We start from the raw sequence: 144,179 nt of genomic DNA on the forward strand, positions 1-144,179 counted from the left end.
GAGCTCTCTCTCCAGCCCTGGTTAATCTTTTTGAACAAAATCAATGCAGGTGTATTCAGTAGTTAGGATCCAGTTTAAACCCAGTTTAAACCCAGTATGGCTGGACATGGTTGTAATCCTAGGCCAAGAATAGCCATCCAGCTTTAGTATCAGTGAGATATTATCTTTTAAAAAAAAAAAAAAAAGCAAGCAAGCAAGCAAGCAAGCAAATGTGGGCATTGTTAAAGCAAGTTTTTGTTTTGTTTTGTTTTGTTTTTTTGGGGGGGGGCATTTGTGGAGCTGATAGAGATTTGAGGTCAGGTAGAAGGCTAGAGCTTTAAAATTAACCTAACTAGACAAACAGTGGGATAAGACTTCTGTAGGCCATCTGCCCAGAGCTTGGTTAAACAAAGACATTGCAGAATAAGTTTAAGGTGTATCTCTTCTCTTACCAGTCAATGTCCCCTCTCTATTGCATCTTAGCTCAGCTCTGTGTGAAGGAGGGAGGGGCATAGATTGCTACAAGCACCTGCGACATGAAGATGAGCAGAATCAGGTGAGTGTACTCTCAGCTGTGAAGACTAAGAAACGGGAAGGAGGAGGAAGACTTTGGCTCCTTCAGGAGGCTATAGCTTGGCAGAAAGGTGGCGGTGCCTGTGGGACTCAAATGGTGCATGGGGTGGGGACATTCAGAGAAGGGAGCAGCAGTGACTATGAACAGCATGGAACCCTTCCCACCAACACTGACGGTATACGCGGCTTTACCTTGGAGGCATGCAGACATAGCCAGGTGCTTTGGTGAATTTGCCTTGAGTTCTTTTATGTGAATATATCACTGGTCATTACCTTTTCTCCTGTGAAAGGAGGTGAGGTGTTCCTGCTCTTTGCACGGTTTATGAAGATGCTGCCCTTAGCCTTCCTGGATGGACAGTAGGGTGCACTGTCCCAGAGTGCATCGTTGGGACTCAGTGGTTCAGTGAATGCAAACCTGTTCAAAGTGTACTTGAATTCCACTTAGCCACTTTCCCGGCCAACTCTTGTGTGTCAGACTTAGCAATTCAGAGTAAAAAAGATTCTTTTATATTTAGTGTGCATTTGACCAAAGCAGGATAATTTTCCATATTTAGCATCCAGATGTTTGTTCTTCTGTGCCTTTTTAAACTTTTTTACATTACCAATTTTGGAAGTTGACTCATCAAAGGTCTTTATATATAAATCTTTTGTTAGTTACCTGTGTTGCAGTTTTCTTCTTCTTCTTCTTCTTCTTCTTCTTCTTCTTCTTCTTCTTCTTCTTCTTCTTCTTCTTCTTTTCTTCTTCTTCTCCTTCTTCTGTGTGTGTTGTCTTTTCTCTCCTTTTATGTTGATAACATTCTACATTTTATCACTTTTATCAACATTTTATGGCTAATGCTTTGTTACATGGAAGGGCTAGATATTGCAACGACACAGGGCATTTGTTGCTCTTACAGAGGACCTGGGTTGGGTGTCCAGCACTCACATGGCAGCTCTCAACTGTAAATGAAGATTCCTGAAAAGAAGCTATGTCTGGCTGTGAATGAAAGAATTCTAGGAAGGAATGTCAGTCTGTGGAGACCGATTGACAGACTGGAATTCCAGTAGTGGAGAAATTGGAATTTTGTAGGTGCAGAGGCTGGCTACCTTATCTTGGGCTACTTCTAGCACTTCTGGAACAGTCATTCCTTGGCCCACCCTGTATATCTTGTGACAATAGATAATCTTTAGGCTCTACTGATGTAGCAGAACACTAGCTTCTGCCAACCCAAAGCTAAGGATGGTATCAGATAGCATCTTAGGCCTTAGAGCTCCACCACCACCCCATCTCGCTGTATCTGCCTTTCTGGTTTACTCACCAATACATTTTAAGCTTACTAGATTTATGACTTTCTCTGTTCTGTATGACTATAAAAACTTCAAGAAACTGCTTCCACATTGGGACATGGAATTTTGGGGTAACCTGAGTCTGTGTTCCCGGGCCATAGGAATATGCTCTAGAATAAACTGTGTCCTTTATTCTTTTGAGGTGAGAGCTGTTTCTTCCATTGACACAATCATCCATAACTCCAGTTCCAGGGAAATCGATGCCCTCTTCTGATTTTCACAAGTACCACATAGACATGTGGTGCACACTTAACATTTTAGAACAATTCTTCAGTATTTTCTCCCAAAACTTTAGGTTTTGCTTTTAACCTTTGAGTATTTCTTTTTAAGTTACTTTGATGGCATGTGTGTGCACGTTTGTGTGTGGACATATGTGCTTGCAGGTGCCTTTGCATTTGTGTAAGCATGTGGGAGCCAGAGGTCAATGTCAGGGATCATCCTCAGTTGCTCCCCACTTCACTTTTAAACGCTTTAAAAAACTTTGCTGTGTGCATAAGTGTCAGGCCATCTCCTCCTGCCATGAGCAAGACCCACCTGCCAGAGCTGGACAATTTTTAAGAGGTTAAATGGTGGCTGACCTCTTGATAGTCATATTGATGCTAGAAGTGTAAACAAAGGCTTTTGGCTTATTTTTTGTGTATCTGTTATTCAATCTCACCATCACCCTATGTCTTAGGGCCTCCATTGCTGTGAAGAGACACCATGACCAGGGCAACTCTTGTAAAGGACAACAATTAATTAGGGCTGGCTTACAGTTCAGAGGTTCAGTCCGTCATCATCATGGCAGGAAGCATGGCAACATTCAGACAGGCAAGGCACTACAGGAGCGGAGAAGTCTACATCTTGTTTGGAAGTCAAATAGAAGACTGGCGAGGAGAAGGATTTTAAAGCCCACCCCCTCAAGTTGACACATTTCTTCCAACAAGGCCACACTTTCTAATAGTGCTACTCCCTGGCCAAGCATATTCAACCACCACACCCACTTCCCAAAGCCTCTGGCCTCTGATCTGGAATGATCACTCTCTGAACCACTCCAGATTCTTACTGAGCCGACCATGAGCTACCCTGCAAGACCCAACAAGATGACAACACTTGCCTTCATAGAGCTCTTTAGTAGGCAAGTCAGGAAGGAAGCAAAACAAAACACCTTGCCTCCCACCCCCCAATTTCTGTTGCAATGAACTATTTCCAGTGGTTCTGAGCTTTGCTTGAAGCCTTCCTGTTAGGTGACAGCACTGGTGTACCTGTGGGGTGATGGGGATGTTGTTTCCAGTCTAGCCATGGTGCTCAGCCTCTATGTTCTGGAAGACAATGCAAATACTCTGAAGCCTCTTCCACCATCTCGGTTAGCTCTTATACCATGATACTGGTTTTTTTTTTTTTTCAGTCTTGCCTTATCTGTCTTATAGCTGGCTCTGGATTTGAAGAGCAAAGGTGAGGACAAACACTGTGATATAATGAGCCAAGATCAAGAGGCAAACTTGGCCATGCCCACTTTGGAACTTGGCCACAGGTCCTCTGCAAAAGAGAAATCTAGAAACCTAGGTTGACCATATCTAGTCCAGGTATTGCATTGGAGGAAGTGGCCCAGGACAGAGTGAACAGGCACCTCGTGCAGATTTTACCCTAGAGCCTGAGGAGACAGCTTGAGTCCCTGAGTGTTTGTGGGCACCTTAGTTCTCTGAAAGTTAGGGAAGGAGTTCAAGGCTAGTATGCCTTAGACTGAGAACTGAATATACAGCCATGTTCATGTTTCTTAGAAATGCAATCCCCTAACAACAGCAACAGAAAACAAAATATCACATACACAAAAACCAACCAAACACGACTGGGTCAGACTTTGAAAACAGCTTCTTAGAGGACTGGTGGCAATCATTTCCTAAGATAGGGTCAGTCCTTTGTGGAGCTGCACAGGGGCAGGGCTGTGGAAAACACCCCCTGGAGGCCAACACTATGTTGTAAAGTCATTTTCCCTGGGAGCGAGGGCTGCCCAGCCCAGCCTGGCAGGTGTCCTTTGTCACTTGGGAGATAGCTATCAGCAACAACCCACACAGGCAGATCTAGCCTAGCTCCTTAGCAAAGATGCAGATTACATAATGATTCGGACTGGTCTAATTTCATAGCTGGACAAAACAATCATTTGAGACACAAATAAACCTCATGAAGTAAGGCATGATTTGATGCACCTGAAATCCCAGCAGGAGCATAGGGGCATGGTTGTTGACTTTGAACCAGTCCAGGTTACTTAATGACCTCCTCCGAACTTTCCCTGGGTTCACATTAAGATTCTGTCCTCTTTGCCCATACCCTCACTGCCAACTGGAGGCCCTAGCAGCTACTGCAGGACTGGGCTGGGCTCTACAAAGAGAAGACAGCAAGCAAGCAGCTCTAAAGCAAATCCAAAGTAAGTCAGAAGCAGCAGCAGCAGCAGGTGAGCAGCCCTGGCCTGGGCTTCCAGCAAAGTGAGAGGTAGGGTCTTGGCGAGCCTGAGGGCTGTCAGGGCAAGTGTGTAGAAGGTAGAGAGGGAGCAGGGCAGTCTGACTGCCCTAGGAATGAGGCTTGAGATGGGCACTCTTGCTTTTGCCAAGTACATAGCACAGATGGGAAGCCATCTTGTGATGTGGGAGCAGAAGGGAAGCCCCAGCTCAGAGAACTGTTCCCTAGTCCTGTTTCCACACAGGGCCAGAAATGAATGCTCTGGCAGAGCGTCTGAACAATCCAGTGCTGGGCCTGAGAAATCATATTATTTCCATCTTGTCTAAGTTGCCTTGCAAACGGGTTTGAGACAACCACTGCTTTCTATTTCTATTCTGAATAGTAACCCACAAAGCATGAAGCCATAGCATTTTGGAGCTGAAAAAAGTTTCAGAGCTACCTATGTTCTCATTTTAGAGGTGACTGAGCATCTGAATCAGTAAGAGACATCTTTCCTCTGCATCTTCTTGGTATCTTCCTAGTACAAGCACAAGTTTGGGCTGCACAACTTGGCTACTCTCAGGGCAATGGAGACGGGACCTGCTTTCACGTCATGTGAGGAAATCTAAGGTGGCCGCTGGTCTGGGTGCCCACTGCAGGGGGTGGGGACAGTCTGCTGAATCTACACCACCTTCCTTCCTCAGCAGCGGGCTTCAGCTGTGATCCTGAGCTCCAGGGAAGAAACCTTTCTGCACTGCACAGCACTGGACTGGGAGCGGTGTGGGGATCATTTAGCCACACTTCTTTTCCAGATGTTGCTCTATGTATGAAACTGTCCTGTGTGATGGCGAATGGCCCCAGGCTTCAATTCCACAAACAAATGAGTGAGTGGAGGGGGAGACCTGCCAAAGAGGGGTGCGGGGCATCTGGGGAGACCTTGGTGCTGTGTGTGGCCATGGACTGGACACTCAAACAAGCCCAATGAGCAGGAGCAGAGCTCGCCACACCAAGCCGTGACTCCATTCTCTGAGCCCATGTCCCTCCATGCAACAGGGCAGACACTGCCCCGCTCCCTGCTCCTCTGCAGATGAGGAAAGAAGGGATCTTTTGCTGCTTGCCTCACTGAGTCCGTCAGCAGCGATTTATTTTCAAGCACACACAAGCAGGGACGCAAGGGTCCCACTGGAAGACATGACTGTGGGCAAGGCCTCAGTGGAGAGGGGAGGCCTGCTTCCCAACTACCAGTGGCTCTGTCACAGCCCCACACCCCACAGGGACTAAGGTGCACACAGACAAAGACACCGCTTTATTAAATCACACCATTAAAGTATAAATTAACTTCTTTGGGCTCATAAAAAAAAGTATTCCTAGGCTCTGAAGTAGTCTTATGTCAGTCCCAAGGCACTTTTCTCCCCAGGAGATGATTGGTCACTTTCTGTGGAAGAAAACACAGGGAAGAAGTCAGATGCACGAATGGGTAGCTGATCAACCTCACCTCAGCACACTGTGGAAGAGGCTCAGATGACTTTCCCTAACTCTTGTGTTGCTCACCTACTGATGGTGGCAATTAGGAAGAATGTTTTGGAAAGAGTCTCTAAGTAATACCTATCACTCCTCTGTGGAAGCAGACAACCTAGAAGGCTGTCAGCACCCAGCACAGCAAAGCCTGAGTGAGGCTCTCACAGCAGGCAGGCCGTGCAGCTCTGGGGTCTCCCCCAATGCCCCAACAGTTCTCAACCCGCACAGTCCGGTCTGGTGTTCAGCTTCTGACTTTCAGGGTCCTCTAGAATGAAATGAGTAGCCAGTGGCTGTGTGGCTTCCAAGGAAATGTGCCCTGGGAGGTTCTTGGCGGGCTCCACTCTCTAGTCTCACTCCCTGAAGACTCACATGGTCCAGCGTGTTTACACAGATCCAGAGGACTACACAGGAATGTAATCGCCCTTCGGGAATTACAAGCCTGTGCTCTGTGCAGTTCAGCTATGAGGGCAAAGCCGCCTGTGTGCAGCAGGTGTAGTCGCAGACACGTGGAGAGTGGCTCCCAGCCTCCTCTCAGCAGTCAGTCCCTGCTTCTCAAGAGTGAGCCAGGCTAGCTCACTCTCTCTGCTGATGGCCTGACCACCTCCTCCACGGACAGTGCGAACGTAACTAACCATTTTATAGTGCTGAGCTCGTAGCCGGTTGGATGTATATTCTGACTTTCTCTTCTCCTCTTCTCTCTTCTTCTTCACTTCTGGAAGCTGCTCATAAAACCTTAGCAATGCCACATGTGGAAAGACAGACAGCAATACAGTTATCAGGCATGCATGGAGGTACAGGATGCCCTGCCCAAACCTCTGGCCCTCTGCTGCCTTGGCACCCAGCCTGTAGACAGGGCTGGCCCTTATAACCCACACCCATGGGTACAGAAAGCCTGGCCCGGGTGCCCACAGACTGAGAGAGAGAGAGACGAACAAAAATAGAAAACATTGACAATAGTGCTTATTTCCAGAAAAAGAATAAAATACAGAGAAAGAGTAGGTAAAATTCTGTTTTCCATGCCATGTACAAAACTGTAGAGTTTCAATGTAACAAGCAGGTATTTCTGAGAACATACATACATAAACACAGACACACCTGTGTACACATACATCAGCATCAATCGGGGCATCCCAGCTAGTGTGGAACTCAGTCTGGCCTTAGCTTACCAAATGCTGGGACTATGGGGCATGCAACACCATATCCAGCTCATTACTGTACTTTACATTTTCTCGTGGCACACCCCCTTCCTGGTTTTAGGACACTACTCCTTTGCCTCTTTCACCCAACCCCCAAAGCTGTCTTTCTATGTTATGTTCTGCAAATGAAGAAAGCATGACTTCAGCACTGCTTAGCACAGAGACGTCCAGGTTTGCCCATTTCCCGGCAAGTATCACTTTTTACACTGAGTACAACCCCACTGTACGAATGCACGTCTCCTTTAGCCCCTTCTCTCCCACTGAGTACCAACGCTCACCTCATTTCGTGGCTGCAGCAGACATGAATACGGAATCATGTCTGTGACCAGGTGCACACATAAGGCCTTCAGGTGTACCCCAGAAGTGCTACAGCTGGGCCATCGTGTCATTTGCAGGTTTTTTTGTTTTTTGTGGGGGTGGTGGTGTTTGTTTGTTTGTTTTTGAGGAACGTCATGCCAAGTCTACAGTGGCTGTGGGATTCCCTCCCATAGCACGTCTTCACCAGCACTTGCTGTCATGTGTTCCTTGATGCCAGCCATTCTGACTGGAGTGAGATAAATCTCAAAAAGAGCTTTGGTTTGCATTTCCCTGATGGCTAAGAGAGTGACCACATTTTCAGTATTTATTGGCTATTTGCATTCTTCTTCTGAGAACTGTTTCTTCAGCTTATTAGCCTATCTACTGGCTGGACGGCTGTTCTAGTCGCCTTAATCTCCTCAGGTTCTCTACACAGTCCTCTGCGGGTGCTGGTGTGGAACACCGCTTGGTCTCACATGTTGGAACAGTTGGGGGCACTGTGCGGGAAGGTGGTGGAACATCACTGAACGAGTGGCTCACTAGGGATGGGCCTTAAGCTTGGACCATTTCCTGTTACACTCTACTTCCTGCGTGTGGGTGCAGTGTGACTGGTCAGCCAGCCTTCTACTCTGTCACTGTGTCCTTCCCTGAGGCTGCAGCTGTAGGCTTGTATTAGGATATTTTATCCCAGCAACAAGAGAAAACTAGACAGATACACAGCTGCCAAAGACTGCCTTCCATTTGGAGGCCATCTCCTCGCTCTGCTGTTTCTTTGCTGTAAGAAACTTCAGTTTCATGAAATTCCATGTTCACATCTTAAGACATATTCCTGTTATCTTGATGTGTTTTGTCTCTAGCAGTTTTAGTTATTATTGTATTCAAAATACAGAAAATAAAGAAAGTACTAGAATAGACACACCTGTAAAATACCATAGCATTCAGAGAGAAGAGAAACTTACTCTGAGGAAAGGGCAGAGCAGAGAGGAGCTTGGGCTTGTGTTGGAAATGACAAACTGTCAGGAACAGAAAAAAAGAAGGGAGAAAGGGCATCCACGCTGGGGAAATGTGCAGAGCTGTGGTTCAGAGGCCAGGCAGGAAGCAGGTGAGGTGAGACTGGCACAAGCCGAGTGTCTTATAGTCACATGAGAAGCTCTGCCCTATATAGGGTCGGGTGTCCCTAACTTCAAGCGGAGAGGAGCACAAACATGCATTTGAAAGCTGACTCTGAACAGAGTCTAAATTGCCAACAAAGAGTAGGATGCACAGTACCATGGAATGATAATGAAGAAGAACGGGCTCAAGCAATGCTTACTAGTCGGGGACACATTCACAATATGATGTTGAGAGAAAGCAGGCGTCAGACCTGGGCACACAGTATAAGCACTACTGGGGGCAGGGAAGCGCACTGTACCAATTACTACAAATCCCAGTACTATCAACAAGATGAGTGTTGTAGGACGGAGGGGAGAATTTTGAGTAATATTTATTTTCTTTCTACTTTTTAAAATATCTTCCAAAGATTCTTACAATTTTAAAACAAAAATCTCTGAAAAGGAAGCAGTGCCGAGAGTGGTGGCACCGCCTAGGTGGGAATCTCAGCTCTCAAGCACTGGCAGAGAGACACAAGGATCTCTGTGAGTTCCAGGCCTACCTGGTCTGCAGAGCAAGCGTCAAGCTAGCAAGGCTATCTGTATCTATCTCTAAATATTCCTGTTTACCTCAAACAAACCAACACCGATTAAAGAAAAAAGCAATCCACCACTTCAGAAGCCCCATGCAACCCCATGACTGTTCTTCTAATCAGCCCCAGAAACCTGTAACGTAGTTTTTTAATGGCATTCTCATAATCAACATATGCTTATCAAGCTCATTCATTAATGAGAAGACAATGCTTATAACTGCAGAAGATTCAAAGTCTTTTTTTTTTTTTTTTTTTTTTTTTTGTTTTTTTTTTTTTTGGGGCTGGGGGCCGAACCCCGGGCCTTTCGCTTCTTAGCCAACCCCTCTTCACATGAGCTAAATCCCAACCCCCAAGATTCAGAAGCTTTATGAAGGGGAGTCTAAGGAAATTTCTCAGCCTCAGTGGTTAACCATTGGCCACCGTTGCACAGGACCCAGGCTCAATTCCTAGCATCAGTGTAGTAGCTCACAGATGTCCCTAACTCCAGCTCCAGGAAATCTGGAGTGCCTAGAAAGTCACCCACTGCATGCATGTGGTACACTTACACTTACACTTACACTTACACTTACACTTACACACACACACACACACACACACACACACACACACACACACACATGCACACATGAAAAAAACACTCATACACACAAAATAAAATAAATAAATCTTAAAACAACAAAACAAAAACCCTGGCCTCTCGTGCACCTGCACCCCAGCTACTCAGACCTTGTTTCCCAAAGGTAACCACTATTACCAATTCTTTTCCAACCTACAGAAACACTTCATACATGCACATGTCTACACAGCTATAAAAGCAAAGGCTTCTTTTTAAACACTACAAACGAGGCAGTGAACTGAAACTGAACATGCTTCTGAAACCCAAGTTCTTAAGCTAATGTCGTGGAGATTTCTAATGCAGAGATGCTCACCCTAGACGTTCCCCTTCCCTTTGAACAGGAACCACTTTCACACTACCTTCTCTTCTCTCTTCCTTTCCTGTACTATGAGAAGCAACCTAACACCTAACCTGGGAAGCACATGCTGGGAAGCAGAGCTCCCGGCTGCCAGGGGCCTGGCTTGTAGCTGGGTAATCACCACCGTTCTTTTGGACTTACCGTCTGGTCCTCTGAATCATTTCCGTCTTCCCAATAGGCTTGTTCTTCTGGACTGCCAGGAGGACTAGAGGAGAGAGGAGTTTATTAGGGGATAATAAGTGTAAGGAGAGGTAGAGCCTAGCTGAAGAGCTGCTGGAGCCTGGGCCCTGATCTGAGCTGCAGTACAGGAAGTGACTAAAGACCAAGGACAAGGACCAAGTCTGAACTGCCTTGCGGGACACAGAGGTCACCACCTAAATCTGCTATGGCAGGGGACCCAATACTGACCAGGTGACCAGTAAGGCTAACAGCTTTAGTTAGTGCTTCACATCCTCACAGCTTTCTTGTTATTTTACTGAGACTTGCCACTCGGTGCAACTAAGAGAACAGAGACCTTGGCTGCAGAGCCCAGCTCTTTCACTAAGAGACTATAACTCGGGGTGAGCGATCTGCTCTCCCTGTGAAGTAAGAGATCAATACAGCGCCTTTCTTAGAGAGGTCAGTGTATCCCTCTTTCATTTCCTACCACACCCTGAAACCATGAACACGAGGCTAGTTCACAGAGGCATCATCCTTGAAGCAACTTGTCCTTTTAAAGAGATGCAGTGACAGGGCTAGCAGAACTGGCTTCCTGGGTCACAGATGCGTGAGGAGCTAGGTTGGACCAGTCTGTTAGCTCAGGAGACCTCAGCAAGCAGAGCCACAGTCAGCAAAGTGACAAGAGGACACACCTCTCCTGGGCAGGGGCCTCGCAGTGTTGAACAGAGCCTCTCGCTCATTCTGGAACAGGTTCTGTAGCTTCCTCTCCTGGACTAGTAGCTTCAGACGTTTTATCCGTTCCCCAGAGCGGGAGATGAAATCAGGTCTGTGAAGCTGAAGTGATTCCTACAGGAGAGAAAGCCTTATATTAATGACATAGGCTGTTTTCCAAGTGCCCAGAAAAACAAACAAATCAACAAAAAGCAAAAAACCAGCACAGGTTTGGAGAGACTGAGGGAGATCAAGGAAGCCCAGAAATGCCTTTAGGAAGAGTTGAGAACTAAAGTGGGTCAGTCACTGCAACTCTTACAGATGCTAATGAGACAAGAGGTCAGTTCATTCACTTCAAACAAATTCCTCAGTAAACATTTCCTTCAGCTACCAAGAGGGAAGCGCTCAGGGATGAGCGCCTGGTTAACACTGCAAGGACCTAGAACAACGCAATGCTGACCCAAACCTGCACATGGAGGAGCCTGCACACAGTGAGCAGTGACACCACCGCCACAGAACCCTTTTCCTTCTCCTCCCAGTTCTCAGATGCTGAGGACAGTGGGATGACTAAACCCCAGCATGCCAGCCACACATCCCCACAAACACAAATGGCTGAAGTCAACATGATGTCACTGTGCCTACCTGCAGGGTTGCTCTCACAAATGGCTGAAGAAAACTCTGGCCACTATCCCTGCCTGGGCCTCCCAGGGACCCACGACTGTTCATGCATTGTGCCTGCCAGTTTTGTTCCCTCAGTGGCTCCCTCCAGGGTTTGGTTTGGGTTACTGGTTCAAACCAGGAGATAGCAGGTCTGTAAATCTTGGGCAGGTTTTCCTTCTTAGATTCAGACTTTCTGTTTTCCACAGGAACAAACCATGAGACTCCTACAGGAAAATATTTTCAAGAAACGTTTTTAATAACTGTACCCAATTACACCAAATAAATGTATGTTATACTGACTTGCACAGGACTCATCTGTTGGGGTGACAACCTTTAAGGTGCCCTTGAGTTGGTCTTAACCACAGTGAGACTCTACATAAAGTTCTAGTTGCTTTCAAAATATGCCACTGTGGTGACCAGCGGCAGGAGAGCAAAAGCACGGGTCCTCAGTGTTACAATAGACTTAGACATGCCTTTTACTCATTTCCCAGCTACCCAGAGTTAGAAACCGACCTTCACAGGGATTTGGCTTGTTTTTCCTTAAGTTTTTGCCCCGCAGATAGTTGGAAAGGAACTTTTTCTCTTTGGCTTTTTCTTCTGACCAAGAAGTCATATCACTGTCCTCTTCCAATCTGGCCTCACTAGAACTGGGAGTTGGGAAAGTCACTCCAACATCCTGAGTGTATTTTTTGGCACCAGTCACAATCTCCAAGTTACCTGAGGGGAAAGACAGATGTATCTTGGAGCAGGCCGGAAGCAAGGTTGGCAGGCTTAATCAAGACAGAGGTGAGCCCTATTAATAACTCAAGAATATGCTGCATGGCAGGCAGGGCAAAGGAGGAGAAAAAGAGGGAAAGACGGAGACAGGTACAGACAGACGAGAGAAGGTTTAATCTCTACGTGGGTTAGCTATCAGACAGAAGAAAGGTTCCTCGGTTCAGGCTTCATGACCTCTGACACCAAGGGAGCAGGACAGAGAGTACGTCTGGCCCGGTTGCCAATCACCCAGGAAGAGGAAGAAAGAGGTGACAGTGGTGAGCTCAAGACTTGAAGGAAGAAGAAAAAAGACTGACTTGTATAAAATCAAAAGTTCTCTAGCCCCGCTCTCCAGTTACTGTTCAGAATTCAGGACTCCAGAAAATGTTACACAAGCCACTCCTTCTGTTCCCACAGAATGCACACAGTAGTAAACCACACCCTCTTCTTTATGTTGAGTTTTCTTTTAAATGCTTGGGACCTTCCAGTATTGGTAAAATACGATTTCTTCATGTTTGAGTATGGGTGCTTTGTCTTCACGTGTGTCTGTGTGACAAGCGTACCTGCAGAACCACTGGATTCCCCAGAACTGGAATTACAGATGTTTGAGTATGTGTGTGTCTATTGGGAAGTCTGCAAGAGCAATCAGTGCTCTTAACCCTCTTTCCAGCCTGGAGAGAAAGCTTCCTCATTCTACAGCTATCAACACTGATTTTAACTTTCTGCTATAATAAACCTACATTTTAAAACTTTTTTTTTTTTTTTTTGGTTCTTTTTTTCGGAGCTGGGGACCGAACCCAGGGCCTTGAGCTTCCTAGGCAAGCGCTCTACCACTGAGCTAAATCCCCAACCCATAAACCTACATTTTACACTTAGAATTTTGCACATATTTAGGTATATCTATTGGCCAAATTCCAAATGCAAAAAACTCCTGAGTCAAACTAAATTTGATAAGAGCTGCCAAACTGCTTTCCACAGGGGTAAACTATTTAGACCCCTGCTATGAGACACTCCTAAACTCTTGCTTAGCAACTTGCATTTTTTGAATTAATACATAAAAATAGCACCTAAATATGCAGAAACTTCTAACCTCTCTACCCTTTATCATGAGTGAAGTTAAGTGTGCTGAAGAGGTACATCCACATTAATACACAATTTAAATTCAAGGGACTTACCAGCTTGTACACCCTTGTTCAACATGTGCACATTTTCCTCATTGGACAGAGTAGAGTCCAAGCTCAAACAACTACCAGCAGATGAAACAGAGTCAGAAGACATCATACGGTTTGCCACCTGGAAAAATGAAGAGACTCTCTCAGAACGATCTGCAGCCAGATGTAGTTACTCACAGGGCAAGCCAGCAAGCAACCCAGCTGAAGCAGCTTGTGAGCGGTGTGACCATGGGTCTGTGAGCGGGAGAGGCCTGCTGTACGACTGGACAGAGTGCTGGGAAGTCCCTAGGATTTGAGAAAACCAAAGACGTTGGCACTAAACCTTAGCCTGAAACATCTCCAGAGTGAAATCCTCAGCTGACACATGCAGATAATTCTGGAGCTAAAAGAAATGCTAACCTAAGTGATGAAGTCCACAGCAGATCCATCAATCGGCGCAGATTCTGACACTGCTTACATATCAGACAGATAGCAAACAGCTGCAGTGCACCTGAAGAAATCCCAAATAGGTCAAGCACATAAAACACACGAAAGCCCCTAAGCCCTTTTTAACTACATTCAGAGCAAGTAGATTGAGTTGAGGGCTGGAAGCTGATACTGGTGGGTGAGAAAAAGTTCAAAATATAGCTGAGCAAATGCCCCATAAAACTGTCTCTTAAAACATATTAAGTGGGCGGTGGTAGCCCGCACCTTTGATCCCAGCACTTGGGAGGCAGAGGTAGACAGATCTCTCTGTGGGGTCAGCCTGGTCTACAGAGCAAGTCCCAGGACAGTTCTGGCTGAGACAAACTCTGTCTCAACAAACAAACAAAGTCTGTAAGCAAGCATACAAACATGGAGGTCAGAAGAGGGCACAGCATCTCCCTCCATCACTCTTAATCTATTCCTGTGAGGCAAAACCGCTCTCTGACCTTGGGCTCTCATTCCACAGCTAGACTGGAACCAGAAGCCCCAGCAATCCTGTCTCTGCTCTCCTCAGATCTGGGATTACCAGTGTATATGGGATGCTCGGCTCGTTAAGTAGGTGCTGGGACCCGGCACCATGGCCCAGCCAGTGTCCTTTTCCACTGAGATACTTCCCCAGCCCGAGCCCAGTGCTTAAGCCCTCTCGTCATGAAATGTCTGGGGGAAGGAGAACCTATGAGTGGAAAAGAGAGAACCTTTATGGGAGAGATTTAGTCAGCGGCATTTCTTCTAAGTGCCAAATGACATTTTTATAAGCAAGTTTGATGGAACTGTAGTGCAGTCCAAGCAAGGTATCTGCTCCTTTGAAATGGATCAACTCCAAGGCCTTTGGGGACTTAGCCCAGAATCCTGGAAAAAGGGGAGCCATGATAAGGCATTTGAAAGCAGGAAACATTTTGATTTTTCAGAAAATTAAGAATTGTAAACTGGTAAGTTTAATACCATCAACCAGTCAAATTTAAAATTTATTTCATCGATCTGCTAGTCTGCAGGCACGTGAAAGTCAAAGGCTCGCAAATGTCCAAGCATGGTAAAGACAAAGACTGGCTGCCACATTAGTCATCTTCCGGGTAGACATGATCACTGAGCTGCAGCATGTCTACTACACGTACATTTAAGGACGAGAGTCCTAAGGATTAAAATGACACACTGGCAGACTATGGTCAGTCCACACTTACCCTAGTGTTTTTTAAAGCTCAAAGAGGCTGTGCCTGAGTGTACATCTATCTTGCACTGCACAAATCCCCCACAGAGCACCTCCTGAGTCTCTAGGTCTGGTTGCAGCCATTCTTGTCTGTTTTGCATATCACCATTTTGGAGTTTTGGAAAGCAGAATTTCTGTATAATAAACATCTAGAGTGCCTGAGAGGTGGAAAAGCTCTTAAGAAACAGAGGCATGGCCCAAATCAAATTAGAGAATATTTAGGATGGATAATTATATAAATTAAAGGTCAGAGCACTGTAGATACAGAATGGTAAGATTATTTGATGTAGAGGAGGAAAAAAACAAAAGCAAACCAAAGTCAGCTCCAGGCCTGGAGTCTTAAGACCTGAGCCAGTGGTAGGTCCTGCCTTTATTATCTCTCAGGACATAAAGTTGTCTCTTTGTGTCAGTTACCTCACTTAAGATGGAATGGAAATTTTTACTCTTGAAATTACAGGAAGTGTAAAAAGAGGCTACACTGGCTTATACCTGCAATCCCAACACTGGGAGGCTGCAGGAGGAGGACTGCATGCAGCCTTTCTGAGGCTAGCCTGAGCTATACAGTGAGGCCCTGTCTCAAAACAAATGAACGAAGACATACATATAACAAAAAAGTGTTCAAAAGAACAAAGGAAAATTCTACAACAAGAAATCCTAGAAAATATAAAACTGCAGCTCTTCACATTATAGCAAGGAGATCATGAGTTCGAGTCCAACCCGGGCAAGCATGAGGCACCATCTCAGGACAAACCTGTCTCAGGACAGGTTTGCTGATTGATAGTAGGCTATAAAACAGAATGAAAACACAACTACTGTAAAACGTTCAGAATGCTAAAAGGTTAAAAAGCAAAAAATGCACAAGCACAAAGGGGCAATATGGGCCAGACAAGTCTCTAAGGGGGAAACAGTACATCTAAATAAATGGGGATACTTACATGTGAGTTAAGACTAGGATGCAAGGATGCTAGGATGGCAAGTCTCCCCAAAATAATCTGTAGATTCTCCATAAACCTCAAAAAATCCTAATGGACCTTCCTGAAAAAATGTGTAAGATGTTCCCAAGCTTCCATAAAAAGCAAAGGATCCTAAGAGCCAAAACTTATTAGGAAAAGAACAGATAAAAAGTGTATTTCCTAATTTCAAAACAAAGTTAACATGGTTAAGACACAGAATAACAGAGGTAAAAAATGGGGTGTAGACACACCAGTCAACAGAGATTTGAGAGTGATCAAGTAAACTCTTTAAGATTATGGTCAGCTGGGGCTCAGAATAAAGGGATCTCCACATGCAAGAGGGGTTGGCCACCACACCACACACAAAAAGCGTGCAGTGCACACGGATGCAGGTGTGCCCAAGCTTTCTGACACTGAAATCTACAGAGGTGCACTCACAGCTCTGAGACACTGTGGACTACAGGCCAGGCACGCCTGCATCAACTTTTAAAATGAAAACAGAGGGGAGAAAAATCTCAAGTCTAATACCAACAGCACAAACCACAAGAGGAGACTGTTAAACCAAACTGCATTATTCACCCTTTAACTTCAAGCTTCATTTTTAAAATAAACAGACGTGCCAGAATAGGAGACATTCTCAAGCTATACATCCTGTGAGACTTGTGACAGAATACAGAGCTGATAAGAATAGATAACACATACAATACTCAAAGGACTGAGAAGGGCACCCAAATACATAAAACACTTATTAGCTGAGCAGGAAGACAGATGACCTAGTTTAAAAGTGGGTAAAATTGAGTATCCTTGTCAGCAAAGACCAACACACACAAAGGTCTTCACTACCCAGTCACCAGGAAACCCAGATTAAAATCATCACGGAGTGCCTTCACGTCATTTAGTATGGTCACACCAAACACATGAATAATGACAAGTTTTGGTAAGATGTGGAAAAACTGGAATGCTCAACACACTACACATAGGCACTGGAAAGAGCACAACCACTTTGAAAAAAAAAAAACCCAACCAAAAATCCTGCAAACAAAATCAAAAAGGGCTGGGGAGTAGTGGTGCATGGCTTTAATCCCAGTACTTGGAAGGCACAGACAGGCACATGTCTGAGTTCAAGGCCAGCCTGGTCTACACAGAGTGAGTTTCAAGGCAGCCAGGACTACACAGAGAAATGATGTCTCAAACAAACAAACTAAAACAACAAAAAACAAAAAAAGACTGAGTGAATAAGTCAATTAAAAAACACAGGCAGTTTCTAAAAACTCACAAACCATTTCACACCTAAAAGAAATGAAGATATATAAAACTTCTAAACAAATGGTCATGCTTGCATTCCAAAAATTAAAAACAATCTAAAGCCAGGTGTGGTAGCAAATGCCTTTGATCCCAATTCTCAGGAAGCAGAGGCAGGTGTATTTCTCGGAGTTTGAGGCTAGCCTGTCCTACGAATCAAGTTCCAGGACAGCCAAGGCTATACAAAGAGACCCGGTCTCAAAAAAAGAAAGAAGAAAAGAAAAGAAAAAGACACACACAAAAAAAAAATGAAAAAAGGAAAGAAAAAGAAGTAGCAATCCAAATGTTCTAACTGCCCAGCAGTAGATTATGGTAAACACCCACATAACGAACCGCTACACAGCAGGAAGAGGAGCTGCTGAAAGCACATCACATGGAAAAACCTTGAAAACACTCCACTGACGCAAACACGCCATCTGCAAAAGGCTGCTTCATCAGCGACTATCTCAACTGTGCAGAATGGACAAGATAAAGGTCCCAGAACTGAGAATACGGAATAACTGTTAACAAAAGCAAGGGAGCTTTCTAGAGGGAACAGACATACTCAAAAACTGGATATGTTGATGACTGCACAACTCACTTGCACTAGAATCTTAACACTGGCCGCCTCTGGGGAGTTTGATGCCTGGGAACTTGAGTGGGAAGGACACTCATCGAATACTCAAGCTACATCAGTTCTAACATATCACTAGGCTGTATTACCAGTTCAAAAGAGAATCAACAAAAAGACTTGAAGTGGTGAGTGTGGCAATGATGCAATGAGTTTGATGCTGCTAAGTTATAAAAAAGTTTTAGCCTCATAAATGTGGCAAACTCATTCCATCATGCTTAGTACAAAGATCCAAGTTTCAAAGTACGATGTCCACAAACTTATCCCCAAGAAGACTGCTGTATTTGCAAAAGGAAGTCAGTGGAAAGTTCCTCCACACAGTATCAGTGAGCAATGGTTACAATTGATACCAGGGGGAAAACCCTTGTCAGTAGGGAGCGAAGAGAAAGCTAGACCTATTGCCCATGCCAGAATTCAGAAAGGGAATAGTTTTTGCAATCTTAGTAGTAAAAACTGTTGATAATTAGGAACTAAGGCATGTACACTGGTCTCCCCTTTAAGGAGACGGGGCAGAGGATCTGCTGAAGCAAAGGCTGGTGGTTGAGCCCTGCTTCGAGCTGGGTGTGAAAGCCATGGATAGGACCACAGGCCTCCCGAATTTCCAAGGGCCAGTTGAGAATGCACAAAAGCCAGGGGAACTCTCCCATTTACAGTGATTTTTTTTTTTTAAATAAATTGCCATGAAAAGGCAAACATTCAAAACTATAGTCAAAAACTTCCCCCAACAAAATGTGCAAATCTCCTTAGGTGAAAGGACCTCTATGTCGGTGAAAGTCAAATGAAACAAAGCAAATACTAACAGGGATGTTGACAAACTGGAACATTCATACTGCTTTTGGGTGTGAAGTGGTAAGGGCACTTTTGAACAGGAATTTAGGATTGGAAGAAATTTTCCCAAGATCACCTCATGATGGCTCTTCCAAGTTTACTAACAAAAATAATGTTTATAGTGAAGGCTGTTTCTAGCACGTCACAAAAGAAAACACTAAATGTTCTTAGAGGAATTTAATATTGAAAGGTTGGTTTTTAAAAATAACTATATATATTAATATATATTAATAAATATATATTTTAAAAATAACTATATGGTGGCATGACGTGAAAGCATTAGGTGAGATGCAGCCTTACGTCCAAGGCATATGACCAGTCAAGCAACAGTACAGGGAATACTGACTCCTACCCAGATTCCAAAGCCACCATGGAGAGACCTGTACTTGTGTCCAACTGGTTTGGAGATCCACCACTGACTACATTTTAATAACAGATGCTGCTGGCAAGCTACAGAACCTGTCCCTTTGTCCAGAGAGGGCCACGAGCACCTTAGCAACCTCCAGGCATGTGTGGGTTGGTTGGCTCACTGTTCTCCAAGGCGGGGCTTCCACATAAAGACTTGAGCGTTTCCACGTTAAATGCCATCAGATGACAGTGTAAACTTTCTATGTATAGCATCTTGGAAGAAGATGCTTGCTGCTTCTCTCCAATGTTAGAAAGCAAACTCACCTGCTGGTGCCTAGTTCTACACAGGAAGAGGGAAATGCCAGCATTTCAGTGTTTCTGGACTTTTGTAGTACTTTTTAAGTTAAAAAGTACTAGATGAGACCCATTTCCACATTTATTGATTAGACATCATGAAGATCCAGACAAGAACCTTTAACTACTGTGTTTACTGAGGCATGACCTCATGTAGCCCAGGCTGACCTTTAACTTGTTGTGTACTGAATTTCTGATTTACCTGCATCAGCCTCCCAAGTACTGGGATTACAGGGACTTGCTACCATGCTCTGGTTCCTTAAAACCTTTTTAAAGTCTAAAATTACTTTCAAATTTTTTCATTAATCATAATAGCCAAAAACTAGCCAGCTTAATTGGCAGGTATGATGTTGTATAACTATATTCCGGCACGGGAGGTAGTGGCAGGAGAATCAGGAGTTCAAAGTCATCTTTGGGTACACAGCAAGTTAAAGGCTAGCCTTGGCTACATGAGGCCCTGTCCAAAATAAGAAAATTACTCTGAACATAAAAATTGAGCTTGAAAAGAGTATTTGTTATAATGTAGGAAGTTTAGTATCAATGGCCTTCAATCAAACAGGCACCTGAGAGGAAGAAGAGGTTTTTCTGAGGAATGGGTTAATGGTAAATATAACTATCCAACATTAAAATACCAGAGATACTCTAGTCAGTCAAAATCTGAGGACTCTGTCACCAAACATGGCTTCTTCTTTCACAGGGCTTTAGGAATGTCCAGATCAACTGATAATTATATAATTATAATGCATCTGTATGAAAAATAACCTTTTGACATGTAATTCATAGAAATTAATTATGAAAAATGTCGGGTGTGTTGGTTTATACCTTTAAACTTAGCACTTGGCAGCCACAGCAGCAGATCTCTGAAAACGAGGCCAGGCTGGTCTACATAGTGAGCTCCAAACAGCAAGGGATAGCTCAAAAGGGAGGGGGGGGGCGCGTGTGTATAAAACCATCCCCAGAAAGTTAAAGTATCTGAATAGGTTCTTGGGTTTTTTGTTTTTGTTCTGTTACCCATATGAGTGAAGACTGAAGACAGAACAGATTTGGATGATATCAACATTGAAGCTGTAAGCTACCAATATGGTTAACATGCTATATAGGTCATCATGGCACAGGCCAGGAAAGGTTCCCAGATACAGGAGCGCTGAGGAAGAGGAAGAGAGTAAACCATGAACTAAACTCCTCCATCAACATGTGGGAGGAATCGGAAAGCTGACATGATCATGAAAACCTTGCAGAGCAGCAGGGCAGGGTAGTAGGGATTCCAAAGGTCTACCAAGTTGGAAACATTATGGTTGCAGTGGTTTTCCCTTGTCCTCCCTTAAACACCGCAGAGTCACAGGGTAACTCTGCATCTTTATTTGACTCAGGAGGCCAGCTACACCTGTTACGTTTACTTGGAGGCTCAGACCCAACTTTAGATTAGTAAAAATAAAATAAAAATAAAACTTCAGCCAGAATTAGGCTCCTCTTCAGGTCTTTCATTTTGATCAGATCCTCCATATGCAATTGTTTGGATTAAAATTTCAAAAGAACCAAGCTGTTCAATTACTAAGTTAATGATTGGGAGTCCAGCTTAAGAGGACACCAGATTTTCTTAGGAACTTTATATTGCTTATTACAAGATATCTATCGATGACTATGTAGAAATACTTACAAAATAAATCGTAGCACTTTAACAGTTTAAGTGCACTGCTTCTCTCCCTCCAGTTTCTTTTTTTAAGTAGGAAATTTGTGTTTATAATCTTGAGGTTTGGAAGAGCCCCATACTCACAGAATGAATAAAGAATATGTGTAATAGCATAGTTACAGTCCAACTAATGTTTAAAAATCAACAAAGGATCCTCAGACAACAATGACAAAAGCCCAAAAAGACATGAGAAATATAAATGGCAAATCTGAGATATTTTTCAAAGCACACTTGAGAGGATTAACAGATGTTAAAAAGGTAAGCCCTGAGCAAGGGCCTGGGGATGACCCAGCACACACTTCAGAACTACTGAACGGGAACTTCAAAAACTTTCCAGAGTGGACATTTTAGAGACAGAAGAAAGTACAACATGGATTATACACTGCAATTTGATTTTGATTAACTAGGTAGGTTTTGTAACCTCCTGGCCAGTTTAATTTACATTTTGCTCAATCATCATTTAGACTTTAAAATATATCTAAATACAACAATGTAAAACCACCTCTTAGAAGACCACCCACGTGACGTGATGCTCACACATATAGTGTTGATACTCTCTCCTTCTGTGACAAGAACGGAGAACTGGGGTTGGGGATTTAGCTCAGTGGTAGGCGCTTGCCTAGCAAGCGCAAGGCCCTGGTTGGGTTCCCAGCTCGAAAAAAAAAAAAAAAAAAAAAAAAAAAAAAAAAAAGAACAGAGAACTGTTCTTTTAAAGGATCTGCTCCTGATTCTATTAGTCAGTCCTGGGAAGGGACCCCAAGGACACACCCTTCTCAGCACAGATTTAGCCAAAACCTCTAAGTTTTGACACATTGTTGCTACCTTAAAACATAAGAAAAAAATTTTGTCTCTCATGTATTACTGTGTTGTGGTTACAGAACAGGCTTACTTACATAACTACTTTGGGATTTCTTCACATTCTACCTAGTACTCATAACCGTGGGTGTTCTATAAGTGTCTGGAACTGACTATAGCGTTTTACAGAGATATATTAAACAAGCTTAATACAAGATTATACACTACAGTCGACCATCCTTTCTTCATGACTACGAAACTCAAAGAAGCATGTTAGAACATCCTACCTCACTGGTCGAGTCAATGTGTTAAAGTTGAAAATAAAGCAAATTCCTTACAAACCTCTCTCCCTTTGACTTCCTTGACTTGGAAGGAGTCTACAACTGTGCCATACCAGAGTTTGGAAATATGTAAGACACTTAAAAGACAAATAGTATTCACTCAAAACGAACACACACACATACACACACACACACACACACACACACACACACACACACACACACACCTTCAATTCAGGCAGGAATATTTTAAAAAGAAGTTTTGTAGTATTATATGAGATTGAGCATTGTGTAGCCTAACTGAAAAATTACCTTTCCAGTATACATGTAAAAGACTCACAGAGAGCTCCCCTACCCAGGTCTCCGGCATGTCCTTGAGATACCCCCACAGTAGTGGGGATATGAACTTGGAAGAGGCTATTCCTATAGCAAGGCAGGAACCCCATTGGAGATAGGGACACCAACCCACCGACAAAACCTATCCCAAAATTTATCCTGTCTATAAAAACTGCAGGGATGGGGAATGGAGCAGAAACTGAGGGAATGGCCAATTAGTAATGGGTCTAATTAGAGACCCATTTCATGGGCAAGCACCAACCCGATGCTACTACTGATACTCTTGTTATGCTCACAGACAGAAGCCTAGCATGGCTGTCCTCCACCCAGCAGCTGACTCAGACAGATACAGACACCCACAGCCAAACACTGGAGGGTACTTGGGAACATTGGAGGGCACTAGGGGAAGAATTGAAGGCTCTGAAGGGAATAGGAACTCCACAGGGTGACCAACAGAGTCAACTAACCTGGACTCTTGGCTCTCAGAGACTGAACCACCATCCAAAAAGCATATACAAGCTGGACTGAGACACCCCAAACATATATAGCAGATGTGCAGCTTAGTCTTCATGTGGGTCCCCCAACAAGTGGAGCAGGGAGCTATCCCTAAAGCTGTTGCCTGTCAGTGAAATATGTTCCCCTCACTGCCTTGTCTGGCCCCAGTGGGAGAGGGATGTGCCTAGCCCTGCAGAGACTTGATGTGGCACAGTGGGGGAATACCCAGGGAGGGGAGGCTCCACCCTCTCAGAAGAGAGAAATGTAAGGTGAAAAGACAAGGACACAGAGGGACAAAGATCTGACTGCTTGCGTTATGTGCTGGCAAGATGGGCAGAGTATTCGGCAGAGCTCACGTGAATGTTCAGATATTACACGGAATATTTTGCACCTGGATTAGATAGACCTGTGATTAGATGCCAATAGATTCTGAGATTATGAACATAAAGCACGAAACAGTGGGGTGCTTTTTATACCTACTGAAATGCATGTACATGTGTACACACACACACACACACACACACACACACACACACACACACACACACACACATTTTTTAAAACCCAAGTAACTCAAAACTTATTTCCAAAAGGCCAGTAATATAAGCAAGATGAGAATGGGCACAGGGAAAATTTTTTAAAGAGAGGCCATGATTTGGAACACATTTAATTAAACCATCCTGAGTACTAAAGGGTTTTTGTTCTGTTTTGTTTTGGTTTTCTACAAGCCATACTATTGCATACCTACAGTCCTGGAGGATTACAAGCGTGGGATCAGCTTTGGGTTACAAAGTGAAACATGTATATTAAAAATATGGGGGTTGGGGATTTAGCTCAGTGGTAGAGCGCTTGCCTAGCAAGCACAAGGCCCTGGGTTCGGTCCCCAGCTCCGAAAAAAAGAAAAGAAAAAAAAATATGAAGAGAGGGAGAGAGAGCTCACCAACCGGATAGGTGGGGACTCCTGAGAGTGCAGAGAGGAGGAGACCACCAATACTGTGAAACCCTGCCCACATCCCTGGCCCAAGAGGAAACTGTAAAGGGCCTCTGGGAACCGGAAGATAGGGGCACTCAAGCGGCAGGTCCCCTGCAGTCCAAACACCGCCCAGACCTGAAGGGACCTGGTCAAAAGCTCCCTGCACCCAAATCCTGTGGGAGGGAGAGCTAAACCTTCAGAGGGGCAGACATGCCTAGGAAGCCAGAAGAGACTACACTCTGCCCACATTTCTGACTCCAGAGAAAAACACCTAACGCCATCTGGGACCCAGGTGCACCTGGGTGGCGGGCAAGCCCTCCTGGTTGTCGCCCTCACAGAGAGCTCGAAAGCAACCTCCCAGGAGCAACTTCAGCCACAGGACCACAGGTAAGACCAACTTTTCTGCTCCAAGTGATCTGCCTGGTGGATTCAGGACACAGGTCCATAGGAAGACCAGTAGTCAGGAAAGACTACACACCTGAAAACAGAGCACTCTGTTCCCATAACTGGCTGAAAGAGAACAGGAAAACAGGTCTACAGCACTCCTGACACACAGGCCTATAGGACCGTCTAGCCACTGTCAGAAATAGCAGAAAAAGGTAACACCAGAGACAACCTGATGGTGAGAGGCAAGCACAGGAACCCAAGCACAGAAACCAAGACTATATGGCATCATCAGAGCCCAATTCTCCCACCAAAGCAAACACTGAATATCCAAACACACAAGAAAAGCAAGATCAGGGGTTGGGGTTTAGCTCAGTGGTGGAAAGCGCTTGCCTAGGAAGCACAAGGCCCTGGGTTGGGTCCCCCAGCTCGAAAAAAAAGAACCAAAAAAAAAAAAAAAAAAAAAAAAAAAAATGCAGGAAAAACATAAATAAACAAGTGGAAGCCTACAGAGAGGAATCACAAAAACACCTGAAAGAATTCCAGGAAAACACAAACAGGTGAAGGAATTAAAAATGGAAATAGAAGCAATAAAGAAAGCACAAAGGGAGACAATCCTGGATATAGAAAACCAAAGGAAGAGACAAGGAGCCTCAGATACAAGCATCACCAACAGAATACAAGAGGAGCAGACCAACAGAATACAAGAGGAGCAGAAGATCCCATAGAAATCATTGACACACTGTCAAAGATAATGTAAAACGGAAAAAGCTACTGGTCCAAAACATACAGGAAATCCAGGACTCAATGAGAAGATCAAACCTAAGGATAATAGGTATAGAAGAGAGTGAAGACTCCCAGCTCAAAGGACCAGGAAATATCTTCAACAAAATCATAGAAGAAAACTTCCCTAACCTAAAGAATGAGATGGCCATAAACATACAAGAAGCCTACAGAACTCCAAATAGATTGGACCAGAAAAGAAAATCCCCCTGTCACATAATAGTCAAAACACCAAATGCACAAGAATATTAAAAGCAGTAAGGGAGAAAGGTGAAGTAACATATAAAGGCAGACCTATCAGAATCACACCAGACTTCTCACCAGAGACTATGAAAGCCAGAAGATCCTGGACAGATGTCATACAGACTCTAAGAGAACACAAATGCCAGCCCAGGTTACTGTATCCAGCAAAACTCTCAATTAACATAGATGGAGAAACCAAGATATTCCATGACAAAACCAAATTTACACAATATCTTTCTACAAATCCAGCCCTACAAAAGATAATAAATGGTAAAGCCCAACATAAGGAGGCAAGCTACACCCGAGAAAAAGCAAGAAACTAATCGTCTTGGCAACAAACAAAGAGAAGAAAAGCACACAAACATAACCTCACATCCAAATATGAATATAACAGAAAGCAATAATTCCTTAATATCTCTCAACATCAATGGTCTCAACTCCCCAATAAAAAGACATAGATTAACAAACTGGATACGCAATGAGGACCCTGCATTCTGCTGCCTACAGGAAACACACCTCAGAGACAAAGACAGACACTACCTCAGAGTGAAAGGCTGGGAAACAACTTTCCAAGCAAATGGTCGGAAGAAGCAAGCTGGAGTAGCCATTCTAATATTGAATAAAATCAATTTTCAACCAAAAGTCATCAAAAAAGATAAGGAAGGACACTTCCTTATCATCAAAGGAAAAATCCACCAAGATGAACTCTCAATCCTAAATATCTATGCTCCAAATACAAGGGCACCTACAAACATGAAAGAAACCTTACTAAAGCTCAAAGCACACATTGCACCTCACACAATAATAGTAGGAGATTTCAACACCCCACTCTCATCAATGGACAGATCATGGAAACAGAAATTAAACAGAGACATAGAAAGACTAAGAGAAATCATGAACCAAATGGACTTAACATATTCTATCCTAAAACAAAAGGATATACTTTCTTCTCACCACCTCATGGTACTTTCTCCAAAATTGACCATATAATTGGTCAAAAAACAGGCCCCTGTTGCAGCCATACAATCTTTAAAAAGTAGCTACCACTGATGTAAATTAAAGGAAAGCTAAAATTACAGAATCACTACAAGAAAGCCAAGGAGTACTTTGTGTACCCGACGTGAGCTGAGCCTAGCTATCAGATATGACACCGAGGAGCGCATACGATGCGTACATAAAAGGACTCTGCTGAAGTGGTGCACTGCAAGTGACGTCAGTGGTTTGGAGAGCAGTGCAGAAAGAGGGAAGAACAAGCCCAGCGGTGGCACAGGCCTTTAGCCCCTGCACTTGGTGGGGAGAGGCAGAGAGCTCTGGAGTCTCATGCCAGCTAAATGGTATATGTAGTGAGTTCCAGAGCAGCCAGGGCTATACAGAGACTCTGTTTCAAGAAACATAAAGGAAGAACATTTTCAAATCATATACCCATTAAAAGATTTGCAATCAGGCTTTGTAGAGGACTCACAATTCAACTAAAGAAATAGTCCTAAAGCCAACTGGCATAAGTAAATTTAAGAGCCAGTCTTATTGTATTTCTGTTTTAAAACATTTCACTTTTCTGTACAATTAAAAAATAACAAACACACATTGTCATGTATGGTGGCAAAAGTCTATAGTCCCAGGAAACAGGCAGACAGTTTTGAGTTCAAAGCCATTTGAAATAAAATAAATATATCCTTTTTAAAAAAAAAAAAAGTTATACCTACTAGAAAACACAAAATATAAAAACTGACTCAAGAGGGGTTGGGGATTTAGCTCAGCGGTTAAGCGCTTGCCTAGCAAGCGCAAGGCCCTGGGTTCGGTCCCCAGCTCCGAAAAAAAGAAAAGAAAAAAAAAAAAAAAAAAAAACACTGACTCAAGAAATAGACATCTTGGGGTTGGGGATTTAGCTCAGTGGTAGAGCGCTTGCCTAGCAAAGCGCAAGGCCCTGGGTTTGGTCCCCAGCTCAAAAAAATAGAAAAAAAGAAAAGAAAAAAAAAAAAAAGAATAGACATCTTAGACTTATATTTAGGTTTTTGTTTTTTTTTTTTTAAAAAAAGGCCCCCAAAGAAAAATATATGATCTATAGCAATTAAATTCTATCAAACACAAAGAATTAACATTAATCACAACATTAATCCTAACACTCATTATCAAAACACAGCAAGGTGACAAACCTATTCCACAGGGCTGGTACTATCCTGACAGCAAAAGCAGCAAAGACCTCGCAACAACCTAGACGTAAAATCTTCTTCAGAGGCAAGCAAAGCAAATCCTACGGCACTGAAAAGAACCCCATGCCATGGCAAAACGGGAATTACACAAGAATGCAACTGTGGCTCAACATGTGATTATCAATTAATATATACCACATCAAAAGAAAATGGGAAGAATGGGAAGTTGATGATCATTTCATTAGATGCCAAATTTGACTAATATTAAAATGTTTTTATAATAAAAAAAATCCAAACTAGCAAAGTATAACAAAAGTCACAAGAGAAAAACCCACAGTAACATTCCTAACTGTGAAAGACTAAACGTATTCCTTCTGAGAACTTGAACAAGGGTACCAGCTTTTAACATTCAACTCTCTATTAGAAGTTCTCCGTAAATCAGTTAGAAAAATTAAAACCATCCAAATTGAAGAGAAGAAAGACTGTCTCTATTTGCAGATGGTAGGAAATTCTGTATGTTCTACAAGAAAAGAGTTAACAAATCAATTCAATGATGCTTGTAAGGCACAAAAACAACATCACATGTAAACATTAGCTATGCATCTCTACACTAACGAATAATCCAAAAATGAAATTAAAATATTTATACTTACAATAGCATTAGAAAGAATAAAATATTTACAAGTTCTAAAGGGACTGAGTGGTCAAAATAATCTTGAAAACAGGACGGTTCTTGCTATCCAAAATTATGATGAAGATATACTGAATCCAAACTGTGGGACTGGCATGAGTAAAACAAACCAATGAAACAGAGCTGAGTATCCCAATGTGGACACACATACACACTATCAAGATTTCTAATTAACAGTGCCAAGGAACAAATGGGGAAAACAGTCTAAACAGATGATCTTGCCAGAACTAGACATAAACATGCCGAAGAATGAAAGTAGACCTTTTCTGTATACGATGTATAAAAATTAACTCAAAACAGACTTAATTCCTAAATATAAAAGCTAGACTAAAAAGACAAGAATCTTATGACATTTGATTTGGCAACGATCTCCTGGATATGGCCCCCAAAACCTGGGTCACAGAAAGTACATGCTGCACTAGTAAATCTGCTGTAGGTCAAAGATACAGCCAACAAAGTAACTGAGTGAGGGGCAACCTACAGAATGGCAAGATATATTTTCAGATTTCACATTTAGTAAGGGACTACCATACAGAAAAGTCTAACAGCTACGGAAGGAAAAGCCAAGCAACTAAGTTTCTAAAGGCATTTCTCCAAAGAAGCTATACAAATGGTTAAGATGCACACAGGATGTTCAATAGGAATGTAAATAAAACCAGTGAGAAACCACCTTATACTCAATAGTATAGGCTAGGAGATAACATTAAAAAAACAAACAAAAAAACCAAAACAACCAACAATAAAAACCCCAGAAAATAAGCAGCCACAAAGGAGCAATGTGAGGCCCAAGGAGCCTTCATTGCTGGCAGAAGCCTACAAGGACAGGCACTGTGGTCTTGTCAGTTGGTCAGTTTCTCAGTAAGACACAATTACCATATGATTTGATTTCCCCTCGTGGGTGTACCTCAAAGAACTGCATACAGGGATTCCAGGATCAGCCGCACTCACAATAGCTGAAGCACTGAAAGTGTCCAAGTGTGTACGACTGCACTTATAACTAGATTAAAAAAACAGTGTATCGCATATACGTACACAGAGTATTACCAAACATGAAAAACTGAAGTACTGTTTGTGTTTTGACATAGATGAGCCTTGAAAAGAATGTAAAAAGGGCAGAACTGTATCTTAATGGTAGAGCATGTGCCTCAAAAGGATTATATGTTCCATGTTCAATCCCTGGGAGTAGGGGAACCTGACAAGAGTCACAGACTATATGGTTATATTTATATGAAATGACCAGAATAGGCAAGTCCCCAGAAACAGAGGCAAATCATTGACTCCCAAGGGATAGGGGGAAGGGCAGAGTACAGATGATTACTATAAGCCCCAAATGTCACTTAATTGTTTAATTGGAAAAGAGAAGAAAACCATCTGACTCTGGAGCTAGGGTCTCAGCTTCCTGAGTACTCTGTATACAGATATGCACCTTGATGCTCAGCTCAAAGTGTACCATTGCATTATATGGTCACACGTAAATCTTCAACCTGGATCCTTTCTCCTCTTTCCAGTATTATTGCCGGGTTTTTTTTTGTTTTGTTTTTTTTGTTTTTCTTTTTTTTTTTTTTTTTTCGGAGCTGAGGACTGAACCCAGGGCCTACTGAGCTAAATCCCCAACCCCCGTTTTTTATCACTTAAAAAAACTATTAACACATGTAATCACTGTCATTTCATATCTACCAAAAGCTTAATCATGAGAACTGTTGCTTATGGGAAACCTCATCTCCTATCTCCTTCCCTCTAGACTTGTCTCCATGCAGTCCTACTGACAAAGTATTTTGAGCACAAAATGCCAAAATAGGTATTTATTTATAAAATACAAATAGGAAATAGGAAATTTGAAAACCTAAATAAATATAAATTCTATTTTCCCTACTCCAATCTCCCTGGAGAGCTTTTCTCTAGACTTTACTCTTTTTTTTTTTGAGACAGGTTTACACTAGGTAGCTAAGGTTGGCCTTAAACTCATGATCCCCTTTGCTTCAGTCTTAAATTGAGGTAGCAGGTGTGCACCAACGCATGCACGGCTCTATTTTCTCTTGGGTGGAGCACCTGTCTTTACCATCTCTGCTACCGATGTAATGTGGTAACAGGTTCTGACTCTTGTGCCATATACCGTGAGGTCCCTGGAGTGCTTGGGACCCTGTAACGTCTTCCTTATGAAGACAGATGAGGAAACTTCACTTGGGTATTTGTAACTGAGGACTAATAACTCTGAGATTCCAACTTGCTCTTGAGAATATAATGCTAAGTGAGCACAGCTGATCTTCTAGAGTGTGTGACACCACACTGCAGCTTATTTCTTGCAAACACACCCACCAGGTTTATCTAACCCCTCTGGTTCAACTTGTCTTCTATCTCCTAGTTCTTCATTTAGTTATATACTTTAAATCGTGTTGTGGTTGACCCCATTTTCAACTTTGATATGATCCTAATGCTTCATTTACTTTAAAAAAAAAAAAAGATCATATTGTATTGTTTAAGTGTAAGTATTTAAAAGCAAATACTTATCAAAAGACGAGGGAAAAAAAAACAAAAACAACTCCCCATCCCTGGGCCAAACAGAGGCCATGCTAGGCTTGCAGCTCCCCAGGCCAGGGGCTTCCTTCACTTCCCAGACCCTGAAGGCACCTAGTGCAAAGCGTGCCTGGCAGGGGTGTGTTGGTGGAAAGAATGACAACAAACAAGAGCACAGTGCTACACTTTCTCACTCTTTTCCAGCTGGGAAGAAATGTTATAGTGAGGAAAGGACAAATGGCTTTTTTTTTTTTCCACCTGTTGTGAAGAGATTAACTAAAACGTCCACAAAAAAAGGCATTCATATTGCCAGTTGGAATTTGTAGCCGTGTACCTGGACGTGCCTCCTTCTGGTGTGCTCAGAAGGCATTTGGGGGCAGGCTGTGTTCAATGCCTTCTTCTTGTGCTTGCATGGCTTCTCCAGATGTTTCCTCCGTTGATTAGTGACACTACTGTATAATTTAATTTGCCTGGGTGACAAATACAGTCTATCGTGGCCAAAGGCTTGGATCAGCCGGGCTGTGTCAACGGTAGAAATGGAGCTACTCCTCTCATTTAAAGGCATGTCCCTACCAGTGTGGGTCAATACATCTGACTCCACAGGAGACTCAGTGCTGGAAAAAAGGTTGGAACTATCTGTGAGGAGCTCACTTTCCTCTGAGGGTCTAGAATCCAAGGAGGTATTGCTGACATTATTAAAATCTGGCTGCTTTCTCAGGATGTACTTATCTAGTTTAATCTTCTCAATATTAAGCTGACTGGATTTCCCACCTTCATGAGGAGAAAGCACTTTGCTTTTCCTAAAGTCACCTGTACTGTGACCCCTCTCTAAGCTCTTACTCCACTTCCTCTGCTGCTTGCCTTTCTGTTGATGTTGCCTCCTCCCAGTCCACCCCCTGGCTCCACGTCCCCGTCTGCGGTCATCTTGAGTACTTTCTGAGGCCTGGAGTGAATGTGTGATGGGATTCTGAAGCAGTTTAGCCAAACGATCAAGCCGTTCCACCAAGGAGAGCTCTTTGTTATCACAAGCGCCAGACGGTTTCTGCTGCTTCTGTCGCTCCTGGTACTTGTTCCACAGTTCATTCAAACTCATGGGGCACTGACTTGTTAGTTCTGGGGTGACCTTCTGATCCTTTTTTGGGTCATTTGCCTGTCTTTTGTCTTTTGTGTCTCTGGCCTGATTCTTGATAGTATGTATCTTCTCATGGCCCCCCAAATTCAAATCCATGCTGAGGCTCTTAACTCTGGTGCACTCCATCTCGGTGTTGTCTGACCTTGGGCCAGGGGGCGGGAGGCCGCTGTGCCCTGAATGAGAGTGAAAGAGATCCCTCCAAGAATGCTGCGTGAGAACATTCCTTCCCGAAGACTCGTGGCAGAGATCCTGCTCTTGGGGCAGGTGCACTGGGTGGTGGAAGTAAAAGCTGGCTGACCTGAAGACAGAGTGAGTGGTGTTTGCAAATTCGGAGTGACATTCAGGTTCTGAAAAAAGAAAGAAAGAAAGAAAGAAAGAGAGAGAGAGAGAGAGAGAGAGAGAGAGAGAGAGAGAGAGAGAGAGAAAGAGAATTAATTAATTTTGAAAGAATTTAGAAATAGTTGTATTCCTTTTATAAATACTTAACAATCATACTGGCATAAGTTAAAAAATAAGGATTTGGACAAACTCCACTATTGTATGACAAAGCTGGGACTGGGCCTCAGCTTTAAAAGTGCTTGCCTAGCATGCACAAAGACCCGGGTTCAACTCCTAGCATGGTCTAAACTGCACTTACAATGCCAGCACTCAGAACATTGAGACAGAATGATCAGGATGCAGGCCACCATCTGCTACACAACCAATTCAAGGCCAGCCTGGGCTAACTATATGGTACCCTATATCAAAACTAAACACAAGCAGTCCAAGAACTAGACAGAAGCCACTGGACATCCATGAGTTCAAGGCAAATTTGGTCTACACAGTGAGTTCTAGGACAGCCAAGGATACCTTTTCTTAAAACAAAACAAAGCAAAACAAAACAAAATATGGATTGAACTCTACCATCATGTGACAAAGATGTATGATCAAGGACAGCCCCTTGTTCTCCAGACTAAAATTAGTTGCCTTGTGTATTCACCACCTATTCTATTCTATTCAGACTACTTTTTGTATGTGTTCTTTCTTTTTTTTTTCATTCTCCCTCCCTCCCTCTCTCTATTATATTTATTATAGTTATTATATAAAAGTACACTGTAGCTGTCTTCAGACACACCAGAAGAGGGCATCAGATCTCATTACAGATGGTTGTGAGCCACCATGTGGTTGCTGGGAATCGAACTCAGGACCTCTGGAAGAACAGGCAGTGCTCTTCATCACTGAGTCATCTCTCCAGTCCACATGTGTTCTTTCTTACAAAAAAAAAAAAAAAAAAAAAAAAAAAAGCACCCTGCTACTAAGATATAGATGGATATTTCCAGCTTAAAACAAAAACAAAAAAACTTGAGATTTCTCTATCAGCATTAAGTGGGTGGTGTGAAAAATTTTATTTTAAAGCCTCACTTTTGGGCAATCATCATTCTACATCAAAATACGTATTATTGAATAAATCATATATTATAGTTTACTAGGCTGAATGTGGTTTTCTGAACCACATTAAAAGTTCATCCATGTTTGCTGGACCATTCAAAATTATGGCATTCAAAAAACCTCAGACTATGGTTATTTTATTTGGCTTAGAAAATTACTGGGGAGGGGCAGGGGGCTTACCCCTAATCTTTTCTAACTGCTGGCCTGGCTATCTCCCTTGTGGTGTTCTCCAAGTATTGCTATTTCTCCTGGCCATGTGCTCATGGTACCTCTCTTCTCATGGTGCCTTCTTGTCTCTCTCCTTGTGGGTCTCTCTTCTCTTCCTCTCTTCTCCACCCCAACCTGGTAACTCAAAACCCACCTACCTCAACCCTTCCAGTAATTTGCTGTAGTCAATTTTATTTAACCAATAGTTTTAAATTAAGGAGCAAGGTTTGCACAACAAAGGCTTGTAAGTGTGAGAATTCACATGTAGGCCTAGCCATTCGGGTGCAGAATTTAAGCATTACAATACACAGCTACACACCAAACCTCCACATATAGTTGGTATAGTTGTTCAGGAGAACAATGTATCCCCTCCTTAGGTGGAGGCACTGCTTGGAAGGTTTAAAGGTGTGGCCTTGCTAGATAAAGTATATCCCTGAGGACGGGCTTTGACACTCCAAAGCCTTCGTCATTCACAGCTCAGTCTCTGCTTCATGCCTGCACATTTTTAAGACTCACATCTTAGTTTGCTGCTCTAGTGGCTATATCTGCTTCCTACCAAGTGGCCACACTTCCCCACCCTGATGATGATGGACTCCTATACCTCTGGAACATAAGCCCAAATAAACCCTTCTTTAAGTTGCCTTGGTTGTGTTTTATCACAATAATAGAAAAGAAACTAAAATAAAAGTGGTTCTAATTACCAGTCTGACTATTCACTACACCGAACAGAAGAAAAGCAAACTTTACCATGACTCAACAGTAATCAAGACAGACTGGTACTATCAAGAGGGTCAAAGCATTAGATCAGCCTTAATGGTTGGGCTATTGGGCTTTAGTGCATCTCCTTACAACGTTTATCCACATTATAGCACACTGACAACTTCCTCATGAAGGAGGCGTAAAAACCATTTAAATATAAATCCCATTTTCTTTTTTATTGTTTTGTTTGAGACCAGGTCTAGTTATGTATTCTATAATTACCTTGACTTGACTATGTATCCATGATTCAGAACTAAGACACAATACTGCATTTCTAGCATCATCAGCCGGGTGCAGCTGTTCCTCGGGGTCTGGTGGAAGTGGTTCCTGACCTCTCACAGATGCCAACTGCTTTGCGTAACAGGGAGACACCAATGTACACCCGTGCATATGCATGTGCATCACCAGTGCTTCTATACCTTAAATCATCACTGGATTGCTTACAATGTCAGAAATAGGGCAAATGCTAAGTCAATAGTCATTAGCCTGTGCTATCTGTGGAAAGTAATGACAAAAAAAGAGAAATCTATACACAGTCAAAAATGATAACTTTTTTCTCAAAATGTTTTCTGCAGAGTTGGTTGAATTGAGTATGGAGGGCAGTACTAAAATGATATTCATAAGTAAAATAGAAAAGCATCTTATTTTGTCAGAATGAACCAGAAACACAAACAGTAGCACTTAGGCACACACAGTAACATTTACTGCATTACCTATCTCTAAGGATCCTTCCTTCTGTTTAATGGATTTAGCGTCTGGCAGATTTCCAGTTTTTCTGTCTTGCACAGTGATATCACTGGACCCTAAGAAAACAAAATGAATTCATTAAATTCATACAAGAAGTTGACACCCTACCCCCAAAAGACCTCTAATTTCCTAATATGTGAAAGCCATTGTTACTGGCACTAGAAAACATAAATCTATACCATTGTTTAGAACCATGGGAAATGCAAATAAAAAAGCACATTTACACAAGCATGTCATATAGAGCTAGAGAAACAACGTAAAGGGCTGGAGGTACACGCAGCTCGGTGGTTAAAAGCACCTGCGTTCAGTTTCGCCTACTACATCTGCAACTCCAGTTCAAGGACATCTGATATCCTCTTCTGACCTCCACAGGCACAGATATTCAAGTGGTACACACACATACATATAGGCAAAACGCCCATACACATAAAATAAAATCAATTAAAAACATGTGATATCTGTTTTAAAAGTTTGAAAAAAGAATCACCATGAGAGACAGATGAAGAGGTATTAAGTGCTCAAAGAAAAAAGAAATTCTAGCAAGCAGTACCATAGAAAACTCTAGACAACCGACTTGAGTCTCTCAAGATGGGAAACATTTTGAAATGGAAACCAGAAGTCACTGAAAGCATCGGTGGCTTCTCAAAAGAGGAATCAGGAGTGCAGCACACAATACGGAAAGAAGGAACTAGAGCAGGCTATTTTGGAGCTGTCCTAACATTCTGAAGAATGCTAAAAGACCTTAGATTCTATTCCCAAAGACAATAAAGACTAAAATGCATCAGGAGGCCTACATAATCAGAACAGTTTCAGGAACATTCATTTAGCAACAGTAAAAGCAGTGGTATAATTTTGGAGTGTTTCCCAGAATACAAATCTAAAATCTTAAGAAAACAATGGTATGTGAAAAAGAGAAGTGTCTTCTGCTCTGAAATATATCCTTGTCTTAACTGTGCACAACTGTCCTCTAATACACACTCTCTTTTCCTGTAGGAGCCGATCATGTTACCAGAATAAAGTCTCAACCTCCCTGGCAATACAACTTGACATAATCACACATGACTCAGGCTGGCATCCAGGACAAAGGGCAGTGCAGCATCACCAACAGAATACAAGAGATGGAAAAGAAAGTCTCAGGCATAGAAGATACAATAGAAGAAATCAATACATTGGCCAAAGAAAATGCTAAAGCTAAAAAGTTTCTAACACAAAACACCCTCAGGATATTTGGGATACTATGAAAAGACCAAACCTAAAAATAATAGGAATAGAGGGACACGCCCAACTCAAAGGCCCAGAAAATATCTTCAACAAAATCATAGAAGAAAAGTTTCCTAACCCAAAGAATGAGAAGGCTATAAACGTAAAGCAGCTTACAGAACACCAAATAGACTGGACCAGAAAAGAAAATCTTCCCATCACATAATAATCTCAACACTAAATATATAGAACAAAGACTATTAAAAGCCCCAGAAGATAAAATTCAAGTAGTAATAAAAGCAGACCTATTAGAATTACACCAGACTTCTCAACAGAGACCTTAAAAGCCAGAAGAGTCTGGCAGATGTCTTACAGTGTCCAAAAGATCACAGATGTTGAGTCAGGACTTCTATACACAGCAAACTTTCAATCGCCACAGAAAAAAAAAGATATTCCATGAAAAAAAAACAAATTTAAATAATATCTTTCCCTTAATCCAGCCCTACAGGGGATACTAGATGGAAAACTCCAATACAAGGATGGTAACTATACCCAAGAAAACACAAAAATCAATAATTCCTTATCAGCAAAACCAAAAGAAGAGAAACACACACACACCAACATCATCAAAATAACAGGAACTAACAATCGTTAGACATTAATATCTCACTAACATTAATTGACTCAATTCACCAATAAAAACACACAGGTTAACAGACTGGATGAGTTAAACAGGATCCACCATTCTGCTGCGCACAAGAAACACCACAGCAACAAAGACAGTCACTACCTCAGAGTACAGAGCTAGAAGAAGGTTTGCCAAGCAAACGGATCCAAGAAGCAAGCTGGAAGAGCCACTGTAACATCTAATAAAATAGACTTTCAACCAAAATCATCAAGAGGCATGAAAGGACATATCAAACTCAAAGGAAAAATTCTCCAAGATGAACTTCTATGTCCCAATTCATAAAAATTACTAAAGCTTAAATCACAAATTGAACCCCACACATTAATAGTAAGAGACTTCAACACCCCATTCTCACCAATGGATAGGTCAAGACAGAAACTAAACTGAGAAATAATGAAACAGAGATTATGAATCAAATGGTCTAACAGGTATCTAAGAACATTTCATCCAAACACAAAAGAATAATATGTCTTCTTCTCAGCACCACACGGAACCTTCTCCAAAACTGACCATATACTTGGTCACAAAGCAAGTCTCAACAGATACAAAAAAAAAAAAAAAAAAAAAAAAAAAAAAAAAACAAACAACCAGAAATAACTCCTCGTACCCTGCCGGAACACCATGGCTTAAAGCAGGATTTCAACAACAGAAACAACAGAAAGCCTACACAGTCATGGAAACTGGACAACTCACAATTCAATGAATACTGGGTCAAGGAAGAAATAAAAGACTTTCTAGAATACAATGAAAATGAAGGCATAGCATACCCAAACTTATGGGACACAATAAGTGCAGTGCTAAGAGGAAAACTCAGAGCACTAAGTGCCTCCATGAAGAAACTGGAGAGACCTCATCCTAGCAACCTGTAAAGCTCTACAACAAAAAGAAGCAAAGATACTCAAGAGGAATAGATGGCAGGGCCGAAATCAATAAATTATAAACAAAGGGAACAACACCAAGAATCAATGAAACTAGATGCTGGTTCTTTAAAAAAAAACAAGATAGACAAACCCTTAGCCAAACTAAGTAAAAAAACAAAGAGACATTATCCAAATCAACAAAATCAGAAACGAAAAGGGGGGCTTAACAGCAGAAAAATCCAAAGAATCATTAGTTCTTACTTCAAAAGCCTATTCTCCACAAAATTGGAAAATATAAACGAAATGGATGATTTTCTTGATAAATACCAGTTACCAAAGTTAAATCAAGATCAGGGAAACAATTTACATAGTCCTGTAACCCGTAAGGAAATATAAGCAGTCATTAGAAGTCTCTCTGCCAAAAACAAAACAAAACGAACAAACTAAAAGCCCCAAAAAACCAGGGTCAGATGGTTTTAGTACATAATTCTACTAGACTTTCAAAGAGCTAATTCTGCAAAAATAGAAACATTGCCAAACTCATTCTATGAGACCACAGACATTCTGATGCCACACAAAGACTCAACAAAGAAAGATAATTTCAGACCAATTTCTCTATAAACATTGCTGTAAAAATACTCAAGAAAGGGATTGGGGATTTAGCTCAGTGGTAGAGCGCTTGCCTAGCAAACGCAAAGCCCTGGGTTCGGTCCCCAGCTCCGAAAAAAAGAAAAAGAAAAAAAAAAAAAAAACTCAATAAAATACTCGCAACCTGAATCCAAGAACACAAAGATAACATCCTCCATGATCAAGTAGGCTTCATCCCAGGGATGCAGGGGTAGTTCAATATATAAATATCCATCAACGTAATCTGCCATAGAAACAAACTGAAGGAAAAAAACACATGACCATCTCATTAGATGCTGAAAAAGACTTTGACAAAATCCAACACTCTTCTTCTATTTCTTTTTTTTTTTTTTTTTTTTTCGAGCTGGGGATCGAACCCAGGGCCTTGCGCTTGCTAGGGCAAGCGCTCTACCCCGAAATACATCCCCAACCCCCAACACTCTTCTTAAAAAGCTTTGGTGAGATCAGAGATACAAGGCGCATACCTAAACACAATGAAGGCAATATACAGCAAGCCAACTGCCATCATCAAATTAAATGAAGAGAAACTTAAAGCAATTACATTAAAATCAGAAGCAAGACAAGGAAGTCTACTCTGTCTCTTCAGAGTACTTGAATTTCTAGCTAGAGCGGTAAGACAACAACAACAAAAAAAAAAAAATCAAGGGGATACAAATTGGAAAGGAAGAAGTCAAAATATCACTATTCACAGATGCTATAATAGTATACATAAATGACCAAGAACTCCTTCAGCAAAGTAGCTGGATACAAAATTAACTCACAGAAATCAGTAGCCTCCTTTATACAAACAATAAATGGGCTAAGAAAGTTAGGGAGAGGGGTTGGGGATTTAGCTCAGGGGTAGAGTGCTTGCCAAGAAAGCGCAAGGCCCTGGGTTTGGTCCCCAGCTCTGAAAAAAAAAAAAAAAAAAGAAAGTTAGGGAGAAAACACCCTTTACACTATCTACAAATAATATAAAATATCTTGGAGTAACACTAACCAAGCAAGTGAAAGACCTGTAATGACAAGAACTTCAAGGCTCTGAAGAAAAAAATTGAAGAAAATATCAGAAGATGGAAAGATCTCCCATGCCATACCAAAAGCAATCTACAGATGCACTGTAATTCCCATCAAAATTCCAACACAATTCTTTAGACCTTGAAAAACAATTCTCAACTGCATATGGGAAAAACAACAACAACAAACAAACAAACAAATCCAAGAGAGCTTTAAAAAAAAGACCTGTAGAAGAGAAGAACGTCTGGCAGTATCATCATCCCTGACTTCAAGCTGTACTGCAGAGCAGTAGTAATAAACACCACATGGTACTGGGATAGAAACAGACAGGTTGATCAATGAAATCAAATCAAATTGAAGACCCAGAAATAAAACCTCTGAACATTTGATTTTTTTAAAAAAGAAGCCAAAACCATACAATGGAAAAAGGAGACCATCTTCAAGAAATGGTGCTGGTCTGCCTGGACGTCTGCCTGTAGAGGCATGCGACTGAATCATGTTTATCACCCTGTGTAAAATGTCCAAGTGGATCCAAGACCTCAACATGGAACCAGATACTAATTCTAATACAACAAAAAATATCCTTGAACTCACTGGGACAGGACACAACTTACTGAACAGAACACCAATGGCTCAGGCACTAAGATTAACAATTAATAAATTGGACCTCATGAAACTGAAAAGCTTCTGTCAGGCAAAGGACACCATCAATAGGATAAAACGGCAGCCTACAGACTGGAAAAAGAGCTTTACCAACCCCACATCTGACAGAGGGCTAATACCCAAATATATAAAGAGTTCAAGAGGTTAGACAGTTAGACACCAACAACCCAAGTAACCCAACTTAAACACGGGGTACAGAGCTACAGAGAATTCTCAACAGACAAACATCTCAGGCCGAGAAACACTTTAAAAAATATTCAAAGTCCTTAGTCATTAGAGAAATGCAGATCAAATCAACTCTGAAATTCTACCTCAAGATCAAAAACAAGTGACAGCACAAGGATGTGGAGCATGGGGGACACTCCTACAGTGCTGAAGAGAGTGCAAACGTGTACAACCACTCTGTAAATCAATTTGGCAGTTTCTCAGAAAATCAGGAATCGTCTACCACAGGCAGGCAGCAGACCGGGAGCAGCTGCCGCTTTAGTTGGTGGGGAACCCACCCGCATAAGACCAAGCTGCACATCTGCTGCATATGTGCAATGGTGCTAGGTCCAGCCTCTGCTCGCTCGTTGGTTGGTGGAGCTGATACTGGGATGTAAAGTGACTAAGTAAATAAATAAATGAAAAAATTATGTAATCTATGTCAGAGACTACTTTAACTAATTAAAATGTATAGCACAGTTTAATATACTACTTATTTTTAAAATATTCTTTAAAATTTAAGGGTTAAAGTTCTGATAAAACAGGGTCTTACAGAAAAGTCTAAGCATGGTAAGAACTTCAAAATAATGACTTATAATAATGACTTGTAAGAAAAAAATGAAGAAATGAGGGAAAGTTTGTCTGCATTCAAAATGAGCCATACAGAAACGACTGACATAAACTACATGAGCTGAAACACCTAAATTTAGGGGAAAATTTAATAGTCTATCAGATGGAGAACTAATTTCTATAAATAAGGAAAAGACAAAAATATATACAAGAAAAACAGTTCTAGACAATTCTCAGGATTATAGTAACCAAAACAAAAAATGAAAAACAAATTCAAAACCCACCAACTTTCCAAGACTTACATACATTTCGGTTGGAGAGTATAAGGAATGTCCCTTAATTATCTGATTGGCTAAAAAATATGACAAACAGCCAATCACTGGGAGGAAAGGAGGAGGCGGGTCTTCCGGGCAAGACAGGAAGAGGAGGGGAGGAAGAGGAGTTGCAGGAGACAGAGGAGGGCAGAGAGAAAGTGTTGGAAGGAAGGTGGAGCAGAAGCGCACGGCCTGGAGAAACTGCAAGTACCAGGGACTTAATAGCTGGGTAAGAAAGTGGGCTAGAGGCAGATCTGCCCAATACAGGCCGTGCAGTTTATAAATATACAACTGGGTTGTGTTTTCTTGCATGGGCTTAGTGGGGTTGGAGATTTGGCACAACAGGAGAGTATCTTGTGATGCTGAAATAAATTACTGAAAAGGGAAAAGGCCAGTTAAGCCAATTTCTGATAATAAAATTACTTTGCATATTAAATTAAAAAGTTCTCCAGAAATATCTTGAAGAGTTTCTAAAATGTTAACATTATCCATGCCAAAGTCTACAAAAACAGTCACTAGCAACCCTCATAGCAGCATGGGCAATAGGAACAGAGAGAGACATAGGAGTGCACACTGCTCCTTGTGACCTCCAAGCTTTTAAGGAGAACAGAGGCTATCAGAGCCTAAACTACTGGTTCAACTAACTACCTGCAAGGTCCTTCTTCTCCTGGGATGGCATTTCTTCAGGTCCTGCCGTCTCGATCACAACTCTTCTACTGATGATCTTGTCTTGGTTTTCCTTATAGACATTCTTATCCCAAGTTACAGGCATTTGAACTGGGGCCTCTGGATAAGAGAACCATCGATCCCAGAGAGAAGATGAAAATAAACAAAAGGTAAGCAGCCGTTCTCCTATCCACCTACCCCTCCGAAACACACCATCACCCCTGAGCCATTATAAATGAGGAGAAAAAAGACATCTTAGGCTCTGTTTTGGAAAACTCTTAATATGAACCAGAAAGCTTGCCACATCTTTCTGGGCAACACCAGTTTAAACAAACACTTTTTAAAATAAACACTTTAAAATTTACCAATAAGTCTGATGCAACCACAAAAATATGAATCAAATTATGTTTTTCAAAGTAAAAATATAGATTTAAACAACTCCTTGAAGCTCTTTGGCCTTTTCAAAGCTTCAGTTAACTTCAAGGCTAATTAATATATCATATAGTCAATAAAAATACTATCTAAATTTTATACACGGCATAATCTCATGCAGTTATAACTTTTAAACCTGGTCATATGTTCTCTCTTATCTCTAAGTGCCTGTGTTTCTCAAAGAAATCAGAAAGTTAACAATGAAACAACAAAGAATCAACCTTGGCTTTATTTACTCATCCTTATTGCTATTACTTCAGTCCTAATTTTTTTCTCCTAGCTGTCTAACATTTTTCATATTTTAGACATATTAGGAGCCTAACAAGGTACTGACAACTTGGCTTAAAAATAAAACAATATATACATGACTCCCTTAGTAGCAGCCTTTGTACTGGACTTTAGTTTCTCTTAATCTCTTTAGCAAATTGCATTAATATTTAAAAGTACTACTAATGATAATTTATACTAATAATTCATCTTATCTTAAATATCTATTATATAAAATATGCATCACTATATGCCTTAAGAGCATGCCTTCTGTTAAATTTAACTGAGATTTAGCCATATTAATGTGAGTTTAATATATACACTATTCTTTATCAGTTCATCAACTGATCGACATATGGCTATTTCTGTGTATTTTTTATACTAAAAAGCAGTAGAGTGAACATTCCTGTAACATTTCCCATTGATTTTACAAGCTGAAAACATCTTTTTCTAAATCTATGTCTTGTCTTTTAATAGTTTATATCTTCTATGCACCAGGTTTTTTATGTTAATAACTTCATCTTTGTCCCCACAGATCTCTATTTCATGTGACTTGCTTAAGAAACTCTGGACTGAGGACTGGAGAAGTGGCTGTCTCTGGAGTGCTTGCCTGGCAGCATGTATGAGTGACTGGGCGTGCTCTCCAGCCCACAGACGTTGGGAGTGGTGGCACGTGCCTGCCATGCCTGCTGAGGTGGGGGGCTGGAGGCAGTTATGCTTTAGCCGCATTGCCAGTCTCAATGAAAGGATGAAACTGTGAATGATCCCATAGTCATAGGGCATGTAAACTCTAAAATTTTTCTCTTCTTATCACATACAACTATCATACATTTTTGTTCAGTGTTCAGATAGGATTTATCTGATTTCTTACATATGTTATCAATTTTCTAAGAACTACTGATGCTCATCCTCAAGATTCAAGGATTGGCACACTATCTCTCTTAAGTTTCCACACTCATAAACTTGTTTCTGGGCCACACTCTGCTATACTTTTTCAATTTTGGAAAAAAAATTATTTTTTGATATTATAATATAATAACATTTTTCCCTTTCCTTTCCCTTTCACCAAACTCTCCTGGGTGGGTAGGTGGGTGGGTGTAAAGGTGTGTGTCTATTCCTGAATATATAAATATAGCCTGCTCATTCTTATGTTACTTGTATGTATATGTTTCCAGGGCGTACCAGTTGGTACTGGCTAACTAGCTGGTGTGCTCTTTTCTGCAGAAGACTATTTCTCCAGCCCTCAGCATTCCTCAGCTGGTTGTGGTTCTAAGGTTGAAGCCTTATAAGCTTTCCTTCCATGCTAATATGTCTACTTTTATTGTCTTTAGTACACCCATAGGTAAGTAGTTTTCATTCCGCATTAAGAAAATGTCTCTTTACCACAGAGGACATTATAGAAACCACAACTGATCAACGTACAGAGTTGTGTGGCTCAGTCCCCATTGATCTATCGATAACTCAACTCCTGCACCCAAGCCTCAGGGATCATTACAGAAGACAAGGTGGAAGGATTGTAAGAGTCAGAGGACCAAGATGTTTGCTGAGAGGGTCAACCTCCTAGACATATCAGACACTACATCCTAAAGTCTTACCGACATGGCTGCCTCCTAAATGTGTTTAATCCCTTACAGATAATATTTAACAAACTACATATAGAGTTCTGATGACCCATACAGCAGGTTCTCTTATGAATCCAGAGATTAATTTAATGACAAATGACAATTATTACTATTCTATAATTCTCTTAATTATGTAGGGCTTCCTACATAATTATATATATATCGTAATATATTTAAATGTAATTTTAGAATTTTCTTTATGGTAGTCTTACATGTACTTTAGGCTCATTTGTAATAACCCTATTATTTGCATATCTTTTTAAAAAAATTTTACTATCCTAGAAAACATTGCATAGAAATGCAGGAATTATCACCAATTATCAGACAATGTGTGTACAGCCTTCCCCAGGTCAAGAAATAAAATATAAATAGAGGCCGACACAGTCCCCATCCTTCCTTCCCAATTTTTTTCCACACTTAATTTAAGATTCATACAGTCTGGGGGCTGGAGAAATGACTCTGAGGTTAAGAGCACTGGCTGCTCTTCTAGAGGGCCAGAGTTCAATTCCTGGCAACCATATGGTGACTCATAACCATCGATTATGAGATCTTGTGCTCTCTTCTGTCATGCAGGCATACATGCAGGGGAAATACATAATAAATAAATAAATCTTAAAGAAAAAAAGATTTGTACAATCTGAAGAGGAAACCAGAGTATATAATACCCAATTTTAAATAGAACAAATTCATCAGAGATGTCTGAACTTTGTATAAATGAATAATATATGAGATTTCCTTCCTTCACTCACACTGTTTGAAAAGTTTGTTACATTTGTTACATATATTTACTTTCTTCTCTGTGCCATTAAGTATTCGATACCACTACAAGTTATTTATTCTACTAAACAAATATTGGCCACATGGGTGGTTTCTAGTTTGGAACTATTACAAATAGGGCTTGAAGAATATGTGTGGGGCTAAAGGTATAGCTCAGTGGTAGAGTGCATATTTACGCCTAATTGAGGCCCTAAATTCAAAACTCAGCAACACACAGTCAGGATACTAATTTACACTCTCACTAGCAGTGGATGAGTACTTAGTCTGCCCTTGTAACAGCATAGCACTTTTCATTTCAGACATTCTGAGCATAGAAAGCTACGGCTATCTTAATCTGTATTTCCAGATTATCAACAAAGTGAAAATTTATATACAATTATTTAGTATTACATAATCTCTTTTATAGAATTATCCAGTTCTTTTGCCAAATTTCTATTGCCTTGAGTGTCTTCTCCACACAATCTGTTCTTTACATCAGGATACCTTGTATAGAATGCATAATTTTCACTTCCACTCTGTGATTTGCTTATTTACTGTTCAAATTTTATAGAATTCTTTACTTTAACATACCTTATGTAACAATAGTTCTCTATATGGTTGCTGGTTTTACTTTTTGTTTTGTTTTGTAAAGAAAAATCCAGTTTAATGAAACTTTTCTAAGATTAAAAAGGCACACTCCTCCATTTTCTTATAGAAGATCTAGCTGTCTGTCCATCTACTTACTATTAACCTATGCTTCTATATTTTGGTCTAGGGTTTTTGGGAACAGCATATTGCTAGAACTAGTGGTTTTCCTGCAATTTTAAATATGTTGCACTTTTAGAAAATGACTGTCCTCGTAGCAATGATTAGCCAGTAAGAGCACCAGTGGAAGGGGAAGCCCTTAGTCCTGCCAAGACTGAACCCCCAGTGAACATGATTGTTGGGGGGAGGGTAGTAATGGGGAGAGGATGGGGAGGGGATAGAAGGGGAGGGGGAGGGGTTAGGGGGATGTTGGCCCGGAAACCAGGAAAGGGAATAACAATTGAAATGTAAATAAGAAATACCCAAGTTAATAAAGATGGGGAAAAAAGTAAAGAAAGAAAGAAAGAAAGAAAGAAAGAAAGAAAGAAAGAAAGAAAGAAAGAAAGAAAGAAAAGAAAAGAAAAGAAAAGAAAAGAAAAGAAAATGACTGTCCTCAACCTAAAGAAAAAAACTGAAAACACTTTGAGCAGGCAGACCGGGTGTTTGAATGAAGCATCCGAGATGGATGGGGACTGAAGCAAACAGGAGAACGGATGTCCTGTATGTAGGAAACAGCCAGGATTCCGCTGAAGGTGACTACTGTCATAGAGGAATGTACGCTAAAAGTTACCAGACATTCAGATTTTTTTTCCAACAAGCCCAAAATTTAATTTTCACAAGTTGGTACCAAAATATAAAATAAATTTAAATTTCAAAGATCATGTGAACTCTTAACTCCTTGTCAAATTCTGCCTAAAATTCCACTTTGTAACATCTAACAGAGATAAATCCATAAGAATTTTAATCAAGATGTTTTGCTAGTTAGTGTTCAAATAAGCTTGACTTAGTATTTCCTTTCAACAGGTAAACTACATTTTATTGATGTTGAAAATGAAGTTTACAGTTTTCCAACCTCTCTAAAGCACTTTAAATATTCTAACATTTTACTTCCCAGTGTCAATGTAATAGTAAAGGAGAAGGTTTCCATGACAAACAAGAAAATAGATAAATACAACAATATTCTCACTTCAGATACAAAGGTTCAAGAAACAAACTTGAAAACGCACAAGGTCACTCATTACCTGCATTACCTTTCTGAGAGGGTTGTTTCCCCTTTGATGCAGCCTTCTTGCTATAGATCCCTTCTTTGTGCTTAATGTTTACAGTGGTGGAGAGGTCATCATCTCTTGTGCCTAGCACTTGAGGTGGAAAGTCTGGGGCAATAGCATCATTGGAGCCTACATAAAATTGAGAAAGAATTACAGTTAACACTAAAACAGTCTTGAAGTCAAGAAAGACATTTTCTTTTCTTAAACCATTTTCTGAAAAGAGCACTATGACAAAAATGTTGTAGGCCAATTAGAGGATGTAAATCAAACTGAAAATCAGAGACAGCAGAAATTACCAGGCAAGGAAGCAAATGACATAAGACATGACACAAAAAGTGGAACAATGCTGGTTCAGAGGACAGTTGCCACTCAGGAAAGCTACTAAAAAGGAAAATGACTGCGGGATGCCTTCTGGCATGACCATGAAGGCAAGCAGACATGTCAGACGGTACTATACAAATGCACACAAGGCATGTATAAGATAACACACACTGTGGTCACGCTGGACAACAGGATATATTGAACAGGACTATTTAAACATAACCACAACACAGGGCATCCTAATCCAATACCATAAATTTTACTGTATGTGGAATGTAATGTCAATGAAGATTATTTTTAATCATGGAGTAATCCATAAGCTTTGACTTAGAGCTCGTCATGTAACTCAGAGATAAGAGCATACATATATACCTAGTCTGTATGAGGCTCTGAGTTCAATCCCCAGAACCAGAAAATTGAAAAGAGAAATTAAAAAAAGACAAAAACTGAAAGGAATAATTTACCCGACAAAGATCTGAAAGAATTAAATTTAAATGTCTTTCAACATTATTATATATACTGACAAGAGAAACTAACCTGTTATTCAAGTCATATCTGATAGGCAAAAACCATTTCTGGACATAGAAAGACTTACAATAACTACAGCTTATAGTAACTAGAGAATTCTACCAGACAGTTTGTCTTTCTACCCCAGGATCCCACACCTTGCACATTTACTTAACTCCTAATATTGTGTAGTTAATATATATGTAATAGTAATTAATAATATGTATATGACAAGTTTCCCACCCACCCGTGTAGAGCAAGTCTGTGGATGACCTGGATCTTCTCAGCTTACTTGGTTATCATTTTTTAGCCCTTGCCTCTCTGCCAAGTCCTATTACCCTTTCTTCTGCCAAGTGCCCAGTTCTCCTTCAGAACTGGGCCTTTACCCTTCCTAGATACATATGACTACCAAAGAATGGGTCATAAAAAAAAATGCTTAAACCAGCCCTAATGGCATACGACTTTAATTCCAGCACTTGGAAGGCAGAGAAGCAAACGCGAGTTCGAAGCCAGTCTGGTCTACACAGTGAATTATAGGACAGACAGACAGACAAGACAGACAGACACACACACACACACACACACACACACACACACACACACACACACACACACACACACACACCCCGCACGCACGCTTATTACTGGCCAAGAGTTTCCTTTTCTTTTTTTAATGCTTCAAATTCTAGCAGAAAAGGATAAAGGTAGTTATTATACCATTTTAATGGAAATTAGTGTCCTGTTCCTTCTTTATACATTTTAAGTTACTATATATTCTAGCTCAACACAACTCTAATTGCTGGTCATTCTCACAAATCCTTTTTTATAGCAGAGCACATGTCAGGAGTAGCAACACAATCAGTCCGCTACCCTTTTCCCACAAGAGTGGTAACTATGTGACTTGGGCATGACTGAGAGTTGCAGTGGATGAGCAAGAGAATGAGTGGCAGCAGAGCTGAGAGGCTCTGGAGAGGAGTATAGACAAACGTGTGCACAACGGAGAGCATGTGCTTATTGTCCAGTACCTGTGTGGAGCTGGAATATGTGCATGTGTGTGTGTGTGTGTGTGTGTGTGTGTGTGCGCGCGCACGTGCGAGTGCCTGCCCACATGCTAAGTGTCATGCAAGCAAACTGAAACTTTCAGGAAATAGGATACCAAACAAACCAGCTTTTTTTTTTTTTTTCTTTTTCTTTTCGGAGCTGGGAACCGAACCCAGGGCCTTGCATTTGCTAGGCAAGCGCTCTACCTAGAGCTAAATCCCCAACCCCGCAAACCAGCTTTTAAAATAACAATTTTCACCAATCAGATGAAGAGTCAATCAGCCTAACTAGAGGAATAAAATAAGTCTCCTCTTTAACCCTTACAAGCAAAGTACCACGCTGACCAATCTGCTTCCCAGGTTCTGACACCTGGCTCTTTGTTCCAGCTTATGAAAACCAACTGTCCTGCCACGCTCAGCAGAAGCATTTTTCTACGCAATTCAATTCAGTCTTTGAACTGCATTTGTATAAACTATAAACACTTTAAAACAACCCAGAAGTTATTTTGTGGCTCAGACATAAAGGATACTTGGAACACTAAGGCAAGAGTGTCACAGGTTCAAAGACTGTCTGGCTACAGAACAAGCTCAAAGCCATCTTAGGCAACTCGGTGAGATTCTGTCTGAAAAGTAAAAGTTAAAAAGAAAACCAAAAGCAACGGAAGGTCTAGGGATATAGCTCAGTGGTTCAGGAACTGAAGCAAAGGCTCTCTTGTGCATGCTTGCTAAGGACTGTGCTACCTAGCACGGCACTTGACTGGAGCACGTTAACAACTTTAAGATTCACTAAGTCAAAGAACAAATAATGCAGCATGTATCCGAATGCAGTTGCTTGACAAAGCCCAAGTAACAGTCTAAGTACATTCTGTGTTCACCTACTCATGCTGTCAGACATATAGAATCCACCTTTTCATCTATAAACATGGGTACACTGGTGACTGAGATCCTGTTTTTCTTTCTTTGAAGCAGAATTGCTCAGACATATGGTAAAGTCTGTGCTTACAGTTCTGAAAAAATTGCCAGGCTGTTTTCTACAATGACCAACCACTTACATTCCCATCAGTACAATCTTCTCAGGTTTCTTCACAGTCTCCATCAACACTTGCTTTATTTTTAAAGGAATTAGGAGTGATTCTAACATGTGTGCTGTGTGGCCTGTAATGGCTCTGGGTCATCCTTGCCTGTGATGACAGATAAAAAGTACCTTTTCATGTATTTGTAAACTAATGTGGATTTAGGTTCTGTGAGTGAGCATGTATACATCAGTTATTTGGTTTTTTGTTGTTTAAGTTGTGAGTTCTTCACATTTTTCTGGATATTAACTCCTTATCAGATATACATATGGTTTGGAAATATCTTCTCTTCTCTGTTACACATTGGTGAAACAGGCCTTGAATCCCAGAACTACAGGGGAAGAGGCAGAGGGATCTCTGTGAGGCTGAAGTCAGCCTAATCTGTATAGTGAGCTCCAGGTCAGCCACAGTGATATATTAAGACTCCCTAAAACAAAATACCCTCTAACTCTGTGAATTATCTTTTTCAGGATGGAATATCCTTTGGTATACAAACATTTTGAATTAATTTTCTATTTCTTCTTTGTTACCTAAATTTTGGATATCATGTTAGTTTATGAAATGATTTTAATTATCAAGCCTCAGTTTTGTTTGTGTCTCTAAGGGAGTGGGGGTGAGGTAGGAGTCAAACCTAAGGCCTCATGCCTGCAGGATATACATCTATTACTAAGCCACGCCAGAACTCAATCACCAAGTCTTGAATAAAATAAAATCCCTTTAGTAGTTTTTTCTGTTAAAGACAAAAATAAAATTAAATTAGCTTTTCTTAAGCTAATCATCCCAAAATATCTTCAATTTTGTTTGTTTCCCCTCCATTCCAACAATTTCGTACTGGCTACACAGACAAACACACACTGATCAACATCCTCCTCATCTGTCTTGAATGTGCAATTTTTTGATCTGATTCTTCCTTTGGGTAAGTTGTTAAGTAAACTTTTCAGGACTAGATCATTACACACATTAATAAAAAGGTCTTTTTTAATGGCCATACTGTTTTATGAATATGCACTAAAGTAACAAATACATCATTTATATTCTTTCTCCACTAAATATATATCATTTTCAGGTCATTTGTGAATTTAGTATTTTAAGGAAAAAAAAAGATAATCTTGTCCCAGTAACTAAACAATTTAAGCTTAGGAGCTGGAGAGATGGTTCAACAGTTAAAGGGCAGAGGCCAATCTTCTAAGACCTGGGTTCAATTTCCTGCGCCTGTATGACAGCTCATAATTGTCTGAGGTTGCGTCCCAGGGGGTCTAGTGCTCTCTTACGGCCTTGAAGAACCCTGCATACACATGGTGCCCAAGCATTCAATAAACACTCATACACATAAAATAAAAAGTTTAAAATGTCTTAATCTTACAGATTTACAAGCTTTGTAAACTAAGCTGTAGAACATGCACTCCAGCCTCTTGTTACTGATTTGTTAGGATTATAAAGATGGCTCAATCTACATGTCATGTTCTGTGTTTTGAGAGAAGAACACTTCCCTAATTAGACCCTGAATATTACTTCTGCTTACATTGTGCTGTCTACAAAGCAATTCCTGGTTGGGAGCTAACTGTTTCTAACACATCTTATTTCCTTATGTTCCATTTTTGTTTTTCCGTTTCTTCAGTGCTTTTTAGGCAGTTTCAAGTTGCCCACATCGCCAATTCAATTTCTTTCATGTTAATTTTAATCCTTTGTTTATATAAAAGTATTTTAAAATGTGAAGTCAAATTTTACGTTTTATTTATTCCTCACCCCTCCTCTTAAAACATTGAACTATTGGGCTGGAAAGATGGCTCAGTGGTTTAGAGCATTTGTTGTTCTTGCTGAGGGCCTGGGATTCACTGCCAGCACCCACATGGTGGCTCACAACCACCAGTTCCAGGGGATTAAACCCCCTCTGCTGGCCCCCTTAGGCACCAAGCACACATGTAGTATATACGTACATATATACATGCAGGCAAAATACTCATACATATTTTTGGTTTTGGTGTTTTGTTTTGGTCTGTCTGCCTCTTTCTCCCATGTACTACCACCACCCAGCACTCATACACATTAAAAAAAAATAAATAAAAACTGCCAGGCATGGTGGTGCATGCCTGTAATCCCAGTACTTTGGAGGCAGAGGAAGGCAGATCTCTGAGTTCGAGGCCAGCCAGGGCTACAAAGGAACCCTGTCTCAAAAAAAACAATTTAATTAAGATATTATTCACATAACATAAACGTGTTTGACTCAGAAGTATTTAATGCACTCACAACCAACACTAGTATACCATTCTATAATTCTCATCACTCCACAAAGAATCCCTTACCATGTCCCCCATCACCTCACTGTCTGCACAGCTTTCTCTGTTTCACACATTCCTCTCACATCAGCGCACAGATTACATAGCTGCTTGTGAGCGGCTTAAACTATTTATTGCTCACCTCTCCCATTAGGTTAGTGTATTTTAAACTGTCATTTCTCTGTACTGTTGCATATATGTTATTCATGTACAAACTGTCTCTTCTACCTGAACTTCATCTGTTGAGTTCCTCTACAAAATAAATTTATGCTTCTCAAGTCGAAAATTATAAATATGGCCCCCTTCTAATAAATTCAATCTCTTTAGAATGTTCTCTAGCTGGTAAGAATGTTTTTATATTTTTCCTTAGTTCTTCACAAGTTGTTTTATTTAGATTACTAAACATATTTTAAATAGTTAAGCATTTGTGTAATAAGTCCAATGTCTGGGATTCCTCAGGTACTTCTCTCCTGTGTATTTTTTTTTTCCGGAGCTGGGGACCGAACCCAGGGCCTAGCAAGCGCTCTACCACTGAGCTAAATCCCCGACCCCTCTCCTGTGTATTTTGTGTTTTTCCTTTATAATTTTTTGTTGCAAACTGGACACTTAAATAATTTAATATAGCAAAGGTGAAAGCCAGATTCTACTCCCACCTCAGGATTTATTGTTTTATGTTGTTTAGTAAGTTCTGAACCAGATGTGAAGACCACACTTGACTTCATATGGCCATGAAAGTTCCTACTGGATTAGTGTGGACATGAACGAATCCCTGTATGAAGACTGCCTCAAACAACTTAAACCAGTAAGTCTTCACGTCTTTGACTCTGTGCTTATTCTAAAGGGGCTTTAACTCCTACACAGGCAGCTGTCAACTCAATTTTAGCCTTTTTTTTTTCTTACACAAAGTCTCAAATAACTCACTTATTATGAATCAGAGGTTGGTTAAGGCATGAAAACCTCCATATTTGACTAAAAGATTTCATAATCAACCAGCCAGTACACAATGTTTCCAAAAATAAAATCTTGAATAATTTTTGCATAATACCTGAATGTGAGCTCTCAACAGTAGTATCTGATTTGGAATCCAGATATGACGGAACTGGTTTTAACAGTGGAACATAGTACATCTTCGAACTACCAGATGGCTTATATGGCAACAACACAGGCTGGGCTGAGAAGGTAAATATCAGAATTGTTAGTAAGAAAGCACTGACTCTCCAAATACACACCAAGTACTTTTCACCTGCCAGGCAGTGCTCACATTTCTTAAAATACATGAATGAGGGGCTGGAGAGATGGCTCAGTGGTTAAGAGCACTGACTGCTCTTCCTGAGGTCCCGAGTTCAAACCCAGTAACCACATGGTGGCTCACAACCATCTGTAATGAGATCCGATGCCCTCTTCTGGTGTGTCTGAAGACAGCTACAGTGTACTCATACACAGAAAATAAATCTTTTAAAAAAAAATTGAATGAACTAAACATAAATTCATCTTTGCTTTCAACAGTAGACAGAATTCTAGAGATAGGAAATACATGGCAGCTAATTAAAATATACAAGCAAGTTATCTAGTATTTTAATAAGTTCCAAGGTATATATGAAATTTAAAAAGACATCAGGGGTTGGGGATTTAGCTCAGTGGTAGAGCACTTGCCTTGCAAGCGCAAGGCCCTGGGTTCAGTCCTCAGCTCTGGAAAAAAAAAAAGAACTCAACGAAAAAGACATCAAAGTAATTACAAAGCAAAAAATATAAGATCTGACTATTCAAAGATCATCAGACTTGGGAAAGGAGACGGTCAGTGGCTCTGCTCTTCCTGAGGTCCTGAGTTCAATTCCCAGCAACTACAAGGTGGCTCACAGTCATCTGTAATGGGATCCAATGCCCTCTTCTAATGTGTCTGTAGACAGCAACAGTATACTCATATAAATAAAAAAATAATTCTTTTAAAAAAAAAAAGATCATCAGTTTGATGTAGACTCTATCCATGTTTTTCTTCTGTTTATACACTCGTTATCATAAAGTAAAAGTTTCAATTCAGTTTTTCTGTTTTATAATAATGAAACTATTCATACACAGAGCACTCAGATATAAATGTAGGAATAAATTCTTTTTTTCAGTTAGGTCTCCCTTCTTGTGCTTCTGCCACCACCATGAATGACAGCTACATGTTCGGAAAACACAAATTTTCCATAGCCTGACTCTCAGAAACAGGCACTTGGAGGCACACCTAAACTACTTTTGCTACCTGGGGCCAAACTCCAACAGGCTCTAAAGCCTGAGATGTGAAAACAAATGTTTGTTACTTTAAACTGCTGAAAATGCATGCACACCTGTGTGTGAGGGTGTGCATGGGTGGATATATATGTGGTAATGATACAAACTGGTCTGGGTAGGACCTGGTACACACTAGGTATGCACACACACTATAGTTCGGCTACATCACCAGCATCCATTGGAGATTGTTTTTCTTTTCATGTATGTGGTTATGTGTACACATGAATGTTCTTGTTCAGATTTGTGGGGGTTCACATGTGTTCAAACAGCAGGATTAGTGGTCAACCTGAGTAGCAGGTGGTTGTTTCATAAGCAAGAAATACACTATTGTTATGCATAAGTAAAGCCGTATTACTATAAACCAAATGCCAATAAGTTCATCTGCCTGTCTCAAAAACAGTTCTTACGTACCAACTATAATTTTACAAAAAATCACTGGACTAAAGTCAGCCAGCCAGCCCTAGCAGCATGAATTCCATATACTCTTATTAACTCTATTTAAAATAAATATGAGGGCTGGAGAGATGGCTCAGTGGTTAAGAGCACTGACTGCTCTTCCAGAGGTCTTGAGTTCAATCCCCAGCAACCACATGGTGGCTCACAACCATCTGTAATGGGATCTGATGCCCTCTTCTTGTGTGTCTGAAGCTACAGTGTACTTACATACATAAAATAAATAAATATATCTTTAAAAAAATAATTAATAAATAAATAAATATGAGGGCTGGAGAGATGGCTCAGTAGTTACGAGCACTGACTGCTCTTCCAGAGGTCCTGAGTTCAATTTCCAACAACCACATGGTGGCTCACAACCATCTGTAATGAGATCTGATACCCTCTTCTGGTGTGTGTAAAGACAGTTACAGTATACTTATATATAATAAATAAATCTTTTAAAAAATTTAAAAAGATATAATAAAGATGAAAATCCTATTCTTTTCACAGGTATAAAAGCAGAAACTGGATACGGTAATATTGTAGCATAACACCGATATTAAAAGTAGGTTTCATGATGAGAAAGACATTATTTTATTATTTTAAAAATAATTACATCAGTTGTAGCTTCTTACCGTCTTTGCCCTGAGAAGCTGTGATTTGCTGCCCTGAGGAAGAGGAGGCAAACCTGGACGGATTTTGGGTCGTGGGGTATGGAATGTCCTGTCCACGATCATCAGCATTAATAAAAATTTCAGATGAAAATGTCATATTTTCTGGACTTTCTGTTGTTACCTGAGTGACTGCATCAGATGATAACATTCCAGAGGATGTAGTAAAGGGAGCCTTACTCTGTTCTTGTGAACTAACAACAAAAAAGACAAAACAGCTCATATCTTTGGCAAGAAATATTCAAATAATTAGGCAATTGTACATATAGTGATCTCACATGTTAACAACCTCTTTCCATAGTCTCATTCGTTTTCTAAGATTCATAGTAAAAAGCAATCAAGCATGTTTATTATTTATTCCAAAATCGTTTTAATATATAATACTTTATGTAATTTAACTAAGGAAACAGTACTTCTTAGTTGAAATTAATAGACTCATTTATTTAATTTCACAATTACTATAAAACTATATTAAATGCCCAGAGGACACAAAGATAAACATGAAATAAAGTCTTCCCATAAGGGAACCATAATGATGGAACCAGAAGTTCTAAAGGGTGTGTCTGTGTGTGTTTAATCAAGACTGTTGAGAATTCATGTTAAGTAAATGAATGATTGGGGGTTGGGGATTTAGCTCAGTGGTAGAGCGCTTGCCTAGCAAGTGCAAGGCCCTGGGTTTGGTCCCCAGCTTCGAAAAATAGAAAAGAAAAAGAAAAAAAGAAAAGTAAATGAATGATTGAATAAACAAGCATCTAGGAAGAAAGGCTAGTTTTGCTTAAGAAGAATTCCATAGACCATGAACATAGCTCTCACCAAAGAGGGGAAAGCATAATCCCAACTCCTAACCCCAAGTACAGGCTAGAATAGTGGCTAGACCTCAAGGAATATAGCCTAGAAAGTGAGAAACCCACCTACCTAGTGAGCAAAAATGACATCACATTATCCTTGTGGGTGTAATCTCCCCTCTATCTGATGTAAGGGTAAATTTCTCTTGTGGTATTTCCACAAATTTAAAACTTCAGTCTGATCATGAGAAAACATCAAACTGGAATGGAGGATCTATTTAGCAAATGTCTAGTATTCCTCAAAATGGTCAAGTTCATTTACAAACAGGAAGGAAGAAAGGATTGCCATATCCCGCAGAAGGCCAAAGAGATGCTTGCATTGTCATAGCAAAATCCACAGGCTGTGTGGCCTTCAAACAAAACTCACTGATTACCAGTCTGGGGGCTCAGAAAGCCAATGAAGCAGTGAGATTCTTTGTCTGGTGAAGACCTACTTTCTGGTCGTAGATGTTGCCATACTTCCATGATGGGAAAGGAGTCTTTGGATAATCTCATTCATGAGGCACACACTCTCACAACCTACATGCTTCTTTGAGGCCGTACTTTCAGACATCATACTGGGGATTAGAATTTAACATGTGACTTCTGGAGAAACTAAGTATTTAAACCACTATGTTCTGTTTCTGGTTCCCAAAATTCATGTCCACACATTCAAATATATTCATTCCATCTCACTAGTCTTAGCTCACTGCAGTAACAACTCTGAAGTTAAGTCCAGAGCGTCATCTAAGTGCCATCTTCATCAGAGGCAGACAAACTGCTCTCCAACTGTGAGCCAATGACATAAAACACAGTATGTCCTTCCAATAGGACATTCTCATTCCAAAAGGGAGAGAGAGAAAATGAAATCTCAATCTTAAATCTCAAGAATGATCTGACCTCTGGTCTCTGTGACTCCGGCAGCCAATGCCTGTGGGGATTCTCCCAGTGGCCCTTCTCTCAGTGGCCCTCTAAATCACATCACCACAATGTTGCTACATAGCACATACATGGGGTGACATGACACGCCTGAGATGACAAAGGAGTGCAGTAACACAGAGTATAGGACAGAAGATCTGTGGGACAACATTGAGCAGTAAACACAGATGCACAAAGACCTGAAATGTCTCCTTTGAAATTATGACCCCAAGTCCCTGCACTCTGGATCATCAGTGGGTAGGATACCAATAGTATCTGAAATGCCTTTGGATATATTCGTCAATATTCTTAGTGATAAGAACAGATCTGGCAGATCCATACTTACTTTATCAAATGGCCACTTGGCCATACTACTAGAGTTCTCTGCCAAACACACTTTCTCATTTTTATGATACAGAAATGTTAAATACTTTCCGATAAATAATATCTACTTCTATTCATATTAAAAATGTATCATTAAATCATTTCCTTCGTTGCAGAAGAGGTGGTGGGAAAATGTAAGAGCTGGGAATGGGGAGCAGGGCTCTGAAATATTCTTGGACCTAACAGGACCATTGCACTAAAAAACCATGGCACCTACACAAGACATGTACAGGTTCTAATGTGTCAGTATTATAGCACAGACAGAGAACAGGCCCACTCCTCGATGAGACGCTATTAGCAAGCAATTAGTAGCTGCTGACTGTGGAAGAGTTAACTTCCTTTCAAGGTGTAACCATTGCTAGTTAAGTTGCTAATGATCCGACTAATAACTGCACATGCAAAATAATAAAGTAAAATCAACATTTTCAAAAACTTATTTTTCTTATTCTATTTTAAAACCAACATCTAAGAAAAGCTAAGCTGTGCCTTCAACACTTTTCTTAGAGATTTCAGCTAAGTTCATCACTTACAAGTTTTCTCTTCCCAAAACCATTATGTCATCTAATGTTTTCCTAACTTACATATTGTTTTAAAATCTAGAGTCGATATATGAGAGAAAGTTATACGCATTATCTGTGACTCTGCATCTGGCATGCTTCAAGCTTAGATCTCTACCTCTACTCATTTTCCTGCAAACGACTTAACTTCACATTTCTTCATGGCTGAATAGAACTCCATTGTTTATAGATAGTATATTTTCTTTATTCATTTATCTCCTGATGAACATCTAGTCTGATCCTGTGACCTGACTACTGTAGGTCGTGCAACAGTCAGCATAAATATGCAGTTTTCTTCAGTGGTAAGCTGCCTTAGCTTCCCCAGGACTATTCCCAGGACTGGTAGAGGCACAGCATATGGCATCACAGCTTTGGTTTTGAGGAACTGCCACACCACCTTCCACACCAGCGGTCCTAAAATTTCTATCCCCACCAACACTGCTCCTTCCCCCTGCATCCCTGCCAACCTTTGTTTGGTTTCTTGATTTCAGCTACTCTGACTAGAGTGAAATGGAATCTCAGCCTAGTTCTAGATTTGCACTTCCTGATGGGTAAAATACCAAGTATTTTTCCATGTATTTATAGAGCATTTGTATTTACCATAGAAGCAACTAAACAAGATGTGAAATATTGGCAGGGTCCATGGAAGAGACAAAGGCCACTGATAAAATACAGATTAAAAACCAGGAAAACCTAGCTGCAACACACAAGTCCTGATTTCTTCATCCTGGCAAATATACTATGAAACTGTAACATCAGAAATAGGAGAAGCTGAGTGATTGCTAGAAGGAATTCTACATGTATATTTTCTATAAATATAAAATTTTCAAAAATAAATTTAGCTACTTTTGGTGGTACTTTTCTGTAACTCCAAAAAAAGATAAATTAAAAAAAAAAAAAGGAATAGTGTGTTGTATTAGAACAACATGAAGAATATATCCGAAACATAGAAAAACTATTAAAACTCTGTATGTGAATAACCATCCTATCTTAAGAGTGAAATGCTGTGAGTAATCATTTTATATAGCAACATAATAAGTCACCAATTCAACACTCCCATTCAACAGCTCAGTAAACTTAATGATATGCAGAAAGTGTTAATAGGCAGGAAAATAGAAAAAAGGTAAATGAGTCAAAAAGTAAAAAGCCATTTCTTTGGTACTGGATAATATTATGTATACAAACAATAAAAAAACACTATATAACCTCAGAATAAAACTGACTTTTTAAATTGCCAGATAAAAGATCAAAAAATACTTAAAAAATACTTAAAAATCCATTAAAATGTTTCTATCATAAGTTATAAATTTAAAATATAGATATATCATACATGACACTATAAGAGTATCAAATGCCTAATGAATATAATAAAAGATGTAAGAACTCTGTTAATATAGGAAGAAGCTTAAGGATGGCCTTAAAAAATATCTCAGGTTGGGGTTGGGGATTTAGCTCAGTGGTAGAGCGCTTACCTAGGAAGCGCAAGGCCCTGGGTTCGGTCCCCAGCTCCGGAAAAAAACAAAACAAAACAAAAAAAAATATCTCAGGTTTTAACTGTAGCTGGAGATCATTAATCCTACTAAAGAGGGTTTACTGTGTAGCGTTGACTATCCTAGAACTCGCTCTGTAGACCAGGTTGGCCTCCAACTCACAGTGATTTGCCTGCCTCTGCCTCCTGAGTACTGGAATTAAAGATGTGCTTCACTAATCCTGGCTTTAGCTCTTTGAAAGTTTTTTTTTTAACATTTTATTTTTTCTGTTTTTATTTTATGTGCATTGGTGTATTGCCTGCATGTATGTCTGGGTGAGAATGTCAGATCTTAGAGTTACAAACCATTGTGAGCTGCCATGTTGGTACTGAGAATTGAAACCCAGGTCCTCTGAAAGAGCAGTCAGCTCTCTTAACCACTGAGCCATCTATCCAACCCTCTTTGAAAGTTACTCTGTAACTTAATATATAGGCCAAGTTGGCTTGGAAATTATAACAACCCGTCTTTGGCCTCGGCCTCCTAGATGCTGGGATTATGGGCCTGAGCCACCACATTCAGCTTCTCAGGACTATTTTTGTGCTTTCCTGTTACGCTGTGTTTATTTCAAATGAAAAGGAAAAAGCAAATCAGCATCAATAGCCAGGGCTCATGGCACACACCAATAAACCCAATATGTGAGGCAGGCTGATTACAAGTTTGAAGCAGGCCTGGACTATAAGAAAAGAGTCTATAAGAACAGAAAGAGACGAGGTGTGGTGCGCATCTTTAATTCCAGCGTTTAGAAGGGAGAGGCAGGCATATTTCTTTGAGTTCAAGGATTGTCTAAATAAAAGAGAGAGAGAGAGAAGAAATTAAAGATAAAAACAGTAAATCATAAACCACTCAGATAAGAAAGCATGATTCTGTATAGGTATAAATAATAAACTGAATTTGCTAAACACCAAGATATTTATATAATTTTAAAGAACGTCATAAAACATTTAACTACAGGGAGAAAAGAATAATAACAGTAGTAACAAGTAGCTGCTACTACCTTACTAAGTAATTCAAGCGATGGTTTTCAATCACAGGACAAATTAAAGCTATGTAACATGATATAATGATGAGAGTCAATATAATTCATCTACATAAAGTAACAGATAAGTAACCAAAAGAATCATAAGAAAACTCAAAGAGCATTTCACAAAATAATTGTTTTATAAAATCTAAAAAGTTTCAATAAGAAAATACTAAAGCCAGATGGGGCAGAGCACATCTTGAAATCTCGGAATTTGGGAGGCAGAGGCAGGCAGACCTTTGTGTTCCAGGCCAGCCTGATCTACACAGTGAGTTTCAGGATAGCCTGGGCTACATAAAGAGATCCAGTCTCAAAAACAAAAACAAAAACAAAAACAAACAAAAAAAAACAAATAAAAACAAGAAACCACTGAAGAAATAGCTTCAAAGGAAAGGACTTTAAACATACATGATAACTAATACAACAAGTAATTTTGAATTATTTCTTTTACTGTAAAAGACACTAGAAGAAGAAAAGTCAGAATGACACTTGTAATAAACTTCAGTTTCAATTCCTGACCCGGATGTTTTAATTGTCACTATATAGACAACCTTTTAAAACAGAAAAACGTGTCCTATTTCATTATGGAGCAGGTCAACTTCACAAAAGACTAAATACAAGGAGAACTTACAACTTTCCCCATAACGTTTAACTCAAATACACACACACACACACACACACAGAGAGAGAGAGAGAGAGAGAGAGAGAGAGAGAGAGAGAGAGAGAGAGAGAGAGATATGGGGGAGTAATGGGGAGAGGGAAGGACGGAATAAAAAAACCATGCCTGGAAGCGTGCTCATATGTTATCATGTGATATGTTCCTATTGTATGTCGACTAACAAGCAGACAAATATAGCAAAGGGAAACACAGCAATGACTCACGTGACCAGCTAAACTGGACTGCTCTCTACCCCACACAGCAACATCGGAACACGCAATCTTTTCAACCATAAACTGGTCAAAATAAAAACATCACAAAGCATTTTGAATGTTTAATAGTCAGTGAGGTCATTTTAAGTAACTGCTATGACTACAATGCAATCAAGACACACACAGCACCAGTCAATGGGGCAAAGAAAAACGTGAAAACCACAGTTAAGAACTCTAGGGCTGGAGAGACGGCCCAGCGGGTAAGAGCACCCACTGCCCTTCCTGAGGTCCTGAGTTCAATTTCCAGCAACCACATGGTGGCTCACAACCATCTGTAATGGGATCTGATGCCCTCTTCATAAAAATAAATAAATAAAAATGTAATAAAAAAGAATGCTAAAAATTAACGAAAAAATTATAAATTACATTATTTACTCTAAAGAAGGTAAAAAACAAAAGATGCAAAATGTAAGACAAAAGAGTAGAAAATAATGAAAACCACTAAAGCGGCTTCCAAAACCCTTATTTTTAACTGTTAACAAGAATGACCTCAGAGAAAGATTACCAATATCAGAAAGGGGAGGAGGAGAGCTAATGCCACAATAGGATATCACATGTCAACTTAGAAAAAAAATTTAAAAAGCATTTTTCAAAACACCAGAAAAATATATAGTCATATTCATTAAACAAATAGAACTAGTACTAACAACTACCTTGTCCTTGACAATGTCATTAATTCCAAATCTTCAGACTACCAACACTTTCATAAAGAATTCCAGTTCAATACTGGAAAGCTACTCACGAGTGAGTGTTTCTCCTGAGTACAGCTGTAAATATCTTTAAATATCAGGTAACCACATCAGCAGAGGCTTCCATATTAAGAGTGCAGATGGCAAGCTCTACAACACCCACAATAATAAAGAGTTTCCCTCTGTTTCTGATGTTTGATCACCAATTTCCTTTTTATGACTTTCCCTTCTTTCCCACTTTGGGTCCTTAGCTGGACAGGTTGGCAGGAATGTCTATGCTTTCCAGTACGAAACGTAGGCCCTTCACAGTCATCTGCTCTAGTTATGAGCTCAATCCACTTCATTTGCTTTGTGCATGCTAGTCCAGATCTGCTTACGGACAGATCATCCTGAAAATTTTTGTGTGAATGAGAAATCTCCTTTGATGTTCTCTTGGTGTGAAGAAAACAATACTATGAATCTATCTCATTTCTGCCAGGGTAGCCAATCAACCATGAAAAAAAAAAATTAAAGATGTCTATAAAGGATGAGACAGTTCAGTGGTTAAACACCTACCGCCTTGCCAGAGGACCCAGATTAGTTCACAGCACCTACACAGCGAGTCACAACCATCTGTAACTCCAGGTCTGGGGGATCCAGCATCTTCTTCTGGCCTCTGTGTGCACTGTACACATATGGTATACATACACACATGCAGGTATAGACATATATACATACATGCATGCATACATACATGACAAAATAATAAAATTTTTAATTAAAAAAAATGTCTTTAAGACAGTTAAAGGTCTAAAGACAGTTAAGGAGGTCAGCATTTGGATGTAGAATGCCCCCAAGGTGGTTCCTAGCCGTAGAGGATGGCCACTGTTTTTGGAGGCTGCAGACCCTTTAGAAGGTGGTGCATCACTGGTGGAAGTTGATTGCTAGGGAGCAGGCACTGGCAATTGTAACCAGCCCTACTTCCAGCCCTAGTCTCTCTTCTCTCTGGCCTGCTGAGATGTAACAATTCCCATCACATCCTGCCATCATAATTTCTGCCACTTCTGTCACTGTGCCTTCCCCACCATGATGAACTGTATATTCCCAACCCAGCCAAGAGAACCCTCTATCCCCGACATTCCTCTGAAGGAAGTATTGCTCCTCTTCCGTTCATTTATTCCTCTTCTTAATGATTTACACCAGCATAGACTCAGTAATAGCTCTTTCACACTTTAAGATGTAATTTGGTGCTTAAATTACTCAGTTTCTGAGATCAGTGATTTCAGAGTTTTGCCCTACTCCTACTCCAGCCCAGAATCAGCCAGTTCTCTAAAGGACTCTCCTGTTTTTATGTAGGGAGCATAGGATTTCAACTGTTTACAAACCCTGATGTAAGCTCCAGATCTGCTGAGCTATTACTGTATGTCATTGCTCGTAATCCTTTTCACTTACTTCAGCTAATACAAATGGTACCGATAGGTTAGACAGGCTGGCCAACAAGCCTCAAGGATCTCCTCCTCCCCCTCCCCCTGCCTCCCCCCTCGCTGCAACCACAATGCTGGGATTACGCATCACATGACTCCACATGCCCACCCTGACGTCTGACTTTTTCTAGGTCAAGGGTACTAGCAATCACACTCAGGTCCTCATTCTTTCAAGGCAAACACCTTTTCAGCAGCACTGCCTCCCCCAGACCAAAATTTTTTTCCTCTAATTTTCAAGGTTTAAAACCTAGGAATTGAGTTAATGAGATTTGTAAGTTTAAAGTGTAAACATGAAGCTTAGCATTTACTATATTCTCAATAAGTAGCATCTCTATTAGTTCATACTTACAATAATTTATTTTTTTGTTTACAGCTTTATCTCAATTTTAAAGAAACTCAGCTCCAATAAGTTGGCATTTAAACCTTGAAGGGAATAATGAATGCTGTCCACAAATCTGTTATACTTTTAACTTCTAAATATTAAAATAAAGTCCATCACTTCATATGATGTATAATACTCAAGAGAGAAGTTGACACCTTCAATTTCTTACCCAAGTCCAGTTCTTAATTACTTCAGCTTTGTAAAGGACCTTTCAACTTCTCAGCACTTTCCTTCACAACTCACAACAATGTCAAAGATACTAAATTATTTGTCCAAAATTGTGGATGAAAGAAAGTTACAAGTAGTGTTCAAGAATGTGTAAAACACACACACACACACACACACACACACACACACACACACACACACACACACACACACAAAGGATGTGTAAAACACACGATGCGGGAAACAAGTTCTTGCCTTGTTAAGATGAACTGCTGCTGAACAATTCTCCTCCTACCAACATCATTTGGCATAAGAGACACTGTTAGTGTCTTGGTTTTCCAGTCAATCAGGGAATCAGGATGTCGTGAAGACTAAATGAAACTGTGTATCAATGTTATTCATGCCCGTAGATTTTGAAAAAACACTTCTTCCTCCTTCCCAAACCCTGGGCTTTCCATTGTAGTATGCTACCTTCTCAACCATTTTTATACAGGTAATTCTTTCTCGTTAGCCATAAAAGACTTATAAAGGTAAAACTAAACCAGCGATGAGTTACTAATGACAAGTATAATTAGCCTGTTCATGAATTAACCTGTTCATGAATTTAGTTTCCATTCCTGTAACACGAGGTAAGGGAGGCTTCTCATCTAGGAACATCATAATCATATGCATAACTGCTGGGCTGGCTAAAGTGCTTATATGCCAGGATAACACTCAATGCTATAAAGTTATGGGGCTTTAAAAGAAATCTCTTGTAAATACAAAATATAATAGAGAAATCCTGAGCTAGAAAAGAGAGAAATGTATGCAAAGAGTATGCAAGCAAAAATATGGTTAAGCATGACTGAACTTAACTGGATTGAGAAATGACTGGAATGTGTGTGAGGGTATTTGCAGAGTTAATTATATCATGACAACTCTGATCTAAGAATAGCTTAAATTACTGATGGATTCAAAATATAAAGAGACTACTGGGATGGTAGAATTGATCAAGGTGGGAAATAGCTGGGAGAAATTAGATTACTGGGGGTATTTGAGGCTCCTCCACCTCATCCTCTTGTAGCCATGATATGATATTGAAGAAAGCAAACATCAGTTGACCTCTTTCCACACTTAAGTTGCAAGCTCCCAGGAACTTCAGTACATCTCCAATATAAAAATAAGTAGTCATTGTACCGTGGGCTGACCAAACTTTTCCGTTTCCAATTTCTTACATTTGATGTCAAATCTTACAAAAAGTCCTTCCCATGTTACTTCACATTTCACGTTTACATCACCTTCACAGATTCCCTTACTTACACACCTCTTAAGACCGCTGTCAGACCAGTTAGATCCAATCTCCTACAAAGAAATGACACTGCCCTCCCCCAACCCCAAAGTCTTTCCATTTGCTTAACTGTTTAAAATCCTTTGTTAGAAATCCCATCAGCTTGCCTGTTATCACAGTGACTCACCCATCTGCAGGTACTGGAGTCCCCTCTGGTTTGGAATATTCTTCCAAATCTGAAATGTTCACTTGTGTTTGCCTTGAGGTTACTATCTGGCTATTCTGAGGAGGTGTGGTTTTCAAGTCCTGAGAAATAGTCTTACTATCTGGAAGAGAAGACTCTGCGACTTGCAAGTCCAGTGGAGATTTAGGTCCTAGAAAAACTAAAGATTCTTGATCCTGTGCTACTGGTTTACAGGTCAGTAATTTGGAGGTTGGTTCCAATGACCTTGAAGATATAATTCGAAGATCAGAGTTAAACTCACTATTAATCCTTGTTTTAGAAGCAGGATCCAATGAATGAAACCTTTCATCTAAGGTTCCACTATCCAACTTGGAAGGAGTCTTGGGACAAAGAGTTATGCGAACACATGAAAGTGCTTTTCTACTTGAAGGTGGAGTAGATGCTGCTGTAAAGTGGTCAGGGGCGTCAGGGAAGACCATATCACTGACCTTGGCTTCAACATTTACCATATTAGAAAAGTATGATTGGGGTATACACTGAACCTCTTCTACCTCACAATCCTGAACTGGAGAAAGAGGATAGTGCTGTTTTCTCACGTGGCCTGAGAAAACACCTGGAGGTTTGCATTGCTGCTGATCAGGAAAGTCAGAAGGGTCTGCAGCTATGTAACCCTGGCACTTAGGGAAGAGAGAGTAGTCTTCTCTCATTTCATGATCATCTACATGCTGGCCTTGGCTTTGCTCAAAGAATTTGTGCTGCTCAAGAAAAATGCAAGAAGCAATGTCTAGACGAGAGGGAGAAGGGCACTTCCTCATATGAAGATCTGTGTGTGGGGTGTGGCTTTCTTCTCCTTGCTCAAGAAAAATGCAAGAAGGAAGATCAGGAGTTAAAGTTACATTCTTCTCTTTTACCTCAACTGTGGAAATTAATTTGTCCTGCCTAACAATGGTATCGTTACCAGAAAATTGAACTCCCTTGAAACTAACATTTGTACTGACACTGGGTTCAGAATGGCTAAAATTAAAAGCTGATCTTTGTAAGAGTTTTCCTTTTTGATTAGAATGCTCAAAATCAACAGGTAATTTTTGTCTTTGCCTACTACTGTCAACTAAAATAGTCACTGGTGTGTAACTATGCCTTTGAAGTGATGAAGGGGAAGAGATTTTCTGTTTAAGATCTCTAGGAGAAATCTGCTCTTCAGGGATATGAGGCTTAAACACCCCTAAAGATGGCCCAGTACACTGGCTACCTGCAGTAACATCAACCTTAAAACCAGAGGAATCAGAAATGCACTTAGAGTGTTGGTGAGAAGAAAAAGTGATGGAAGTGGTGAACTGCTTCTTGGGTTCAGAGGGCAGTATTTCAGAAGAGGAAGAAAAATCCGTTTCTTTAGCTGGCACACAAGTAGGTTCTATTAATTCTGATGGCTGGGGATCCATGTGTTCATGGAATGGCATTCCAACACCCTTGCTAATTTTGATGTCATCAGGTACAAGTTTTTCAAATGGGGAATGACTCTGTAACTGAAAGGAATTCCCTATTTCGAAATGGGGATTGCTCTGATCTATCGATCTGGAAAGGTTGATGTGCCTGCCTCTCCATGATGATGGGCTCCGATGTCCTCTAATCAAGTCTGAAGGATCAACAGATCGAAAAACACAATGGCAGCTGTCTGGTCGTGGTTGTTCAGCAGTAAGATTCCTGTAACATCCTTTCTCATGGCTCTCAATAATAATGTGACCACATACAGCTTCAGGCAAACATCCTATTCCTCGTGGACTCTGTAAGACCTAGAAGATATAAATAGGTTCCCACTTAAAGTAATCCAATAGTCATATGTTGATTAGTTTAATATCCAAGCTAAAAATGACCATGAGTGTTATTTTCTTCGTCTATAAGACAGATCAAAGAAACAGCAGGGAAAAAAATGAAACTTTACAGAATAAAATGGTGCATGATAATGAAGAACACTTAGGAAATCTTTTAAAATTGTTCTACTTGGGGCTGGAGAGATGGCTCAGAGGTTAAAAGAACTGACTGCTCTTCCAAGACCAGCACCCACATCAGTTCAATTCACATCACCCACATTAGGCAGGTCACAACCATCTGTAAACTGAGCTCCAAGGAGTCAATGCCTCTGGACTCCAAGGGCCCCTACATTCATGTACACATGCCTACATGCAGACACACACATATATACATACTTAAAAATAATAAAATATAGAGGTGTGGTGATGCACGACTTTAATTCTAGCACTCAGGAGGCAGAGGCAGGTGGATCTCTGAGTTGGAGGCTAGCCTGGTCTATACAGCAAGTTCCAGGATAGGCAAGACTATAAAGAAAAACTGTCTTGAAAAACTGATGATGATGATGATGATGATGATGATGATGATGATGACGACGACAACTTTTGTGGCTTTACTTAAATAAATTATTAATAAAAAAGAACACATACATTGATATCAAACAGATACAAAAAAAAATTTCAAAATTCAGCAGTGGGACTATGGGTAGGTCAGCTGTACAGTGCTTCTCTACCATATATGATGGTATAAGTTTGATCCGCAGCGTAACACACATATAAACAAACAAAAAGAGACATAAAAATGTCAATAAACGTTCAACATCAAAAAAGGGCATCCCTGTGAATTATTCTTGAATCAAGTATTTAAGATATTTGAAATAAAAAAGGCCAACACACAAAAATGCATGTTATATGACTTCATTTGATGACATTCTTGACATTACAAAATACAGAAATGGAGATCAGACTAGGATCTGAGGAGTGTTACAGAAGAGGTGGGGGGTGCATGGATGTAGATATTATACAGAAGGGCGGCCCTCACAGTTTATAAATATCAGTTTTCAGTACTGACTATAAAGTGAATGTCATAACTGGGGAAGATCATTAGAATTGTGCAAGACTTTGGCTGGCATAGTGGTGCATGCCTTCATTCTCAGCACTTGAGACAGGGAGGCAGATCTCTTGTGAATTCCAGGTTAACAAGACCCTGTTTCAAAATTTAAAAAAAGAAAAACCTGGGGTTGGGGATTTAGCTCAGTGGTAGAGCGCTTGCCTAGCAAGTGCAAGGCCTTGGTTTGGTCCCCAGCTCTGAAAAAAAAGAAAAAAAAAAAAGAAAAAGAAAAACCTTTGTAGGGCATAAGAAAGTGGATACAGCAGGACATACATCGTCTCTCCAGATCATTTCTTACAGCTGCACGTAATGCTACAATTCAAAACAATAGTTGGCTTTAAAAAAAAAAAAAAACAATTAAATACATAGAGTTACCATTTTTTAATCTACAGCTTCTGACTAGCCTGGAACCTCCTGACACATCACTGGGAAATAAATGCCTTAATTTGAGAAATACAAATTTCCCCCGCTTTCAAAACTGGAAATCATATATTGACACTCATCTAATATGTATTTCTCTTTCTCAGTGGCATACTTCTCCTGTGGCATCTTTCAAGTTTTCATAATAAACAAAAATTTATAATGATCTTTCTGCATTAAAAACTCTTTAGAGGGGCTGGAGAGATGGCTCAGTGGTTAAGAGCACTGACTGCTCTTCCAGAGGTCCTGAGTTCAATTCCCAGCCACCACATGGTGGCTCACAACCATCTGTAAAGGGGATTCCATGCCCTCTTCTGGTGTGTCTGAAGACAGCTACAGTGTACTCACATACATAAAAGAAATAAATCTTTAAAAAACAAAAACAAAACTCTTTAGAGTACTGGGAAGCAAGATGACCCAGGAAGTATAGACACTTGCTGCCAAGCCTGGCTCAGTTCAATCTCCAGAACCTATGTGGTGAGAGAAAAGATGCAACCTTCTAAATTGTCCTCTGACCTTCACAGGCATGCTATGGCACCGTCCCCACAAAATTAATATATGTAAATTTTTTCTTAATTCTTATTGCTTTAGTACCTGCCAAACATTATTTTTAGACTATTCTTCCTAAAATCTTATAATAAGCCAACATATTGACAGATGTGCAAGAGGTTCTTTTTTTTTTTTTTTTTTTTTTTTTGAGGTTCTTTTAAAAAAAACAAAAACTACTGTAAATAGCAAAAACAGTATTTAAGTGTCCAATAGGGATGATGAAGGGAAAAAAACATGGTATATGTACAGAATGGAACATTACCCTCATAAAGAATGAATACATCTGCTGATTCTCTTTTTTATGTATATGAGTGTTTTACCTGCATGTATGTATGTGTACCATAGGAATGCCTGGTGACTTTGGGGCCAGGAGACAAGTGTCAGATTCCCTGGAACTGGAGTCATGGATGGTTTTGAACCACCATATGGATGCTAGGAACTGACCCCTGATACACTTCAAGGACAACAACTGCTCTTAACCACTAAGGCATTTCTCTAGCCCCACATCATGTTGATTCTATGTAAAATTCAAAAGCATACTGGAGATCAGAAAGTCAATACATGTCAAGATTAAAAATAAAGATAAGTCTAGGGAAGGAGATCCAAAACAAAGGCCTTTGTCAGGGGTGGGCAAGTGCTGGTTTGATTTGGTTTTTGAGATACAACCTTGCTAAATATCACAAGCTGGCCTTGACCTTGTGAATCTCTGCACTTAGCTCCCAAATACTAGGACTAAAGTACGCATTACCACGTCCAGTTTAATGGTATTCTGTTTCTAGAGCTAGAACACAAGAAACACAGAGTAATTCTTTATACATATATGCTTCCATTCAAGAAACATTTCATTAAAGGAAAAAAAAAGCACTATTAATTGTAAAGATGAATTAGCAAAAAGAACTCAGTGTTTTACTACTGTGATAATTTTGGAATGAAGCAAAACTTAAACAATTTAGTCCTTCAATCTTAACTTTTAGAGAACTAAGACTCTAACACTTTACCCCAAGATTATCAGCTACTTGGCTAGAGTCATCAATAAGTCAGAGCTCAAATTTCTACTGCCCTCTCTTTCACAGTTTCAGTTTTCACCCCTAAGTTTTATACCTCAGACACGTGCGTTGTTCTTCCATGACCAAACAACTTTGCCTTTATCTCTTCTACTTTCCTCCTGTCATCTTCATTTAACTCTGAAACGGGGTATCCATAGTCACGTCCTAAATTGAACTTTAGATTCCAGGCTGGAGAGAAATCACAAAACAGTTGAGATTTAAAAACTGTGAAACTGGTAATTTTTCAATGACTATTCAAGTAAAGAAACCCAGCAATATCTGCCCCTTAATGCCTTCTAATGAAGATACAGAAGTCTCAGCTCCTCCTGCACCATGCCTGCCTGGACGCTATGCTCCTGCCTTGATGATAATGAACTGAACCTCTGAACCTTTAAGTCAGCCCCAATTAAATGTTGTCTTTATAAGGGTCGCCTTGGTCAGGGTGTCTGTTCATAGCAGTAAACCCCTAATAAGACACAGGGTAACCCTGAACACGTGATCTCTGTGCCTCAGCCTAGTCCAGAGATTACAAATTTGAGTCACCATAAATAAACAAAGAGTCTAAGTGTTTTAAACTCTCTCCACAGAATCATCTCCAAAGAAGCCGATCTAAACACGGTATTTAAGTCATTAATTTTAACTTTTCTTCTAATCAAAAAGTCTCTATCTTCCCATAGTACTTGCTATAGTTACTAACACCTCTATGAAATCTAATACAAGCAAAACTAGGGAGATTTTGACAGAATTCAAATATACAAGGAACCACACAGGCAGTTAATCTCAAGATTCCGAGCCAGTCCTGAACCACGTACAAGATACTACCCACAACACACTTCTTTCTGTCTTAAAGACTGTTATGACTCCTTTACAAAGAGTCTACTAGAGACTAATAATGAGGCTAATAAATAACCCTTTACACTTAGACCTCTAACCAAAGTTTTAGTACTAAAGACCTGATATCTTTCCCTTCAGACTAACTCCAAAAATTTCATAAGAAAACATACATAGCTTTAGAATATAAAACAACTTATAGAAGAAATTGGAGGCCTATGTGTCTCCAAACAAGGATATTACAATAAGAGAATTAACTAAAGAAGTACAAAGTACTGTCCATCAATCATGAGAATCTCCTTCTTCTAAAACCATAAACACAGACTAGCACTACTGGTTATATATCTCATTTACAGCATTGTTTTTGTTTTCCAGATTGTGGATAGAAAATATCATTCTATAGTTCTCTAAGAAAATAAATTTAGAACTTCAAACATCTCACTGTAAACTGCTAAGGTGTAATGTTCACAGACCTGAATGTACCTATTATGTCAGTTAGTCCTTACCTTGGGTTCGGACTCGATATTCCTCCTCTTCTGCATTCTTAAGTATCTGTTTGGCTTGATTCAGTGAGGATTCACACTGCAGAAGGTACTTCACATGTGCAGCCAATGAATCTGCACTACCATAGCCATCTTCACTCTCTGACAAGCCCTCCTCTTCTCGGCTATCTGTTATGCTTGTCTTGGGTGAAGTATACGGAAAGAAGTTTAGAAAAACATCAGAAACAGATTCCAAAGACTCTGGTAAATTATTGTCCCATGAGCAGCAACCATCACTTACATCACTACTCGAGTCACTCTTTATGATTGTCATCATAGGGATAATAATTTTATCCCCAATGCCTGTGCTGCAGTCTTCAGGTTCAGACCTCATTACAGACCTGGTAGCTCTATATTGCCTGAAATTTTCATCAAATGCCACTCGAGCTGTGCCATTTGCTTCATGTAGAGGACTTCTAAAGGTAGCTGAACTAATAAATTCCCAATTTCTAACATTCCTCTGGTACTTAAGGTTCGTCTGTGTACCAATGTCCTTCTGTACATACTTAGTGTGTGGGACTTCCTCTGCAAATGAGTCCTTCTGGATACAAACATCAGATGTGGGGGGTTCTTTGAAGCAAACCACCTTCTTTGATTGTACAAATGAAACATCACTAACATCTCTGAAAGGAACTAAGGGAACAGAGAAATTGCATCGTTTCAGTGCCATATTTTCTGCTTCCATTAAGAGAGTCTGAATTTCTTTAAGAGTTTTGGAACCATGATCTTTATCCTGGATTTCCTCACAGTCAACACTGGCAAAACGTGAAGATTCTGGCTTACATATGATAACTCCATCATCAATTTGTGAATCTGAAGGCATCATAATGTCTGCATTGAGACAAGACTCAGAAGAATTCAAATTATCGATCAGTTCTTGTACATGCTCTGAGATAAGCTGGTACTTTTCACTGTGTGAATAAGTACCAGGAGGAACTGTAGGTAACCTAGAAATCTGGTCAGCTTGTCCAAGACTGCTTGAAGCCTGCATGTCAACTTTAGCTGGATGTCTATCTGGCGGTTCCTTTGGGGAAGAGAAATCTGACTTCTCTCTGTATGGGTAAGAACTAGACAGAAGTACTGGTGCACCTGTGTTTGCAACAGTTGGCTCAGAGACAGTTGAAATCTTCGGAATATCTTCACTTTGATCTCTACCTGATAACTGTTTTTGAACAAAAATAACAGGTTTTACTTTTTGAGCACAGGAGGCATGACAAGTTGTTGGTAATGGAATCTTTGGGTCATCTGGTTTGATCACAGTTGAAATTGCCAGCTTTTCTCTGTGTAAGCAGGATCTCTGAATAACTGTTGGCAGCTCAGCCGCCTGGGCATCCGGCAAATCTGCAGCCGAAATCTTGTGTTTCTCTTTGTGTGAACAGGAACCAGATGAGACTGGAGGTCTCTTTTTCTGATCAGACAATCCAGGAACAGTTGAAGACTTCAAAGAATTTTCAGTTAGATCACAATCTGGTGAGGCCTTTTGATAATTACTGAACCTTTCTTTATGGAAGTAGAAAATGGATGGTCCTGCTGGTGCCCCAGGCGTCTGTGCCACACAGGCAGAACCGTCTGACACCTTCAGAGCCTCTACTGTAAGATGGCTGGCCGGCAACTGCTGTGGAGACAAAGCACTGGCCTTTCCCTGTATGTTGGAAGGTTCTGTTGGTTTTCCGACCTTCTGGGCAACTGGTTCAGGATGAAAAGTACCTAATGCATCCCCACAAGTATTTGGCAACTCCTGCTGATGAAAACCACTGGACTTCTCTCTTCTTGAGGAGGAGATTATGTGTGCCCCAGTCTTCTGATCAGTAGAGCCAAAGCCTACTGATTTCAAAGATACTTCAGTACCATCTGGTAACTTCTTCTGGTAAGAGATGAGACGTGTCTTATCACGTGAAGGGACAGAAGGAACTTCTTCAGCAACACCTAAAATTTGCAAAGCTTCTTCAGTAAGATTTGGCAAATCCTCTTGGGAAGAAATAATAGGTACCTCTGTGTGTAAGAGAGCAGAAGACACTACTGGTATTTCAGTTTTCTGTTCAGTGGATCTAACACCACCTAGAACTTTCAAAGCTTTTTCACTAACATTTGGAAACTCTTGCTGGTAAGAAACAGAACGCCTCTCTATATATGACTGTGAAGTAGAAGGCACTGCTGGTATACCAGTCTTCTGGTCAGTTGGTCCAGGAACAACTGAAACGTTGTGACCTTTAGTTAGGGGACTATCTGACAGAGGCTGCTGGTAGAAAATAATGGGCTTTACCTCAACAGAACAGGAAGCCGAATATACTGGTGGCTCCCCAGTCTTCAGGTCAGCTGGTGCAGGAGAAGCTTCTTTAGAAAGATGACCATCTGGCAAGGCCTGATGGTAGAAAATAATGGACTTCTCTCCAACTGAGTAGGAACCTGATGGTCCTGTTGTTATGTTAGTCTTCTGTTCAGCTAATTCAGAAATCCTTGGAACTTTGAAAGGCACTACAGATGGAGTGTTACCTGGAAAGCCAGCTTGGTAAAAAATAATGGACTCTTCTCCAGGGAAGTAGGAACTAGGCGATATTGTTGGTGCCTCAGTGTCGGGCGGTCCAGGAGGCTCTCCAGGCAAATGACCACCTGAGAGCGCCTCTTGGTAGAAATCCTGAGGTTTTTCTCTTTGTGAGAAGGAAGCAGAAGTTACCATTGGTATAGCAATGTTCTGGTCAACTTGCAGATCCTCTGCAGATAGATCACCTTCTGGCAAGACCTGTTGGTAGAAAACACTAGGCTTTTCTTTTGCTGTCACTGTCTTCTGGTCTACTGTTACAGTTGAACCCAAGATTTTCTGGGCCTCTTCAATTAGGTAACTGTCTGGAAACTTCTCTTGATGAGAAATATTGGGTCTCCCTTTATATGAGTAGGAAACAGAGGTCAGAGCTGTTATTCCAGATGGCTCTTCAGATGACTTACAAATATAAGAAGCTTTGAAAACATCTTCAGGTAGATGACTATCTAGTAAAGTTAGCAGGGAGGGGGGAACAGGCTTCTCGGGCTGTGAAGAGGAAGTAGAGGGCACTGCTGATAGATCAGTCTTCTGGCCAGCTTCTCCTGACTGAGATACAACCTTTCTAGTCCCTATAGGTACATGGCTGTCTGCCAACTCTTGGTAGTAAATAATACCAGGTTTTGTTTTGTGCTGGTAGGTACTAGAGGACACTGTTGGAATGTCAGCCTTCTTGTCAACAGATCCAGAATCAGTGGAAACTTTCACTACATCTTCAGGCAGGTCCTCTCCTCTGTGAGAATATGAGAGAAAGAACCCTGATGGCAAATGAGTCTTCTGGTCACCTGATTCAGGAATAACAGAAACTGGCAATGTTTCTGCAGTTAGAAGACTGTCTGATAATGTTTGCTGGTAGAAAGCTTTAGCTGTCTCTCTCTGTGGCTGGGAAACAGAGGTTACTGTTAGGGGCAGGGCATTCTCAGCTGATCCAGAAACAGATGAAACATTTGGAGGCTCTTTGCCTTGAGGACTGTATGACATCGGATATCGATAGACAACAGATTTTATTCCCTTAGAGTAAGAACTAGATGGTACTGTTGGCATCTCAGGCTTCTGGCCAGCTGGCCTAGGAGCAGGTGACACTTTCCGAATCTCTTCGGTTGGATGCCTATCTGGCAACTCTTCTTGGGGAAAGCTGCCAGGCTGTACTCCATGTGAGTAAGTAGAAGAGATTACATCTGCTCCAATCTTCTGGTCAACAGATCCTGTGAGATACAAGGAAGCCATTCTAAGAAAGTTTAAAGTTACACATACCTACATTTAAATAGTCAGAGCTTTCAAATAAAGAACTTAATCATGGAACTCAAGGTCTTAGAAAAAAATGAGAAGTAAATGTGTAATCTGTAGATAGAAATAAGGGTCAGAGTGAAAGTTACGGAAATGAAAACACAGAGCACAGAAAAGCCAATGAAACATAGAGAGAGGGCTCTCTGAACAAGACAAAGAGGGTTAGCAAATTCTTAGCAAAATACCCAAAAGAAAAGATACCCAAATTAATAAAATTAGAGATTAAAAATGGAGATAATGCAACAGATAACAATAAAATTCAGATTATTAAAACATATCAATATGAAAACCCATATGCCAATAAGCTGGAAAAATCTAAAAGAAATGGATAAATTTTAAGCATATATTTCCTCAGTTACCTTTTTATTGCTATAAAGGGACACCATGACCAAAGCAACCTATAAAAAAACCCTTTTTTGTTTTATATTAAGTATTTTAATCTGCAACTGGGGCTTACAGTTTCAAGAGGGTAAGTCTATGACCATCATGACAGGGAACATGGTGGCAGGCAGGCATGGCCCTGGAGCAGTAGCTAAGTTCTTACATCATCTTGACATACAATCACCAGGCAGAGAGAACTCACTGGGAATAGTATAGACTTTTCAAACCTAAAAGCCCACTCATGGCAGCATACTACCTCCAACAAAGACACATCACTTAATCCCTGCCAAACAGTTCCACCAATTGGAGGCCAAGAATTCAAATAAATGAGTCTATGAGGGGCTATTTTCATTAAAACCACCACACATATGAACTATAAAAATTAAACCAAGATATAAATAACTTAAGCATATCTACAACAAGCAATGAGTCTGAAGAAGTTATAAAAAAAAAAAAAGTCACCTAAAAATGCCCAGGCCCAGAAGGTCATGTCCCAATGGCCATGTTATTGCTGAATTCTATCAGAGTGTTTTTTTTCCCTTGGTTTTTCAAGACAGGGTCTCTCTCTATGTAGGTCTGGCTGTCTTGGGACTTGCTCTGTAGACCAGACCTGCCTCTGCCTCCAAAAGCTGAAATTAAAGGTTTACACAACCACCATCTATCAGACCTCTTTTAAAATTTTGTTTTAGTACTTAATTTTAATTAGTCTAAGTATGTACACAAATACTACTTGTGGTGGTAAAATTAGCCCCCATATGCTCATATATTAGAACGCTTAAATCAGTCACCAGGGAGTGGAACTTTTTGACAGGATTAAAAGGAAGTGTGTCACTGGGGCTGGGGTTTGAGTTTTCAAAAGCCCATGCCAGGCCCAGGTTCTCTCTCTGCCTGTGGATCAGAATCTAAAAATCTCAGATACTACTCCAACCTCTGTGTGCTGCCATGTTCCCCATCAAGTTGATAATGAACTTAGTTCCTGAAACTAAAAGCAAGCCCCTAGTTAAATGCTTTCTTTTCTTTTTTCTTAGCCTGGCCATAGTGTCTTCACAGCAACAGAACAGTGACTAAGACACCAGTGCATGATGTTGTGCATTAGAAATCAGAGGACAACATTCAAAAGTCACTTCTGTCCTCACAGGTATCAATGCCAAGTTTGCACAGCAAGTGTTTTTTTCCCACTGAGCCAACTTTCTGGCTCTATACTAGAACTTTTTTTTAAAACATTGTTTATCTTTATGTGTATGGGTGTTTTGTCTGAATATGTCTGTGCACCAACGCATGTAGTACCTGCAGAGAACAAAGCAAGGTGTAAAGTGGTGTGAATTGGAGTTGTAAATGGTGTAGCTGCCATGTGATGATGAGAGTCAAACCAAGGTCCTCTAGAAGAACGGCCAGTGCTCATCAAACATTAAGTCATCTCTTTAGCTCCCACAAGAACTTTAAAGACATAGTCCCCAAACTATTCCATAAAATAGGATAAAAAAGGAATAGCTACCAAATTTGTTTTATGAAAGTCAGTATTACTCTGATACCAATGCTAGACGAGGACCCACAAAAAAATAGAAAACAGGTCAGTATACCAGAAGAACACAAATGCTTAAAATCTCAGTAAAATATTGCAAACTAAATTCAACAATTATAAGGTTAATTTACCATGAATGACCAAATTAGCTTCATTCCAGGAACGTAAGAATGATTTGGCATATATATGTTAATAAACATAAAATACAACATTAATAAACTCGGTCAGAAATCATACAGTCACCTCAACAGATGTAGGAAATACCACTGACAAAGTGTAACACCCCTTAAGATAAAAGCCCTGAAGAATTAGAAACAGAAGTAACATATCTAAATAAAGGCTACATATAAGCCAACATGTTCCTAAATGGAAAATAACTGAAAATCTCAGATTAAGTATATTAATTGAAGTTTTATCTAAAACAAGACAAGAGAAATACAAAATATGCAAATAGAAAAGGAAAAGAAATCAAAGCCCTCCTGTTTGCAAGCAGTATGATCAAACATTTAAGAACAGGACTGTGAGTTGATTCAGCAGGCTAAGATTGCTAGCCATACAAGCATGGTAACCTGAGTTCAGTTGCTGGAACTCATAACGGAAAGAAAAGACCAACTCTCAAAAAAAAACAAATCTGAAGTCTGCATGTACTAAAGAGACAAAGACAACTAGGTCAATAACCAGTAATCTGACCAGGCAGCCTGGCAAGAAAAATGGTTTCTGAACATATTTTCATCCAAAGCTCTAGTTTAGTGGTATCGTCTATGTGAACACTTAAGGAGGCCTTTCTGATCCAGCATATAAGGACTTAGAGTGCATGCCTGTTTTCACAAGAAAGAACACCTCACTTACATGAAAGTGCTTGATGTAGATAGAGCACTTGGCAAGAGCCTCTCACAACAGAAGACACCATGGTACTGTGTTCGTGTGGGCAGAGTGACAAGGATCACTCCAAGGTCCTTACTTTGTCACTAAGAGTTCTTGTGACCTTCCAAAGGCTCTACTTCCTAATGCCATCACTCTGAGAGTAAGAATTTCAAAGAGAAAATTTCAGGGGACACAATCATTCAGAACATAATGAATCCCCATCTGAGAAAAAACATTTTTCATAACTGGAAGGCAAAAGTAATTGAGCTCAAGAGCTCAAGAGATGTATGGATGCAATTAACCTTGTACAAAAGAGAACAGGAGACCATTCTGAGGAGGAAAGCAGTACTATTTACTGAGGAAGTTGGTGAGCAGTAGAGCAGTTTGAGAGTGGCCTACTGAAAACTTAACATTTGCCAGGCATGGTGGTACTCACCTAACCTCAGCACTCAAGGCAGAGGCAGGCAGACCTCTGTGAATTCAAGGCCAGCCTGATCTACACAGAGTTCCAGGACAGCCAGAGCTAAAAAAGGAGCCAGACCCTATCTCAAAAAAAAAAGGGGAGGGGGGACCCTAATGGAAATGACTAAATAAAAAAATTAGCAGGTAATTCTCAGAAGAAATTGGAGTAATTGATCCTAGGATGGTATGGCTTAGCTTGCACCCCAAAACCCCAAAATCACTTATGCCAACAGTATAACTCAATCTAAGAGCAAGGACAGGGAAACTGCCTTAAGGTCAAGTAACCTGGAGTTCTGCCTTCAAGGGCAGGTACAAGATGTCCCAGCATGCCTTTCTGTGCAGGTCTCAACCAATTAGACAATTGGTGAGGCAGATCTTCCTTATTCAGTCCACTTACTCAAATTGCTTACTCAGATATCCCTTCAGGTATGAGTAGAAATACTGCTTTACCAATTATCTGGTGTGCTGTTTAATTTTTTTGTCAACTTAACACAAGCTACATTCATCTGAAAGAAGGAAACCTCAATTGAGAAATGCCTCCAAAGTCAGCCGATAGGCAAGCTGTGGGGCATTCGCTTGATTAATGACTGATGTGGGAAGGGAGAACCCAGCCCATTGTGGATGGTGCTACTGCCTGGGCAAGTGGTCCTGGGATATGTAAGAAAGAAAACTGAGCAAGCCAGGAGGAGCAAGACAATACACAGCGGGCTGGAGAGATGGTTCAGTGGTTAAGAGCACTGACTGCTCTTCCAGAGGTCATGAGTTCAATTCCCAGCAACCACATGGTGGCTCACAACCATCTGTAATGAGATCTGGTGCCCTCTTCTGGCCTGCAGTCACATATGCAGGCAGAATGCTGTACATAAAATAAATAAATAAATCTTTAAAAAAAAAAAAAAAAGAATACGCAGCGATGCTCCAAGGTTCCTGACTTCCCTCAGTCATGAAGTGTGACGGAGAGTTGTTAAGATGAAATAAACCACTCTCAGTCCCATATTGAATTCAAGTTGGAAGAGGCAAGTCTGGTCTCAAAATGGAGCTTTGAAATAAACCCTTTCTTCCACAGGTTGATTTTGGCCATGGTATTATCACAGTAGTAAAAACACTGAATAAGACATCTGGGCATCCTTTAATCCATCCAACTGCTAAAAAGGCGTGGTAAAGCAGTAAATCATGACCTAGATATGAAGAGGGTGTTTCATGCCTCCATTTCACATACCTGTTGTCTGTGTAAGAGTTGTCAGCAGAGTATCAGGAGATACTCTCAACATTCTGAGATTGGAGGAATGATATTCTGACTCAATGGTCGGTTCTTGAGGAACAAATGAAGGCAAGGAAGATGGAAAAGCCTGGGTAATGCTCAGATTAGAACAGTCTACCTATGAAATGAGAAATGAAGGGGAAAATTCTATTAATGACACTTAGTTGGTCAAAAAACAAACCACATTATAAAAACGAACACAAGAAGTTTAATAATTTTTACTTAATTTCATTTTACATGTACAAGTGTTTTGCCTACATGTATGCAACGTTAGAGAAAGTTGTTGGGTCCGCTGGAACTAGTTACAGATGATGATGAGGCCCCATGTGGATTCTCTAAGAACAAGTTGGGGCTGGAGATTTGCAGCAGTTAAGAGTCGGGCTGCTCTTCCTGAGCTCAACTGTCTCCTAACTGTCTAACTCCAAGTCCTTGAGAATACAATGCCCTCCTGAGCTCAACTGTCTCCTAACTGTCTAACTCCAGTCCTTGAGAACACAATGCCCTCTTCCAGTTTCCAAAGGCACTACTTCATGCAGATCCACATGCAGGCAAAATATTCACACATATAAAAAAAAGTAAATCTTTTAAAATGAACATCAACAATTGTTCTTTACTGATGACCCATGTCCCAGCACATCACACTGAGGAGTATTACCAGTTACTTACGATCCTATTCCTCCCAGGTGTGGTGGTTACCCCACTGAAATCTCAGAAGGAAGAGAATCACAAGTTTGAGACCAGTGGAAGCTAACTGTGAGACCTGGGCCAGTCTAGTAACAGAATGAGATTCATGTTCTCAAGCCATTTGAATTCATATAAAGATCAGATTTTGTTTGGTTAAGACAGCACCAATAGTTCTGTGGTTTACAATGCTGCCTTAGAGAATATCACATAGCAATAACTGATGGCATGAAAGCATAAATGCATAAAAATCTCCACTAAGTTCAAAAGACACTTAGGTAAAAACATATAGCACTATTAACTTTTTAAAGGATTAGTCTAGTCATGCCCTTTAGGACAGAAGCCAAAAATATACATAAACATGATTTTATGGGGTTGGGGATTTAGCTCAGTGGTAGAGCACTTGCCTAGCAAGCGCAAGGCCCTGGGTTCGGTCCCCAGCTCTGAAAAAAAGAATAAAAAAAAAAAAAAAACATGATTTTATTTTTTGTTTACTTGTTTGTGTATTTGGAGGCAGGATCTCATGTAGCCCAGGCTGACCTCAAACTCCTCACTACACAACTGGGACTGGCTTTGAACTCCTGATCCTCCTGTCTCCACATCTCATGTGCAAAGATTACAAGTATACATTACTTATTTTTTTTTTTTTTTACTGGATTTTCAGTTCTCAAGAAGTTGGCAGCCACATGTTAGAATGAATATTCTACCTCTATTCCCTAAAGGCTTTTCTAAGCTTACTAGCTCTCATCTGGGAAAATCCTATCCCTTGCAAAGAGAAAGTTAGCAGTGTCAGAAAACATTTTTCATTTGTCATACATGGTGAAAACAGGATGGGTAAGACAGGAAGCTGCTGGTACCTAGTGAGTAGTGGCCAGAAATACTAGAAAACATTAAAATACAGAGTGGTTCTCTAGATCAAAAACATATAGTCCAAATATAAATACTTAGAAGCCAAAAATTGTTAAGTCAAGAATCTCATTCCTAAAAGTTTAGTTTCTTTTAAGTATAGCTTGTGGGAGGAATGCCAAGTAGAAGAAATGAGGTACTATTAACACACCTTCAAACATAAAAGCTATTATAACAGGTAATACTAAAAAATATACAGATAACTTCGTGGCCTGTTGGCTTAGTGAAGAAAAATAATGTAGAATTATTTATCAAAAGTATTTGATAGATCAACAGATTTGAGGAACTATTTGAAAATGAGAGGAACCAGGAGGAAAATGCTCAGATTTATTTCCCATTTTTAAGTCTGTATGTGTGGTAATGAACCCAGGGCCTTGGGCATGCTAGGCCCTCAGCCCTTAATTACCATTACATTACATTAAAAAATTATGTCTTTATTTACATGTATATATGTATGTGTATATGTATGTTATTAATATGTGTATATGTATGTTATGACTGTATATGCTATGAGTATATGTATATATGTTATGAATGTATGTATGTACATGCATATGCATGCCTATATGTTGGTTCCATGGATGCAGATGCTCTCAGAGACAAGAAGAGGGCTCCTGATGGTCCTCTGGACCTTTGGTTTCAGGTGGTTCTAAGTGACCTGATACTGGTCTTAGGAACTGAACTTGGGTCTTCTGGAAATTCCCATTTTTTTAACTGCCAACAAAAAAAATATTAAAAGATGAGTAAAAAACTAGAAAAATGCTAACATTTCTATAAAAAAGCAGAATCTGCAGATCAGTCTGATATAGGGGATATATGAGTTATTTTGATATACACAAGTTGAACTGGAGGTGAGCATAATGTTCATTTTTAAGAAGTCCTGTTGGGCAGTGGTGGTTCCTGCATTTAATCCCTGTACTCAGGAGACAGGGGCAAAAGGCAGGTGGATCTCTGTGAGTTCCAGGACAGCCAAGGATACACAGAGAAACCCTGTCTCAAAAAGCAAAAGCGGGGTTGGGAATTTAGCTCAGTGGTAGAGCGCTTGCCTAGCAAGCACAAGGCCCTGGGTTCGGTCCCCAGCTCCGAAAAAAAGAAAAGGAAAAAAAAAAAAGAAAGAAAGAAAGAAAGAAAAAGCAAAAAGCAAAACACAACAAAAAAAGTAAGATACCATAAAGGGCCTGACTTGGAAGAGATTAACATCTAGAAGCATAGCTGATGGCAATCCTGAGAAAATGAGACTTCTTGAGGAGAGGGTTAACCTGTAGGTAGTAGGCAGTTCACAGTACAGCATTCAAGAACATAATGAGGTTTCCTATTAGTGTTCTTATGTAGTGAATGCTGACCCTAGAAGTTTCATTTTAAACTGTGGACCAAAATAATCTACACTAATCCAATCTGACACAATGGACTAGTGAACTGCTGTGACCTATGAACCTCTTAGCACTGAACCTGAGCAGAGTGTTAGCCATTATCTCTATCCCCACTCTCATCAAATTAAAAATTCAAACAATGCATACTTTAGAATACTGAAGAAAACAAATTAATCCCATGAAATTTTCTTACACAGACAACAACCTAAAAATAAAAGCAAAATTCTTCATGTTATCTTTGTTATCTTCACATATCAACTTCTAAACCTGAACAAGGACATGTCACAAGTGAGACCAGGACACGTCACAAGTGAGACCAATTTGATGATGACAGCATCACACAACCAAGGGTGGGACTCAAGGAAACTTAATGTCAAGGAGGTCCAAAGATCCAAGCAAATGAATTGTTCTAAGTCCCCAGAGTCAGCATTTTCTGTAGACAGTGATGCACTGAACGATGGCAGCATGAGCAGACAGGTGGGCAGCTATGTGTGCAAGCTGACAGTGCTCATGTGAGAAGAGGTAGGTAGGGATCTTCAGAAACAATGCCTAGTTTGGACTCTGAAGTATCCTTTCCAGTCAAATAATGATGCTTGGCATTTTCTCAAATACCTTAAGTCAAAATTATCAAGAACTTTAAATGTGTTTTTGTCACGTATTCCAAATATTCTTGCTAGCCCAACATGAAAAGGACACCTCAAAATAAAACCTTGGAGGGTTGACCATGGTGGTGGTAGATGCCTTCACTCCCAGCACGTGGGAGGCAGAGGCAGGAGATCGTTCTGAATTCTAGGCCAGCATGGTCTACACAGCAAACTCCAGGACAGCCAGGACTACTTAGAGACCTTGTCTCAAAGAACTAAAAACAAAAGAAAAGCAAAAGATAAAAAGCCCAGACTTTGGGCTGGAGAGATGGCTCAGTGGTTAAGAGCACTGACTGCTCTTCCAAAGGTTCTGAGTTCAAATCCCAGCAACCACATGGTGGCTCACAACCATCTGTAATAGGATCGATGCCTCTTCTGGTGTGTCTGAGGACAGAAACAGTGTACTTATATATGATAAATGAATAAATCTTTAAAAAAAATAAAAAAAACCCAGACTTCCAAAAGATGTCCCTTCCTAAGACACCAAAGAACTCGTGAAGTGTTACGGGCTATGAAACGATCTTTCTGTCAACACTTGGAAGAGATCAGATTCCTGGGTATGAGATGAAGACCACATTGTGAGTTAATATTGGTATCAAAAATAAATGAGCTCTTTACTTTCAGTATGATTTTCTTTTCAACTAAAATATTCCTTTACCTATCTATAAAAAATGTCGAGTAACTTACAGGCTTTTCAAAATGGTTCTCTTCAGATGATGGTTATGAAGTAGCCAAAACAAGGAGCTGTCACAAAGATCACTAAGCAAATTCTCTAAATCTGCAAGCTCCAAGTACTTACCAGGCCTCATGTGTGGGAAACAGTGCAAGGTAAAAAACAAATACCATTTCCTGAGTCAGTACTGGAAAGGACTGTACTCTACAATGATCACGCCATTGTATCTCACCTCTCTTTGCAATTCGGCAATTCTTTCACTGTGTGCACCAGCATTTTCATATATGCTGGCGTATTTAGCATCACCAAACAGAGTAAGGACATCAGATTTAGCCTTCCCCTGCAGGCCCTCTATTAAAAAAAAAGAAAAGAAAAAAGTCATGTTGTATAACTATATATGTATACATATGTATATATGTATGTGTGTGTACATATATAGTGCCTGACTCAGCCCCCAAGGAATTTCACCTTGGCCTCCATCGGCTTCCAGCAATACCTCTTGGCTGACTATAACTAGCGATGCGTCATGAATCAGTGTTAATGCAAAGTGGGACTTGCATCACATGCTGCCAAGTTTGCTGTTCCATACAGCAGCAGATTAGACCTTCAATAGGGTTACTACAGTTTACATCCTTACCCAAATTATAGTCTGAGGAATCTGCAACTTGTTCAAAGGTCTGCGGCTTTAAATCTTGTAAAACCCAAGATTCTGAAGTTGATACTTTCTTTGCAAAACTAGTGTTTGAAGATCCTACCTTCTCTGTAAGGTTAAGACTGTTTATACCATATTGAAATGAAGGTGGCTGTGTTTTCTCAAGACCAACAGCCTGGTTGTGAACGTTTTGACTTAAAGGAGATGACTTAAGCTCTTGAATGACAGAAACCGGCTTACCAAGCACGCTCTGAGGAGCATTAATGGGATGCTTTAAATCTGGATAGTGATATAGGGAGCCAGCATCATCTTCTTTACACAACAGTGGTTTGGAATCTGCTGGTTCAAACACCGCAGGAGTAGACTGGTATTGATACTTAAGCTTATCAATGAAAGAGATTTCATCCTTACAACTGAATGGGGAAAGGTCTGGTTTTAGGGTTTTTTTCTCTTCGCTGTCATCTGCTAACAGTTGATTGCTGTCAGTTTGAGTCTTGCTTACAGAACCCTCTTGATTGGAAGACTCAATTGAGGCAATAATTGCCTCAAAGGCTACATTTCCAGTAGCATCAACATTTTTCTCATCAAAAGTAGTAGCTGCCTTTTGGTTTCTTTCCTCTTGAAAACAGAGTTGTTCTGATGTCTCATTAAAGTTGGATTTGACTGTCGGAAGAGGACAACCAGAGGTATCCAGCTTAGAGATATCAAGTCCTCTGCAGAGTATGTATGATTCTGCAACTCGTTTCTGACTCTCGGGGATAGCAACGGTCCCAAGCGACTTTATCTCTGGGTATTTGGCATGCACCCGAGAAGATGCCCAAGTATTTCTAGTCTCCTTTTGCTTAAAATATTGAGATAGTTCTTTCTGCAGATCTTCGTTTCCTTCATAACCCTCCAAAGAATCATTCTTTTGACTCATCTCATCTTCTGCTGGAGTCCTTAAACAAACATTTTCAGGAGGATTATCAGAGGTCAGGGGAGTCCCTTCTCCTCTTTTTAACACGCATCGCAGGAAAGAGCGTGCCATTTTTTTAGGAAGAGTAGTAATTTGACGTGGGAAGGAAGCATGGTCCTTACTGGCTAGAGATGCTTCAGTCTGTTTTAAGGCTTCCTGCTTCCGATACTGACTATATGAACAGGAAATGCCAAGAGCGCTGCTCCTTTTCACAGTGATACTTTCATCACTAATGTCAGATATGGTTGTAGAGGACGCTTGGTCTTTATCAGCCAAGCTGCCTTCTGGCTGCTGAGTGTCCTTTTCTGTCAGCCATGACATATATGAATACGGGGCATCATAATGATACGAGTTATCTGGGCTTTTCAGATCATCAGGAGCATTACATGGTACAGTTTCTCCATTATTCTCTTGTTCAAACAAGGAGAGAGAGCGCTGAGACCCAAAAATTGTGCTACCTGTGAGTGGATGCTGAGATATACTAAAGCAACTGTTAACTAAGTCTGAAGATGATTCTGAGGTGGCCTGGATTAAAGCTTCACTAACTTCTGACGGTCGAGCAAACCATTCAATATCTTCAGGAATCCCTCTGAAAATACAAAGTTATAAAGAAATAATTGGCTCCTGATACTTTAATTTTTAAATACTAATGCGAAAATACAAACCTGGTGTGACTAAAATCAGGTTTACTTGAAAGTGCATTTTTAAAAGTTCTAATCTTCAATCTTCAGCTAAAGATTAAACAAAGAAAAGTTTGCAGCCAGTAAGTAAACCACCACCTGCTATTGCCTAGCACTGTCCTAAGACAGATCAACTCCAACACCACACACACAGTTAAGACGCTGCCCTTTTATAAGGCTTGCTATTTTAAACGTTTGCTCCCTACTATGAATTGACACTCCTCTAACTTATATCCTTCAGTTTACTGGTCAGTTATTGTGCTTATTAATTCTACTCCCAAAATACAATATAGCTTAGTCACTTTGATCACCTAAATGAACACAGAACTTTGCAACCATGATTCTAAAGTAATATACAGCATAATGACAGGGATATAAGCTTACTTTCTAAATATCTAGAGTTTTGAGTTTAAGGTAGAGTTTTCTTTTAGTTTTAACAAAAAAAACAAAAGCCTTGGACAGTTCCAAGTATGTTTCTAAAGAATTACAGAATGTCCTTCCATTTTGATTGTTCTAAAAGACATCAATTTGAAATATTACAAAAATCTTACTTGATATTTGCACAGTATAAAGACAGCCACCTAGACTAACTCAGTAACAGCTGAGCAAACTCAGAGTGCAGACAAGTTAACATCCTAGAAATGCCCGCTTTCTTGCAGGATAAAGGTGGGCTGGAGGGGAAGGAGAGCTGCAGCACCCAGAGACTTAGAATAGGAAACCCAGGTTCCTGGTAACTAAAGCCTGACTAAAGGCACACCAAATAGTACATTACTTCTAAACCACAGGTCAAATGCTGCACCGACTGAAGACGCAAGAGTGTGCTAAGAACACCTACCCCTACTCCCAATCCACTTCATCCTGAAACTATTACTACTACTAACAACTACTGCAAATAGTAGCAAATTTAGATGGTAAATAAAAGAATCACCCTACCTCAAAGGTGCAAATTCCAGTTCACTTTGTTGAAACAAGGAATCAGGTTCAAACTCCTGGTCTTGGGTCATACATGTCAGCAAGGGCAAATCAGGAGCAGCAAAGTCATCCTGTATCACTGCAAAGTTTCAAGTATAAAGAGGCTGAGCAATGGAAACGTGCAATGCTTTAAAGCACCTAAGCCTCTGCCATCTGGAAGGTTCTACATCATTACAGCAGTAATACACTAACAGTAGCAATCACCTATGGAACAAGAAAGGCTAAACATCTAACACACAGTATCTCATCTAATCCATGAAGACTTTGAAGAATAAGTATCATTTACTATTACTAACTTAAAGGTAAGAAAATTTATTTACAAAACTTATTATTAAATAATCTCTTCATATGTAAATAGGTTAAATGACAGCATTCTAACTTCTTTGCAAATTACGATACAATTTATATTAATAATTAACAATCGTCAGCAATTAAAGCATGTCTTTTTTTTATTAATTTTTATTTTGTGTGGGTGTTAGGTAGATGGGTGTGAGTGTGCACTGGTAATCAAATGGCAATCAGGAGACAACTTGCAGTAATCATTTCTCTCCTTCCACTGTGTAGGAAGAATCAAACCTAGGTCATCAGGTTTGGCGGCAGCTGCCTTTGCCTGCTAAGTCATATTGCTGGCCCCTCAATCTTAAGTAATATGAAATTTTATATATGAATATTATCAAAGGATAATCTAACACTGTTAGGAGATGATGAGGATCAAAATTATATTCAAAATAATAGTGAACAAGGCCTCCCTCTTAAATAAATATTTGTTTTACAAAATTGCTTGTCAAGAAAATTATGTATGGTATTACTATATAAGTAACAGGTGGCCAGTTTTAAATAAATATTTCTTAAATTTTCTGTTTAAACTCTACCATAAGATGCTATCACAAACACAAATGCTCTTTGAAGCTCTCGTTCTGAAATATATAAAATAGGTATATTACCTGAAGAGTTTGAACCTTAAAAAGAAAAAGCACTATGGTTTCCGAACAGCTTAAGTAATTATTTTTTGTTGTTGGCTTGTGGGATGGAGTGCTTCTGTGTTTGGTTTTTTTTTTTTTTTTTTTTCAAGACAGGGTTTCTTTGTATAGTCCTGGCTGTCCTGGAATTCTCTATGTAGATCAGGGTGGCCTCAAACTCAGAGATCTGCCTGCCTCTACCTCTCTGCTTCTGCCTTTCTCTCCTCCACATCTCCCTTCCAAGTGCTGGGACTAAAAGCATATGTTACCATGCTGAGCTTAAGTAATTTTATCTCTTTTTTTTTTTTTTTTTTTTTTCCAGAGCTGGGGACTGAACCCAGGGCCTTGCACTTGCTAGGCAAGCGCTCTACCACTGAGCTAAATCCCCAACCCCTAATTCTTATCTCTTTAAATATATATAAAGTAGTATAAAATCCTTATTCCCTATAGCATTTATAAAATTACAAAACAAAAATTATCCATATAAAACTTGATTTCTAAAATGGCAGCCTGCTAAAATTGAGTAACGATGTGCTGCTAAAACTAACCTGGTTTTTCAACACGAATTTAATGATTGCTACAGCACATTTCCTTGATTCAACTATGTACAGAGCTGACAGCTCCACCCTGGCACCAGCCTTCTTCCTGGAATGCCCTCCAAGGAGTTTTGCTCTCATTGGTGATATACACCCTCCCTTGGGACCCCAGCACTCTCACTGCTCTGGATTGGCACACATTTGGTTCCTCTCCAATTCTATAAAAGCTGCTTTATCACAGGGACATCCTCAACGATAAGCAAAGCATCTGCTGCACTTAGCAGGTATTAAATGAAAAATATTTACTGAATTGGTAAAAAATAAGAAATGGCTAACTTTAAAATCATAACTTTAGTCAGTAAAGTGCATTCTGGTCAAGCATGAAACCTGAATTTAATTCCATAAATTGTTGTAAAAAGTTAGGCATGGTATTACCCACTTGCAATCCCAGTGCTAGAAACATCAAAACAGGCAAATCCTTGGGTTTTCTGGCCAGCCAATGAGTCAAATCATTGAGTTTCAGGCCAGTAGGGGACAATGTCTCAAAAGAAAATGGATGGCTTCTGGCAAACAAAACCTGAGTGTGTCCTCTACACTTTGTGCACGCATACACAAAGAAAGATTTAACATCAGAAAAGAGTTAATATGGTTCATCCCTGGCGCTGACTTAGATAATCATTTTAAACCTTCAGAACAGATAATCTTCATCCCTTGAATCAACTATGTTTTTTTTTTTTTTTTTTGAGCTGGGGACCGAACCCAGGGCCTTGCGTCAGAGGCAAGCCGCCTACCACTGAGCTAAACCCCAACCCCAACGATGTTTTTAAAAAGAAACTAGGGCTAACACCACAAAGGACTGGTGAGTACAAGAAATTATTTTCAGTTAACTAGGTATATTGGTCATTTAAAATGATCTGGTAATCTTTTTTAAAAATTAGTTGGGGCTGGGGATTTAGCTCAGTGGTAGAGCGTTTACCTAGGAAGCGCAAGGCCCTGGGTTCGGTCCCCAGCTCCGAAAAAAAGAACCAAAAAAAAAAATTAGTTATCTGGGGAGGGTGGGGAAAAAAATAGTTATCCTATGCTGGAGAGAAAGCTCAACGGTTAAAAGAACTGGCTGCTATTCTTCCAGATGACCTAAGTTTGATTCCCAGCACCTACACGGTGACTTAATTCCAGTTCCAAGGGATCTGACATCTTCTTCTGGCTTCCTCCAACACCAGTCACTCAAGTGGTACACAACATACATGCAGGCAAAACACCCATACACATAAAATAATATGGAAAATAAATAATTAAAAATTAATTATCCCTAACCAGATTCCAGAACTTACAGAAATCTTTATCGTGAACAGAGATAAAACCAAAAAAATCATAATTACTTATAAGCACCATTTGAGCATCTCCTTAAATATTAAAAATATGAGTAGTATCTGAGAGTTAAATCAGGTTAAGTAGAAAAATTCATTTTTAAAGGAGCAAGCCAGAATTAAATTATTAATTTTCAAGCATGTCATCTGTGTATATGTGTGTAATTGATGGGAAGGCTATACAGATAACTAGCAATGACTTCCTCACACTTGTTCTCAACTCTTATTTCCTCACATTTGGATAGATGTTGCTAGCATGGGTCCCTCCATCACCTGTCATATCAATGATATCTGCCATTGGCCTAATACCATGATGCAGGACAGAACAGCGGGAATGACATGTCCAGTGGCCATACTACCCAAAAACCAGTAGCTTTTTTTTTTTTTTTTTTCTTTTTTTTCAGAGCTGGGGACCCAACCTTAGGCCTTGCGCTAGGGCAAGCTCTACCACTGAGCTAAATCCCCAACCCCAGCTTTTTTTTTTTTAAAGATTTATTCATTATATATGAGTACACTGTTGCTCTCTTAGGACACACCAGAAGAGGGCACCAGATCCCATTACAGCCACCATGTGGTTGCTGGGAATTGAACTCAGGACCTCTGGGAGAGCAGTCAGTGCTCTCTCCAGTCCACCAGTAGCTTTAACTATCTACTCTATCTACTGATAAGGAAGAACTACAGCTATACAAGAAACTGCACTATAGAGTCTCTCATTCAATGCTGAAACCTTTTTATTATAGAATTTTCCTTGACATTTTGCTGTAACAGGAATTGTTTTCGGTTGCTGATACATTACCTTTTTAAAAAGGTTGCTCTTGGGGTTGGGGATTTAGCTCAGTGGTAGAGCGCTTGCCTGGAAGCGCAAGGCCCTGGGTTAAGTACTCCAGCTCCGGAGGGGAAAAAAAAAAAAAAGGTTGCTCTTTTATATTCAGTTCAATGCAGCATCCTATACTTTACATGTCCTCATCTGAACCCCTGCCGACAGGTTAGCATTTTTTGTGAAGGGTCAGAGCATAAATATTTTAGGTTTGTTGATAACATATGAACTGTCACATATACTTCATTTTCACAATCTTTTAAAAATTCAAATGGTGAGGGCTATAGCTCAGCAGTAAAGTATTTGCCAAATGTGCAAAGCCTTAGGTTAACCTAGAGTTCCACAATAAGTGAAAAAACAAAAATGCATCCGGGCTGGGTAGTACACACATATATCCTAGCACTTGGGAAGTTAAGCAAGCAGACACAGAATTCCCAACAAGATAGGTAGGTATGTCTTTCTGAGAACAGATAAATTAAATATGTAAAATAAAACATTCTTACAATTTGCACTCATAGCACAAGATGGAGCTTTAGACTGTCAGCTACAGTTTGTGGATTTCTGCTCTTGTTTTGTAATTATGAAAATTTCTTCAGCGAAAAGGAGATAGTGTTCATCTATCTACCCTTGGATTAGAACACAATAGACATTAGATAAGTTACATAAATGTTACACAGTGGACAAACAAAGGTTATTTCTCCTTAGCAAGGCATCTCCTCCAGCAAGGTCAACCGCCTTTCTCCAAAAGGAAACCTACAATGGCCTTTAATGTTCCGCACCGCATAACGCTGCACTAGCACCCTGCCTTGCAAACATTAGCTTGTTTTGAAAAGAATATGCTCAATTGGGTCCTAGTCTTCTCTACAAAGCTCTATAAAACCATCTTTATGGTTGAATACCTTGATTTGAAAGTTACTTGAAGTCTATCTTTGGTAAAGAGCTAAGAAAACCATTCTACACTAAAAGAAAAGCAGGATGATCTATCTTAAAGAAATGACTCAATTTATCTGCTTTTGTTCTCACAGCTGAGGATAACAATGGCTTAGAATGAGTCCAAGGATCAAATAAGGTAAATTTACACAAACATATCCTTAGTTGAGAAATTTCCTCCATCAGATTGCAAATAGGTAAGTCTGGGAGGTATTTTCATAAATAATAATTGATATGAAAGGGCTGAGCCCACTGTGGGCTGCCTGCCTACAGGTGGTCCTAGTTGTATAAAAAGCAGACTGAGCAAGTCAGTAAGCAGCATTCCACCATGGCTTCCGCATCAGTTCCTATCTTGAGTCCTTATCTTGACTTCTCTCAATGGATGTGATCCAGGATATATACGCCAAATAAATTCCGTCCTCCCTAAGAGACTTGTTTGTGATCTTTATCACAGCAATAAAAAGCAAATGAAGACATATAGACACTTATTTTATGTGAGGAAACAGTCTCCACTGAATACCAATCAAAGATAAATGTACTTTTTCCAGGACCAACTGTGCTATAGAAGACTAATGACATATACCCATGAGAATGGGCATGATCACCTTTCAGCCTTCTATGAGCAATGCTAAAATGAGGATCAATAGTATATTTAATATGGCTAACCCTACCAGCTAGTGTGGAAAACTAAAACCAACCAATTCTTTTGAGTATAGCTCCACAGAGATCCTCAATTAAAATAGATTTAGTTATTAATGAGTTACTGTATGTATACACATACACAAAATGTTTTTAGAATTATAAGCTATTGCCAGGCAGGGGTGTCTCTCACCTTTAATCCCAGCACTCAGGATGCAGAGACAGGTAAAACCTCTTGTGAGTTCGAGGCCAGCTTGGTCAACAAATCGAGTTCCAGGACAGCCAAGGCTACACAGAGAAAAAAAAAAAAAAAAAAAAAAAGGAAAAAAGAAAGAAAGGAAATAAAGCTATTACCTCTGGTTAAAGACACAGAGGCCATTTAGGGCTGAGGAAAGAGCTTGACTGGCTTGCACTGGCTGCCCTTCAAGAGAACCTGAGTTTGATTCCTAGCACCCATAATTCCAGTTCCAGGGACTCAGATGTTCTCTTCTGACCTCCATAGGCACCAGGCACAAAAACGATGCACAGACATACATGCAGGTGAAACACCCACACACATGAAATAGAATAAAATGTTAAAATAGAGAGAGAAAGGCATTACCTAGCAATGGAGAACACAAGAGATCCAGCTTTGGTTCCTTTACTGGACACTGTGCCTGAACCGATTCACCTCCCTCCTGCGAGGGCAAGTCTTTTACTTCTGCTCCTTCTACTCTGTCGATCCCAGTCTGGGATATATTCAAGGTTTGGAAAGAATCCCTTTCTTGAGGAAGATGATGCCAAGACTCTGTTCTCTGAAAGGAAAATTTTTAAGGAAAGATTTTGATCATTAACTGAGTAAACACATTAATACTACTGTGTACTCATAGCATACTTAACAACATTCTCACCAGAGTGGAAAAAAAGTCATTCCTTCTATGTTCTTTCTTGCTACATTAACCTCCTTCTCTTCCAATCATTCCCATCTCCTGGTAGCAGGCAGTCACTGACACAATGCTACTATTTTAAGCTCTCATTGTCAAATCAATACATTTGGTACTACATGACAAATCAATACTGTGGCAATTAAAAAAAAACTGAACAAGTATTTTCAAACCTAGCTACAGCATTCTTTGGGCAATGGGTACTTCAGAAAATAATTTGGCATATTCTTATAAGCTTAAATACATCATTATGTAAGTTAGCTGATCTACTCCTAGGTATTTACTCAACAGAAAGTCATGTTTTCTAAAAAAAAAAAAAAAAAAAAAAAGAAAAACCTGAAGGAATATTATTTAACAATGAAAATTGAAAAGCTGATACATGAAACCTGGGCTAATTTTAGAAAGGAAGGAAAAAGTCAGATTTTAAAAGTCCACACACTGTAATTCTGTGAAGGCAAAGCTACAGAGCCACCAACTACAGGATGCTTGCTGTAAGCTCAGGGACTGGAGAAGGCAATGATTACAACAGCACTCAGAATCTTTTGTATATAATACCAATACAGAAGTCTCAACCACAGTGGTATATACATGACTTCATCTTTCAAAGCTCATCTGACAAACTGTATAGCTAGAACTGTTCACTTTAGTACATTTTTTAATACATCAATAAAGTTAGCTGTTTAAAAGTGGAAAGAGGTAACTGGCAAGTAGTGGCGCACACCTTTAACCCCAGCACTGGGGAGGCAGATGCAGGTAGTGTTTTAAGGCAGCCTGGTCTACAGAGCAAATTCCAGGACAACTAGGGCTATACAGAGAAACCCTGCCTCAAAATCAGACCAAAAAGAAATGCAAATAGACACTTTTCCTCTTAAAATAAATTATCATCAAGTAATGAGTTTGTAATTTTAAATGTTTAAACTTCTTGTATGCTAAGTGTCCCAAGACACAATGCATATATACAAAGCCCTTTACACCAGCTCCGAAAAAAAAAAAACCAAAAAAAAAAAAAAAAAAAAAAACCAAAGCCCTTTACAGTACTCTTGAAGAACGTAGACTACTGAGACCAAGAAAGCAGGATGATGAGCACCACTAGGACACTGAAACATAGTACAACATTTCTTGTGCTACTGGTAAAAAGAAAAAGAATTGTCCTATATTTACCTGAACCTCCTCAGGGTCCCACTGAAATTCTGGCTCCAATAACAATGTACTGGAGTTGGAAAACTGGGCTCTAGCATTATCTTGGTATGATGTCTGCTGCCATGCACGGTAAGTCAGTGGAATAACCTGAAAATCGAAGCACATGAAAGCCGAGTGAGGTGCAAGAACAAAAGTAACCATGCTAGAATATATCTTTCACTTTATAAAAATGCTCTCATTCTGTTATAAAATGCTATTCTCCAAGCATAACAGCATTACCATCTTCACTAGAAGCAGCTGTAACTTACCAACAAGAGACTCTGGAGACTGGACTTGTTCTTCCCTCACAAGAGCGTGTGGAGAAAGTCATTATAAGGCAGGAAAACATAGGGTATGGTTCAGTGGCTTGAGACCCTATTTGGTTCGGTTTACATGCACGCACACACACACACACTCCCTTGTGATAATGTACCTGATAGTCTAGTTCCTTCACTGCATGTACTATGCATACACACCCCTCTCAAACATGCATCGAGCAATCTCAGGACCCTCTACACTCCACCTACACTAGGCAGAATGTATACTTCACTCTGAGCAACAGTGTAAGCTTCTCTGCCCCTAACAATCAAATTTGGACTGTTTCTATTCAAATATTATCCCAATGTCTCTGGACAGATAGAAGAGAAAGGCTGATCTGGTCTGAACTGGTTTGGGGTGCATGTACAATAAGACAAATGTCATTGTTTCAGTGACATTTTTGGGAAAATTCCTATCTATATTATGTACCTATAACTGTACATGTATATGAATCAAATCAGGTACATTAGGAAAGGGACGTGCAGCAGAAAAAAGATGACCTAATCTACCTATTTTATCAGCATTCATCTGAAAACCTCCACAAAACACTCATAAATAAGTTATAATCTTGTTAAATAAAAATCTATTAGATAGAGGTTACACTTAGGAGATTTTACACACTTACACACACACACACACACACACACACACACACACACATGCATGCATGGAACAATCAATGAAAAGAGAGACCATGAATTTCAAAGAGCCCAAGGAGGAATATATGGAAGGGTTTGGAGGGAAGAAAGGAAAGAGAAATTATGTGATTATATTATAGTCTCAAAAAGAAAAAGAAAAAAATAAGCATACCAAAACGTTGCACTCTTTTGTTTTGTTTTTGTGTTTTGAGACAGGGCTTCTCTGTGTGGACCTCGGTGTCCTAGAATTCACTCTGTAGACCAGCCTGGGTGGGAACTCAGAAATCCTCCCGACTCTGCCTCCAGAGTGCTGGGATTAAAGACTCCCCACCAGCACACTTAACTTATCTTTTAAATTTTGATACAGATTACATCCTTTAAACAAGATAACTTGAAAATTGTTACGATATTTAGTGTGTGTCTCTCTTGAAATGTCCCACAGGAGTCTGGGAGTTTACTGTGCATTATGAACTCTGCTTCTCCCTAATCTGTCCTAAAATTCTTTCTGTAGCCTAAGACCTCCACTACACCTGAGGCCTGAGTGTAGCACCCGGGAGGAGCTCCTCAGGCTGCTGGAATCAGCAGTGCTAAAAAGCAACTCCTCTGTTGGCTAAAAGGGAATATAAAAACTGCTTTTTAAAAAATTCAAATTCGGGGTTGGGGATTTGGCTCAGTGGTAGAGCGCTTGCCTAGCAAGTGCAAGGCCCTGGGTTCAGTCCCCAGCTCCGAAAAAAAAAAAAAATTCAAATTCACTTTATCAATTTCTATCTGGATGCAAAACAGTGAATCTATTACAAATTACAAGAAGTTGCAAAATTAATGACTTATATGCAAATCTGAGTTGATAAGAAACTAAGAAAAATCAGGAGAGCTAAATAACAAACAGGAAATTAAAAATCAGAGTAGTAACTGTATAGGTGGCTTAGTTGGAAGAGTGCTTGCCTAGTACACACAAAGCCCTGGGTCCAACCTCCAGCACCACATAAACACCAAAAGTGTGGTAATACAGTCCCATAACCCCAGTATTCAGGATGTGGTAACAGGAGAATCAGAACTTAAAAGCCATTCTTGGCTAGTGAGTTTGAGGCTAGCCTGGGCTACCTAATATCCTTCTCTAAATAAATAAAGTGGTGAGATAACCCATCAGGTAAAGGTACTTTCACTTATCATGATCAATACATTGTTCAATCCTGGTACCCACAACCACATAATAGAAGGGAGCTGATTTCCATAAATTGTCCTCTGATATTTCCATAAATATCCACTTATACTCAAATAAGTGTGTGCACACGTGAAGGCACGCGTGCGCACACACACAATAAATAAAAATAGGGGTGGAGAGTTGCGTAGCTGTTGAGTATGTGCTTGCTACTTTTCCAGCAGACCTAAATTCAATTCCCAGCACCCACAGCATAGGCTGAAGGATGCTAAGATCAACTGTAACTCCAGCTTCAGGAAATCCCACACATTCTTGTGGCCTCCATGGTCACCTGCACACATCTGCATACTTGCGCACACACACAAAGAATTTTCTTTAAGACATTTATTAACAGGTACTTGCAGTTTGTTGACTTTTTTGGAAAAAAAAATCAAGCTGTAAACTTCATTACAAATTAAAAATGAAGTTCTTAAAAATCTCAACTTCACCAGATATGAAACAATTTAAAAATCATTAAAGGTGTATTGAGAAAAAACAGGCCTTTCTTTTTCTTAAAAAACATGTTTGTCATTACCAAAAAGAGACATCTTTAGGTAAAAATAATAAAAGCCCTGCTGCATAGATAATGTACATAGCTCTAGAGGATCTGCTCAACAGGCCAAAGCAAGCCTTAAGGTCCTCAGCTCTAGCCTTTGTTCATTTCTTATTGCTGGAATGTCTTATTCTTCTTGTTGGATGACCAAACCGGATGATGGTAGAGATGGTGAGCCGGCATTCACTCAGCCCCATCCTGCTCAGCCTGGGGGGGGAGGGGAGCAGACGGACGAATTCTCAGCTGGTGCATCGGCTGCTTTTGTCTCTTTGCCATCTTGTGGTTTAGGGTTCTCTGGGCATCTGCGTCAGTAACTGAAGTTGCGGCAATACGGCAATACCGACGTTGAGGTGGCTGCTGACCTTGGGTCTCATCTCCTTGATTTTCTTTGTCCTCTTCATTGCCATCCTCTCTAGGCTGTCTTTAGTGAGGAGGGCCCCTGCGGAATCGTGGTCTGTAACCCCATACATATTGTCTCACTGGTCAACCTTGCTCTCCTGCATCCTAGTTGTTGGCACCCTCCATCACTTCTTCTTGCAAAGAGGGGTTGGAATACTGTGGTTGACACCCATACGGTCTTGCATGTAGTAAGAACCTTCACCTGCGAGAGGGCCGGCATTGTTGGGCCTGGCCTTCAGGAGCGTATTCCAATCCCTCATTCTTTTCCCCACTCTCACTATTCTGGCAACTTTGCTGGTAATTGCGTGGAGGACCCCTACAACATGGAGAGCATCTATAACGGTAAGGTCTGCTGCATATTTACTGCTTTGAACTGGAACTCCATCAGGGCCTGTATCATTTGCTGCCTCTGCACTCTTTTCTCCTTCACAACAAACTCCACAGTCTCTTCATCTCCTACACTGTAAAGGTACTTCCTGGGGTTCTTCTTCTTTATGGCAGCCTTAGAGGTGCCATTCCTGCTGATGAAACCATATCTGTTCCTTATATTGAACCATTTTACTGTTTCTAAAACCTTCGTTCACAAAGAAGTTTTTTAAAGCTACTTTTTAAAACACGTCCAAAAAGCTAAGGTAAAATCAGTAAAATGATGTCAGAACAAATTAAAACAGCAACAGAGACAATGATTTTAAAAGTGACAAAACCTAGCGGGTTAGACAGGTAGCTGAGTCAGCAAAGTGCCTGCTTTGTGAACACCTGAGTTCAATTTCTAGGAGCTACATTAAAGGGTGGTAGTAACTGAGGAGAGCTGATCTCTGGCCTCCATATATTTGCATCTCTGCATGCACACATACACAAACATGTATATATATATATATATATATATATATATATATATATATATATATCACACAGGAACACACACACACACACAAAAGTCAGTTACACTTAATATATACAAGTAACTATCCAAAGAAGAAATGAGAAAAGATGGATGGATGGGTGGACGGATGGATGGACAGATAGATGATAGACAAACAGACAGACTGATAAATCAACAACCAGTAATCCCAGCACTTTGTCAGAAGGACTTATAAAGTTCAAGGCCAGCCTAGGCTATAGCAAGTTCTAGACCCTAACTCTCTCACACACACAAAAAGTCAGTTCATAAAAAACATACTTAAGGGCAAATTAAATCAAGAAGATAAAAGACCTGTATCCTAAAACGTCTTAAGATTCTAATGAAAGAAATTGGAAAAAAAAAAAAAAGCACCCTTAGCCAGACCTAGTAGCACACATCTTTAAATCCCAGGTAGAAGCCAGCCTGATCTATGACTAGTTGAATTTCAGGCCAGCCAAGCCAAGCTATACAGTAAGAGCCTCTCAAGAGAGGTGGGGGAGGGGAGAAGGAAAAAGTTGAGGTGAAAAAGAAAAAAACACAAATAAACAGAAAGTCAGTGTTTGGGGATTAGAAATAATATTGTTAACATGCGCATCTTGCCCAAAGCAATACATGAATTCAACCCAATCTCTATCAAATCCCAACGGTATCCTTCACAAAAATTCAAAGCAAAAAATTCCCAACATTCACGTGAAACTACAAAAGACCCAAAGCAGTCTTAAGCAATTTTTAGAAAGAAAAAGCTATGTGTCCTACTTCAACTACTCCAGAAAATAACTCACAATGGCTTTTTTTAATTGTAAAAACTGAAGTTTAAACTGTAAAACAAGAAAATGAAGGGAAAAGCTCTTTAACTCTGCTCTTGGCAGTGATTTTTATCACACCACAAGCTCAGGGCACGAACTGAAACGACAGAACTCTCAGACTTCGCTGTGAAAAGCTCCACAGCAAACAATGAAATGATGCTCAGGGGAGAGCACTTGCCTGACATGCATGAACACTGATCTGGCTGGTTTGTGTGTCTACTTGACACACACTAGAGTCAGCAGAGAGAACAGGACCTCAGCTGAGGAAATGCCTCCAAGAGATCCAGCTATAAGGCATTTTCTCAATCAGTGATCAAGAGCAGAGGACCCAGACCATTATGAGTGATGCCATGCCTGGGCTGGTGCTCCTGGATTCTATAAGAAAGGCTGAGCAAGCCATGAGGAGGAGTAAGCCAGTAAGCAGCACTCCTCCACGGTCTTTGCATCAGCTCCTTCCTCAAGGTTCCAATCTTGCTTGAGTTCCTGTACTGACTTCTTTGGCAATAAACAGTAATGTGCAAGTGTAAGCTGAATAAAACCTTTTCTCCTCAACTTGCTTTTTGGTCATGGTGTTTTGTCACAGCAAAGAGCCCATAAGTAAGATAAAACCCTTAAATCTATCCAGCACAGGGGAGAGAGAAGACAAAGGAACGAAGCGGCAGAGAGGAGGGGAGGGGATAGAAATGAAGGAGAAAAAGAAGAAAAAGCACACTACAGAATGGAAAGAAATATTTGCAATATTTTCAAATTTGAGTCTAATGTTAAACACATTAGCCAGAAACAAAGAAGGGAGCAAACTCCTTTAATCCCAGCACTAGAGGCAAGAGGATCTCTGTGGGTTCAAGGTCAGTCTTGTCCACATAGTAAGTTCCATGACACCTAGGACTCAGAGAGACGTTTATAGATAGATAAATAGGTAGGTAGTTAGGTAGGTAGGTAGATAGATAGATAGGAAGGATATAGGGGCTAAAGAGATGGGTCTGTGGCTTAAAGCACTGACTACTCTTGCAGAGGATCTAGGGTTTGGTTCTCAGCACTCACATAGAGGTTCACAACCATCTACAACTTCTGTTTCAAGGGATCTGACACCCTCTTCCTACTCCATAGGCACCATGCATACAAGTGGTACAGATATATATAGCAACAAAGATCATAAACATTAAATAAGTAAATATAAAACTTGTAATTAATATATATATGTAAAGAATTCATACCATTCAATAGGAGAAAGCTATCTACTGTAAAAACAAAAAGGTCCCCAACAGTTTGCATCATACGTCCCTGCACTTGACTGATCTCAGCTTACCTTGGAAGCTAAGCAGGATTTGGCCTACTTATACATTAGATAAGAGATACTCAGGTTGGGGATTTAGCTCAGTGGTAGAGCGCTTGCCTAGCAAACGCAAGGCCCTGGGTTCGGTCCCCAGCTCCAAAAAAAAAGAAAAAGAAAAAAAAAAAAAAAGAGATACTCAGATACATGCAAAGTCCTGGGTTTTTTAATTTAAAACCCAATATGAAACAGACAGCCCAAATAAAGAATAGGCAAAAGCTTTAAATGGACATTTCTGTAAAATAAATGTATGGTGATCAATAAAAACAAAAAAACAGGTTATGATCATTAGACACGGTGAACAAGAGCTCTCCTACAGTGCTAGCAAGAATGTTAAGTGGCCACACAGGTAACTATCTGGCAGGCCCTGAAGGTTAACTACAGAACTGCTAAATATCCAGCAATTCCACTCCCAGATACATACTCAAGAGCAATGAACGCACAGGCCCACACGATAACACACATGTGTATGTTTAGAGCAACAGCATTTTAACATGGAAGAAAAAAAAAGAGATAGCATTCCAAGATGAGAATTAAATAACCCTTTACGGTGGAAAATCAAGACAAAAATGAAACACACAAAACTAGGGATGAGAAGTGAAAATCGCCACATCATGCAAAACTTTAAAAAAATATAGTACTCCATTCTAATGAACGAGAGCCATTGCTGAACTTAGAAAATCATATATTATCAAAATCAACCTAAGAAACATGAGTCCATGTATACAGACCACCCTGAGAGGAAATCTGGAAACACCATAGCTTTTTTGTTTTTGTTTTTGTTTTTTTGCTTCTGGCATCACTCAAACATTACAGAAACATTTCCGTACAACTAAACTGTTCTCTGGGACATAGAAAATATTCATTCCAGCATTCTTCATGCAAATGGAACCCCACAGACAAAACTAAAGGCTCAGACTGTTTTCCTTCCGGAGAAAACCTGACCACCTGCTATCAGAAAGCACTGTGAGGAACTGGAAGGTACGAGGAAAGGGAGGGGGGCCAGCAAGAGACACACAAAAACTTTTAAGCTGGGTTCATGACTCATTTAAAAGTTGGAGACCGGGTTGGGGATTTAGCTCAGTGGTAGTAGAGCACTTGCCTAGCAAGCGCAAGGTCCTGGGTTCGGTCCTCAGCTCCGAAAAAAAAGAAAAAAAAAAGTTGGAGACCAAGAATCTCTAGGGCCACAGCCGAAAACAATTACTTTCAAAATGTAAGCTTCAAGGAGAGGTATTTTAAATCATCTGAGCTGAAAAGATGTGCAGAACCAGCAGGAAAACAAAGGAGGGAGACAAGTAGATATCTGTGACTTGCTGGTAGGCCAGCCTAACCTTCCAATGAGCTCCAGGTTCAGTAAACAGATCCTGTCTCAAAAATTAAGATAGAAGATACGGTGCACACACCTTTAATCCCAGCACTCAGGTGGCAGAGGCAGGTGGATGTGTCTATAAAGATTACCATGTAGACCAGCCTGGTCAAATTAAATAGAGTGGGAAGCAACCTAAGTAGAAGTAGAACTTTGACTTCAATATACACCCATACACACATGCATATGCGCACACAAACACTACAGCACACACACACACTGTTAGCCAACAGGTGAACAATGAACACTAACTGGGAAGGAGCCAGGAATATCGGTGCACACCTTTAATCCTGGGAGGCAGAAAAAGGCCTCTGAGCTCAAGGACAGCCTGATCTACATAGGGAGTTTAAGGATAGTCTGACTACATAGTGAGATCCTGTTTGCAGAAAAAGAAAAAGAAAAAATGGGAGGGGGGCTACATAGCTCAGGGGCAGAGTCACGAATCAAGATCAGGATTGGAAATCCCCAACTTCATAAAGCAAACAAACAAAAGGATAGCCACCTACACCTTCATATATTCTTTCATGTAAACTACTGATATCAGCAGGACTGGGTATGATGACCACATGTTTATTCCAGCACTTGGGAAGCAGAGAGGCAGTCAGACCATCCAAGTGTTCAAAGCCAGCCTCATCATAGCAAGCTCCAGGTCAGTCAGGGCTATATAGTGAGATCCTGTCTCAAAAAAAAAAAAAAAAAAAAATTTCCAGGGAAGGAAAAGGACACTCCGAGCTCTAAGAAGCAGTATTTTTCTACTACAATTAGACAGGTCACTATAAAACAGAAAGACAATTTTCTCGTATTCGGTATGATAAGAGTTAAAGTGGGCTAATTTAAGAATTCTTCCACTAGGGGATTTGGCTCAGTGGTAGAGCGCTTGCCTAGGAAGCGCAAGGCCCTGGGTTCGGTCCCCAGCTCCGGAAAAAAAAAAAATTAAAAAAGAAAAAAGAAAAAAAAAATTCTTCCACTAGACCTAAAGAAATAAATTTAAATATTCATGGCAATTAATATAAGTCAGAACAAAGTAAGTTAGGAAAGGTCTTCGAAAGTATAGCTTTCACTATGGTCTAGTTGTAGATAACATACTACTTAAAATTTCTAGCCCAGACCACTTCTCTAATCTTCAAAACCAAATTCAATCTTAGCACCCACCCAGCCAATCCATCACCTGCTCAAAGCCACCACAGACCTGGCCACATCTCCCAATCGGCACAAGCATTTACTCACTAACCTAATCCCTAGACACTACCCTCTACATCCAATCCACTACTAAGGATGATTTTACTTTCTAAATGTTAATGTTATTCTGGGATCGATGGTTTGTGCCCAAGTTATTCTAATCTCAGAGCAAGGCTATTTTGTTTTGGCTTCAAAGCAGGCTAGGCTTCAAAGCAAAGCCCCTGCCTCCTTCAGAAAGAGCTAACTTAACAGGCCCTGGCTGAAGACTGTCTCAGAGCATACTGAAATCATTGCCTCCACTCTTTAATGAGAACACTAGAGCATCAGAAATTTGACCCAGAGTGACCCATACCTGCCCTGCACAGATAACCAGAGAGGCGGAGGGCCAGAGGGCGAGAGGGCGAGGGGCGAGAGGGCGAGGGCAGAGAGAGAGAGAGAGAGAGAGAGAGAGAGAGAGAGAGAGAGAGAGAGAGAGAGAGCCACGCCACAAGGAGTCCCACCAGACAAGACCTAAACAACCAGAGCATGATGACACTTAAACAGCGTCAGAAAAGTTCCCCAATGTGGAACTTAAACTTTCTATTTCTGTCTTTTTGTCTTGGTGAAATCCTTCACAGCACCATGCCACCAGTCAGTCAACCCTTTTTCTGCTATGACAAACATCTCTTGAAAGAACCTACTTCTCCTTACTCCCATCAATTCTCCATTCTATGTAAACCAAGCTGGCCTGGAACTCAAGAGACCCACCTGTCTTGGCCTATAATCATTGGTTCTCAACCTAGGGGCCTCTCTCTGGTGGTTGCATATTAGGTCTCCCGCACTTACATTACTCGAAGCATGATAGTAGCAAAATTACAGCTATGAAGTGATTTTATGGCTGAGGGTCACCATGAATGAGGATGAGAACCATTGCTCTAAATGCCAAAATACAAAAGTATACGCCACCACACCCTGCTCACTTCCTTGCTCTAAAAAGCTGTTTTGCCTGACAGTTTGCACTGACCCTCTAATTAGTGTCCTTCACGTCTTCCGGCTGCTCTAACCTCCCTTGCTAGCAACAGCTAGGTACACTACTAATTTTCATGCTGAAATACAAAAGTCTGATCACAAACTTCTTTATCAACTTCCCAAAACTTCAGAGATAAAACCTCAAAATGCATAACACATAAAGCCTTACAGTCCAGACTCAACCCTCTGGCCTTCGAGTTCTTGAAAATGTCATGCTTTAAATGATGTGGTCCAGCTTTTGCCTAGCTTGCTTAAAGGCCCGGTTCAATCCTAATCCTACAAAAAAAAAAAAAAAAAAAAAAAAATTCAAAAGCAAATGGAAAATGTGAAAATGTCACACTCTTGCTAACCAACAGTGCCTTGTCTCCTGTAGGTTTTTTTTTTAACCCTTGTTTAGCTAGCCTTACAGTCTTCAAGGTAACTCCCGACCTTCCCTGACGAGGCCAGGCTACTTACTTCATGCATTCGTCTTCATGCGTGCATTTTTGTGTATACCAGTTTTACTTATGACACCACGTGAATTTTATCTGCCCCCCTCTTCGGAATGGGAACACTAGGACGGCAGCCGTTTAGTTCACAAAGATTTCCTTAGCATCAAGTACAAGGATAAGCTGAATCAATCAAATACCCGCTAGCAAGCAAACGTCGTGTACTGCTTTCCAGCAATCAGTCCATAATAATGCTGTGATAATGGGACTGTTCTGTAATTGCTATGTCCAATGTGGCAGCTTGAGAAGTGTACAGGACCACTGAATTCCTAATTTTATTCATCCCACCCTTTCCCCAAAACTAGGGCTTGAAAACTCAGGTCCTTGCACACATTAGGCAAGACTTCTCTACCACTTAAATACACCACCAGCCTTTCTAGTTTTACTTATTACTAATTAGTATATAAAGAGCCACACCTGGCCGTACTGGCCAACAACACAGTTCTTGAGAGTTAAAAAGCATTATTAACACGGTTAGTTTCAAAACGATCTTGGCAGGACCTCTGTAAACTTGGCTCTTCTTCCACTTGGTCTTAACTTGGTGCTTTCTAATTTTCCAGACTAGAGCTCCCTCACAAGCCACTTTCATTCAAAGTCCCTGCCACTGGCTAGGAACCTATTAATTGGTACAAATGCAGAGACACACAATGGGCGGGGAAGACACACAAAAGCTCACCCTGCAGAGTACTTAACCAACACTAATGGGGGGGAGGGGGTGGCGCTTCATGCACTTCAATAAAACTAAGGTATTAAATGTTAAACGTCTCTCCGCTAGTTAGATATTCCCTAGGCTCTGTCCCTAGGCTCCCTCCCCAGCTCCCAGCTCCCACCACCTCCTGCCAAAGAAGCTTTTCTAACTGCACGCTCTGGGAATACGGGCTCCCTGCGCATCTGTCTTATCTGCCCTACTTTAAAACGAAAAACAAAACAAAACAAAAAACATATCCACTAAGAGGCGCGAGAAACACCAGAGCTGTCTCAGTTAGCAAGAACCTGAGATTACAAAGAATCTGCCTGCCTCATAAGCAGGGTGTAAAGAACATACATAGGCAGAGCGACCCGCAGAGTGTAGGTACCAGGATCCTGGACTAATTTCAATAGATCAAGCATCACTACAGGCGCTTGGGCCTCAGCCTCGCTCCTCCCCACAGTCCAGCTCCTCACCACAGCGCCGATCCACGGAACAGCACGGCCTCTCACCTCCCTCTTGCCCCAGTGCTCTACCGGCCTGTATAGGTGCCGGGAGGACGGAGGCGGAGTCGGAGGCGGGGTCAGAGAGAAACCTTGGCCAGGACGGTCAGGGTGAGCCTGCAGCCAGGCTTTAGCCAGCTCGTCCTCCTCTTCGTCTGTGCTCTCTTGCAGCTGGGACTCGCTGTTAAAATCCAAGTCCACCTCCGGACCCGCCCCTTCCAACTCTTCCTCTTCCAGTCTCCCAGTCTCCTCAGAGGTCCGGGCCTCCTCGGTCGCCGCCGCTGATGCATTCTCCGCCTCCTCCTTCCCTTCCTCTTCCTCCTCCTCTTCCTCCTCTTCCAGCTCCTCAGGCCATGGCAGGTCCTCCGGCTCCATGTTGGCGTCGCGCTCCAAGCGTCTGTGGAAGAGGAGGAGAGGGGGAGGGGAGAGGAAGGGAGGGGAAGCGAGTTGACTGGCGGTTGCGGCTGTGCGCAGGCGCACCTGCCCTCTTTGCCTCACGAGGGGCGGAGCTGCCAACCAGCGCGCGCGTTGCTAGGGACGCCCCGCGAAGAGCGCGGGAAAGCCGCAGAAGAGGTGGGCCGCAACTGGCTACGTCCTTTTTCCGTCACTAGACCTTGCTCATAGTACGATATGCTCACAATAAACCTAGACAGTGCTTTCGGGGCGCTGGGGCCCTGCACAATTCACCCATGATTTTTTTGCCTCTTGCCCTAGGATAAACCAATAATCACATTCGCCAGTTACACATTTTAAGGTTAGTGCCTTAAGGGACAGTCTGCCTAGCAGTAGTGAATCTAAGGCGATGAGTGAATAGTTAGAGACTGAGGAGCTGGGATCTGACTTTACCAACGGAGTTGTGTGAGAACACCTAAAAATGAGGTTAAAAACACTAGCCCCAGGGTTGGGGATTTAGCTCAGTGGTAGAGCACTTGCCTAGCAAGTGCAAGGCCTTGGTTCGGTCCTCAGATCCGAAAAAAAAAAAAGAAAAGAAAAAAAAAAGAAAAAAAAACACTAGCCCCACACCCACACCCCCGGTGAAGAGATGGCTCCACCAGTAAGGCATGTACATCACAAACCTAAAGACCCAGAGTTCAATTCCCAGAACCCATATAAAAGTGGAAGGCGAGAACTAACTCCCCTAAATTGTCTTTATTGAGCGCATGCAGGATAATATGATGGCGGTAGCTGGCCCAACACCCTTTATTTTCAGCACTCTAGAGATGGGTAAATCTCTTGAGTTCAAGGCCAGTCTGGCCTACATAGGGAGTTTCAAGACACCCAGGGTGACATAGACAGGCTGTCTCAAAAGAAAATAAAAAGTCTCTAAAAGAGGGCAGGCAGCTCAGCAGAAAGGCACGCGACCCCCCACCTCCATCCTGTATGACAGGCTTCCAGCAGCAAAGCGAAGCTCTACGCCTCAAGCTAAACAGTTTCACCAACTGTGAAACAAGCCGTTTCTAATTTAAACCGTCACAGAAGGACATCTGTTCATGTCTCTTCAGAAAAAGCCATGACGATGTACCTAGTGTCCGGAAACAGACTCTGGCATTTAAGGAGATGCTCCGTAAACTCTGTCAAGTGAAATGAACAGACCAAATTGACTAGTCAAAAGATGATAAATAGAACACTGGAATGCTGGCTTTCCTCAGAATCCCTACAGTTGTCTGCCCACCGGAGAACTTTGATTTCCTCTCCCAGCTAACAACTGGGGAGGGCATCAGACAGGCAAAAAGTGAAGTGAACCTTCAGGGGTTTGTGCGGGTGGAGGGACACTCATTATAACTTTCAGTTGACTCCGGGAGGCAAAGCCCCACGTAGGGATGAATCATTGCCACCAATGGCTACAGAAATCCATTAACAGTTTCAAAGAATGATTCTATGTAGTATACACAGAATATATATGTATATAAGTATGTATGTCTGTGTGTTTGGGAAAATAGATGGGCAGATAAATACATACAAAAAAGTATGATAAAGGACCAGAAAATTTAGGAAAACATAAAAGAAATACATAATAAACCAGGGAAGGCAAAATAAAGTACGCAGTAAATTCCCATTTACTCTCATTCCTGTTACTGTGGTAAAACAGCTAACAAAAGGTAATTTGGGAAAGGGTTTATGTTAGCTCATGGTCACAGACCATTTGCCGTCCATCATAACAGGAAAGCCAAGACAGCAGCTGGTCACACTACACCCCCAGTCAAGAACAGGGAGAAATTCACACGTGTATGCTTGCTTGCTTGCTCCCTTGCTTGTGAGGGATTGTCTTAAGTTCATTGGTGTGGGAAGGGCCTGCCCACTGGATGTGTCTTTATTCCTGAGGCAGGAGGCCCAGAACTAGATAAAAGTAGAAAAATTGAACTGAGAACAATCAAGAAGCATGCATATTTTCATTTCTCTCTGCTCATTACTGGACACAAACCATAGAATATCACCAACCCTGTTCATATCTACCTCTTGTCTCAGCCTGCATCACAGGGTCTTTGATCCATTAGGTGACCCCAAACTCTAATTTTAAGGGGTCTTACTTTCATAGGTGGCTGTCATCTTCTATTACCTGATATTGCTAGATGTGTCATTCTTAGAGACTGCCCCAGATGACCTGTGTTCCAGATCTATTCCTTTTGAAGCATTTTTTTCATATTCATTTATTAATGTGTATGAATGCTTTCTCTGCATTTATGTATGTGCACCATATTGTGCCTGGTATCTGAGGAGGCGAAAGGACATATGGAATCCCTTAGAACTGGAGTTACAGTGGTTGTGAGCCACCATCTGGGGCCCAGGACCACTGCAAAAACAAGTGATCTTAAGCCATAAGCAATCTCTCTCCAGATGTACTCTCTCCTCATTCCATTTTGTAATACTCTCTCTAGTTTCCTTTGGTAATCTGGATCCATTTCCTTGACCAATTAGAAAGCCCCTTTCTAGCCTACTAAACCAAGAGCATGAAAAGTAAACCATGAGACATCAACTTCCCATTCACATGAGCCCTTGTGTCCTTGTTGAGAACTAATTCTGTCAATCCAGAGTCCCAAAGAAAGAAATGTGGCAAAATTCAATGACAATGAAGCAAACATTTTGCATGGAAAAATTAACAACCACTTTTCCTCATTTGGTTCCCAGGTCCATGAATTCTGACTGGGGGAAACTTCACTATCCCAGGAGCGGGAAGGCACCTACTCCCTTCCCCTGACGTCCCTGGTTACCTCACATTTGGCTTAAGAACAAACAGTCTGAACAGCCTGGACATGGCACCAGAAGCTCACAGTAACAAAGATCCTGAAAAGACCTGCAATTTCTATAGGGTTCTCCTTTCTTAGTGTGTTACACAGAGATATACATGCGGAAGATAACAAGGAATTCGTATAAAAACGGGTTACGTGTTATGGAAGCTGAAAAGTTCCACAACAGGCTGAAGACACAGGGATCTTGGTCCAAGGAATCTTACATACGACTTTCAATCTGCAGCACAAGGACTAGAGAATCTGATGCAATCCCAAAATTGTGATCCAAGAGCAAGAACAAAGAATCTGGGCTCCATAAGCTGGGTGTTGGTGGTGGCGCATGCTTTTAATCCCAGCATGGAGGAGGCAGTAGACCTCTGAGCTCAAGGTCAGTCTGGTCTAGGGAGTGGATTCCAAGATAGCCAGCACTACACAAAGAAACCTTGTCTCTAAAAACAAAACAACAGGAACAAACAAACAAAGACAGAATCTGGGCTCCACAAAAGACAGAATTCTAGCAGGCTCCCAGCTGATTGGATATGCCAGCCTACACAAAGAAAATATCTTTCTCTCTCAATCCACCAACCCACATGGTATTCTCTAGAAAAACTCCCTTAAACTCAGGCGGTGGCATATGATGTTAATCCCAGCAGAGGTAGGCTGATCTCTCAGAGTTCAAGGCCAGACTGTTTTCTTCATAGTTCCAAGCCAAACAGTTCTACATAGACCATCTCAGAAAACAAAAACTCTCTTTAGTTTGTAATTGGAGGAGCAAAGGGAATTACTACAGTACCTCCATTAAGCTCTTTTTGCCACAGTAGACAATTTTAAGGTCAGGGAGCAATGTGAATTTTTCTGTCTGTAGCTGGATATCTCTGATTCAACCTTAGAACTCAAAAATGAGGAAAATAACCACAGGATGCATTTGAAGGTCCATTGGGCCACTGTGAAAAGAATGCCAAGGGTCTGGGGAAATGGCTCAGTGGGTAAAGGGTTTGCTATACGTGCACCAAGACTTGAGTTAGATTCTCCACATCTGTATAAACCAGGTGGTAGCAAGTACCTGTAGCCCCTGAGCTGGAAAGAGAGACAGAAGCATCCCGGGGCTAACTGGCCAGCCTTGCTGAACTCCAAATTCAATGGAATATCTTCTCTCAAAAAATCAGAAAGGGTGGAGAAACGGCTCAGCAGCTAAGAGCCCTTTGTTGCTTCTGCAGAGGGTTGGTTCCCAGCACCTACACAGTGGCTCACAATTACCTGAAACTCCAGTTCCAGGGGATGTGACACCTTCCTTTGACCTCCATGGATATCATCCATGCGCATAGTGCGCACATGCAGGCATGTGCACACACACACACACACACACACACACACACAATGAAAGGTTGAAAGACCCACTCCATGAGTCTTAACTCAGAGCTGCAACAGGCTTGAACGAGCCCAGGCACGCCCAGATACCTAGGGCCAAGTCACCTTAAAACTAACAGACCATAAAAGGAAAGGAATACAGAACAGACTAGGAGTACCGGATCTGGCAGGAAGGGATAAGTCCCCCAGCCCCCCCCCACATTCAGGATGTCCCAGCCTGCACGTACTCTTTTTACCATGTTACAACCTCATTTCGAATATGATTCAAACCTGCCAATGTGTGTGTAGCAATACCTTATTACCTCATCTTGTGAAATAACCAATCATATGTGAACATGTCTATATGCCCTCGTTTAAATCCACCAATCCCGTAATTATGCATCTGCTTCTGTATGCCCTTCTGCTTCCCCAAACCCTATAAAAGCCCCATGCTGGAGCTGCTGGGCGCGCAAGTCCTCCAAAGAGACTGTGTGCCCACAGGTACCTGTGTTTTCCAATAAACCCTCTTGCTGATTGCATCCGAGTGGCCTCGGCTCGGTCATTGGGCGCTTGGGGGTCTCCTCCTGAGGGAAAGGTCCTCTCCGGGGGTCTTTTCAAGGTAAAAGTTTTATAAGTTGCCCCCCTCAAAGTTTAGAGCAGAAAAACAAAAACAAAAACAAAAACAAAAACAGGTTAGGCCCCAGAATTGTATGTTCCAAGAAGCCTCTCCTAGGGCTATAGAATGGATAATTACATTGGCCAGCTCAACAGCTTTCTCCCAGAAACTAGCTGACCATAAATCTTAGAGAACAATCTTTTAAAGATTTATTTATTTATTATGTGTAAGTAAGTACACTGTAGCTGTCTTCAGACACACCAGAAGAGGGCATCGGATCTCTTTACAGATGGTTGTGAGCCACCATGTGGTTGCTGGGATTTGAACTCAGGACCTCTGGAAGAGCAGTCGGTGCTCTTAACCACTGAGCCATCTCTCCAGCCCCTTAGAGAACAATCTTGAGAAGCAGGAAACAACTTCTCCTAGGAACTAGCGGACCATGAAGTTAAACAATCTGAGAAGTAGGAGACAGCTTCTCCTAGGAAACAATCTTGGGGGACAGAGAGTTCTTCCTTGTGATTTTTCACTGTTATTCTACACACTTTCCAATGACGCCTTGGGTTGTGGTTTCTTCCTTTATTTTTTTTTTTTCTTTTTTTCGGAGCTGGGGACCAAACCCAGGGCCTTGCACTTGCTAGGCAAGTGCTCTACCACTGAGCTAAACCCCAAACCCCGGTTTCTCCCTTTAAATACCTCTTCTCCCAGCCTCTCGGGGTCGAACTCCACTGCCCCTGCGTGGGATACGAGTCTCGACCCCAGTGCACTGGTTGCTATCGATAAACCTCATGTGATTACAACAAGGATGGTCTTGTGTGAGTTCTTGGGGGGTCGCATCATCCCGAGACTTGAGTGAGGGTCTCCCCACTCCGGGGTCTTTCAACACACACACACACACACACACACACACACACACACACACACACACACACACACACACACACACAGAGTATCAACCCAAGAGTAATTGCCAAGCTCTCCTAAGCCCCACTGCTATTGTCCCATAGTGAACTCAGGCTCCACAGGTAGATCAGCTTTGGTTTAAAGCCAGATACAATTCCTGGGAGGTCTGCTTATTTCTCTTTTGCCAGGATCCGTTACCATGGTGAGTAGGTATGTGTGCCTTTGGGAAAGACAGAGAAGAAGCATTGCTGTGTGTTTCTGAGTGACATCAGGGTAACCGATTGCTTTCATTCAAAGTCCTGACTCAGAAATGGGAAAGAGGGGGAGAAGTCAGAATTTTTTTTGTTTTGTTATCAGAAATCAGGACTCTTCACATACAAGAGCCTCCTCCTCCTCCTCCTCCTCCTCTTCTTCCTCCTTCTCTTCCTTTTCCTTTTCCTCCTCTTCCTCCTCCTCCTCCTCTTCATCTTCATTTTCCTCCTCCTTTTTCTGGTTTTAAAATTTAAGTAGAACCTCAGTGCATTGTCCTTTTGGCCATCCTTGCCGACAGGAACCACGTCAAAGTTTTCTGAGTCTCAACTATTTTGACTACCACTTCAGCCACAAACCTATCAGGTAGTCAGGCCTACCTTCTCTGCTGTTTAGAGACACTTTGTGGGCTCCGTTTCTTATGATAACAGCTCTACAGCAAATCCAAATGGCACATCTCAATAAAAGAATACCATGAGTTCACACTTTCTTCCATCCCAATGTTTTTAGATTTACTTACTTTTATTCTGTGTGTATGAATAGTTTATATGTATGTATGTGAACCATTCATGCTCTGGTACCTGAGGAGGTCAGAAGATGGCATCTGATCTCCTGGGACTAGAGTTACAGACATCTGTAACCCACCATCTGTAGGGGCTGGGAACCAAACCCAGGTCTCTGAAAGAACAGCAAGAGCCCTTAACTGCAGAGTCATCGCTCCAGCCCCTATTCCACTTTTCTAAGGCCAGATCACAGAACCTTCCCAGATAAGGTTTTCAGGCAAGGGATAAGGGACGCAGATGTACTGGATAAAGATGAGGTCCAGAACACTTGTCTCTGGGTTTCTGTGTTTCACACTGTGGTTCATTTCTGGTATTTTGATTTCTCAACTGCACATTGCAACAACTACCTTTCCCACTACAACCAAAGAGCCAGAACCTTTAAAATTAAATAAATTGAAGGCGGTCTAAAAGTGCGTTCCTAGCACTAGAGAGCTAGCTCAGCTGCTAAGAACATTTGCTGCTCTTGTATAGAACCCAAGTTCAGTTCCTAGTACCCACTTTGAGCAACTCATAGCCACCTGTAACTCCAGGACACCTGCCTTCACACACATATACTCGGTCGTACATACAATCATAGAAAATAAGCATGTGTAAACTACTCTTCAAAAAGCATGTTGCTGCTGGAGAGATGGCTCAGCGGTTAAGAGGACCTGAGTTCAATTCCCAGCAACCACATGGTGGTTCACAACCATCTGTAATGGAATCCAGCGCCCTCTTCTGGTGTGTGTGAAGGCGGCAACAGTGTACTCATATACCTAAAATAAATAAATCTTTCTTTAAAAAGGCATGTTATGAGACATGCCTGGGAAGCCAGAAGAGACCACACTCTGCCTACATTTCTGACTCCAGAGGAAAACACCTAACGCCATCTGGGACCCCGGTGCATAGGGGCTCCAGGATAAGGCGGCGCAGGCCCTCCTGGTTGCCACTCTTAGGGAGAGTTCAAAAGCAGCCCCCCACGAGCAACTTGAGCTGTGGGACCACAGCTAAGACCAACTTTTCTGCTCCAAGCGACCTGCCTGGTGGACTCAGGACATAGGCCCACAGGAACAGCTGAAGACCGGTAGACAGGAAAGACTACACTCCCGAAAGCAGAACACTCTGTCCCCATAACTGGCTGAAAGAAAACAGGAAAACAGGTCTACAGCACTCCTGACACACAGGCCTATAGGACCGTCTAGCCACTGTCAGAAATAGCAGAACAAGGTAATACCAGAGACAACCCGATGGTGAGAGGCAAGCGCAGGAACCCAAGCAACAGAAACCAAGACTACATGGCATCATTGGAGCCCAATTCTCCCACCAAAGCAAACATTGAATATCCAAACACACCAGAAAAGCAAGATCTAGATTTAAAATCACATTTGATCATGATGATGGAGGACTTCAAGAAAGACATGAAGAACTCCCTTAGAGAAATGCAGGAAAACATAAATAAACAAATAGAAGCCTATAGAGAGGAATCACAAAAATCCCTGAAAGAATTCCAGGAAAACACAATCAAACAGGTGAAGGAATTAAAAACGGAAATAGAAGCAATAAAGAAAGAACACAGGGAAACAACCCTGGATATAGAAAACAAAAGGAAGAGACAAGGAGTCATAGATTCAAGCATCACTAACAGAACAAGAAATAGAAGAGAGAATATGAGGAGTAGAAGATTCCATAGAAATCATTGACACAATGGTCAAAGATAATGTAAAACGGAAAAAGCAACTGGTCCAAAACATACAGGAAATCCAGGACTCAATGAGAAGATCAAACCTAAGGATAGTAGGTATAGAAGAGAGTAAAGACTCCCAGCTCAAAGGACCAGTAAATATCTTCAACAAAATCATAGAAGAAAACTTTCCTAACCTAAAGAAAGAGATGCCCATAAACATACAAGAAGCCTACAGAACTCCAAATAGATTGGACCAGAAAAGAAAATCCTCGGGGTTGGGGATTTAGCTCAGTGGTAGAGCGCTTGCCTAGCAAGCGCAAGGCCCTGGGTTCGGTCCCCAGCTCAAAAAAAAAAACAAAGAAAATCCTCCCGTTACATAATAATCAAAACACCAAATGCACAAAACAAAGAAAGAATATTAAAAGCAGTAAGGGAAAAGGGTCAAGTAACATATAAAGGCAGACCTATCAGAAGCACACCAGACTTCTCACCAGAGACTATGAAAGCCAGAAGATCCTGGACAGATGTCATACAGACCCTAAGAGAACACAAATGCCAGCCCAGGTTACTGTATCCAGCAAAACTCTCAATTAACATAGATGGAGAAACCAAGATATTCCATGACAAAACCAAATTTACACAATATCTTTCCACAAATCCAGCACTACAAAGGATAATAAATGGTAAAGCCCAACATAAGGAGGCAAGCTACACCCTAGAAAAAGCAAGAAACTAATCGTCTTGGCAACAAAACAAAGAGAAGAAAAGCACACAAACATAATCTCACATCCAAATATGAATATAACAGGAAGCAATAATCACTATTCCTTAATATCTCTCAACATCAATGGTCTCAACTCCCCAATAAAAAGACATAGATTAACAAGCTGGATACGCAATGAGGACCCTGCATTCTGCTGCCTACAGGAAACACACCTCAGAGACAAAGACGGACACGACCTCAGAGTAAAAGGCTAGAAAACAACTTTACAAGCAAATGGTCTGAAGAAGCAAGCTGGAGTAGCCATTCTAATATTGAATAAAATCAATTTTCAACTAAAAGTCATCAAAAAAGATAAGGAAGGACACTTCATATTCATCAAAGGAAAAATCCACCAAGATGAACTCTCAATCCTAAATATCTATGCTCCAAATACAAGGGCACCTACATACATGAAAGAAACCTTACTAAAGCTCAAAGCACACATTGCACCTCACACAATAATAGGAGATTTCAACACCCCACTCTCATCAATGGACAGATCATGGAAACAGAAATTAAACACAGACATAGACAGACTAAGAGAAATCATGAACCAAATGGACTTAACAGATATTTATAGAACATTCTATCCTAAAGCAAAAGGATACACATTCTTCTCACCACCTCATGGTACTTTCTCCAAAATTGACCATATAATTGGTCATAAAACAGGCCTCAACAGATACAGAAAGATAGAAATAATCCCATGCATCCTATCAGACCACCACAAGCTAAAGCTGGTCTTCAACAACAATAACGGAATAACGCCAACATGTAGATGGAAGTTGAACAACGCTCTACTCAACGGCAACCTGGTCAAGGAAGAAATAAAGAAAGAAATTAAAGACTTCTTAGAAATTAATGAAAATGAAGGTACAACATACCCAAACTTATGGGACACAATGAAAGCTGTGCTAAGAGGAAAACTCATAGCTCTGAGTGGCTGCAGAAAGAAACAGGAGAGAGCATATATCAGCAGCTTGACAGCACACCTAAAAGCTCTAGAACAAAAAGAAGCAAATACACCCAGGAGGAGTAGAAGGCAGGAGATAATCAAACTCAGAGCTGAAATCAACCAAGTAGAAACAAAAAGGACCATACAAAGAATCAACAGAACCAAAATTTGGTTCTTTGAGGAAATCAACAAGATAGATAAACCCTTAGCCAGACTAACGAGAGGACACAGAGAGTGTGTCCAAATTAACAAAATCAGAAATGAAAAGGGAGACATAACTACAGAATCAGAGGAAATTCAAAAATCATCAGATTCTACAAAAAGCCTATATTCAACAAAACTTGAAAATCTGCAGGAAATGGACAATTTCCTAGACAGATACCAGGTAAGTTAAATCAGGAACAGATAAACCATTTAAACAACCCCCTAACTCCTAAATCTACCAGGTCTCCCCAACCAAAAAGAGCCCAGGTCCAGACGGGTTTAGTGCAGAATTCTATCAAACCTTCATAGAAGACCTCATATCAATACTATCCAAACTATTCCACAAAATTGAAACAGATGGGGAGCTACCGAATTCCTTCTATAAAGCCACAATTACTCTTATACCTAAACCACACAAAGACCCAACAAAGAAAGAGAACTTCAGACCAATTTCCCTTATGAATATGGATGCAAAAATACTCAATAAAATTCTGGCAAACCAAATCCAAGAGCACATCAAAACAATCATCTACCATGATCAAGTAGGCTTCATCCCAGGCATGCAGGGATGGTTTAATATATGGAAACCCATCAACGTAATCTACTACATAAACAAAGGGAAAGAACAAAACCACATGATCATTTCATTAGATGCTGAGAAAGCATTTGACAAAATTCAACACTCCTTCATGATAAAAGTCCTGGAAAGAATAGGAGTTCAAGGCCCATACCTAAACATAGTGAAAGCCATATACAGCAAACCAGTAGCTAACATTAAACTAAATGGAGAGAAACCTGAAGCAATCCCACTAAAATCAGGGACTAGACAAGGCTGCCCACTCTCTCCCTACTTATTCAATATAGTTCTTGAAGTTCTAGCCAGAACAATCAGACAACAAAAGGAGATCAAGGGGATACGGATTGGAAAAGAAGAAGTCAAAATATCACTATTTGCAGATGATATGACAGTATATTTAAGTGATCCCAAAAGTTCCACCAGAGAACTACTAAACCTGATAAACACCTTCAGCAAAGTGGCTGGGTATAAAATTAGCTCAAATAAATCAGTAGCCTTCCTCTACACAAAAGAGAAACAAGCCGAGAAAGAAATTAGGGAAATGACACCCTTCATAAAAGTCCCAAATAATATAAAATACCTCGGTGTGACTTTAACCAAGCAAGTAAAAGATCTGTATGATAAGAACTTCAAGCCTCTGAAGAAAGAAATTAAAGAAGACCTCAGAAGATGGAAAAATCTCCCATGCTCATGAATTGGTAGGATTAATATAGTAAAAATGGCCATTTTACCAAAAGCGATCTACAGATTCAATGCAATCCCCATCAAAATACCAATCCAATTCTTCAGAGAGTTAGACAGAACAATTTGCAAATTCATCTGGAATAACAAAAAACCCAGGATAGCTAAAACTATCCTCAACAATAAAAGGACTTCTGGGGGAATCACTATCTCTGAATTCAAGCAGTATTACAGAGCAATAGTGATAAAAACTGCCTGGTATTGGTACAAAGACAGGCAGGTAGATCAGTGGAATAGAATTGAAGACCCAGAAATGAACCCACACACCTATGGTCACTTGATTTTTGACAAAGGAGCCAAAACCACCCAATGGAAAAAAAGATAGCATTTTCAGCAAATGGTGCTGGTTCAACTGGAGGTCAGCATGTAGAAGAATGCAGATCGATCCATGCTTATCACCCTGTACAAAGCTTAAGTCCAAGTGGATCAAGGACCTCCACATCAAACCAGATATACTCAAACTAATAGAAGAAAATGTGGGGAAGCAACTCGAACACATGGGCACTGGAAAAAATTTCCTGAACAAAACACCAATGGCTTATGCTCTAAGATCAAGAATCGACAAATCTCATAAAACTGCAAAGCTTCTGTAAGGCAAAGGACACTGCAGTTAGGACAAAACGGCAACCATCAGATTGGGAAAAGATCTTTACCAATCCTACAACAGATAGAGGGCTCATATCCAAAATATACAAAGAACTCAAGAAGTTAGACCACAGGGAGACAAATAACCCTATTAAAAATGGGGTTCAGAGCTAAACAAAGGAATGCCGAATGGCTGAGAAACACCTAAAGAAATGTTCAACATCTTTAGTAATAAGGGAAATGCAAATCAAACAACCCTGAGATTTCACCTCACACCAGTGAGAATGGCTAAGATCAAAAACTCAGGTGACAGCAAATGCTGGGAAGGATGTGGAGAAAGAGGAACACTCCTCCATTGTTGGTGGGATTACAGACTGGTACAACCATTCTGGAAATCAGTCTGGAGGTTCCTCAGAAAATTGGACACTGAACTACCTGAGGACTCAGCTATACCTCTCTTGGGCATATACCCAAAAGATGCCCCAACATATAACAAAGACATGTGCTCCACTATGTCCATAGCAGCCTTATTTATAATAGCCAGAAACTGGGAAGAACCCAGATGCCCTTCAACAGAGGAATGGATACAGAAAATGTGGTACATCTACACAATGGAATACTACTCATCTATCAAAAACTGACTTTATGAAATTGGCAAATGGATGGAACTGGAAAATATCATCCTGAGTGAGGTAACTAATCACAGAAAAACACACATGGTATGCACTCATTGATAAGTGGCTATTAGCCCAAATGCTTGAATTACCCTAGATGCACAGAACACATGAAACTCAAGAAGGATGACCAAAAATGCGAATGCTTCACTCCTTCTTTAAAAAAGGAACAAGGTGGGGTTGGGGATTTAGCTCAGTGGTAGAGCGCTTGCCTAGCAAGCACAAGGCCCTGGGTTCAGTCCCCAGCTCCGAAAAAAAAAAAAAAAAAAAGGAAAAAAATTACATGCAAAAAGGGAACAAGGGGACTGGAGAGATGGCTCAGCGGTTAAGAGCCCCAACTGTTCTTCCAGAGGTCCTGAGTTCAATTCCCAGCAACCACAAGGTGGCTCACAACCATCTGTAAAGAGATCCGATGCCTTCTTCTAGTGTATCTGAAGACAGCTACAGTATACTTATATATAATAAATGAATAAAGAGGGGTTGGGGGTTTAGCTCAGTGGTAGAGCGCTTGCCTAGCAAGCGCAAGGCCCTGGGTTCGGTCCCCAGCTCCAAAAAAAAAAAAAAAGAATAAATAAAATAAAATAAAATAAAAGGGGACAAGAATACCCTTGGCAGGGAATAGGGAGGCAATGTTTAGAACAGAGGCAGAAGGAACACCCATTCAGGCCTGCCCCACATGTGGCCCATACATATACAGCCACCAAACTAGATAAGATGGATGAAACAAAGAAGTGCAGGCCGACAGGAACCGGATGTAGATCTCTCCTGAGAGACACACCCAGAAAACAGCAAATACATAGGCGAATGTCAGCAGCAAACCACTGAGCTGAGAACGGGACCCCCGTTGAAGGAATCAGAGAAAGGACTGAAAGAGCTTGAAGGGGTTCAAGACCCCATATGAACAACAATGCCAAGCAACCAGAGCTTCCAGGGACTAAGCCACTACCCAAAGACTATACATGGACTGACCCTGGGCTCCAACCTCATAGGTAGCAATGAATAGTCTAGTAGGAGCACCAGTGGAAGGGGAAGCCCTTGGTCCTGCCAAGACTGAACCCCCAGTGAACGTGATTGTTGGGGGAAGGGCAGTAATGGGGGGAGGATGGGGAGGGGAACAGTCATAAAGAAGGGGAGGGGCTAGGGGGATGTTGGCCCGGAAACCGGGAAGAGGAATAACAATCGAAATGTAAATAAGATATACTCAAGTTAATAAAGATTTAAAAAATAAACAAAACAAAAACAAACAAACAAATAAAAAGAGGCATGTTGCTAATTTTTGGGACTCCATATCCTCATATATTACCCATGTCTGTTGAAATAAATTATCGCTTCACTTGCTAAATAGGATTTGACTTCATAATTGGCCCCCTGGGAGATGAGACCATTTGGCTCCACTTGAAGATTGTGATATAATGAGAGGAAGTGAAGAGGCCGGCCTGAGGATTAGCATCCACTTGCCAGCTAACCATAGAGGAAAGGAAGAAAAGAGATTCCAACTGCCCAAGAATAGTTAACATCAGGTAGGGTGGGGTGGAGAGGGCTTCTGCCTGCAAGAAAGAATCAGTGACATTTTAAAGGTATCCTCTGATATTAAATATTAAATATACTGTTGCAAATTTAACTGTACCCCTGAGGAACCACCGACCTCACCTTCCCCTTTCAATGAGATATTGTAGTCCCAGCTGGTCTTGGTTATTTATTTCAACCAACAGACTTTATACGAGCATATATGCCTAAAAATCTATTTAGTGCAGAGCCCTGTCTTTTCTGCTTGTTGGTTGGTTGACTTTTGTTTTAGAGATAAGAACTCACTATGTAGACCAGATCTCAAGTCAAAGAGATCCAGCTGCCTCTGCCTCCTGAGTGCAGGGATTAAGGCTTGCACAACCACACCCAGCTAGCACAATTTTCTTTTTTAGGATTTATTTTGTTTTTATTTCCCTTTCCTGTATGTGTGACTTCACTTGCATGCATGTGTGTGCACCATCAGTGTCCTCAGAGACGAGAAGGGAGCATCGGATCACCTGGGACTAAAATCTACAGACAGGTCCTCCGCAAGAGCAGGAAACACTTTTACCATTGCATTATCTCTCTAGCTCCTAGAACATCATCTTTTGCATATGTCTTTGAGCACATATCCATGAAGGTGTCATCCTCAACTGCTCTCCATCTTTTTGTGTTTCGTTTTGTTTTAGTTTAGTTTAGTTTGGTTTAGTTTAGTTTGGTCTGGTTTGCTTTATTGTAACAGGGATCCTCTGGGTAACGTTAACTATCTTGGTACTCAGAGATCCACTTGCTTCTGTTTCCACTTCTGGAATGCTGGTATTAAAGGTATACACTACCACACCTGGCTCTCCACCTTAATTTTTTAAGACTTATTTATGTATATGTGTGTTTGCATGTGCCTGTTAGTTAAGGTGGCCAGGGAAGACATAACAGGGTATTGGATTCTCTGGAATTGGAGTTGCAGGTGATTGTGAGCAGCTGAGAATCAGCCTCTGGTCCTCTGCAAGACTAGAAACCATTATTAGCTGCTAAGCCACCTCTCCAACACCTTTACCTCATTTTTTTTTATTTAGTCACGGTCTCCCATTGAGCACCCTAATTTCTCTAGACTAGCTGGTCAGCAAGCCAAGGGATCCTCTAGCCCCCACCTCCCTTGTATCAGTATTACAAACACAGTGGGTAGCACTTGGCTTTTTACATAGAAAACATTTTGTCATTTGAGCCATCTCCCAGCCCCTAAAATACTACCTTAAAAATTTGGGGGCTGGAGAGATGGCTCAGAAATTAGGAGCACTGTCTGCTCTTCCAGAGGTCCTGGGTTCAATTCCCAGTAACCACATGGTGGCTCACAACCATCTGTAATGGGATCTGGTGCCCTCTTCTGGCTTGCAAGTATACATGCAGGCAGAATGCGGTGTATATAATAAATAAAAAAATCTTTACATAAAAAAAAATTTGGAACAACTTGGGGTTACAAGGCACTCAAAAGAAGCACTTGTCTTTACAGAAGATCCCATCCAAACCCATGGCTATCACTATCTTTTTCAAACTTATATAAGGTGAAGGACAAGACTGTGAAAAGAAAGTTCATCACAGCCACCACTCCCCCTAAAAAGCCAGTACTTTTGCCACAAAATAGTACCCGGCAATGACCAGGTCTGAACAAGGAAATAAGGAGTAGGCCAGGGAGGGCTGAGTCGGGCGTGGGGTTGGGAGGGATTTTGCATCCTGACTGACTGGCAGCCAGCATGCTTCTTTATTTACACAGCACTCAGCAGGCAGGAATAGATTCGTGTTGTTCCAGAGCATAAATCATATCATTTTTGTCCCTGGACATGTGTTTAACCTTCCTCTTGGTCATAAGTTTAGTTTTCATTGATAAACCATGACAGAACAGAGTTATCATTTACAGTCGCTTTCCCTCATCAACCCCACAACCCAGTATTCAAGGATCTTGTGGTTTCAAGGGCACTAGGTAGAAAGAAACTCTCCGAGGTAGCCTGGGCAGATTGTATTATAAAATCTTAATGGTCAGAGTGTGAGGTAGGAAGAGGCTTTTAATCTGCTGCCAACTCCCCGAGCCCACTGAATGCTTTTACCCTTAAAATTTATTTTGTTCATATTATCTAGTTCCTAAGTAAATAAGAGGGTCTTGGAGTCAGAGCCTGTAAGAGCTCTGGTGTCTTTATTTTGAGCCATAACCTCCAGGGCACAAGGAAGATCTTCAAGTAGGGCCACATAAGGCATGTCCCTAAAAGCAGCAGGAGCCATATGCTCAGGGCTTTCCTGGGGAAGCTTAGAAGCAGGACTCCTGGGAGAAGGCATAAATGATTCATAGGAAAATCTCCAGCAATCCAATATACCAAGTAGTACAGATATTTTTTTTAAAAACCCTCAAGTACAAAACACATGGAGATCATAATGCAAAGAGGATGGCCACATGACAGCCATCGCATCGCTTGGATCAGCTTTGCTGGATCTTTGTCCGGCAGAAGGAAAGGCTTTATGATGTCTGCTGTTCCCATCACATATGGCCGTGCCAGCTACTATGCCCACGGTTCGTGTGGTTTGGCTGAGTCCTGAGCAGGTGTACGACCCAAGCCTGGGATCCAGCCTTTTACACAGTCCATTCTCTCCTACAGGAAGGCATGCTCCAAGAGGGCTGCAGTGGACCTGCAACGACCCAATCATTCACACAACAGTCAGAAACACAAGCGGTGACTCTCAGGAGTGTCCCATAGAAAGAAAGCCCCTCTTGTGTGTAAAAATCTAATGGAAGGATATTTGTTACTGATGCAGACTCTATTAACAAAGGGAAAGCCAACACTAAAAAACATGGTTGACTTTATGATAGCCCAGAGGGATCTCCACAGGTAATTGGAAAGAAGGACGGTCCAGAGAGTGTCTTGAAGGAATTTCTTTGGAATGTAGTAAGTAGAGCAGGGTGAGGAAAGATGTGGAGCTATCCTTTTTTATTAACAGAAACTTTTACACAAATAATTTTGTATGCATACAAATACAGTTAGAGAAAAATAGATGCCAGGTTTAGAGCAGGTGTTAACTGAGCAGACAGAAGCAGTACACGCTCAGGTATACGCGAGGCAGGAGAGAAGGGAGATGCAGATGGAAAGGAGGACTGCAAAGCGTGACAATTACTTAATGATCCTGGGAAGGGCAACAGTATCGCGGTCTAACTTCTCAGTAGCTACAAATCTCCCGATAAAATGAACAGCAAAACTACTAGATAGCAAAGCCAAAAACACAGAAAATGTTTATGACTTAGGAGTGCCAGAGTTAGAAAATAAAGTTACAAGATGCTCAGCTCGATTTGAACTTCAAAACCAGAACTGTAATCCTAACACCCGGGGAGTGGAGGTGGAGGATCAGAAATTCGAGGTCATCTTCAGCTATGTAAAAATCTTGTCTCAAAAACAAACAAGCATACATGCAAATAAACAAAATAATTTTAGAGAAAGGACATCATAAACAGACAGAAAAACTGGATATGAATTGGGGAGGGGAGTGGAGGCAGAGACTCCCAGAAAGCAAGCAAGCTGCATGTTCCAACAGTACACAAACACAACAGAAGAGGGCGCTCTGTGAAGGGCTTTCCTCATCCATGACCTGGGCTTGGGCTTTCAGGTTTTTTGTTTTGGTTTGGTTTTTGGTGGGGTTTTTTTTTTTGTCGTTATTTGTTTTTTTTTTTTGTTTGTTTGTTTTTGGTGGTTTTGTTTTTTGTGTTTATTTGTTTTAATAGATTGAAATATAATATAATAATTATACATGTTTATGGAGTAAAAATCTTATGGTCTGACCCATGTATATTTAAAGATCAGAATAAGTAATACGTCCATCACCTTAAACATTTTAGATGATTAATTTATGTTTGTGGTTGTTTTGCCTGCATGAGTGTATATGTGCCGGTGCCTTAGAGATCAGAAAAAGGCGTGGATTCCCTAGAACTGGAGTTACACATGGTTGTGAGCAATCACGTGGATATTGGGGACCAAATCCAAGTCCTCTGCAAGAGCAACAAGTGCTATTAACCACTGAGCCATCCCTCCAGCCCTTCCATTACCTTAATGGCTTGTCATCTCTAGTGAGAATGTTCAAAATCTCATCTTTTAGCTCTTTAGAAAGAGTGCTCTGCTATTCTGTGCACGCATCCTGCTGTGTAGAATGTATTCCTTCTATCTAACACAGGAACACTGAGCTGGGAAGAGTGCCAGAGTAGGTTAAAGGGGCAGCTAATTCCTGAGAGAAATTTCTGAACAGGAAAAAGAAAATGAAGTAAAGAAGAAATGTAAAATGACAGGAAGAGGGCCACAGAATGGCTCAGCAGGAAGAGAGCTTGCATGCAAGCCTAATGACCTGAGTTCAATTCCTGAGACCCACAGGTCAATCTTCATCCATCTCTTTACATTATTCCTATCCTCCTCCAGGAACTGCTGTGCAATTTGCGGGAGGAGAGAGAGACAGAGACAGACAGACACAGACACAGAGAGACACACAGACACACAGACACACAGACACACAGACACACAGAGATAGAGACAGAGAGTAGGTCAGAGGACAGCTTTGGGTATTGATCCTCATGTGCCTTCTACCATTGTTTGCTTGTTCGTTTGTTTGTTTTGGCCAATACTGGAGATCTAACTTAAGACCTAATGCATGTGAGCACTCCACTACCGAACCCCAATTCCAACATTCTCCTCCTCCTCCTCTTCTTCCTTCTCCTCTTTCTCCTCTTCTTCTTCTTCCTCTTCCTTTGTTTTAGACAAATTTCTTATTGGTTAGGCTGTCTCTGCTAATCATTGCAACACACCTCACTATTGCTGGGATTATATACGTAGGCCACAATGTTGGCTTTTTAGTGGGTCCTAGGAATCTCCACCCAGATCCTAAACTTGTGGCTAGTGCCTTACAGACTTTCCAACTGAACCTGCTCTCTAATCCTCCTTTTTAAGAGTCTCTATGTGGGTGAAATCCTTTAGCATTTGTCTGTAAGTGGCTGGCTTATTTTTTTTTTAACACAATGTTCTCCCAGTCCATCCACACTGTCACATTTTTGGAGGTCCAGAAAAACTAATTTCACCAAAAATTAAAAATAAAAAACCAAAATACTGCCAGAATCAAGTCCCACACAAAATTATTATAAGAAAAAGAAAGACGGTGGAATTACATCCCCAAGCAACAAAAGCAAGCCAAATAAAAGTGTGCCCACAAAATAGTTGAAAACTGTGCCCTGCTATTTCAAGATAAGCCAGAAGACACTAAGAGAACAACATAAACCAGAATAGAACTCAAATTGGGTGACAGAACTCAAGAAAGGATAAAAATCAAAAGGAAAAAAGTCACTTTGCAAACAAAGATTGAAACAGAAAAAGACCGAAAGCAGATACAAAGGGACAGCTAATTCCTGAAGAGAAATGTCTAAAAAACAAAAACAAGCAAACATTGAAGTAAAGAAGAAATTGAAAATCATAAAAAAGAGACCAGTAAATGGCTCAGCAGGGGAAGGGCTTGCAGTAAAAGCCTGACAACCTGAGTTCAATTCCTGGGACCCACAAAAGAAAGCAGCCCACAAAATTGACCTCTGACCTCCACACTTGTGCCATGGAATATGCGTATGTAATAACAAGAGGTTTGTAAAAATTTCAAGTGACAAAATGAAAGAGAAAAGTGGTCATACGAGGCAAGTTGCAGAATAAATGGTAATTTCTGTCAGGTGTGTTAGTGTGTGCCTGAACTCGAATCTTCTCAGGAGGTTGAGGCAGGGGGATAATGGAGAACTAAAGCCAGACTGAGCTACACAATGAACTCCAAGCCAACTCGGGACATACAGCCATACCCTACCGCAAACAAACAAACAAACAGACAGAAACTTAAGTTTGCTGAAAATAAAAGATTTGGAAGTGTCTATGTGTGGTGGTTTGAATACTTATAGCCCTGATACCTAATAGTGGCACTATTAGGAGGTGTGGCCTTGTTAGAGTGGGTATAACCTTGTTGGAGGAAGCGTGTCACTGTGGGGGTAGGCTTTGAGGTCTCCTATGCTCAAGCTATACCCAGTGTGGCATACAATCTCCTTCTGCTGGTTTCTGATCAAGATGTAGAACTCTCAACTCCTTCTCCAGCACCATAAATGTCTGCACGGTGCCATGTTTCTCTCCAGAGCAGTAATGGACTAAATCTTTGGAACTGTAAGCCAGCCCCAAATTAAATGTCTTCTTTTCTTTCTTTTTTTTTTCTGCTGCAATCTGCAAGAGGTTTATTGTTCCAACGTACTTTGGGGTCCCCCAGCATGCAGGCAAGAGGAGACCAAATGTTTTCTTTCATAAGATTTGTCATGGTCATAATGTCTCTTCACAGCAATAGAACACTAAGACACTATGTAAAGAGAGAACCGAATATATGAAGTTACTCACCCCAACATAATCCTAATATTTTTGGACTTTAAATAAAAATAAAAATAAATCCCTGGGCATCTAGAGGAAAAAGTGTCTTCCTAAAAGTTATATTGTATGTATGTATGTATGTATGTATGTATGTATGTATGTATGTATTTTGCAGTGGTAGGGCACATGTGCCAAGGCATGCATACATGGTGAGACCAGAGGACATCTTGCAGAAGTCAGTTCTCTGCTACTCTGTTGGTCCTAGAGACCAAACTCTGGTCATCAGACTTGGCAGAAGGTGCCTTTACTCACGGACCCATCTGTTTGGTCCTCATTTCACTTTTTAAAAAATTATTTAATTTAATATATATTTATAAATATATATTTATTTAATTTAATATATATTTATAAATATATATTTATTTAATTTAATATATATTTATAAATATATATTTATTTAATTTTATATATATTTATTTAATTTTATATAGAGAGAGTTGAGCTTGTATGTACACGCACCAGTTATGCAGTGCCCACAGAGGCCAGAAGAGGGCAGCAGGAGCTGGGGTTACTGACAGCTGAGACCTGCCCTGCAGGTGCAGGAAATCAAGCCTAGGTCCTCTGGAAGAACAAATGCCCTTAACTGCTGAGCCATCTCTCCCTCCTTTCCCCGCCCCCTGTGTGACTTCTAAGAAACCTAAAACTACGGTATCAGGATAGTTGAGGGTCTTAGGCAACAGACTCAAGAATCTGCTGTTTCCAAGAAATAACAGGGAAACTTTGCCCACTATGCCTCAGTAATACGGCTGCCTAGACAGACCTGAAGGAGTACAAAACCAATAGACGTGCTACCATGAAGCAGCAAATCTCATGGGGCCCATCCTTAGCCATAGAACTGCAGACACCTAAGGGAAACCAAGCATAAAGATTCCATCTACTCCAGGGACAAGTCGTCTAACTGGTTATCAATACCAAGCAGTCAGCCTGGAAATCATACACAAACAGGTAGCACTGATTTTACTTTTTAAATTAAAAATCTTAAAAAAGAAAATCAGATTTACATCAGACATTTTTACAATGCTTTAAGCTAGGAGGGAAAAAGGGAAGGAGAGGTGTGCCCAACGGGGAAAGGCTAAAGTATGAATTTTACATTCAACAGATTTCACTTTTAAGTATAAGGATAGCGTCTATTGCCTGCACGTAAGGAAGCAGTAATAGGTTCATGAGAACTCTACCTGACCAGAGCTTCAGACTGTAAAATTGCCTGCAGGAATTTATATGTGAGGACAGGAGACAGTCGCTCACTGCACTCTTCCCTGTAAAGTGACAGCAAGGGCTGGGATTACTGTATTCACTATGGCTGTGTGTTCTGACAACATGTGCTTCAGTTTTCTGTTTATTTGTGCTCTTGATGCTCGAGCCATCTTTCTAGCCCCAAAAAGGGTCTATCTTGTCCAAGCTACCCTTGGCTGTCTCTCTAGCCCCAAGGGTCTATCTTGTCCAGGCTACCCTTGAACTCCAGATCCTCTTGCTTCAGCCTTTTGGGTGTTGGAATTATAGCTGTGAATCACACCTATCTAAAAATCAACTGAGTCTGCATTTAATTCATTCAGATATATTGTCTTAGTATGTTGTCTTAGTTAAGGTTTCATTGCCGTGAGGAGACACCATGACCACGGTAATTTTTCTTTTCTTTTCAGAGCTGGAGACCGAACCCAGGGCCTTGCTCTTGCTAGGCAAGCGCTCTACCACTGAGCTAAATCCCCAACCCCACGGTAACTTTTATAAAAGACAATATTTAATTGGGGCTGGCTTACAGTTTCAGAGGTTTGGTCCATTGTTACCATGGCAGGAAGCATGGCCACGTGCGGACAGACATGGAGTGGAGAAGGAGCTGAGAGTTCCACATCTTGAGCCAAAGGCATCCGGAAAGGAAACTTGCTTACACAGGCAGCCGGGCGTAGGCTCTCTCTTCCACACAGGACAGGGATTGAGCACTAAGAGCCCTCAAAGCCCGCCTACACAGTGACATACTTTTCCCAACCAGGCCACACCTATTCCAAACAAGGCTAACCTCTTAATAATGCCAGTTCCTGTGAGTCAAGCACATTCAAACCACCACACATATAATATACTAATACGACATATTACATATACTTCCAGTGGGTTCCACCCCTGGGACTGAAAAAGATACAGTGAGAAATAAAGCTCTCGGGTGGCTATAACATGCAGCCCGGCATGGAGAGCAGCATCTAAGTACAGCCTTTTACCGTTCCTGATACTGCACATGACCACTGTGGAAATCAGCGGAATGTGGCTGCTGCACGACTGCTGAAATGCTTCACTCGCAGGGACAATCTGGAAATTGTCATTTAAGATCAGTCACATCTACTGCTCTGAGCCTAGGGATGTTGGATGGTGTCCTGGTTAGTTTAGCTGTCACCTTGACACACCCAGGAAGAAGGAACCTTAATTGAAAATTGCCTCCATCAGATGGGCCTGTAGTTATATCTGTGGGACATTTTCTGGATTGCTAGGTAAGGTAGGAAGGCCCAACCCTTATGGGTAGGGCCATCCCTAAGTAAGTCAGCTTGGGCTATAAAAAAGAAAGCTGACTTGGGAGCAAAGCAGTGAGTGGCCTTCTTCCACAGTCCCTTCCTCAGTTCCTGTCTCTGGGTTCCTTTCTTGAGCCCCTGCTGTGGTGTCCCTCAGTGATGGGCTGTGACTCTTTCAAGTTGCTTCTGGCCACCCTCGTACCACAGTAACAGAAAGCAACTAGGAAAGGTGGAAAGGACAGGAGCTGTCAGAGAGAAAACCACTCAGCTCATAAAACAGGAATCAAAAAAAGAAGAGACTGAGGTCTCACAGTCCCTCTGAAGCCACATCCTAAAGTGACCCAAGGGCTTCTTCCTCCAGGCCCCACTTCGCAATTGTTTCACAGCGCCTATCCCTAGTACCACTCTAGGGCCATGCCCTTCACGGACAGACCTTTGGGGAGATGCAACATTTAAACTAAAGCAGCCGTTAACCTAGCTCAGACCTAGGCTGTGTCTGTTACATGTTGTTTGCTTGTTTGTTTGTTTGTTTGTTTTGGCTTTTTACCCAACATTAAGACTGAATAGGATGACTTCCAAAGTCAGCATTTCAGAGCCCGGCCATCTGAATGAAAAGAAAGAGACTTGGGAACTGACATTGTAGCTCAGATTTTAGAGCGCTTGCCTAGAATGTGTGAAGCCCTGGGTTTTCCCCAGCTCTGCATAAACAGAGCAGCGTGGCTCACACCGTAATATCAGCCTTGACAGGAGAAGGCAGGGGGATCGGGAGCTAAGGGTCATCCTGGATTGCATCAAGAATTAGAGGCCAGTCTGGGCTACATGAGACCAGTTTCAAAAAAATAAAAACCAAACAAACAAAAAAAAACCCCCAAATTTTAGGGTTCTGTCATACAAAACTTTTGAGCAGTTGTGTACGTGGGCTTTCTACATTATACCTCCTCCCACGGCTCAGGGACCACTGCAGAGGAGACGGTGAAAAGAGAAAAAGAGCCCAGAGGTAATGGATGAATAGGAAGAAATGGTATTTCCAGATGCAGTGGGGCAGTTGCACATAGGAGCTCCCAGCAGTTGTGACATCATGTCCAAGATCTGTGCACACTCAAGCCGAGCAAATTCCATTATGAAGGGGGAAAGATGCATAAAGTCTCTCCTGCAGCTGAGGAGCGAGCGGCCGTTGACAGCTTCCGGGAGAGGAAGAGTCGGTTTACTTTTTATTTAATTAAAACATTTTGTATGTAGGTATTTTATCTTCGTATATTGTCTGTTCTATATACCACGTGCATGCCTGGTGCCCTCAGAGGCTAGAAGAGGGCATTGGGCCCCCCGAAACTGGAGTTCCAAATGGTTGTAAGGCATCATGTGGGTGTCAGGAACTGAACCCAGGTCCTCTGGAAGGGCAGCAAGTGCTCTTAAACACTGAGCCATCTCTCTAGCCCTGAGAGTCAGTTTTCTTTAATGGTGCAGCTCCTGGTGGGCTAACCATGCTCCAGTGGAGGGCAACACATCCAAGAGTATATGGGTTACACAGATTGAACATGAAGAATTAAAAAAAAAAAAAAACCAGAGAGGACACAAAGTTGGGTTGGTAGGGAAGAAGACTGGATCCAGGAGGAGTAGGGGCAGGGAGCAAATATGATCAAAATACATTGTATCAAAAGTCTTTTTTTTTTTTTTTTTTTTTTTTTTCCGAGCTGGGGACCAACCCCAGGGCCTTTATGCTTTCTAGGCAAGCGCCTACCACTGAGCCAAATCCCAACCCCCATTGTATCAAAAGTCTAACAAAAACAAATCAAACAAAATAATCAAAAATCTTCAAAATAAAAGGGCTAGAGAGACGTCTCCACAGTTAAGAGCACTGGCTACTCTTCCAGAGGACCTGGGTTCAATTCCCAGCACCTACATGGCAGCTCACAACCGTCTCTTGCATTCTTCTGGCCTCTATGGGTACCAGGCACCCACAGACATACATTCAGGCAAAACAACCATAGGAATAAAATAAAAATTAAAATAAGTTTAGATATAAAAATAATTGCATATATAATACGGTAACCTGCGTGTACATGAAAAGTTTGCATGTGTACAGATGGCATTCAGGGTCATGTGTAACAGAAGTCGCCATATATGATCCCATGAGGAAGTGAAGGAATGGCCTGCACAGAGAGATGTGGGCGGGATCACAACACTCGCAGACTCAGCACGGTGAGAAGCTGTTGCCATTGCTAAGCCTGTAACATGAAAGATAGAAATGTGGTACTAGCACCACGGGAAGCCATAAAGAATCCCCTTAGCAGGAGCTGTAGTTAAAAGAGGGACTTCGGGCCATGGCCTCTCATACTGGGCCCATTTATTTCTACAGCTCTGTGGAAGAATGTGTCACTGTGCTTTGATCCATTCTATAGTTGACAGACACTGAGTTATTTCCAGATTTTCTTTCTTTCTCCCCCCACCTTCTTTTTGTTTTTGGTGTTGACAGGGCCTCACTATGTAGCCATGGCTCAGCTGGAATTTGCTATGTAGAACAGGCTAATCTCAACTCACAGTTAAGAGCACTGACTGCTCTTCCAGAGGTCCCGAGCTCAATTCCCAGCAACCACATGGTGGCTCACAACCATCTGAAATGGGATCCTCAGATCTTGGCTCCTCCAGGACCAAGCCTGCCTGCACGATGCCAAGCTTCCCTCCATGGTGATAATGTACTGAACCTCGGGAATTGTAAGCCAGGCCCAATCAAACGTTTTCCTTTATAAGTTGCAATGGTCATACAATATCCTTTATGAGGTTGCAACGTCTCTTCACAGCAATGAAACCCAAACTAAGACAAGAGATAATATGGAGATACATAAATCATTTAATAACAGAGCTCTGCATGAGACCTTGCCTTCATATAAAATCAGGGTAGGGACTGAACTGAGGTTCAGAGCATGCTCTTCCAAAGGACCTCAGTTTGGTTTCCAATCCCCATGTCCAGCAAGCAACAGTCTGAACTCCAGTTCTAGGGGATCTGACACCCTCTTCTGGACTCAGAGGACACTGCACTCATGAGCTGACACCCACACACATGCATACATAAAAATAAATCTTAACCTTTTTAAAAATCAGGTTATAATACACTATATACAATGCAAGTACATTGGTTAGAATAAATGTATGTGGTGTGTGTTCAGAGAGAGTTGAAATTAACTTAAAGGATTTGCTGCAAAATATTAATAATGGTTGTCTCTGTGAAGTGTGATTACAAGGTTCTTGGGGTTTTTTCCTATTCTGAATTATTTGATTTTTTTCTACAATAAACATGTTCTACTTGCGCAAAAAAAAAATGTTTAAAAAAAAAGAAAATCTATTCAAGCCTTGTTGGTGCTCCATTAAATACTCTCTCTACATTCTCTAATTCTATCGAAGCAATCTTTTATTCTCCCCATGGTCTCTGAAGCAGACAGAACAGCAGAATCAATTCACCCTGCAAAAGCATTAAGCTAAATTCTGAAATGGCTCAGGCCTCAGCTTGCCTGTGGTGTGATCTCCTTTCTCACATCTGATCTCTCTGTACTCCATATTCCCTCCTAGTGACTTGACTGAGCTCACATTTAATACCATCCTGTATCTCGGCAATTTTCTCCAACATCCAGAGAAAGAGACTTAACCATAAATTCAAACATAAAGCATGAGAGGTAACTTATTGTTCTGCTGTCATTTTGATCATGAAAAAAAAATACCCTGGAAAGAGGCATCGTAAGGGAAGAAAGGGCTCATCTGACTAACAGTTACAATCCATGACCTGTTATTTCAGGGAAGTCAAGGCAAAAAGTCTAGTCATATCACATCCATAGTCAAGGGCAAAGAGGATGAGGTCTCGGTACTTGGCTTGTTTGTTTCTCTCTCTCTCTTTCTCTCTCTTTCTCTCTCTCTCTCTCCCCTACCTTTTTCTCTCTTATGGGGTTCAGGTCTCTCTGTCTAGGGAATAACATCACTTAAAATAAGCTGAGTCTTACTATACCAATTAACAGTTATGACAGCCCCCCCCCCAAAGACCTGCCCCAAGACCAGCCAATGTTATTTAGATATTTCCTCATTAGGACTCTTTTCCCTAGGTGGCACGTGACTTTAACTTGATGGGCTGAGGAAGGTGGATCTATCAGTTTAAGATAAATCTGGTCTACACAGAGAGTCCCATGTCAACCAGAGATACATAGTGAGACCCTGTAATGAGAGAGAGAGAGAGAGAGAGAGAGAGAGAGAGAGAGAGAGAGAGAGAGAGAGAGAGAGAGAGATGTTGTTCAGCCTGGGCTATATGGTGGATTCCCGGTCATTCTGGACTACGTGAGACCCTGTTAAAAACAAAAGACAAACAGAAGTGTAACTTGTCCACACACCCACCGTGTTTTTTGGGAAGAAGTGCATAGCTGCCGTTAGCTCCGGACTCTGACTTTGAAGAGCAGGTGAAGTAGTCATCCCATTTTTAGAGACCATATTGACAAAGAAGAGAGGGCCCTGTAGATGTTAGGCTCAGACAGTAAGAGGTTCAAGGGCCCTGAGTCAGCACAGGAGATGACACTTCCATGGTTCCCACATCCTCCCTCCCCACACACTCTGGAGCTGCGAGGCAGTCAGGCAACTGCACTGTTTAAATTGTGCTTTCTTTCTCATTTTCATTGTCTCCCCCCCATTATAGAACCAAATTTAAATTAGTTTAAAAACATGAATTATGTGATTCCACTACTTTAGGAATGAGAGAATAAATGTGCTTCAATAATTGGTGGCAGTGGTCTGTGAGAGTCATGAGAGTTGAGGATTTCAAAGGTTCAGAAGGTCCACGAGGACAAGGGGCACAGATCTGAATAGCTGTCATCATCCATCAAAACTCTGCCTCCAAAAGTCTCCTCTGCCCACCACCCTTCCTCCCAATTCAATTCCAATGCTCTATTCTAGACATTATTTTATTTAGATGCCTGATCGGCTGGGCCTATGCTTACTGACTTCTGTACCCACACTTCTACCAAGTAGCAAACTTGTTCACGAGAAACATTCATTTTGTTGAGACAGGGTCTCCCACATAGCCTCAGCCACCTGGAGTTCACTATGTATTCCAGGCTGACCATAAACTGTCAGACATTAGCCTGAGTCTGGTGTTAAAGGTTTATGCTACTATGCCCAGCCATTACTTTCTTTTGAGACAGGATCTTGCCACGTAGTCCAGGGTTTTCATCCTCAGTCTTGTAGTCTTCCTGCCTTCACCTCCCAAGTGCAAAAGTTGTTTATTTATACATTTATTTTTGAGACAGTATCTCACAGAGGCTGGACTGGCTTTGAATTTCTGACCTCCCTCCCTGCACTTCTAGAGAGCTGAGATTACACGCCATCATACTTGGTTTATGTAGTGCTGGGAATCAAACTCAGGGCTTTGTACATGCTAGGCAAGTACTCTATCAACCGAACACATCCCCAGCCCTTCACCTTAATTTTCTGACCTACAGTTGCCAGGTCATGTTCAGATCTATCTATGCAGCCGGGGTGTTGAAAACTATTGTTTAACCTCATTCTTTCCATTGTTTCTTACCTTGCTACTTGGGCATTTTAAATTCTAAGTACAAATCTAAGCAAGATCAAAGAAATGCCTGATGGTCCCATGCCTCTGTACTGAAGTGGAGAAGTCCAGAGGACATCATCGACTTTAAGGTGTTTCCTGTCTCCTCAAGCCTTCAATGCCATCCCTATCCCGTCTCTCAGTCTCTCAGCTGAAGACCTTGTGCCATGAGTTGATAATCACACAAGGAAGGTTGTCACCTCCCCATCACCTGTTCTGCCACCTTCTCCCATGCATCTCCATCCGTTGATATCTGTCCTCTAGCAATAGACAGATCCCTACCCTGACACTCCCATTGAAATTTAGGTCCTCCCTCCTTTTACACTATGGTCTTGCAGTTGCGACTGTTGGCTTGCTATCTTCTATCGTCCGTTGTCTCCCATTTTATTGAACAGTTTCCATTGTGGAGAAAACATGCCTCATAATCCTCCAAATCCCTCATCTTAAAAAAAAAATCTCGCCGGGGCCTTGGCGCTTCTCTTTCCTTTCGCGCCGGTTGCCGCTGCGGAGCGCGGCCGGTCCATGTGCGCAGTGAGTGGCGCTATTTCTGCCTCAGTAGCACCGGTGTCCCGGGTTTGACCGACCGCGCGGCGATGGATCCCAACACCATCATCGAGGCCCTTCGGGGCACCATGGACCCAGCCCTGCGCGAGGCCGCTGAGCGCCAGCTCAATGAAGCACACAAGTCTCTGAATTTTGTTTCAACACTGCTCCAGATTACTATGTCAGAACAACTGGATTTACCTGTGAGACAGGCAGGTGTTATTTATTTGAAAAATATGATAACACAATATTGGCCTGATCGCGAAGCCACACCAGGGGACATCTCCCCATATACTATTCCAGAAGAAGACCGACACTGCATTCGAGAAAATATTATAGAAGCCATTATCCACTCACCTGAGCTTATTAGGGTACAGCTTACTACATGTATCCATCATATCATCAAACATGACTATCCAAGCCGCTGGACTGCCATCGTGGACAAGATTGGTTTTTATCCCCAGTCTGATAACAGTGCTTGTTGGCTGGGAATTCTTCTTTGCCTTTATCAGCTTGTGAAAAATTATGAGTACAAGAAACCAGAAGAGCGAAGCCCATTGGTGGCAGCCATGCATCACTTCCTGCCAGTTCTGAAGGATTGCTTTATCCAGCTGCTTTCTGATCAATCTGACCAGTCTGTTCTCATCCAAAAGCAGATTTTCAAGATTTTCTATGCTCTTGTTCAGTATACACTACCCCTGGAGCTGATAAATCAACAGAACCTGACTGAATGGGTAGAAATTTTGAAGACTGTTGTGAATAGGGATGTACCTAACGAAACACTTCAAGTTGAAGAAGATGATAGACCAGAGTTACCTTGGTGGAAATGTAAAAAGTGGGCCTTACATATTTTAGCAAGACTTTTTGAAAGATATGGAAGCCCTGGGAATGTTTCTAAAGAGTATAATGAGTTTGCTGAAGTCTTTCTGAAGGCATTTGCTGTTGGTGTCCAGCAAGTTTTATTGAAAGTGTTGTATCAGTACAAGGAGAAACAGTATATGGCTCCTCGCGTTTTACAGCAGACATTAAATTATATTAATCAAGGAGTTTCCCACGCTCTTACATGGAAGAACCTGAAGCCTCATATACAAGGCATTATCCAAGATGTTATTTTTCCATTGATGTGCTATACAGATGCTGATGAGGAACTCTGGCAAGAAGATCCTTATGAATATATACGCATGAAGTTTGATGTGTTCGAGGATTTCATTTCTCCTACTACTGCAGCTCAAACACTTTTGTTTACAGCCTGTAGTAAAAGGAAAGAGGTACTGCAAAAGACTATGGGATTTTGTTACCAGATTCTTACTGAGCCGAATGCTGATCCACGTAAAAAAGATGGAGCTTTGCATATGATTGGCTCTTTAGCTGAAATACTTCTGAAGAAAAAGATCTACAAAGATCAAATGGAATACATGTTGCAAAATCATGTATTTCCTCTCTTCAGCAGTGAACTAGGCTACATGAGAGCAAGAGCTTGCTGGGTTCTTCACTATTTTTGTGAAGTGAAATTCAAAAGTGATCAAAACCTCCAAACAGCTTTAGAGCTGACAAGAAGATGTCTGATTGATGATCGAGAAATGCCTGTAAAAGTGGAAGCTGCCATTGCACTACAAGTGTTGATCAGCAATCAAGAAAAAGCTAAAGAATACATCACTCCATTTATCAGACCTGTAATGCAGGCTCTTCTTCATATTATAAGAGAAACAGAAAACGATGATCTTACAAATGTAATTCAGAAAATGATCTGTGAATATAGTGAAGAAGTTACTCCTATTGCTGTAGAAATGACACAACATCTGGCAATGACATTTAACCAAGTAATCCAGACTGGGCCAGATGAGGAAGGAAGCGATGACAAAGCCGTCACTGCTATGGGAATTTTAAATACAATTGACACACTTCTGAGTGTGGTTGAAGATCACAAAGAGATAACCCAGCAGCTTGAGGGGATCTGCTTACAAGTCATCGGGACCGTTTTACAGCAGCACGTCTTAGAATTCTATGAGGAGATCTTTTCTTTGGCACATAGTCTGACATGTCAACAAGTATCTCCACAGATGTGGCAGTTACTGCCCCTTGTATTTGAGGTATTCCAGCAAGATGGCTTTGATTACTTTACAGACATGATGCCTCTTCTACATAACTATGTAACAGTTGATACAGATACCCTTCTATCTGATACCAAGTATCTTGAAATGATATACAGCATGTGTAAAAAGGTTCTTACTGGAGTTGCAGGAGAAGATGCAGAGTGCCATGCGGCAAAATTATTAGAGGTCATCATTCTACAGTGCAAAGGCCGGGGCATTGATCAGTGTATCCCATTATTCGTGGAGGCAGCTTTAGAGAGACTGACGAGGGAGGTTAAAACAAGTGAGCTCCGAACAATGTGCTTGCAGGTTGCAATTGCAGCATTGTATTATAATCCACACCTACTGCTTAATACCTTAGAAAATCTTCGCTTCCCAAATAATGTTGAACCTGTTACAAATCATTTTATCACACAATGGCTTAATGACGTTGACTGTTTTCTGGGGCTTCATGACAGGAAGATGTGTGTTCTTGGCCTGTGTGCTCTTATAGATATGGAACAAATACCACAGGTTTTGAATCAGGTTTCAGGACAGATTTTGCCAGCATTTATCCTTTTATTTAATGGATTAAAAAGAGCGTATGCCTGCCATGCAGAACATGAGAATGATAGTGATGATGATGATGATGCCGAAGATGATGATGAGACTGAGGAACTAGGGAGTGATGAAGATGATATTGATGAAGATGGGCAGGAATATTTGGAGATCCTAGCTAAACAAGCTGGTGAAGATGGAGATGATGAAGATTGGGAAGAAGATGATGCCGAGGAGACTGCTCTAGAAGGCTATTCCACAATCATCGATGATGAGGATAACCCTGTTGATGAGTATCAAATATTTAAAGCTATATTTCAAACTATTCAAAATCGTAATCCTGTATGGTATCAGGCTTTGACTCACGGTCTTAATGAAGAACAAAGAAAACAGTTACAGGACATAGCAACTCTGGCTGATCAAAGAAGAGCAGCACATGAATCCAAAATGATTGAAAAGCATGGAGGATATAAATTCAGTGCTCCGGTTGTGCCAAGTTCTTTCAATTTTGGAGGCCCGGCACCAGGGATGAATTGAGCTTCCACTTTCTTTCCTGCTGTGTGAGTGTAGTGAAGAGCTTGTGTTCCTCCTAGTAGTGGTTCCAGAACCGGTTCATGTTATGTACTAACTGATCAATAGAAGGACAGAAACCCCAGGAGGTGGGAGCTGATCATGTAACCTGGCACTGGACGAGAAACTAGAGGGATTTGGGGAGGGGGTAACTTGGGGGGCTATTTTCTTTATTTTTTGAAGAAAGTAAGATCCTGACTCTGAAGCTTCAAGAGACACTGTGGAAATCTGAAATGAGGGGATGTCATGAAGGCAGCTTTTCTTTTTCTGAGGAAAAAAATAGGCATGGGCTACAGGACTATTTAAAATGTCTCATTTACAGTATAAAGTTCAAAGGTAGATGTAATTTTTACACCTCTAAGTATTTGTCCTACTTCTGTCTCTTCCTTACCATTGGGTATCCTTCATATGTAAATAAGATAAGGTAATCAGATAGCCTTATTCGGTCTTTATCATTTTCATTCACCAGATTGTTCCTATGTAGATTGGACATTTATTGTAGCACTACATAACTGATTTTAAAATCTGTAAATGAATTAGCACTTTCATATTGAAACAAGCCTGCTAGCCTATGTATAAAAGCAAAACTGTTTGCTGTTTATAAAAAGGGATGTAATGGGGTGGGGGGAAGGGGTAATTTCAGGTTTAATTATTAATTTAAAAATGAACTAGCAATTTTGTATCTGGTGACTTTGTGGTGCACTCACCTCTGGTAGTGACTTGAATTCGGTTTGTAAAAAGGGTTAGTGATGTTTCATTGCTGCTAAAAATGGCAACTCCCTCTGTGTCCTTTTTTGTTCCTTAAAGCTCTCAGTGTACAAGTGGACATTTGGATACAAGACCTTATGTAACAAACAGAGGTGATACCTGAAGCATGTAAATTGGATATAAAATTCTACTCTTAAAGAGTTGATCTAGAGTATGGCTAAACATCTATATATGCAATCTATTAAAAACTCAATTCAGCAATTATGTCTTGATCTGATTGCAATTTATTCCTAATTAATACCTATCCCCATTAACCTGTTTTTATCTTGTACCAGATAGAGTGCAAAATGTATTTAAGATTAATACCTGCCCATTCCCCATTTCTTCTCCCGTCTTGATTATGGTATCTTATCGTAACTCTGAAGTCTGAAGGCACATGGTTCCCTCTAAAAACCACTATTGATACCACTGCAGAAATAAGCCAGCAAATAACAGGGTAGTGGGGTGGAACTTCTCCCTCTCTCCTAAATGCATGTTCAAAACTTTATTGATCTTAAACATCTGTCAGATGAGTCATACATTGGATTATTTTTTATATACATGTATACACAATATTTCAAATTGAAAGCAACATCTCAGTGGATTCAAAACTACTACATACTGTTGTCTAAAACAAAATTTATAATTGTACAAATGAAATGCACATATTGATATTTAAAATGCATAATTAAGAAAAAAAAATCTCACTGAGTGATGATGGTGGTGTACTCCTTTAATCCCATCACTCGGGAAAGAGAGGCAGGCAGATCTCTGCGAGTTCAAGGCCAGCCTGGTCTATAAAACAAGTTCCAGTATAGCCAAGGCTATACAGAGAAACCTTGTCTTGAAGAAGAACAACAACAAAAATTAAATCTGTATCTTCCTCTAGCTTCTGCTCTATCCTGTCTTCCTTCAGAGCAAAGCGTAAGTAAAACTTCAAATTGTTCTTGCCCATCCTTCCTAGACAGTTAACCTCTTAGCAACTCTTTTTTTTTTTTCTTTTCTTATTTTCAGAGCTGGGGACCGAACCCAGGGCCTTGCGCTTGCTAGGCAAGCGCTCTACCTCTGAGCTAAATTCCCAACCCCCTCTTGGCAACTCTTAACACAGTGACTTTCTATTGTCAGCTTGACTTGACTTAGAATCACCTAGGACACATGTACCTCTAGGCACACGTGTAAGGACATTCCCAGACAGATTTAACTGAGAATAGAAGATCTATCCACAGGTGCAGGTGTACCTCTCCAGGAGACCTGAGATTCCTGGTATAGTGGCAGGCTTTCAAGGACAGAGGGAAAGGTAGGGAGAGACAGACAGACAGATGAGGAAAAGCAAGAGAGAGAAAGGAAAGGGAGATAGGAAAGGAGAGGAGAGGATAATTAGAGGCAGAAAGGAAGGAGAGAAGGAGAGAGCGAGAGAGCGAGAGAGCGAGAGAGCGAGAGAGCGAGAGAGCGAGAGAGCGAGAGAGCGAGAGAGCGAGAGAGCGAGAGAGCGAGAGAGCGAGAGAGCGAGAGAGCGAGAGAGCGAGAGAGCGAGAGCGAGAGCGAACCTCTAGGTGCATCTCTCAAGGCAAGCCCAAAGAGGTTTAACTGAGAATGGAAGATCCACCCTGAATTTAGGCTGAATCATCCCATGAGCTGGAGTCCTGGACTGAAGCAAAAGGAGAAAGTGAGCTGAAGATCACCTCTCTGTGTGCTTTCTGACCCTGGGCACAACATGCCTGGTCACCCTGCTTTCCCACCGCCATGCCTTCCTCACCACAGTGGGCTGGAGCCCTCAAACTGTGAGCCGAGCAGATGCTTCTTCAGGCTGCTTCTGTCCAGTACTCCATCACAGTGCCACTCGACCTGGTTTGCCTCCCAGGGTCCCAGTCCTTCAGTCTCCCACACCTCTGGCTCTGTCTCCTCATCCCTTCCAGTCAGTGTCGGTGGAGTCTTCCGCCCAGCCTCAGTCCTCCATCTTCTTACGTCTTATTCTCTGTAGGAACTCATCCAGTTCATACTTTAAATGTCATCCTCCCTAGTGATAATACAGCTCTGTCTTTCCCTAAAGCTCCAGGGTTACGTTTCTAATTGCCCATTTGACATCTTACTCAGATATTTAACAGGAAGCTAAAATTTAACATGACAAGACCAGAATTCCCTTCCATACAATGTCTCTAACCTGTTTCTCCTGGGGTTTTTTTTTTCTTTTCTTTTTTTCGGAGCTGGGGATCGAACCCAGGGCCTTGTGCTTGCTAGGCAAGCGCTCTACCGCTGAGCTAAATCCCCAAACCCTCTCCTGGGTTTTTTATTCAGATTTCTTTCTTTCTTTTTTTGGTACCCCAAAATGCTATGACCTTCCAAGGTGTATTTTTTTTCCTATTAACAAAACACAAAGCTGTAGTAGCTTCAAATAATGCACAGTTACTTCTGTGAGGCTCCTGTAGCTTAAAAGTCTGGATGTGGCCTCACCAACTTCCAGTGCGTGTGTGAGCTGAGGCTGAAGCCTCCTCAGAGCACGTCTGTAGAAGGATCAGCTGCCAGGCTCCATCTGAGGCTCAACGGATTCACTTCCTCGCAGATCCAGAATTAAAGGTTTTCATTCTCCTGATAGGCTTTCCTCAGCTCTAGGGGACTACCCAGAATTCCTCACCACCTAGCTACTTCTGTCATGGCAGCTTACATCTTCAAAATGAGTAAGGTGTGTGTGTGTGAGTGTGTGTATGTGTGTGTGTGTGAGAAAGAGAGAGAGAGAAAAAATGTTTGTTTTCGAGACAGGGTTTATTTGTGTAGCCCTGGCTGTACTGTCTTGAAACTGGCTCTGTAGACCAGGCTGGCCTTGGACTCAAGAGATCCATAATCCATCCTCCTCTGCCTCCTGAGTGCTGGGATTAAAACTGTTCCCAAGAAAGAATTTCAAACCATACAGAGTAACTTTGACCTTCTGATCCTCCTGCCTCCACTTCTCAAGCCCTAGATTCTAGGCGTGAGTGCCATGCCTGGCTCAGCCACCCACCCTCTATATCCATGGCTTAGTCCCAAAAAGAGTCTTTTAAATTTGCCCTTTTTCTTAACCCTTGGCCTAATTAAACTATTAGTCCAGGCTGACCCTCCCTCTACTCCCTGACAGAGAAAAAAGTGTGAGAAAGGGTGATTCTTCTTCTAATTACATAAGCAGTTCCCTCTTGATTGACATTTTAAATAATCTTGGATTCCGTTTCTAAATCTGTACTCCCTCTGTCATGAGTGTTTTGCTATTTCCATGCATCTCAAGCTAGTTTTAGAAGTAGGTAAATTGAAAGTAACCAAGTAAAATCAAATAAGCATCTCAATGTCAGTGTCCCTGAGTCTTAGGCATTCAAGCTGAGCAGGAACAGGGGTAATAATGACCTGGGGGCTGGAGCTGGGCTCAGTTGCTAGAATGCTTGCCTAACATACAGGATGCTCACATGGACTGGGCATGGTAGTGCACAGCAGCAATCCCAGCACTAGGGAAGTAGAGGCACGGGTATCATCCGTTCAAAGGCATCCTTAGCTACGTAGGAAGTTCAAGGTTATCCTGGGCTACCTGAAATCCTGTGTTGAAAACAAAAACCTATGAATTGAGTCCTAAGATAATTAAGGAATTGGTGGAGTGTGTGGTTAGAGGGACTATGCTGGTTAGTTTCGTGCCAATTTAACAAAATCGAGTCATTTGGGAAGAGAGACTCTCTTGGAAAAACACCCCACCAGATTGGCCTGTGGACAAGACTCAGAAGTTTTCTTCATTAGTGTCTAAAGTAGGAGAGCCCAGCCCATTGTGGGTGGTGCCACCCTGGGCGGGTGGTCCTAGGTTCTATAAAAAAGCAGGTTGAGCAAGCCATGAGGAGCAGCATCCCTCCGTGGCCTCTGCATCAGCTCCTGCCTCCAGGTTCCTGCCCTGCTTGAGTTCCTGCCCTGACTTCCCTCAATAGTGGACCGTGAGCTGGAAACAGAAGGTGACACATGCCCTTT

The 144,179-nt window shown here is 41.0% G+C and overlaps 2 protein-coding genes and 1 pseudogene across 2 annotated transcripts; 1 reads left to right on the forward strand and 2 right to left on the reverse strand.

Moving 5' to 3' along the window:
• Window positions 1-5,578: 5,578 nt before the first annotated feature.
• Alms1 (ALMS1 centrosome and basal body associated protein) lies at window positions 5,579-107,044 on the reverse strand. The gene is made up of 23 exons (XM_032906187.1): window positions 106,623-107,044; window positions 95,221-95,346; window positions 93,738-93,930; window positions 87,850-87,967; window positions 86,695-86,825; window positions 84,862-84,980; window positions 80,314-80,473; window positions 72,007-75,783; window positions 70,725-70,858; window positions 65,742-67,528; window positions 55,390-55,619; window positions 53,091-53,216; window positions 46,802-46,957; window positions 41,881-42,018; window positions 35,056-35,145; window positions 31,151-32,295; window positions 13,421-13,538; window positions 12,003-12,206; window positions 11,472-11,713; window positions 10,811-10,964; window positions 10,101-10,164; window positions 6,444-6,543; window positions 5,579-5,728 (listed from the first exon to the last, which is right to left on the reverse strand). The coding sequence occupies exons 1-23, from the start codon at window positions 106,986-106,988 to the stop codon at window positions 5,684-5,686; spliced, it is 9,723 nt and encodes a 3,240-aa protein (XP_032762078.1). The 5' UTR covers window positions 106,989-107,044; the 3' UTR covers window positions 5,579-5,683.
• Window positions 97,899-105,399, reverse strand: LOC116903593 (annotated as a pseudogene).
• A 29,134-nt stretch (window positions 107,045-136,178) lies between the features above and the next one.
• Window positions 136,179-140,905, forward strand: LOC116903569 (importin-7-like). The gene has a single exon (XM_032906188.1). The coding sequence runs from the start codon at window positions 136,311-136,313 to the stop codon at window positions 139,425-139,427; it is 3,117 nt and encodes a 1,038-aa protein (XP_032762079.1). The 5' UTR covers window positions 136,179-136,310; the 3' UTR covers window positions 139,428-140,905.
• The last annotated feature ends 3,274 nt before the right edge of the window (window positions 140,906-144,179 follow it).

Source organism: Rattus rattus, chromosome 6, assembly GCF_011064425.1.
Source record: "Rattus rattus isolate New Zealand chromosome 6, Rrattus_CSIRO_v1, whole genome shotgun sequence".
Taxonomy (NCBI): Eukaryota; Metazoa; Chordata; class Mammalia; order Rodentia; family Muridae; genus Rattus; species Rattus rattus.

Excerpts from the sequence above, each read along its gene's own strand:
- LOC116903569 (XM_032906188.1), top strand. The coding sequence starts at position 136,311 with ATGGATCCCAACACCATCATCGAGGCCCTTCGGGGCACCATGGACCCA.
- Alms1 (XM_032906187.1), bottom strand. The coding sequence starts at position 106,988 with ATGGAGCCGGAGGACCTGCCATGGCCTGAGGAGCTGGAAGAGGAGGAA. Across the intron at positions 55,620-65,741 it reads ACTCCAGTACCTGCAGATGG|TTCACAAGAACAGAGTAAGG; the intron begins GTGAGTCACTGT and ends TTTTGTTGTTAG. Across the intron at positions 13,539-31,150 it reads CCAGAAGGAGGCACGTCCAG|GTGGCAAACCGTATGATGTC; the intron begins GTACACGGCTAC and ends TCATTTTTCCAG.